We start from the raw sequence: 144,179 nt of genomic DNA, 5'->3' as shown, positions 1-144,179 counted from the left end.
GAATGGAGAGTTTTGCTTCCTTCTCTCTCTCTCTCTCTTCCACCTACCTACCCACCCTCTGTGCCTCCCTCCTTTCCACACAGCTTCTCTCGGGCTGATATCTCTGATACCTATAAATAATAATAATACAATCCTCGCGATTGATACAGCGCCTTATCACATCAAGCCTCTATCCTTCACAAACCTGTCTCTTCCCTCTCGAAACTCTGCCTGACTTGGGGCCAGGACGTGTCAGGGCATTAACACATTGAAGGACAGGTAGGGAGGGGAGGTGGAGAGTCGGAAGGGTAGAGGGGGTGAGTTCCAGAGTTTACTGACGTTAAAGCTCGGCCACGGGCGATGCAATACAGACTCCAGGCCACCCAGAGGGTTGGGTTGAGAAGATATCTCCGAATAATTCTTTTACTGTGACGACTAAGTTGAAAACGAAGGGAGATTATGGAACGGTTGTTCACCCCTTTATTGCTTTTCACTCGCACTTTATAAAACGCTTGGCTGACAAATTACACCATGAGAGGATTTTTTTCCCCTCCCCCCAAACAGCCTTTTATGAATGTCTGATTGAATGGAAATCCAATTTTTGAGGAAATGTAACTCAGCGACACTTTAATTTAATTTCACTTGTTTAATCTGCATAATTTAAAGTTTCAATTCGCCCGCTGGAGAGAATCTGCTGCCTCTTTTGCAGTTGCGTACGTAGGTTTGCAGCAACCTGAGATGTTATCCTACGTGACATCAAGGACGCTACATAACTGCAAACTGTTGTTGGTATAACAATAATAACACTTGCATTTGATATAGCGCCTTATCACGTAATTAAGACGTCTCAAAGCGCTTCACAGAATACACCGTCAAAGTGGATTGACTGTGTATTTTGTGGATGGAGTGTGGCAGCCAATTGTGCTCGGCTGTGTCTCACAGTCGTGGATTGAGCGACCACATTTTTTTTTAGGGATTATTACCCCCGGAAAGCAATCCACCAATCGACTAACAACCGGGTTCCTATTTACTGCTGAGTAAACAGAGGCGTGTGGAATCAGGTTTCACCCTGCCTGGGAATCAAACCCAGGTCCTCTCATTTGCGAGGCGAGTGCTCTAACCAATACGCTACAGGACTCCGAATAAATAATAATCCTTGTATTTAATATAGCGCCTGTCGAAGCAAAGTCACATGGTTTATTGATGTATATTTTGTGTGTGTGGTGTATGATGAAAGAAATTTGCAAGTGGAATGTAAATGGTGTCAATTATCACTGGGTAAGAAAAGTTGACTAAGGTTTTCTCCCTGCCTGGGTCCTCTCGCTTGCAAGACGTGTGCTCTAACCACTATGCTACGGGACTTCACAAACAACTTGCAACTTGTTGGCATATGTTGGCATATCAGGGTGGAACACACAGAACCACTTGACCTGGACGCGCACACACACACACACACACAAGTTTCTCACCAGTTGTCTGTGGTACAAGCTTTAATGATAAACCAAAGCGACTCAAGGAAAGTCATTGGAACCATGACTTTCAAAAGGAAGGTATCACAAAAGATATCAAAAGTTCTAGCTTTTGAACCATCACCGAGCCGGTGAGAGGGAGGAGGTGACCGTAAGCACAGTCGAAGAGGAAGGTCTTCAGTCGTGATCTAAACGACTGAAGAGAGGGGAAGGAGGGGGCAAGGCGGAGGGACTGAGGGAGAGAGTTCCAAAGTTTCAGGGAGTAGTGGCTAAAAGCACTACTGTTTACAGGGTGTTCTATGAAATGCTTTGAGACATCTTGATGAAGCGATAAGGCACTGTATCAAATATCAAGATTATTGCAATAACGTCGTGCTGTGGTGAGTATCAGTTCGGGTTCATTTGCCAGCTATGTGTGATTGCTATCTGTGGTGTGGGTCAACAGTTTGTGGGCTCGAGCCACAGACCAGGAGGTAAGCCATTTAGGCTGAAACTTCAGTGTATCAACTGAGGATTCCTAGATTGTCAGAAGTGTCATTCCTTAGGCCGGTTCTGGGAGAGGTTAAAGATCACAATTTTGAAGAAGAGCAGGGACACAGGACATATTGTCCTTGTGTCCTGGACAATATATCTTCCTCACCCTAATTTACTAACAGGAAGACTAACAGGGCCATTTATCTAAGTATTGTTTATGGGATGTTACTGGTTGTTGATATGAAAACGGTCACTCTAATGTGATTCATTGCGTGAAGCATTCTGAGATGTTTTGATGAGATAAGGTGCTATATCAGACACATAAATATTAATATCAAAGTCAGCAGGTTGCTTACCATGAGCAGTGAGTGCAGAACTGGAGCATTAGTGCTTCAAATAAGCGCTACTGAGTAGGAATGATATGCTGCAGAGCAGGAGAGGCTCTAATAATAATACTAATAATAATTCTTGCATTTGATATAGCTCCTTATCACGTCTTCAAGACGTCTCAAAGCGCTTCACAGAATATACAGTAACGTGAATTGACTGTATGTTTTGTGGGCAAAACGCGGCAGCCAATTGCGCACAGCGGCGTCCCCACAAACAGTCGTGGATTGAAGTGACCAATTTATTTACCCTCGGAAAAAAGATCCACCAATCGACCAACAACCGGGTTCCTGCTTACTGCTAAGTAAACAGAGGCGTGTGGAGTAAGGAAACTTACCCAACGTTTCGCCCTGCTGGGAATCGAACCTAGTTCCTCTTGCTTGCGAGGCAAGTGCTCTAACCAATACTCTACAGAACTCTTTCCCTGACTCGCTTTTGTTAAGAGGATTTGCAGAGTAAACTTGCAGCTATGGAGGCTACCGTTACATTAGTTGACGAACAGTGGGTAGGAATGACATGGTGGAGGGTTCAGGAGAGGCTATACGAATCAGAACAGATAGAGATAATGGAATGCTGTCTAATCAAGAAGAACAACAAAATGACATTTGTAAAGCGCTTTTCATTTTGTGAGAAGGTCCCAAGGCACTGAATAGTCAAGGATCAGGACCCGAGGGTGTGTGGGGGTGGGGGGCTGAGGGGGTAGAATGAGGGAGGACTGAGGGGGTTAGGAGAGCGGCTGAAGGCACATTCAAAAAGGAGGGTCTTGAGTCATGCCTTGAAGGAGGCAAGAGAGGGAGCAAGGCTGAAGCAAGGTGTCCGAACCTCATTATAGTGAACCCTTCTGCACCAATGGGTTGTGGAATCCTGTAGTGGATTGGTTAGCACTCTTGACTCTCAAGCGAAAGGACCAGTGTTCGATTCCAGGGATGCGTGAAACCATAGACAAGTTTCCTTACTCAACACCCCTCTGTTTACCTAGCAGTAAGTAGGAATTGGCAGATTGCTTTCCAGGAGTAATAATCCGGCTCTTTAAAGAGCAATCCTTCTCATCGCAGCCCAAGGAGAAACTTATCTTTTTAATCAAAGTACAGAACCTTAAAAAACACATCAAAGATGCAAAGGAGACATAACATAATTGCAGACAGTTATTAAAGTTATTAACGACAGCAGGATAACGCCACATCGCTCACTTGGAGCTCAGCGCTGCAACATTTGTGCAAGATAATGAAAGAACTGATAACACAGAAATATTGTGTGAGACGTGAAGACAATTGGGGTGCACTCCCTTCCATCCTCACTCACTATGTGTTGCCTTACTACGATGCTTACATTTTGACATGAGGGTAAATTAACAGAACAAAATAAACACAAAGTGAGGATGGAGTGACGTTAAACGGTGAAGGATATTCAACAGAAAGACAAAAAACTCAGACAGGATGTAAGAAACAGATATGAGGGAATTAAAATGGACAAACAAGTCAGACAGTTGTGGGTGGCGAAGAAACTCAAATAGATTGGGCACAAAATTCCTCTGGGCGCTACAAATAAAATTACTGCATAGGAACTGGAGCAGATCATTGAGTCTGTTCCTCCAGTTTATTAGAGATGAGTTGCGGATCTATTAATCCCATTTTGCTGCCCTTTCTCCAAATCCCTTAATACTCCCACTAACCCCAGGCTCTCCATCCCTGGCTCAGTTGATAGCATCCTAGCCTCTGAGTTGGACGGAAGGTTCAGGTCGGGCAGGAGACCTGGAGCAGGCCAGAGCCAGCTGAGCGGAGGGAGCGGACAGGTTAATAGGGGATCAGCAGGTTAGAGAGGTAGGAGGGGACGAGGATTTTGAATTCTATCCTCTGAGGGATGGGGAGCCAGTGGAGCCGGGCGAGGGTTGGGGGTGATGGGGTTAGGGAGCCTGGTGCGGGAGAGGACATGAGCTGCAGAGTTCTGGATGACCTAGCGGAGGGAAGAGTTGGGGAGACCGACAAGTAGCGAGTTTCCGTAGTCGAGCCTTGAGGTGACGATCACAAGATTTGGGACTGATATTTTGGTGTTTTAAAGAGCCAGCACAGACACGACAAGATAAATGTCATTTTTCTTTGCTGGCTCTTTAGCAGATGGCTTTTCCGGGGGTAATAATGCCTTAAACAAACAAAAAAAAATTGTCACTCATTCCACGACTGTTTGTGGGGACGCTGCTGTGCTCGATTGGCTGCCGCGTTTCGCCCACAAAATACACAGTCAATTGACTTTACGGTATATTCTGTGAAGAACTTTGAGGCATCTCGAAGATGTGATAAGACGCTGTACCAAATGCAAGGATTAATATTATTATTATTATTCTATCCTGTGGGCGAGCTCCGTTAACTTGGTCACTTGTTGCAGAGTTAACCTCTTTCGTGAGGCAATATTATGGAATGATCAAAATCATTCATATACGATAGTGAACCCGATGCATGTTATGGTGTGGTGTAAAACACTGTCTTACCATTTCAGATATCATTCACCTAGCAGCAAGAGCAACACCCTGTAAAACAAATGGACTGTAAGATTAAAAGTGCTACGTAGCAAGAGATGTGTGTTCAGGCAGGTTTTTAGTTAACTCTCTATACCTGCGCTGCACCATGACACGATGATAAAACGGTTGTTAAAGTCCCTCGATTGGCAAAATATTCCTATTACTATAGCATGTGTACGGCATCAATCATCTAGTTGGTAGAACTCTTGTCTGTGAGTCAGGAGATTGTCAGTTCAAGCTCCAGGTTGGGGCTTTGAGCAGAATGGCACTCAACAACAACAACTTGCACTTATATAGCGTCCTTCACGCGGGATAGCGTCCGGGAGCGCTTAACCCCAGTGCTGAGGGTTGTCCTTCATTTTCGGAGGCGCCCTCCTATGGATGAGACATTAAACCGAGGTCCCATCTGCCTGTTCAGGTGGAATGTTAAAGATCTCATGGCCCTATTCGAAAAGAGAAAGGAGTTTCTCCCGGTGTCCCAGCCAACAGTCCCCCAAATAAAATTGGTCACTCACTCCCACGGCTGTTTGTGGGACATTGATGTGTGCAAACTGGCTGCCGGTATTACCCACACAATACACAGTCAATCCACAAAATACACAGTCACTGTAGTATATAATAATCCTTACATTTATTAAATTCGTGCTCATTATTTATAATCGTCGTAATAAAGGGTATCAGTGCTGGGGAAAGCTCACATATTTTGCAACCAGTCTTATATCATAGCATCGTAGAATCGTACAGCAAAAAAGGAGGCCATTCGGCCCATCGTGCCTGTGTCAGCTGTTTGAAAGAGCTATCCAACTGGTCCCACTCCCCCGCTCTTACCCCATCACCCTGCAAAGGTTTCCTTTTTAAGTACCTATCCAAATCCCTTTTGAAACCCACTATCGAACCTGCATCCACCGTCCTTTCAGGCGGTGCATTCCAGATCTCTGGGTAAAAAAATGTCTCCTCATCTCCCCTCTAGTTCTTTTGCCAATTATCTTAAATCTGTGTCCTCTGGTTACTGACCCACCCGCCAGATGAAACAGTTTCTCCCTATCTACTCTATCAAAACCCCTCATAATTTTGAACAGCTATATTAAATCTCCCTTCAACCATCTCTGCTCTAAGGAGAACAATCCCAGCTTCTCCCATCTACTGGACAATAGAGCATATACTCCCAGTTCTAGAATACCACGTGTAAACATACAGAATAAATCTCTACCCACGACATTGCACTTTTACTCTAACCTCACAAAATACAATCCACTTTACAGTACATCCTGTATGTCCTCCAATTTCCGCTGAGCATCAGCATCGCACCAGTGTGAATTTTTTCCGTTTACCGCCCATGAAGCATTGGTTAATTGCCAGTTTCCAACTCCAGAATCATATCCTTCAGGAAATGGGTTAAATTTTTCCAGACTTACTTTCCTAAGGACAGTTACCGGCAGCAGAAAGGCAGAACTTTCATTCAGTTAGTTCTTGACTAAACCGGAACAAACCCAAGGCTCCCGAACCTAATTTTCTAACGATTTCGGAAGGGAGGGGACTTTAGTAATCCGACATGTAAGATTTAGTCTCAACAATGTGATAAGGCGCTATATCAAATGCAAGGATTATTATTATTACAACAACAACCGCAACAAATGACACTTGTACAGCACCCTTCACATCGGAAAGATGTCCCGGAGGGCTGGACTATTTAGGAAGAAATACTATTAAAGGCAAAATATTTCTACTACTTCCCCATTAATGATTTCATGGAGTTCTAGTGCCGGTGATTTAAGAGGGGCTGCCCAAGCCTTAAAGGTGGTGCAGAGGAGAGCAATGAGGATGATCCCTAGTGTTAGAGGAATAAGCTACCAACAATGATTAGACAAGCTCAGGCTTTTCAGTGATGAGAGAATAGGATTCAGAGGGGACCTGGTAGAGATGTATAAAACGTTCAATGGGATTGAAAAAGTAAACACAGAACAATGCTTTTAAGTTGCTCCCAAGAGAGTGGAACAAGAGGACACAGGTTTAGAGATGCAAAGGGCAATTTTAAGACAGAGACCAGGAAGTTGTTCTTTACTCAGGGGATAATTAACGACTGAAACAGGTTGCCAGATGGTTGAGGGCAGGATTAAATTTCTTGCCCACAAAATATACAGTCAATTCACTTTACAGTATAGTCCTTGAAGCGCTTTGAGACGTCTCAAAGATGTAATAAGCCGCTATATCAGATGTTAGGATTATTCTTATTAAAGGCAGTTTGATGCTGTGTGGGATGACAACAACAACAACAAATTACATTTGTATAGCGCCTTTCACGTCAAGAGGACGGTAGGATTAGTGCTCCAGAGAGATGAGAAAGGCTTTCTTTATCCAAACCAAACCAATGTTGTGATCTTGTGATCAATCATCCATTCTTGTGATAAAAGTGTAGATTCTATCCTCTGTTGATCATGGAAGGAATTTTATTGGTCATCTGGGAATAATTGGGAAGCAATAAAGAGTGAAAACGTGGATGATTTTCCACTGTTTAATCCAAGGACATGACTGAGGTCAGCTCACCCAGCACAAGATTCACACCTGCTGCTTTCCACACTGATAGATATCGCAATGCCTATTGCAAAGACTATTCCATTCCAACGATCTGTCTCTGGGATTTCCATGTGTAGGTGGGATGCATGGAATTCTCAGCTTGGTTTGGATACTCTTAAGCAACGGTGATGGGTTTCCGCACCTGTCAGATACAAACATAAGTCTTACAAGGAGATTATTTGCCCTTGAGAGAGGGCAAATAATAATAATAATAATCCTTGCATTTGATATCGTGCTTTATCACGTCTTCGAAACATATCAAAGCACTTCACAGAAGACACTGTAAAGTGAATTGACTGCATATTTTGTGGGGCAGCCAATTATGCACAGCAGCGTCCCCGCAAACAGTAGTGGATTGAGTGACCGCATTATTTTTTTTTGTGTGAAGGAATTATTATCCCAGGAAAAGTGATCTGCCAATCTGGGTTCCTATTTACTGGGTTCTTATTTACTGTAAACAGAGGCGTGTGGAATAAGGAAACTTGCCCAACATTTCATCCTGCCAGGTATTGAACCCAGGACTTCTCGCTTGCGAGGTGAGTGTTCTAACCACTGAGCTACAGGACAAATGCTGGGTACTGATCGTGACTGGACTGTTGCATTTGGCAGGGAGAAGGCTTCCGTGCTTAGACACAGCTTGAGATATATCCTTTCTGGCAGGAGAGTAGGAAGTCGTGGAAAAGGAGCTAAAGTAGATGCATAGATGTATCACAGTTCCAATAATGCAAGTTGTTGTTGTTTTACTGCAAAGGAGCACAGTATGTCCCGTTTGAAAATCCCACCAAGAGTAATAAAAATACTATTAATAATCCTTGCCTTTGATACAGCGCCTCATCACGTCATTGAGATGTCTCAAAGCGCTTCACAGGATATACTGTAAAGTGAATTGACTGTGGTATTTTGGGGGCGAACTGCGACAGTGGATATCACGCATTTCAAGTCAGGAGGATGTCTCGAACCGCTTTGCAGGGCTTTACAGTAAAGGAGCAGTAACTGTGCATTTTGTTGGCAGTGATAACTTGTGACGTGCTTTGTGACGTTTCGGCTTGATGAAAAGACAAGCTTTGTCTTTCCTTCATTCCTTCCGGAATTTAACGAGCAAAACTTTAATTGACCAACATCTTAGATCGTGTAATCGACGAAAGCATTAAAACCAATTTAACTGGAGCAATTTTTCCACGTTCCCTATCTATATTTTAGTGCAGACACTTGACACGGTTTTAGTTTTTGATGCAAGGGACCTACGATGAGGTGCTAATTACTGGCTTTATAATCGAGCGATACCATATTTATTAAGCAAAGCTGGAGAGCCACTCCGCAATCACATTCTGCTTGCTTGAGGAGGCAGTAAAGTTGAAGTGTGTGATTTGATTCTCGGGAGGTTTTACATCTCATTTCCATGGTCACGCAGGCTTTCTCTCTGACAAACGGGAACGAGAGCTCATTTCCAATGCAGGCACCTGTTGTGATATGTACAGCTCTTCCATTTATAATAATAATAATTATAACAATCCTTGCATTTTGACATAGAGCCTTATATCACGTCTTCGAGATGTCTCACAGACGTCTCAAGGCTCTTCACAGAATATACTGTAAAGTGAATCGATCGCATAATGTGGGGGCAGCCAATGGCGCACAGCAGTGTCCCACAAAGTCGTGGATTGAGTGACCAAATCATTATTTATTTCCTTATGTATTTTGAAGGGAATATTACCCCTGGAATGCAATCCAACAATTGACTAACAACCAGGCTTCCAACTTACTGCTACGTGAATGGAGGCGGGCGGAGTAGGGAAACTTTACCAATGTTTCCCCTCGCCCGGGAATCGAACCCGGGTCCTCTCGCTTGGCGAGGCGAGTGCTCTAACAAGACTCCCTTTTAAAGCAATGCCCCCTAAAATGCGGTCATTAGGTATTACCGAGGTTTACCATTTCAGAAATAGGTTTGTTCTTGCAGTTAATTTTTTCCAACAGCAGATGGCGATTTTGCACTTTGTAAATCCCTTTCCAGGTGTCCTTGTGTCAAAATTTCAGGGAGTTGCTTCTTCTGATTCAAAAAGAAATTCAGATTTGTTTCTCTGGCTAACTGCCCTGTTGCTTTAATCCCAATTGCGGACAGCAGCTTCCCACAATAGTCTTGGATTGAGTCACTGATTTTGTTTGAAGGGATTATTAGCCTCCGAAAGCGATCCGCCATTTGACGAACAAACGGATTCCTACTTACTGCTGGGTACACAGAGGCTTGTGTGCGGAGGAAAGAAACTTGCCTAAGGTTTCGCCGCTGCCGGGGAATCGAACCCGGGTCCTCTCGCTTGCGAGGCTAACCATTATGCTCCGGGACCCCGTATCAGTTAGAAACGGAAACACCGAAACAGGAGTAGGCCATTCAGCCCCTCGAGCCTGTTCACCTGCACTCCACCTCCAACTCGGGTACCCAACCAGCCATGTTAAGGTCTTTTTGAGGCATCCTCCTGACGTGACGGGCGTCAATAAATAAATGTAAATTGTATTGTATCTACACCTGTCCTGATAGACTCGAGCACCTGTTCCAAGACAGATAATGATCCAAGTCTTATTTAAGGGAGTTGTGGGGAAAGTAGTGTGCGACTGCATTAGCTGGGAGTCTGATCCACAGTTCTGTGGCTGGAGGGGACGTTTCACAATCAAGCCCGCAGGATCAGCAGCTTCAATTTAAGGAATCCTGTGTGCTCAGGAACCAGCCTGTAACTCAATGGTTTCCGGGTGGTGAAATGGTCCTTCGCAATCTCGGAAAAGTTCCCCACTTTGAATTTCCCATTCATAATTCATGCCCTGAAATTGAATCAGAAATAAAGTAAAGCCCATTCAGCCCGGCTTTCTCCTCCTTCACTTCCCCACCCCGCCTCTGCCCATCATTTAATTTTTCCCGGAGTGATTAATGTCATCATTTAGGAGCCATTAAGGCCCCATTTTCTTTTTTTTTCACAAACGGCAACCCGTTCTCCACTTAAAAATCCTATTTCATCTCCTGTTTAAAGTCTATAATTATACGCATTAATATTTCACACGGAGCCCAGTGTCATTCAGAAAGGAAAAGTGTTCCTGTCATTCATAAGAACATAAGAATTAGGAGCAGGAGTAGGCCATTCAGCCCCTCGCGCCTGTGCCCCGCCATTCGATAAGATCATGGCTGATCTTCTGACCAAACTCTAATTGCCTGCCCTATCACCATATCCCCTAATCCCTCTATTTTTTAAAAAATCTATCAGTCTCAGCCTTGAAGATGTTCAAGGACTGAGCGTCTACAGCCTTCTGGGGTAGTGAATTCCATAAGTTCACTACCCTCTGAGTGAAGAAATGTTTCCTCAACTCTGTTCTAAAAGGCTGACCCTTAATTTTAAGACTATGACCCCTGGTTATAGATTCTCCTACCAGGGGAAAGGAAAACCTGTCGCATACGGTGGCACGAAGTTTATGGATTGTTCCGACCCAAATTACCGCTTGGCCTGATATGGAACCTGACAAGAAAAATTGGTCGCTGTTGAACGCATTGTTGATACGCGCACTTTCTGACGCACATTTGTGTTGCTGTATTACAATATAGGCTCAAACTAAGTTAATTTGCGGTGGGTTAAGTGTGAAGTAGGTCTTCTGGATACGTCATGGTTTGGTGGGTGGGGGGAGGAGAGGGGGTGGAAACCGGATGGCTATGTCTCTCTCTGAGGTAAATTCATAATTCGTGGGCTGCATAAGCAATCTGCTTGTGTTTCCCCTCTGGAAACATGACGTAACATTTACGGGAGATGGAGGAATGGGGAATGGGTGGGCCAGATGAAATGGCGGGGCGGAGGGAGGGTGGGGTGGGGAGGGGCTGGTGTCAGGCGGATGAATCGGTCCACGGGCCGGATGTGGCCCGGGGGCCACCGGTTGGGCCACTCTAACCTAGACTACGAGTTCAAATTTCTATACCGCCCTTCTTCTACTTGGGAGTGTGATGATGGTCTAGTGCGGACCCTAACTTAAGGCCAACATGATCCTTTGCCTTTCGTTATGGTCTCACTCGCTTGCAATGCCGCTATGCGGAGATGGTCCTGCGAATAATAATAATAATCCTTGCATTTGATTTAACGCCTTATCACGTCTTCAAGTCGTCTCAAAGCGCTTCGCAGAACACACTGTCAAGAGAAATGGCTGTATATTTTGGGACGATCCTGTCGCAACCCTAGAGCGAGACACGAGGCAGTAATTGAATGTTAGGGTTTCAATGCAGCTGAAGATTTGTAATATCGTCACAACCTGTCGATTGGATCCGTGCCTTGCTCTTGACTGCCAGCCGCCTCTTATTATGTATGAATTCTCAGCGCAGTGGGTGACCTGGGGGAAGGCTGGAAGCTTTAATATCTGAGGATGCTGTCGCTTCTCTAATCTCTAATCGCATTCCCCCGATCATTTGCAGAGATAATATCAAAGTTAGGCTGAGCTTGCAGCCATCAGTGCTGAGCAGATTTAATTTGCTGTTATGTTGCTTATTGTTCTATCTTGAAGAGCGATGGGGTGGTGGTGGAGGGTGGGGGGGGGGGGGGGGGGGGTGCGGTGGGGTGGGAGGAAGGGAGGGAGGGAGGGGTGGGAAGGAAATGCCGATTTTTCTTCTTAATCACTTTACTGGAAATAAAATCCATCAAACAGCTGGGGACAAAATTAGTTCGGAGGACCTCACCAGGCAAAGATTCCCACTGATTGCACAGTTTATCGGAGAAACACCAGGGAGTTTTTTTCTCCTCAATTAGGGAGTAGAGGGGTGTAGAAGGGTGGGGGGCTGGGGGGGGGAAATAGGAGGGCCGGAGGCTTGTGTGACGTACACACACTGGTTGGGCCATTTCTGTGCCGTTTCATTCTGTGAATTGAACGCACAAAAGATACAGTCCCTGCACTTTACCATGAATCCTGCAGAGTTTTGGGACACGAAAGGGGTTACATCAAATAGAAGTGTTATTATTATTATTATGAATATTATTATCATCTTGTTATTACAATTTAAATCATTCTGTTGAGGATATTTCTAAATGGTTTACAGCGAGGGGTCAGCCAGACCAATAACACTGCCACTTTACATATGAATGGATGTTACCTCTCTAGTCCTACCTCTTCGACCACGTTTTACAGTCACCTCCCACTTCTCGCTTGGGGTCCAACGTCACCACCGTCCAGCACTCCGAGACGCTATCATGCCCGATGGATGCCATATAAGTGTAAGTTGTTGAACAGCCAACACGTGAATGAACTCAGCTGATTGTCAGAAGGATTGGGGAGGACTGAAGCGCTGAGTATGGTAACTAATTGTATTATTTTTGTTCTACACCAAACACAGGAATTTCCATTTGTAGGTGGCGTACATATGTAAAACTATCAGTCTGGATCGGACATTATTAAGCACGATGATAAGTTCTCACATGTGTCAGACATCAGGCCGACCCCAAAATAAACATTTTTTTTAGAGCCTTTCTACCCCCACCCCCCCCCCCACCAACCGCCAAGTTTTTTTTCCTTTTTTATAAGATTTTTTCCCCCAACAACTTGCATTTGTTACTGAAGTTCAAACAGCAATTTTTTCATTTCTTTTCTGGAATTGGTTCCGTCCATCCTAATGCCTCTGGGCTTTCTTCTTCAGTAGATAGTTTATTTCTTTCACCGGGCATGTGGCTATGTAATATTATTTCCACCAGTTGATGGACAGAGGTAGCCACTCGCTGTGTATCTCAAGTGAAACAATTGATCTGATTTATGTTTCTGTCCACACAGTGTTACCAATATAATAAAAATAATAATAATAATAATTTTTGCATTTGATAACAGCGCCTTATCACGTCGTCGAGACGTCTCAATGCGCTTTACAGGATATATTGTAAAATGTAGTGACTGCATATTTTGTGGGTGAAACGATGCAGTGTCGTGGACTAACTAATCAATTTGTTTTGGTTTTGGAGGGATTATTAACCCTGGAAGGCCATCCCCCAATCAAACACTGTGCACGAATTGGCAGCCTCGTTTGCCTACAAAATGCACAGTCACTACACTTGACTGCAATCAAGTGCAATCGGCTGCAAATTGAGATGCTTTTGACATTCTGGGCTTGATATCGAAATAGGGTTATTAGTTGTGTATAAATAAAGGAAGAATTTTCATTTTTTATTTGCACATTATTATGTTCAAATATCTCAAAGCAGTTTATAGTTAATTACTGTCAAGTGTAATGAATATGATTATAGGCAAAGAGGACAGCCATTTGTACCAGTAAGGTTCCAATGACAGCCACGAGATGAATGATCCATTAATCTGGAGGATTGTTAACCAGGTTACGAGGAGAAACTCCCTTCTCTTTTGAAACAGGGAGCAGCCTTTATTTAACGTCCACCTGAGAAGAAGCAAGACAGCGTCTCATCGGTTTAACGTATTCAACAGCAACAGCAACCAAATTACATTTGTATAGCGCCTTTCACGTCATCCCAAGGAGTTGGACAAAAAGAGCTACAGAACCCGAGCAGAGGGATGGGGTGGGGGAGGGTGTAGGGCAAGGGGGGGTAAGCAGGGAGATCGAAAGCACAGTCGAAGAGGAGGGTCTTGAGATGTGTCTTGAAGCTGGCGAGGGAGGGGGGGAGACGGAGGGACCGTGGAATGGAGTTCCAGAGGGTGGGTGCAAAGTGGAGGAAGGCCCGCCCACCAATAGTGGGGCGAGCGAGGAGGGGGATGTGAAGCAGGCCGGAGCCCGCTGAGCGGAGGGAGCGAGCAGGGTGGTAGGGGGTTAGGGGTCGGAGAGGATTCAGTAACACAATACAGTATTATTGTGTGGAACTTGGAGGGGACTACGGTTTGCAGGGCTATGGGGAGAGAGCGGGGGAGTGGGATTGATTTGGATAGCGCTTTTAAAAGAGCCTGCTCAGGCACGATGGGCCGAATGGCCTCCTTTTGTGCTGTATAATTCTATGATTACATTTTTTTTTCATTTATGTAACACCTTTCACATCGGGAGGATGTCCTCAGGTGCATAACAGTCCTGGATTGTCACCTGAGCTAAGGGTAGTGTGGAGGGGGAAAGATAATTAAAAGTGTGGACAAATAATAATAATAATAATATTAATAATAATAATAATAATAATAATGGCTGCAAAACGGTAGGTCTTGAGATGGATCTTGAATGAGGTGAGGGAGGAAGCCCCATTTCACTCACAAAATACACAGTCAATTCACTTTACAGTATATTCTGTCAAGCGCTTTGAGACGACTTGAAGATGTGATAAGGCGCTGTATCACATGCAAGGACTATTATCATTCTTATGTTATATTGCATTGAGACCTAAAACAGGCTGTGAGGATGGCTCCTTGGGGATTGAGGCTACAGGTTGGGTCTGTGGTTGGGTGCTTTCGGACTCGAGTCCTCAATCCATTGGGGAAACGAGGTACAATGCTCCCCAGAAAACATCCACCACCACCATCCTCACAGAAAGGCTCATGTTCTTCAGCAGCAATGGAGCGCTGGGTTTGTGAGTATGCTGATTGCAGGAGGGTTAATGCGTTCTAGGTCAATTTGAAGAGATGGGAGTGGAGAGTGGGGGGGGGTGGGGTGGGGGGGGGGGGGGGGGGGGGGCGTGGGGGAAGCGAAGCCATAAAGGCAATTGCAACACAAGTCTATCAAACAGGCAACTTGTAAGATTACAGTAATAGTCATAGCATCAGCTTCCTGATTGTCCCAGTCAGAAATAAATTCTTGCCTGAGTGCTATTGAGAACTGTCTCAAAGGAATCCCTTAATCGTGTCTTGTGGACAAAAAGAAAATCAGCATCGGTTTGACAAGGACGGAGGAAACGAGTCGGAGATTGAATACGAACGTATTGCCTTGATATAAAGACGTGATCTGTAATTAGCGGTGCCTTGGCGCACTGTAGAAAGCGTGGGCAATGCCTCGGGCACACGTGATGTGAGGCTGGACAGTTGTCAGTCAGAGTGTTTTGCTGTGCGGACAGATGAGCGCTGCTGGGACACTTAACTTTCAGATGAGCTCACTCGTTCGTTTCTTGTTCGATCTGTTCAGCAGCGAGTTCTACCTTCTCACCACCCTCTGCGTGAAGAAGTTTCCTCCTGATCCTGTTAGTGGATTGGCGCTTCGCTTTTCTGGGGGGGTGTAACCCCTTCCAAAAAAAGAAAATGATAATAACAATGCAGTCACTCAATCCACGACTGTTTGTGGGGCACCGCTGTGCGCAATCAGCTGCCGCGTTTCGCCCACAAAACATACGCTTATTATCACATGTTATTCCGTCTTCGAGACGTCTCAAAGCGCTTCACAGGATACACTGTAAAGTTGACTGTATATTTTGCAGACGGAACGCAGTCAATACACTCTCCAGCTCATCCTGTGAACAGCTTTGATAAGCCCCCCCGCCAACCCCCCCCCCCCCCCCAACCCCCACGGAAGTGAAAGGCGCCATATGAAATGCGACGATCGCAATAGGATTTTTATTTAAATCTCGGAATTTGTGTGTTTTAAGGCAAATAATGCGAAAAAGGGGAGAAGAAAAAGGAGACATGAATTATACATTGCCACCGTAAGCGCAGATATCATCACAAGATCATAACTCATCCGAGCTTTGCAGGTGTGCGCGTGTCACACTTGCTCGCAGGCAAAGTCATCTGAATGCAGAGCGACTAAAACACAACTGTGCGATATCAAAGTGTAATAAAGGAAGGAAAGTCAGTCTCTGCGCTGGTGGCTGCTATTTTATCGGTGTCATCACACCAAGAAGCCTCGGCAATTTTTATTCCTCGGATTTAGGTTGATTTTTTTATTCAAGAGAATACGTCTTTTGCTGATCACGTCAAGGGACAAACGGTGCTGGACACTCTTGCCTTTAGGCAGTGCTTGCCTTAGAATTCCACCCAGCCTTCGTCTTTGCCTGCTGAACACTGGCTTCCCATCACGCAGAGGATACAGTTCAAGATCCTGGTCCTCACCTTCAAAGCCCTCCATGGTTTTGCTCCCCCCGACCTCTGAGACCTTCTAACCTCCTTACCATCCTGCTCGCTCACTCCGCTCAGCGGTCTCCGGCCTGCTTCGGGTCCCCCGCCTCGCTCGCCACACTATCGGCGGGCGGGTCTTCTGCCACTCTGCCCCCACCCTCTGGAACTCCATCCCGCAGTCCCTCCACCTCACGCCCCCTCCCTTGCCACCTTCGAGACCCATCTCAAGACCCTCCTCTTCGATTGTGCTTTCGATTTCTCTGCCAACCTACCGTCCAACCTCCCCGATCCCGAAACCCAGCTTGGGTCGAAACTCTGCCTACGGTCGCCTCCCCCCTCCCCCCCGGCTTGGCATTGTGCTTTGTTTGGATCCCTCCAGGGAAAAAAAGAGAGAGAAAGAGAGAGAGAAAGTGTGCATTCCATTCCAGGGACAGGGATATTTCAATGCATGTTCGGTTTGGATACTTTGCCCCCTATTCCTTTTGGAACTCCATCCCACAGTCCCTTCACCTCGCTGCCTCCCTCGCCTCCTTCACGGCCCATCTCAAGACCCTTCTCTTCGACTGTGACTTTGGTCACCCTCCTACCCTTACCCTACCTGCTCTCCATCCTTCCTGAGGCCAACCCCCAGCTCGGGTCAGGTGAAGCTTGGCCTTGCATTGGGTGTGATGAGAGTGAATTTGTTGAGTTGTATGGCCTTTTAGGGTTCAGTGCTCTCTGGTGTTCTTAGCTCTATTAAATGATAATAGTCCTGGCGTATGATGTAGCGCCTTATCGTGTCGTTGAGACGTCTCAATGCGCTTCACACAACGTATTGTAAAGCGAATTGGACTGTGTATTTGTGGGTTCCAACCACTGAGGTGCAGGACTCCCCGCACGTTCCCTCATTTTGTTGGCAAGCAGGCCTGCAGAGCTGGCGAGTGACCAGTAGGAGATAGTCTAACACTGTTAATGTCGCAGTCGATAGCACTCGGTCTCAACGGCAGTGTTATCTGAAGATGGCAGTGCTGATCTGTGTATAAGGAACCAGTTGGCCAATGTTCATCCATCAAAACACCGCGATTTTCAGAGCTTTCACTGCAGCCCCTAAATCCAGATTCTCTCCATTCACTCTCTCTTTGTTGTCCATTTGCTCTTGCCACTTCCAGTGTAATTGCACTAAAATTACACATCAAACACTAATTATATGTGAATAGGGTTTATGCAAATGACAGCCCTATGTGTAATTTTTTAAAGACAATCCCGATTCCCCCTTCTCCCCCCTTCCCCCTTCTTGTTTATTTGAATGACATCTCTTTCACTGTTCAGGTGGATGTTAAAGAGTTCATGGCAATGTTCGACAAAGAAAAGGGAGCTTCTCCCAGTGTCCTGGCCAACAATCTCCCCCCCCGCCCGCCCACAGATAAAAGAAGAGTAAAAACAGATAAAACTGTCCATTCACTTTGTGGCTGTTTGGGGGACATTTATGTGAGCAAATTCGCCGCTGCCTTCGCTTACAAGATACACAGTCACTAAACATTACATTAAGTAATAATAATATTAACGCTTGATATCAGTCCAGTTTGGACAACTCCACTCCTTTAGAATGTGGACTCGCAGAAGTCATTGTATCTCAATCCCTCATTTGCTGCTGTTCTCTCCCCTCAGTGCCTCTCTTCTAATAGACTCCTTGTGATTCACTCTCTGGGCTCACACGGAAAGCATCGGACTGAGATAAAATATAAAATAGCACATACATTTTTCATGGGTCCTTTACCATTGCCATCTTAAAGCAGTTCCCTAAACAATAAAGCAACCAATAACTATTTTTATGTTGTGTTTATGGTGTTGGAATGCCAGCCTGTACTGAAGAATCACCACTAAGATCTGTTGTGGTTAAGTAGCCCAAAGTGATACAGATGTAATGCATTGAATGACCACCATTTTCTGCAGAAAATGCTCATATTTCCCTGTAAACCCAGCTTTGCAGCCCAGATTTCTAAGTAAATAGTGTGCCGAGCAATGCAGAGCAGGAGATTTCCATGTTCGATCCATTATCTATGCTGATCTGCCAGTTCAGACTTTCTTCCGTGCTTGTAATTTTGTTTGGCTGTATGGTGTAGTGACTATTTTTTTCCAGCCCAATGTGAAGCCAAACAGTAACAACAAGTACAACAACAAATGACATGCCTTTCACATTGGGAGGACGTCCCAAGGCGCTGGACAGTCAGGGATTTAGACCCGAGCTGGGGGTTGGGATTAGTGGGTGGTGGGGTGGAGGGCAGAGAGGGTAGGAGAGTGGCAGAATGCGTGGCCGAAGAGGAGAGTCTTGAGAACGTGCTTTGAAGGAGGCAAGGGAGGGAGCAAGACGAAGGGAATGTGGGATGGAGTTCAAAGCCAGCGAGCTGAAAGCCTGACTGCCAGGACACTGGGAGAAACTTGCATCTCTTTTTGAATCGTGGCACAGCTTTGTCAATGTCCACCTTATCAGGCATTCACTCCATGACTGTTTGACAGGACCTCAGTTGAACGTATCACCTGAAGGACGGCACCTCTGACAGTGCAACCCTTCCCACCCCCAACCCCCAGCCCCAACCCCACCCCCACCCTCACTGAAATGCCAGCCTACGCCATGAGCTCAAAGTTCTGACGTGGAATACGTGAACATACAGCCATTTGACCCAGAAGCGTGCATTCGCATGACGGAGACAAGCTGACATCCTGAGAAGAGAGGGCAGAGCGGAGGAATGGTTGTTGGAGGTAGGGTGACGGGTGAGTATTGGGAAAGAAAGAGAGATGCACATTTGAGACGCCTCGACGACGTGATAAGGCGCTATATCAAATGCAAGGATTATTATTATTATTATTATTATTATTATTATTTAGGCCAGTGAACCCGATACGCATTCTGCCATCCGAAGGTTTCCGCATGACTAACACGCCTCACCGCCAACTGGAAAGAAATACTCTTCTCCGCAATTACGATCACCAGAAGACAATGATATCATGGAAATAAATCATCCCGTCTGCGTGCAGATCTCAGTTTTGGTGGATCTGTGCAGCTGAACCCAATGAATGACCAAGATGAGTTTCACAAATGACTGTAATTAAGCTTGTATTCACCTCTGACAGCCATCAAACCGAGACAACCTTTCAATCACTTGCTCTGGACTGAAGCCACAACTCGCTAATTAACGTCTCCAGCTCATGTCAGGACCTGTGTGTCAACTCCCATCTCTCGATAGCCTTTTCAAAACGGGAAGGGGGGAACGGGAAAACGGCGAAGAAAGCTTCTCGATGAATATTCATCGCGGTATTACAATTAGACGTCATTTTGGAAGAATTGCGAATAAGATTTTTTTGAAAAAAAAATTCCAATATCCCAGGTGCAATTTCGAGGCCATTGGATACGAGAGTATACCAAATGTTTCAAAGGTTCACTGTAAAATGTAGTGACTGTGCATTTGATGGTGAATGCATCAGCCAATTTGCACAACAGCAATGTCCATTGTAATTTGCCCAGTGCCACTGGGACGGTTTGAGCCCAAACTACTAATTTTCCCCTTTACATTTGCCTCAATTTGACACTAATTCAGCCACTGCGCTCGCACACAGACCATCTGTAACCTCTCCGCTTCTCCGAAACTGTCCAAAAACACAATTATTACAGTAATTTTGCCAGATGCTCGGCCGTGGACGTCCATCATTTCTGATAACCCTGAGCTGACCCCTGTTTGTGTAAAGAGATTACCGGTTTGCAAATCAGATAAGATTTTGAACTCACAGTCTAGACCCCACACTCCAACATAGTGTGAGATGGGGGATTGGGAGAGCTCCATTGTCAGGGATGCCGTCGTTTGGATAAGGTGTTAAAGACCAAGACCTCGTCTAACAGTTCAGGTGGACGTTAAAGATCCCGCGGTGCTATTCGAAAAGAGAAAGGAGTTTTTCCTGGCGTCCTGGCCAACAATCTCTCCTCCACTCACCATTTACAATTGGTTGCGTTCGCCTGCAACTACACAGTCAGTCACTACACGGGCCAGTGAATCTGGAGGTTTGAGGTGTTTTGACAATGTGATAAGGCGCTACATCAAATGGCAAGAACTGTTTTATGGGGATGTTCGGATCTCAGTGAAACTCCAAAGCTGAATGGTCAATATTCCCGATTGCTTGAGTTTCTTCAGTGGTTAAAGCGCTAAATACTGAGACGAAAGTGCAAAATACTGATGTGTGTGTGTGTGTGTGTCCCGAACAACAACCTGCGTTGCTGTAGCGCCTTTCAGGTGAAAAAAAATGTCTCAAAAGGGCTTAAAATGTGAATCTTGCAACGGTGTTCACAAATAGCGACTCTTGCTGGTGAGTGAAGGCACGTCACACCAACCCATACAAACTCCAGTCTGGAAGTGCAGAGGATTTTCATTGAAGAAGCAAGGTCAGTGTGACACACCATGGCAGGTCAAAACCTTCGTCAAGTTTCCTGACTCCACACGCCTCTGTTGACCTAGCAGTAAGTAGGAACCTGGTTGTTAGTCGATTGGCGGATTCCATTCCAGGAGCAAAAATCCCTAAAAAAAAAAGTGATTTTGGTCACTCAACCCACGACTGTTTGTGGGACGCTGCTGTGCGCGATTGGCTGCCGCATTTCACCCACAAAATATACAGTCAATTCACTTTACAGTGTATTGTGTGAAGCGCTTTAAGACGTCTCGAAGATGCGATAAAGCGCTGTATCAAATGCAAGGCTTATTATTATTATTATTATTTCTTATTTGTATTATTACCAAATACTTCTGATTACCATCAGGACTCGTTACAGCATTCGCAGCTCTTGTTCTGAAGGCGCGGTATCAAACGCGAGGATAATTACTATTAGACGAAGACGGCGCCTGTCGAGGATGAAAGCTCCAGTCGGAGAGAGTTGGCAACACAGCCCCGGGGCGAAAGATAAATGAGGAGATGTTACGAGGCTGGTTTGCTTTGTTATGTTTCTTTTTCGTCAGGAAAGGTCAGCGATTCAAGCGTTAAAAAACAATAGAGAGGCTGTCGCAGGGAACGCAAGTGAGCGCCCGAGTCTTTGATATTCCGCACGCACACCTTAGTCCCATGAAAATTAAATGAGAGGTCACAGAATCCAGGTTCACTCCTGCTGGGAAGGAATGATGCCTCCGCAGCTCCCGTGGTATTTAATTCCGTTCACACGACGGCCGTCCGCAGTCATTGAGGCTCTGCTTCTCTGCTGAATGTCACCAATAACGGGGATAGGGCTTGTGATTCAAGCTTCTTTACTGATTTGGATTCCTTTCCTTCCCTTCCCTTCCCCTCACCTCCCCTCCACTCCCCGCCCACCCACCTCCTCCTTCTCCTCCTCTCACTGAACGTAAATATAAATATAATAATCATCCTTGCATTTGATACAGCGCCTTATCACGTCTTCGAGACGGCTCAAAGCGTTGCACAGGATACGCTGTAAAGTGAATTGACTGTATGTTTTGTGGGCGAAACACGACAGCCAATTGCGCACAGCAGCGTCCCCACAAACAGCCGTGGATTGAAGTGACCAATTTATTATTATTTTTTTGTGAAGGAATTATTGCCCACTGAAAAGTGATGTGTCAATCGACTAACTACTGGCTTCCTACGTACCGCTAGGTAAAGAATAGTGTGTGGAGTAAGGAACCTTGCCCAGTGTTTCTCTCTGCCTCGGAATCAAACCCACGGTTTCTAAACGGGTGCTCTAACCACTAATCTACAGGACTCCACGAGATAAGTCTTGTGGATTCAACCTTCTTTACTGACTTGGATTCCTACCCCCTGCTTCTCTCACTGAGTGGAACACCAATGACAACTTGCAATTATATTCACGCGAGGCTGTGTCTCGGAAGCGCTTAACGGTCGCGGAGCCCGATGGCGAACCGAGGGGAGGGAGGAGGTGACCGCAGATACGGTCGAAGAGGATGGTCTTCAGTCCAGGGGAAGGAGGGGGCAAAGGCAGAGAGTTCCAAAGCTTCAAAGCGTAGTGGCTGAAAGTGCGGCCACCGATAGCGAAGCGGATGAGACGAGGCGCAAGCGGGAGGCCGGGGCTGGCCGACAAGAGGAAGCAGGTAGTGGAATGGAGAGAAAGGAAGTCGGAAAAGGTAGGGAGATGCCAGAGCGTTAAGGGTAAATGATTAACCTCACAGAGAGCACCTTGAGAATGATTTACCACGGTTCACGTGATACACTGTAACGTGTAGTGACTGTGCATTCTGTAGGCGAATGCAGCAGCCAATTTTGCGCACAGCAATGTCCCACAAACAGCCATGAAACGAATGGCCAGTTTTATCTGTGTGGGGGATTGTTAGTCAGGACACCAGGCAAAACTCTCGTCTCTTTTCAAATATCTTTAATGTCTGCCTAAACAGGCAGCCAGGACCTCGGTTTAATGAAATACATAGATATATAGAGACGTAGATATTGAAACAGGAGTAGACTATTCAGACTCTTGAGTTTGTTCCGCCATTTTACAAGATCATGGTTGATCTATACCTCAAGTCCAGTTACCCTCCCTTGCCCCATATCCCTTAATACCCTGACCTAACAAATATTTTATTCTACAAAAAGAAATAGAAAAAGAAATCGTTGGGAACGCTCAGCAGGTCAGGCAGCATCTATGGAGAGAGGAAAATGTGTTAACGTGTCAGAAGAACCACCTTTCGTCAGAACTAAATGGCTTAACGTCTCATTCGAAGGGGGTGACACCAGCAGCAATGCAGCACATCCCCAGCGCTGCATTACAGCCTAGACTGAGGTCACAGTCCAGAAGTGAGGCTTCTAACTCAACAACAAATATTCATTTGTACAGCACCTTCCACATCGGGAGGACTTCCCAAGGCTCTGGACAGTCAGGGATTTGGACCCGAGCTGGGGGTTGGGATCAGGAGAGGTGGAGGGCGGGGAGGGTAAGGGTAGGAGGGCGGCCGAATGCGCGATCGAAGAGGAGGTCTTGAGACGGACCTTAAAAGAGGCAATGGGACTGTGGGATGGAGTTCCAAAGAGTGGGAGAAGAGGAGCTGAAGGTCCAATGGAGGGCGAGGGGGAAAATGACCGAAGGGCACAGTTGAAATATAAATGGAATTTGTTGTTATTGTTGTTGTTTTTATTGTTGCGTTACCAACTGAGCCAAGCTGATGCTCTTAAACACGAGCCTCCGGTGCCTTGACATCCTGCCCTTTGCCTCCATCCGGAGGCAATCGTAAAGTCACCTCACTTGCACCTTACTTACCAGCCCGTACCCTCCGTTCCTCTGGCTCCGGTCTGCTCCACATCCCCCGCCCCAACCGCCCCCTACCATCGGTGGCCGGGCCTTCAGCCTCTCAGCCCCGAGGCTCTGGAACTCCATCCCCCGGTGCCTTCGCCGCTTCCTCCCTTTCCTCCTTCAAGGCCGGTCTCAAGACCCTTTCTCTTTGACCGTGTCTTCAGCTCCCCTCTCGACTCTCTACCCCCTCCTCGCTCCCTCCCTTCCCTCCCCTCACCCTGATCATTGGGTGGGGGTCAGCCCTTCAACTGTAACCATCTTCCCGTCGGGGGCCGCAAATCCACACAGTTAGCAGCACAAACCTGGCTGACAAGTGCCCTCGCTCCCGACACTTTGAAAACCAGGGCCATTCCTGTCACAGAGAAATAAACGGAGGAAAAATCCGTTCGCAGATAAGACCCTCTCATAATTGGAGTAGTGGCCTGTATTTTATAATGGACTGCGGCTGCATTGTGTTTCGGATGTAGAGGAGAGGCAGGTCATTTGAAGGATGAGACCACAGATCAAGTCATACAATTGGACTGCTCGCCTCAATTCCCCTGTGCAGTCGCAGGCAGAGCACATTATTACAGTTCGATCTTGTTTCTTCACAGCGAAGAGATAGTGATAGAGTTGATGTCTCCGCACTTTTATTTCGACTTAAGACAGCGGAAGGTATGGGACGGAAAGGTCAAACAGAACGCACCACCTCCAACAAACAAGTGTTACTCTTGCGGAGGTTATCACACAACGATGATAATAATAACAATAATAATAATAATAATGATAATAATCCTTCCTTGCATTTGATGTAGCGCCTTACCACGTAGTTGAGAGGCGTCTGAAAGTGCCTCACAGAATATATTGTGAAGTAGATTGACTGTGTATGTTGTGGGCGAAAAGCGGAAGTCAATCGGGCGCGGCAGCGTCCCCGCAAACGGACGTGGATCGAGTGACCGTTTTGTTTTTTAAGAGGGAATATCACCCCCGGAAAATGAGACGCTAATCGACTAGCAACCGGGTTCCTACTTACTGCTCGGTAAACAGAGACGTGCGGAGTGAGGAAACTTGCCTAAGTTTTTGCCCTGCCCCGGGAATCAAACTCCGGTCCTCTCGCTTGCGAGTGTGCTAACCTCTACCCTACGGGGTCTCAAGACGTTTCACGAGATGTACTGTAAAGTGCGTTGAGCGTGCTTTTTTTACGCTGTGGCCGGATGCGACAGCCATCGAGCGCGCAGCGACGTCCCACAAACAGCCGACCAATGAAGCGAACGACCAATTCAGGACACGCGTAGAAACTGCCCTCCTCTTTCCCAGCAAGGTGGCGGGGATCCTTAACGTCCACACGACACAGGCGAGTGCCTCGGGACGTAATCCTGAAACGTAAATTGTCGCTGTCGGGTGGCGCTGTCTGCTTTCGGTCTACGAAATAGGACCGGGCTTGGCCCTTTTGCTCACATGAACAAAAAATTCAGGCTTCCATTAAATTCCTCGAGGGCAAGAGCTCTTAAAATACTCCTTTGAACGTATCCGCCAGGTATTTTGTTGCCCACGACCACCCCTGCGGATTTTAATGGAAGGGGCAGGCTTCGCACATTTATCTCACGAACCTGGTAATACATTGAAGTGGACAGACTCGGAATCAGGTTTAGGTCAATCTAAACCTTCCTGTCTGTGGAGAAGCCAGGGGGCTCTTTATTTATCTGCTGTTGTGCAAACACAGGGTCTCGCTTCTTAAACCATTTGTCTCATTCTCCCTCGGCAATTTAATCAGGAGATTTAGGATTTGAGAACAGGATGAATTGTAAGACCAGCCCCACACCCCCCGACACCCCCACACCCACCCGAATATTTTCATTTCAGGGGCAAACTGGTTATCAAAAGTGACATTCCAGAATGAAAAGTACGCAGCGAATGTTTTTGCAATAGCACTGATGTAGGTGTAACCTACATACTGATGCTCCAAGATGTGAGATGCCAATTTGCTGACTAGAGCAAGTGTAACAAGTCTAAAGTTATTTAGACTTGCGGAGTCCTGCAGGGTATTAGTGAGAGCACTGGGTTGGATTCCTGGGGCAGAGCGAAATGCTAAACAAGTTTCCTTACTCCAACACGCCTCTGTTTGATTAGAAGCGAATAGGAAACCGATTGTTAGTCGATTGGTGGACCACTTCCCAGGTGTAAACAATCCCTTTCGAAACAAAATTAATTTCAAAACATTGGTCTGAATATGAAATGCGAGGATATCAAAAATATGCAAGGATTATTACAATACACATATTATATACAGTGAGCACTTTGTTGCTGTCTTAAATCTGCCCATATTAGCTATAATTATGAGACTCTTAGGGTTAAATGATGGGAAGGGATATAAATGCAGGAGAATCCTTTTCTGGTGAGAGAGCGTCTGCGAATTAGTGCGAAAAAAAATAGTTTTGATAGAAAGGAGGTTCAAGACGGTTTGGGTGGAACATGCTATAATTATGCTAATTCTCAGCAATTGCTACTGAGCACTTGGGGTAAGCGGAGGAAATTGATGTGGAATTATTTGTGCAAATAAAGAAGACGTTTCGAAATAGGAGGCTGATAATTACAGGGGATTTTAATTGTCAGAAGGCCTTGATAAGATGCCTCGTAAGAGATTTACGCTTAATGGGAAAACCCTTGGGATAATAAGGAACGCTGTAATTTGGACGATAAATTAGCTAAACAGTGAGAAACAAAGGGAAGTATTTCTAAATGGGCAGCTGTGGCCAATGTGTGGCAGCAAATTAAACATTGGGAATGTTTTAAATGGATCCGTGAAGCATAAATTCAAGGAAGTGAAGCTGAAAGCTTTCAACAATGCTGGAGAGGCTGTGTGGGGATGTCTGTCTGTCTGTCTGTCTGTGTGTCTGTCTGTCTGTGCAGGTGCAGGAAACGTGCTTAGAAAATGCACATATAAAATCAGTGGGCGGATTCAGGGAACACACTAGCGAGGAATGATTTCAGGTTTCTAATCGTTCAGCTATGTAAGGGGGACAGGAGATGGTGACATTAAAATCCAATTTAATTAGGACAATCGAATTAACCCTTCAACTGCGTTGAAAAGTGAAGTTATTCCACAAGGCGTTATTAGGAGTCCTGTAGCTCAGCGGTTAGAGCTCTCACCTCGCAAGCGAGGGGAATCTGTGTCGATTCCCGGGCAGGACGAAACCTTAGGCGAGTTACTCCACACGCCTCTGTTTGCCGAGCGGTAAGTAGGAACCTGGTTGTTAGTCGATTAGCTGCCGCGTTTCGCCCACAAAATATACAGTCAATTCACTTTGCAGTCTATTCGGTGAAGCTTTTTGAGATGTGTCGAAGACATGATTAGGTGCTATATCAAATGCAAGGATTATTCTTATTATTTAATACAATTTACATTCATATAACAGCACCTTTTGCATCTGGAGGACAGCTCAAAGCACAAGACAATGCTGGATGGGCGCTTGAGTTGAGAGTGGGAGCCGAGGTCTGTGCTTTTTTTTTGGGGGGGGGGGCAAAATGGGAGGGGAAAGTGAAGTCAAAAAGGTAACTCTGTTTTATATGGCATTTAAGAAACCAAACTGTTGATGCCAAAATTGATCTCCTAAACGTTAAGGAATTTAAAGAGGTTCAATAATAATAATAATGATGATCTTTGCATTTGATATAGCGCCTTATCACGTCGTTCAGACACCTCAAACGAGGCAGTCAATTGCACACAGGAGTGTCCCACAAACAGTCGTGGATTGAATGATTGAGTGACCAATTTGTTATTGAAGGGGTAATTACAATGAATTTCGCAATGTCCAGCGAGCTCACTGTCCCTTCATCCAAAAAGGGTAAAGTGGGACACGAAGCAAATCCTGAACAATTAGCCCATATTTCACCAAAGGCCAGCTGGTTTGAATCATTTTTATCAGCCCTATATCACAGAAGATGAGACAGAGCTAGCATGGATCTGCATCCTAAAAGGATCTGCAATTGTAGATAACTCATTCCATCATTGACTGCAGCCATTACAGCATTGACCTTCTGCTGAGAACTGGTTTGTCATCTTCTTTGACTCCGAAATGACTGCTTTGTCCTCACGTTTGAAACTCTGCACACTGTCGTCAGGAAATATTAAGCCCGTGACAAGCCTTAAATAGCTCCCCACAGAGAGAGACAGGTTTGAGCATAAAAATACTTAAGAGAAAGGTATTGGGCTACAAGCCAATTCCACTTTAATTCTAAATCTCACCTCTCATCTTGTTGCTCAATCTCTTTTCTCCAATAAATGCATCTAGTTAGCCCTTGAACCCACTTATACTGTTCACTTAATGGCCTTCGCAGTTAATCTGTTCCATAAGTCTATTACCCTTTGCATTAACTAATGATAATAATAACAATAATAATCTTTGCATTATATACATAGTACGTTTCGCATCTGAAAGGTCTTCTCAAAGGGCTTCATATGAGATAATAATAAAAATAATAATAATAATACCTATATTGGTTTATTGCCTTTCATGTCAAAAGGACGTCTCAAAGTGCTTCACAGGATAACAACAGCTTCAACAAATTACATTTGTGTAGCGTCTTTCGCGTTGGAATAGTGTAAAATGGAGTGTCTGTGTTTGGGGATGTTTCAAAGAGGACAACGTTGTACACAAATGGGCAGTAAGTAGGAACCCGATTGTTAGTCGATCAGCGGATCGCTTTTCCAGGGGTAAAAATCCCTTCAAAAAACTACTAATAATAATTTGGTCACTCAATCCACGACTGTTTGTGGGACGCTGCTGTGCGCAATTGGCTGCCGAGTTTCTCCCACAAACTCTACAGTCAATTCGCTGTAGAGTATACTCTGTGAAGCGATTATTTTATTATTATTATAATAGTATTATTATATTATTAATATTATTATCTTTTAAAAAAAGAGAAAAAGACGGTGTGGGACTTTTTTTGGTGGAGAACTAATAAAGTCGAATCAGCGAACGACATTCCTAAATGCTGGGCGCGAGATTTCATTAGCATCAAAGTAGGAGACAGTGACATTGCATCTGTAGTCTTGAGGATTTCATGCCTCTGGAGCAGCTAATGAGCCATGTGAGTTCCTGTACAATTTGAGGAAGTGCGTGAGCACAGCTGTGGAATGAGGATTTCAAAGTCAACACAGCTCGATGGGAAACTCGGAAAACGGATGGTTCGTTTTCCGGTTGAGATCCTGTTGGCCGTGGGGGTAGTGGAGCGACGGCTAAATATTTTTGGAGGGCGGGGAGGGTGGGGGGTGGATTGGGGGATCGATCACAAGATCACAAGGTCACAAGATTGGTTCTGATGAAAGCCTTTTGATTTGATCTCATCCAAAAATGATTACAACTAATAATAATTTGGTCGCTCACTCCACGTCTGTTTGTGCGGGACGCTGCCGGGCACGATTGGCTGCCGCTTTTCGCCCACGAAACATGCAGTCGATTCACTTTACAGTACATTGAAGTACGCTTCGAATGCAAGGATTATTATTATTTCAGAATATCTCCTCCCCGCCACCCCCCCCCCCCACCCCCAACACGCACAAACACACACATCTCCGACTTTCCATCATAGCACCAAACTGTTTTTTTTTACCCTTTGTTCCAGTCATGATTCAGCCGTTGGGTAAAGAAATACGTAACACGCTTACCATAACTCCACCCCACTCTCCCCTCTCTCCCTCTCTCTCTCTCTCCCTACTCGGTATCAACCTCCGTCAACTATTATGCGCTCTGAGACGTTAGCCTACGTGACGGGCGCTATATAAACACACAATTTGTTGTTGTTGTTGTTGTTGTTTGAGGTGGCTATTCCACCTGGGTCTAGATTTACTCACATAGATTCACCTAGAAATTCAGATCATCCAGAGTTTGGCAAATTGTCAGAATCAGTCTTATTATTCAGGCAGCGTTTTTCTGCAGATCACAAAAGAAACTTACAGACACACACACGACTGTTGACTTTGGAAGTCCAAAGGATGATCAGTCATCGAGATGGTTACATTTTGCTCGCGACTGACAAAGAAATGATGAAAAATTGAGCAGTGTGCTCTTTTTTTTTATTCCCTTGCCCTTAGGAAACACACAGTGTATAAAATGTGTAAAATAGTCTGCCGGGACCCTGTCTTTTATTGATACAACTCTCTGACTGTTGAATAATGTTGCTTCGCTCAATGTGTACCTCGTCTCAGATCTCCCGAGCCGCAAGTTTTATTTTCGCTTCTCGGATTGTGTCAGAATTCAGTGAAGTTTGCACATCTGCAGCTCTGAGCACAGCGAAAGCACAAGGAATCCTTTAATGATAATGCGGTCACTCAATCCACGACTGTTTGCGGGACACTGCCGTGCGCAGTTGGCTGCCAGTTTTGGTCATACGATATACAGTCAATTCACTTTTCAGTATGTTCTGTGAAGCGCTTTGAGACATCTCAATGACGTGATAAGGCGCTATATCAAAAGCAAGGATTATTATTATTATTATATTATTACCATACCTCTATCGGGACTTTCTACAATATTTGCAGCTCCTGCTTTCAAGGCGCGATATCAAATGCAAGGATAATTATTATTATTATAACAACACACCGCATAAAACACAAACCAAATCGATACTTTTAGACCCCCCACTCCCTGCCCCGAGATTTAATATTGGTTCTAAGCGATGTGATTTTTTTTAGCTGCTTGTGGTTCTAATCTTCTGAAAAGCTGAGCCCAAGATCAAGTCCCCTACAGAACCCACCCTCCACTCGAGACCCTTTTCCTGTTCAAGGCTTGCTTAGCCTGTTTTTTTTCAGACTTCTGCTTCCTAAGCCGATCGAGCGTCCAGCGGATGGGGCTTTATCTTGTCACCGAGGTTTCGCTGAGCAACCGGGAAGTGTACTCAACTTCACTGGCACCTGATCGACCTTGACACGAAGGCAGTTATCCCACATGCTTATCAGCGTTCCTCAGCCACTGCTCTCTTAAGCAGCTGAAGGTACATTACCTGACGCTCTTTCTGCCGACGGGAACATTAATAGGGTGAGATGCCCACGACACTCCGCATAATAATGCAACAACAATTTACATTCGTATACCGCCTTTCACGTTGGGATAACAGTAATACTGTATGTAGCGCCTTGGCACGTGATTGTCATTGGTATGTCTCGAAGCGCTTTACAGGATTTCGCTGTGAAGTGTAGTGACTGTGTGTAGGCAACCAATGTCCTACAAACAGCTGTGAAGTGACTGATTTTTATCCAGGGGGATTTTGCGCCCAGGTAACAGGGAGAGAGAAACTCCCTTTTCTTTTCGATAAGTGCCACGGGATCTTTAACATCCACCTGAATAGGCAGACGGGACCTCGGTTCAACTTCTCACTTGAAGGACGGCAACTCCGACAATACACCATTCCCCCAGCGCTGCACTGGAGTGTCAGCCTAGACCAGAGATGGACAGGAAATGGCCCGCGGGCGCCGTTAAGAAATAATAATAATAATACTCCTCGCATTAGATGTTGCGCCTTATCACGTCTTTGAGACGTCTGAAAGCGCTTCACAGGATACACCGTAAAGCGTAGTGACTGCGTATTTTGTGGGCAAAACTCAGGAGCCAATTGTGCACAGCAGCGTCCCACAAACAGTCGTGGATTGAGTGACCAAGTTACTATTCAATTTTTATTCAATTTTCTAAATAACTCACATTAGTCTGATCTGTACAAATCATTAGGCGTTTGCCTACAAAACGCACAGTCACAACACTCTATAGATATTTCGTGCGAAGCGTTTGTAGACTTCGCTCCCAATGAGAGAGCGCTACATCAAATGGAAATATTATTATTATGTTTGCCAGAGGTAAATCCTGAATAATTCACAAGAAAACCAGACATCCCTAGGGTTGTGGGGGGAGGGTCTGATTGATTTTTAAGGAGATAATGGCAGAATAAGTCACAATTAATACGCTAAGAAATTCTGCTGTGCAATTTGTCCTCAGCAGTTTTGGTCGTATCAAGTAGATTTTGAAAAATGACAAATCTCTAAACTTCTAAGAGCTGCTGTAGTTTCATTAATATCGTTTGGTACCTTGCTGTCCATCTTCCAGTGACATTGGAGTCCTGTAGCTCAGTGATTAGAGCACTCGCCTCGCAAGCGAGAGGACCCGGGTTTGATTCCTGGGCAGGGGTAAATGTTGGGCAAGTTTCCTTACTCCCACACCTCTGTTTACCCAGCAGTAAGTTGGAACCCAGTTGTTAGACGATTGGCGGATCACTATCCGGGGGTAATAATCCCTTCAAAAGCGAACTAAATAAATAAATCGGTAATCATTTGGTCACTCAATCCACAACTGTTTGTGGGACGCTGCTGTGCGCAATTGGCTGCTGCCTTTCGCCCACAAAATATCCAGTTAATTCACTTTACAATATGTTCTGCAAAGCGCTTCGAGACTTTCTTCTCTTTTTGAATAGGATCTTCAAAGTCCATCTGAATAGGAAGATGGGACCTCAGTTTAAGGTCTCTTACAAAAGACTACAGCTCCAGCAATGAAACGCACCCCCAGATCTGCGTTGGATGTCAGCCTAGACTATGTGAGTGTAAAGTTCCGACGTGGGGTTTGAACCCACAACTTTCTGGCTCAGACGTGAGAGTGATACCAAGTGAGCCTGGCTGACACAAATCAATGTTCCAACAAAGACCATAAATCCTTTTAAATGGGAATAAGTTAGAAGCTTGACAAAGAGGAACATTAAAGAGCTTGGCATTGGCAAGCGAGCAGGGAAGTGGGATTAAATTGGGTGGCTGACGTGAAGAAGAAACATCAGCGCAGACTTTATGGGCTAAATAGCCTGTCTCTGTGCTGTGGCATTTTGTGAGTGTAAATCAGTGCTTTCAGGAGTTGAATTGTAGTTTCAATGTACCATAATAGATGCAACTAATACTGGATGACTGTCTTTGCTCCGCTGTGTAAATGTATTTGCTGTATGGGCTATTTGTCACCACGATTTGAGGAAGCTCAGCGTATTTGCCGTTTCAAACATCAAAGTGGGGGGTGGTGGGGGGGAGGGAAAGTCTCTCAATTCTCTCTCACTAAGTGTAGCAATTTCAATAACGTAGGCTTATAATGGAAACACCTATTGCTTGGTAAGTGCAAATCATCAAAGCCACCCCATTTAGCGCAAGAGGAATTTCATCCTGCAATTCTCAAAATGACGCCTGTTAAATGTCTTCTTAATGTACACCTTGTGGCAGATTCGCACCTCCTTCCAGTTCCTTTCTTTAACACTAACACCAACAACGCGGGGAGGAGAGGTGACCGAAGTCACGGTCGAAGAGGAAAGTCTTCAAGTGCGATTTATAGAGGGGCAGAGAGGGGGTGGGAGGGGTGGGGGGTGTATGTGGGGCAAGTATATCCCGTGAGGTGCTTTGAGACACCTTCCCAAGGCACAATATCAAATGCAAAGATTATTCTTGTTGTCGTTAGGTGAGCATGGGAGTGGTGAGCAGGGGACAAACCTGCCGGTGTGCAACACCTGAGGCGCTATCCTGCACGATGGGTGCTATGTAAAAGCAAGTAGTTGTTGTTGTGGATCTTAGAATTATAGAATTTTACAGCACAGAAGGAGGCCATTCGGCCCATTGTGCCCGGGCTTGTTCTTTGAAAGAGCTACCGACGAGTCCCACTCCCCTGCTCTTACCCCATAGCCCTGGTTGGCTGTCAAGTACCTATCCAATTCCCTTATGGAAGCTATTATCAAATCTGCTTCTATCGAATCTTGTCTGCGAGGACTTCCGCAGTGACTTGTTTCCTGTTGCTGCAGCGTTTATACAAATCGGGCCTGAATAATAAATCCTCGCATTCTTTATTAAGAAATCCCATTGAGAAGTCTTGTTTAGTCCCTGTGATATCAGATGCAGAGGTACTCCAGTGCAAGTCCTGTGATTCCCCTGTCAAAGGCAGTCCGGCAGGAAACAATATAAATATTATATGTTTATTACGGATAAGTTCCTGGCATTAACATTTGGACACCTCTGTGTTCCATCAAAGTATTGCAGCTCTATTGCCACACCAACACCGAGGCTTGAAGACACATGTATTAACACTAAACATGTCTTTGTGAACACTGGCGCATAAGAACATAAGAACATCAGAACATAAGAACATAAGAATTAGGAGCAGGAGTAGGCCATTCGGCCCTTCTAGCCTGCCCCGCCATTCAATAAGGTCATGGCTGATCTATTCTAACTCCACCGACCCGCCTTATCCCCATATCCCTTAATCCCCTTATCCACAAGAATGCACATTAGAATCTATTTCCTCCTTCCCTTCCCCACTCCCAACGGGAGCGGTTGATGTACTGAGTGAATTACAGTCAAATCAATTAACACCGTGTTCATTAATTCCTCTAAAAAAAATGTTGAATGGATATCCGCATAAGAATGAAATTAAGGTTGGAATGATAAGCAGAGAAATTGGATGCCCTAATGTTCTACAGAATACAATACTCAGTCCAACTGGGACATGGAAATATCTGTGGACTAGGGTTTATCAGATTTAAGTAATTTGCTTGCAATCTTCGATTGATATCTTGTAGTTTCTGCTCGATTACTCTGGACATCCAGGAGAAATTAGGGCCTAATAGATTTCTTAATAGATTCTGCAATAGGAATTGAGAAATTATTGAATTTCCAAATTGTCTGAGTGGGCTGAAGACCGCTCGTTCAATCTTTTTAGAAATCGTAAAAGTACCGTAGTTCGCTTCTTATTAAGAAATCTGCTTAACAGATATTGCAAATTAGACCGTGTGCTTTTTCTTGGGGTGGGGGAGTGGGGTGGGGGTGGTCTAACGTGTAGATCTTCACTACTCTCAGGAGAGTAAATAGACATTAATATTCCTTGCATTTGAAACAGCACCTTAACATGTTGTCCAAATGTTCATCCAAAAACCTCAACCGGGTTGTCCTACTTACTGCCAGGTAAACAGAGGCGTGTGGAGTAAAGAAACTTGCCCAGGGGTTCACCCCGCCTGGGAATCAAACCCAGGTCCTCTTGCAAGCGAGGTGAGTGCGCTAATCACTACGCTACGAGACTCTACGATGAGAGTGATACGAGAGATTCCTGACTCGCAAAGTTTTAAGAGCGATTCAGCTGATTTAAGAGCGTTATTTAAAGCAACTCCCTGAGGCAAATACCAACACTAGTCTTTTACAAAGTAGCTTTCTCCCACTGCAAGTCTGAACCCTAAATAGTATAAAATCTGCATTCCCCGGGAGAGGGAACAAGGCAGAGGTTTTTCATTGAATACCAGGACCAAGTTTATTCTCCCTCTAATTAAAGTGCAAAACTCTTCACCACAGCAAATCCCCATATTAATTTTGCTTCATTACAAAGCACGGTTGGGCTACTTTCAGAATTAAGCTCTCATTTTTTTGAGAGAGACAGAGAGAGAGAGAGAGAGAGAGAGAGAGGGTAGAGAAGTGAGAGAGTTTGTTCCCATGCAGTCGTAAAGAACGAAAAATACAATAAACACATTCATTCTCTGGGAGATGGGATTTCTAATTTACTCGTCATCTGGTGGGTGAAGGAATAATAATCAGCCATCATTTTACATTGTAACTTCTGTCACAAAGGCTGTATTCTTCCCAGTAACTATCCCCACAATACAATTGCCCTGGGAATTGACTTGACTTCACTTAGCTTATTATAGCACTTTCATTAACATCTTCCTCACGCCGCAGCTGATTTATTCGATTTTCGTTTTTAGTGTCACCATTATATTGTCATCGCGTGCATTTCCGTTAATCGTTTTTGCTTGCTCTCCTCTCTCCCTCCTTCCCCCCCACACTCCTGGGATGCCCTGCGGGGTGCATGTGTGTGTGGGGGTGGGGGTGGTGGTGTGTGGGGGTGGAATACATTTCCACGGGGAATGCTGTGCCGCTAGCTGTCAAGAATGAGTGCGCAATTGTGCAGATTTGACTAAGATGGGGGCAGACGTGCAACATGATAAAAATGGGCTTGTGTTCAATGCGGCCCCGTTGGTCGCGTTCTCGCCTCTGAGTGACAAGGTGGTGGGTTCAAGCCCCACGTTTGGACCTGAACTCACAAATCTCCCGTTACTCTTCTTGGTTGCTACCCTCACCGAGATGCAAGACACACACCTTACAAATGGTGGGCTAGCAACAAAGGTACTTGTACAATCCACTTCCGTGAATTACCCGTGTATCTTGTAGGTGAACGAGCTAGATAAATTTGCTCACAAACAGCCATGAAGGGAAGGACCAATTTTTTTCTGGGGCATTAATAATAATAATAATAATCCTTGCATTTGATATAGCGCTTTTCACGTCTGAAGGACGTCCCAAAGCGCTTCACAGAACACACTGTAAAGTGAATTGACTGCATATTTGTGGGCGAACGCGGCAGCCAATTGCGCACAGCAATGTCTCACAAACAGTCGTAGATTGAAAATGACCAATTTAATTATTGTTTTTAGTTTTGGAGGGATTATTATTAGGCTCTGTGTGGAGTAAGGAAACTTGCCCAAGGTTTCGCCCTGTCTGGAATTGAACTCAGGTCTCTCGCTTGCAAAGCAAGTGCTCTAACCACTGAGCTACAGGACTCCATTGTGGGCCAGGAAACCAGGGGAAAACTCTCTCTGGTTTTTCCCACGTTGGCACGGGATATTTAACGTCCACCTGGACAGACAGACGGGATCTCGGTGCCTGGTATCTGCCCTGAACTCACCCTTCACAACGCTAAACCTGTGCTCTATTTCCCTACTGCTCTAGTCCAACTGAGAGTAAATCACACCAAGGATTACTGCTCCTGGTGAACACTATGGGAAATCCATGTATGTAGGTGTCGAGGGAGGACAGGAGGACATTTGGCAGTGATACCAGCTATTGGCCAAATAGCCCACTGACACTCAACAGCCAGGCTCAAGTATGATAAATGTACCCTCGGCACATTATTCCCCAATAAAACTGACCCTTTGCTGTCAAGTTAGAAGGCCGCACACATAGTTTTCTGTAATAAAACCTCATCTTCTTGTCATCTGATTTAAAAGCCTCACATCACAGAGATCTGACTGTTGTGAAGCACACTGAGTTGGCAGCTGTGGGAGATAAATTAATGGTGAACTTGGAGGATACCGACTTATAGAGTAACTCTTGAATTCGGACTGTGTTGCTGGGCTTCTTAATCAAGAAATCTGGAAGCCTGACCCATGGGTAACCTGCTCTGATGTGATCATTGTGCTATTTCCACTGGAAAGGGAGTCAGTGGTTAGACGATATGGGCATAAGATAGTCATGGGTCAAGATTGTAAGGAGAGCTTAGGAGAAATGTTTTCACACCAAGAGTGTTAGAATGTGGAACGTCATGTAAAATAAGTCAGAGGTCCTCTTGGAATGAGTTAATACAATCCTTGCATTTGACATAACGCTTATCACGTCTTCGAGACGTCTCAAAGCGCTTCACAGAATATATTGCAAAGTGAATTGATTGTATATTTTGTGGGAAAAACATGGCATATTCGCACTTTACCTAAAAAAACAATGTGTAAGTCAAGGTTTCAATTCTCTCTCTTTACTCAACATGCAAACTTGTTCTGCCTCGACTTTCAGTAGATATCTTTCCTCAAACATTGTGCAACTTTCTTTAATGTGTACAGTTTCCTGGCCAGTGAATTAGAAGGTCGTGGGTTCAAGTCCCACGTCAGGACTTCAAACTCATATAGTCCATGATGGCGCTCCAGTGGAGCGCTGGGGATGTGTTGCATTGTCAGAGGTGCCATCCTTCAGATGAGGCGTTAAATAAGGTCGTGTCTGCCTGTTCAGGTGATGTTATAGATCTTGCGGCGCTGTTTGAAAAGAGAAGGCAGTTCCTCTCTCCCGGTGTCCCAGGCCAACAATTCCCCCAAATAAAATTGGTCACTCACACCATGGTTATTTGTGGGACACTGCTGTGCGCAGTTGGCTGTTGCATTTGCTCACAAAACACACAGTCACTGCACCTCACAATATATCCCACGAAGCAGCTTGGTACGTTCTGGTGTCAAAGTTGCTGTGACAAATGTAAGGATTATTTATTGTTAACTTTCGAGGACACTATTAGGACTTTGTATCTCATTCAGATATTAGGGCTTTGTATCTCATTCAGATACAAAGCCCTCAATCCTGAATCACTGATTCTCATAGACTGACCCACCTTTAGGTGAGGACTCTATAAAAGGATGTTCTCAACACCAATCCGTGGTACTTTGGTTGGCTCTGTAAGTCTCAAACAGGTGACTTGGACAAACAAGTGTGAATGTATTTGGCACTTTCTCAATGGGACTATTATTATTGGTCACTAAGAAGCATTCGCTATCCTCATATTCCATTGAGGGAGAGGGGTGTGTGTGTGTGGGGGTGGGGGGGGGAGGAGGTTGGGGGTGAAACCTTGAATACGCTGAGTACCAGGTTGTTAATTATCATCTGGCTGCTGTTTGCGAATGCGTGTGTTAGTTAGTACAATCGGTGTTGAATATCACATCACACGTCGCATTTTGCGCAGGCAATTGCGCACAACAGTGTCCCGCGAACAGCCGTATGAATGTTTCATGCGCCACTTGGTGACTTCAAACAGCTCCGTGTTTAAAGCTAATTGAACAAAACCCGCGACATGTGTTAAACATAACTCTTTCACATGCCTCCCTCTTCACGTTCAAAACAAGACCCGTACTGGGACCAACAAATCCTCCAATCTGGCTGACGCTCTCCCCTTGGCTAATGATTTATAGATGATTTATAGGCAAAGCAATGATATAACTATAAGCAGGCCAGGGCTGGAATCATCCAGAATAACAAAAGGCTGCAGCCAAGTGCAATCTTTAGGACTTGGGTGTTGCGGGAAGCATGTGATGTTACAATCTGTTTTGCGATCACTGGTTCAGATAGGGTTCTCAGCTTTTGTTTAATCAGTCACTGTCTGAGCTTTAAACTATTTATGGGCTTTATCCTCAGGAGGACTGGGAGACTTATCTCACTTTGACTCGTGTTTTTTGGGGGGATTCGGTAAAATGTTTGCAGGGCTTCAAGGATAGCCGTGGTTGAAAGAGCCACGAGGAAGGAAAATAACGACCGACTGTCCGTCCCTTTCACCCCGCTCGTTCCCCACAGCCTTGCAATTTTTTTTTCCTTTTTAAGCACCGGTCCATTTCCCTTTTGAAAGTTATTGTTGAATCTGCTTCCACCACCGTTTCGAGCGAGGCGTTCCTGATAGTAACAACTTTCTGCCTGAGAAAATGTCTCCTCATCTTGCCTCTGGTTCTTTTGGCAATTATCTTCAATCTGTGTCCTCTGGTTACCGACCCACCCGCCAGTGGAAGCAATTTCTCCTTATTTACTCTATCAAAATGCCTCACAATTTTGAACACCTCCATTCATCACGTCCAGACCAACTATCTGCTTGCCAGACAACTTGCCTTTTTCCTTCACAAACTGCAGACTATCCAGAGCTCTGCAGCTCATGTCCTTTCCTGCACTAGGCTCTTCGAGCCGATCATGTCCACCCTCGCCCGGTTCCACTGGCTCCCATCCCCTAGCAGATTGAGTTCAAGATTCAGCCTCTCTGCCCTGCACCTTTTGGAACTTCTTCCCACAGTCCCTTCGCCTCGCCCCCTCCCTTGTCTCCTTCAAGGCACGCCTCAAGGCTCTCGTCTTTGACCGTGCCTTCGGTCACCCTCCTATCCTTAACCCTCTCCCTGCTCTCCACCCCTCCTGAACCGAAACCCCAGCTCGGGTCCAAATCCCTGATTGTCCAGCGCCTTGGGACGTCCTCCTGACGTGAAAGACGCTGCGAAAATGTAATTTGTTCTTGTTGTTGTTGTTTGGTGCATGAGACACATGAATTGCTCACATGATGTCCATTGCATTCTCCTTGCACCCTTTGCTCTTTGCATCACCATTGGATTTCACAGTCACTGTTCCTTCCCAGGCAGGTATTGACGGACGACTTTATTTTGTTGGGAGACATTTTCTTTTGGTGGCGGGGACGAGAGACTCAAACACAACGCTAAGGGCGAAACTTTCGAAACGGCAATCCGTCGGAAGACCAGTCGTATTATACATTCGGCCCGCAATTAAATTGACTCGCAGTCAATGAGCTCCCAGGCGCCAATGATCACGAGCCTCTCTGCTTACAGTTAGAGAAGAGAGCCTGATGAGATGAAAGGTTGCCGAAGATAAGCGTGATTGACTTTCTGCCAATTGGTAAGACTTTTGGCCGTGCTGTATCATCCACGTGTAATGAAATTGCCCAGAAAACTCCGGGGAAATAGACTCGCAACTATTTTTCAATTTCGTACTCCAAACTTTCTCTTTATTTGCATACTGCAGTCAATCCAATGATTAAACCTTCCACTCTCTGTTATTTCCTCGCGATTCGAGGGCTTCTTAAATACATTTCGAAGTTCACTGAGGCAACATTTATCTTTCTCTCTCTCTCTCTCTCCCTCGCTCACTCGCTCTCTCTTTTCCTCTCTCTCCTACTTTGCTTATCTCAAACTGTTCTTCAACGCTGACAGAAAATCCAATCGTTCCCTCACTCAAGGCTTTTGTGCTGTGAAGCTCGCATCTTCTTCACGTTAGTGGAAATATGAAAGGAGACTGAGAGAAGGCGGGGAAGTGGAATTGGAGAAATTGTCAGTTGGGGTGTGAGGAGCCATCGGTCACTATAGCATAACCTCACCGCCTTTATCCCTGTGCCTTACCCCTCTCTATCAGTCTTCAAATCTCACCTTGAAGTTGGTTTGCTTCCCGGGCAGAGCGAAACCTTAACCTTGGGCAGGTTTCCTTGCTCCACATGCCTCTATTTTCCTAGCGGTGGGTAAGAACCCGGTTGTTGGTCAATTGGCGGATCGCTTTCTGAGGGTAATAATCCCTCTGAAAAAAAAACAACCAAATAGTAATAATTTGGTCACTCCACCCACGACTGTTTGTGGGACGCTGCCTGTGTGCAATTGACTGCCGTGTTTCGCCCACAACATACACAGTCAATTTACTTCACAGCGTATTCTGCGAAGCGCTTTGAGACGTCTCAACGATGTGATAAGATGCTATATCAAATACAAGAATTATTATTATTTTTATCTCTTTACTCACCTCCCCTCCTCCCCTTCCTCCGAGCATGGTGTCCAATCCCATCTTTGTGTGGCATTCCGAGACGTTATCTTCTACACTATATAGTGTATAGTGTGGTCTCCTTCTGTGCTGTAAGATTCTATGATTCTGTGAAATTTACACTTATACAGCGTCTTTCACGTTGGGAGGACGTACCAAGGTCCTTAACAGTCCTGGACTGAGGTGGGTGGGGGGGGTGGGAGGGTGGGGGGTTGGAGAGGGGAAAGGTGACCGAAAGCAAGGTCACAAAGAGGTAGGTCTTGGTTTTCCCTTGGCTGAGCCTGAGCTACAGTTTGCGGCAGGGAATTCCACATTCCAACCGCAAGGTTTGGTTTTCCGCACCTCCCCTTTACTTCCCTTTTTTTTCAACCATTATCTTAAATTTTGTGCCCCTCTCCATTAGACTGATGAGGTTGAATCCCACTTACAGTACGTGCTCACACTGTTCACACTGCTAATAATTCAGCAGTTCAACACTTCTGTTAAAATCAATACTTTATCAGCTCCCTATGTTTGAGCCGCTAGAGCACAGGAATATAAAGCAATGGGAAAGACAAATGACCAAAGTTATTTTTTACGAACGATAAGGTACAATTTTCTCTCTCTCTCTCTCTTAAGATTTGCTCCACTGACGTACCTAGCTTTCTGAGCAAAGTCTTACATTTAAGTGTCTTTTAAGTAATTGTTATAATATCTAGATCCAGATGACACCCTCCCCCACTAATTTACTCTTTAATTGGCTGATCTGTCTCCACCTCGATAACCTGTTACAACAATAACAATGATTTTTATGTACATAGCTCCTTTCACATTGCATGCATAACAATAATAATATAATCCTTGCATCTGATAATAATCGCTTGCGAGACGAGTGCTCTAACCGCCTACGCTACAGGCTCCAAAGTTTCAATGCTGTAATGTCCTCTGTAAGAACTTGCAAGATTCCTCTGAGCTTGGCCACAAGTAGGTTCCCTCCACATCACCTCTGAGTCCACTCTCATTGTAGAAAGGGTTAAAAGGTTATTTTACCACTTTCTATGCCAACAAATCACACGCGGAGCCATCAAACATAGCTGCAAAGGATGTGCGTGTGTGTGTGAGCATTTATGTGCATGTCTATCATAAGGTAAAAACGAAAAAACAATTAACAAGCAGTTAAATCAAATTAACAGATATTGAAGGTGCTGTAATTTAAGTAGCTTTCCATTATCTATGCTCAGCTTTTGTAATGCAAAAGAAGAGGAGGCTGTGTCCTACCAACCTGCTATTTAATCTAAATTAAAACTCTGCTAATCTTATTAATGAGCAAACCCTGGTGCCAGAAAGAGTTTAAGATGCCTTAACATCATTATGTACCTAATCTGTGGGAACAAAAGAAAATTACTAGACAGTGGGGAATAAGGGAATAAATAATCACTGCATTGCAATTGTCTAAATAAGTGTATGGTTCTGCCAGATGACCTCACGTTGCAGAACCATTCACGGAAAACGGCCTGAATTTTCTTAAATAGAGAAAAATAGTTACAGATATACTGTGCTTACCGCATCGTAACGAGTTTTACTTTATCAGGAGCTCAAAACTTTCCTGAGGTAATAATAATAATAATAATAATAATAATAATAATAATCCTTGCATTTGATATAGCGGTTTATCGCGACTTTGAGACGTCTCAAAGCTTTGCTGCTGTAAAGTGAATTGACTGAACGTTGTGTGGGCGAAACGCGGCAGCCAATGGCGCACAGCAGCGTCCCCACAAACGGGCACTGTCTCATTCGTAGATTTCGCTTGCTTTTTAGGGTAACTGGAGACAGAACAGAGGAATGGGATTAGAGTGGATAGTCACGGCAGAAGAGTGACGTGATGATAACAGCAATAAGAATAGTCAAATACTCGTTTGTAATCCTTGCATTTGATACAGCGTCTTTCAAGCGGGGAGGATGTCTCAATTTTATTTGGGGGATTTGCTGGCCAGGACACAGAGAGAAAGGAACTCCCTTCCCTTTTCGAATCGTGCCATGGGATTTTTAATGCCCAGCTGAACAAGCAGAGGGGACCTTGTTTTAATGTCTCATCTGAAAGATGGCACCTCTGACAATCCAACCGCCCCCCACCATCTCTGCATTGGAGTGTCAGTTTAGACTATGCGATTCCAAGTCCTGATGGGGGGGGGTTTGAACCCACAACCTTCTGACTCAGAAGCGAGAGTCCTACCACTGGCACAAATCGAACTAGTTTCCCAAACACTTCACAATTTTGAATTTGAAGGCAATGACCTCACAACCTTTGGTCTCAAAGAGCCAACATCTCCTCTGCTATATCACGTCTTTTGCGGACCTTAGTAAGACACTGAATGGGGTAAGTTGTCCTTGTCTGAATATAATTGGACCACACACACACCCCTCCCTCCCCCACCCTCTCTCCCTCTGTTCTAGGCTCTGAGGTTTATCTTTGTCTAATCCTTCCTCATAGCTCATCTCCTTTACACTGGGGATCAGCCTTGGTGTGCTTTCTTGTGTCTTTTCTAATGGAAGGTACCGAAGGACAATATTTGGATTAGTTTTAAATCCAGCTCTAATTAAAAGGCCAGTCAATTAACCTGTTCCTAAGCCTCTTTCAGTCTGCAACTACAGTAGCTGCTTGGTGATGTGCCAGTGTCCTAGTTTGACTTTTCTTCCTTACTTTCCTTCCTTTTTGTCTGTTTTGTCTGTTAGGAAAGTGAAACTCCTTCACTCGATCCTTGGTTCTATCAGTCACACTCTCGCCTCTGGAGTCAGAAGGTTGTAGGCTTAAACTACCCACATTGAGACTTTGTTCACAGGTTAGGCTGACGTCTATGCGATGCCGGGGGGGCTATTGCATTATTGGAGGTGCCATCCTTTGGATGAGATGTTAAACCGAGGTCCTGTCTGGCTGTTCATATGGACGTCAAAGAGCCCATGGCACTATTCAAAAGAGAAAGGCGTTGCTCGCTCCCTGTGTCCTGGACAACAATCCCCAAGTAAAATTGGTCGCTCATTTCAAGCTGTTTGCAGGACATTGCCGTGAGCAAAATTGGCCTTTGCCTATAAATACACAGTCACTCCACTTTAATGGAAAATCCTGTGAAATGCTTTTAGATAGCCTTCGGACGTGAAAAGCACTGTGTGAAACGCAAGGATTATTACTTATTTTTGTTCAATTGATAAACCGACTTACTGTGTCATCTAAATGGCACTGGGTGTAAAAGAAAGGCACAGGTGGTTGGATAGTATTTTTAGAGTTTATTCTGCGTTTCTGATCTAACAAACTGATTTATCTTTTAGTATTCAAGATCCTAAAGGCCTACAAATACACAGTCACTATACTTTACAGTGAAACCCTTTAGACAATAACATTCCTTGGATTTGATCCATCGTTGAGGCGTCTCAAAGCGCTTAACAGAATACTATATACTGTAAAGTGACCTGACTGCATATTTTGTGGATGAAAAGTTGCCTGCAAATGCACAGTCACTACACTTTTCATTGAAATCCTTTAAAGTGCTTTGAGACATTTCAATGCCGTGATAAAGCACTGCTTCCAATGCAAAGATTATAAGTATTATAGATAAACCAGAGTCTATGTTTTACACAAAATCATAGAATTTACAGCACATCGTCTCAATGATGTTTCCATGAAAGAACTGCCCATATAGTTTCACTCCCCTGCCCTTTGCGCAAACCCTTTAATTTTCTTTTTATCAATGTTCCAAAGGTTTGTCTAATCTCCTTTTAAAAGCTTTGATGGGTTCTGTTGGAAGCACAGCTTTTAGCAGTGACAGAGTCTGTAATGGGAGGGCACCAGCTGACGCTGAGTAGAGGGAAAGCGAACAGACAGTTCAGATTCAATTACGTCGAACAGAGAGTGGCAAATCTTTGGAATGGACTACCCAGGGAGATGATGAATGCAGATAGTGTCAGCAGATTCAAGAATGAATTCGGTAGCTGTTTGGCCAGCGACGGAGAGCTGTATGGTTCTCTGTAACCTTTTGGACCACATTAGCCCCTCTCCTGAAGTCCTGAACATTTTTCCGTTCCTACTTGTGGACGTTATGCAATGGGCATCATGTTATACAGTGGAGTCCTGTAGCTTAGTAGTTAGAGCACTCGCCTCGCAAGTTAGTTGTTAGTCGATGGGCGGATCGCTTTTCTGAGGGTAATACATCTTTCAAAAACAAACAATAATAATAATTGGTCACTTCAGTCCAAGATTGTTTGTGGGACACTGCTGTGTGCAATTGGCTGCGTGTGTTTCGCCTACAAAATACACAGTCAATTCACTTTACAGTATATTCTGTTAAGCGCTTTGAGACGTCTCGAAGACATGATAAGGCGCTGTATCAAATGCAAGAATTATTATCATTATTATTACAACTGGCTCGCCGATAGTTATACCCACATTGACACGTTGTGTGCGGTCAGTCCTGTAAATCTCAGGAAATAAATGGAACTTATTTTTATTATGTTGGACACTCGTTCGAACGTGTTGCTAAATAGTGCCATCACGAGGGAGCAAAAACACTCGATAGAAAATTGTTTTATTCTTTGCATCAGATAATAGATAATACTCCCTCTGTTGTTGGGAAATGAAGGTGGAAGTGGTTTTGCTACCTCTCTGGCGGAGGAGAAATTCATCATGGGATTTTGCCGAGCAAGGTTATGGAACCAAAGACGTTGAGGTTACTGAAAATACAACTGCCGCTGGGTGGAAAGCTGCTGTTGAGTTCATAGTTCTGAGTAGTTCTAATAGCTAACAATTATAGTAATCCTTACATTTGACATGTCGGGAGGACACCTCAAAGCTCTGCACAGGATTTGCTGCAAAGTCCGTTGACTGTATTTTGTAGGCGAATACAGCGGTTCATTTTGCCCACAGTGATGTCCCACAAATAGCCATGAAGTACGTGACCCAATTTTATCTGGGGGATTTTTAAGGGTATAATAACAATAATCCGTGCATTTGATGTGTAATGCCTTTCACGTCGGGAGGACATTTGAAAGTGTTTCACAGACTTCTACTGTAAAGTACAGTGATTAGCCAATAATCATTTTTATGTTTGATAGTGAGCCTGTTCATGCCTTAGAAATGCCTCAAAGCATTTACTGTTAAGTGTAGTGACTGTGTATTTTGTAGGACCGCAGTAATACAAGGCGTTGTCAGTGTCTGACCAACCTGTCTGACTTAGAAAGGTACCCCTTCCCTTGACTCCTCCGTCTCACCCCTCTCTTTAAGTCCCACCTTAAAACCTACCTCTTTACATCCACTTCCCCCTTCCCCTCCATCACTCTCTCCCTTGACTCAGCATCCGACGCCGTCTTTGTGAAGCACTCCGAGACAAACACCCACGAACCTACGAGTGTTTCGAAACGGTTTACTAACTGAAGTTGAAACTTTGGGAACTTGCAGAAGGGATGAAATGCTGGCGAGGTCTTGTGGTGTCTGTAGACCACCTGCTTAGGGTGACTGATTGTCTCGTTGGAGGAAAAGCTGCTTTTAAATATTCAGAGGAGGGAGAAAAAAATACTTTTCAGGTCCTGCACAATTTCCAAAGTGCCAGATAAGGAGTGAGACAATGATCATAAATTACTTACATATCTGTGCTTCAGTGACATTCAGTGCTATAAGTACCTTGATGTACGGCTTGGCGGTTACTTGGAATAATTGAATGTGAAAAATTAGATGTGGGAGACACAGAACATCTGGGTTCCAGATAATTCATCAATCTCCAAAACGCTTTAGCCTTTGCAGTTGCCGGCAGAGCAGTGTGTTGGAGATTGCCTGTGCGGATGAGGTCACTGGTTAGCAAAGACCGCACAGTTTTGGAAGAGACCGAAATACCCACAGCTTTACACGCTGCCGATGCTGTGTGCTTCACGGCGAAACTCGCAGCGCAACTCGAAACGCGAATCGCTCTCCAACCGACACGGTCCCAATTATAATTGGAGTAAGGAAACTTGCCGAAGGTTTCGCCCAGCCCGGGAATCGACCCCCAGGTCCTCTCGCTTGCGAGGCGAACGCACTAACCGCTACCCTACAGGATTCCGCAAACTTCGTGGCTGTTTGTGGGGACTTTCTGGCTGTTTGTGGGGCATTGCGACGTGCAAATTGGCCGCTTTGTTTGCCTACAAAATCCAATAACTTCACTTTACAGCAAATCCAGTGAAGCACTTTATGATGACTTCTCGATGTGACCATATAGAGGGAATGATTGTTATTATTATGAATCGCCTTGAGGCAACGGCAAAAAGAAATCACATTTATACAGCGCCTTTCACGTCGGAACGACGTCCCAGGGCGCTGGACAGTCAAGGCTTTGTGCACAACATAGAGCGTGGATCATTGATCCTAAACACCCATTCACAGCCCTGCGGTAATACACAAGGACTGCGGGGTTCGGTGTGAGGCTAAGCGGCAAATTTGAGTAGTCATTAGTATTGCTTTGCATTGCAGCAAGACAGTTTGAGCGCTCGCTTTTAATTGGAAATGCAGTCAGGTGTAAAATAAACATTAAACGTACCGGCCCAGAGTCTGCTGAGTGTCATCAGACCAGCGGAACTGCGAATTACGCCACTGGCTGTACAAACGGTTCGAGGAATCAGAAATGTGCAAAGTGAGTAAAGTTAATTGAATTCCCGGGAGGGGAATGTCTCAAAAGCAGTTTACGCAGCTCCAGGAATCCAAGGTGGAGAACTGAGGAGTGGGGAGGGTTGGGTGGGGGAAGGGGGTGGTGGGTGCGGGGGGGGACGGAAGAATAACAAAATGCACCGTCACGAAGCTAGTTGTAGCTTTAAAATTGGGGAGAGAGTGAGAGGTCACAGCGCTTTTATCGTGAAATCCTGTGAATCGTTTTGAGTCGTCTGACGTGAAAGACGCTATATCAAATGCAAGGGTTATTATTATTATTATTATTATTATAACGTTCCTCTCCTCAGCGAATGAACAACATTACTCACGTGCAAACCTGCGCTGTTATCGGGGCCTGTTCCGTGTAGTCATTGCTTTAAATACGCTCACAGGATGGGATATTCTCGCTCAGTTAATAAACTCTTTGTGTCTAATCCCAGAAGCCGATTACTGTTGTCTCTTCATTATGTCGGCTTTGCAGCGAAGCACAAAGGCGAACCGCGCATTAGATCGATCCTGAGAGACTATTGGAGAGAGGTGGTGTGGACTTTCAATAACAATAACCACGATAAACTCGGGAACACTCTTCCTCTAACCCTTTCTCCCTCGCCCTTGCCTCTTCCTTCCTCATGTTTAGGTCGTGCCTGAAGACCTTCTTCTTTGGCTGTGCCAAGGGTCTGCTCCCCCTCTCTCCCCCCGTCCCCCCCCCACCCGCCTCACCCGGCTCAGCATCATGCTCTGCCACTGTCAAGCTCTGTGGGACGCTATCCTGTGTGAGGGCCACTAGATAAATGCAAATTGTTGCTGTAATAACCCTTGCATTTCGTACAGCAGCTCTCACGTCCAGTGGGACATCTCAATGGGCTTCACAGGACCTTACTGTAAAGTGCAGTGACTGTGTATTTTTTTCTGAACAGTGTTACGGGGACCCTTTAACGTCCACCTGAACAGGCAGAACAGTTAAAAGTCCAGTGACTGTGTGTGTGTGTTAATAATAATAATATCAATAATAACCCTTGCATTCGATCCAGCGCCTTATCACGTCTTCGAGACGTCTCAAAGCGCTTCACAGAATATGCTGCAAGGCGAATTGACTGCGTGTTTTGTGGACGAATGACCGAGGCTGCGAATTTGGGTCCATTTCGAGAGCCAGACGTTGCCAGGTCGTTAAGCAAGAAAAAAGATGAGAAGAGGGTGAAGGAATTGCTACACTTTGTCCCATTCACTTATTTTATTGCTCCTGAGTATTGTGGCAGTCCAGAAATAACAGCCACTGTGCGTGCAGTTATTATTACATTTTACAACCTTTCTGAGCCTAAATGTCTGCCGCTGCTGTTTTGAGTAGTTTCAAATGCACTGACGCAGATTAAACAGTACTTAAATCTTCCAGGAGGTGAGGGGCGGAGGGAAGGATTTTTAATCTGATTTCATTTTTAAACCCACTGCCCAAAAAGTGTCCTCCGCCTCCTTTTTGTCTCTCTGACAGCAATATTCTCCGAGCTCTCAACTAAGCTAAACCGATTTTCTGATAAACCTTTCTAGAATTGTCTTTAGCAGCAGTCTATTTCCCCCTCTCTCTCGCTGACATGTCATATTTAATTTCATCCTCCAATCCATCTGTAAATCCTTAAAATGATACAATCCCACAGCCTTGTGTCTGACTTCCTTCCTTCTGTAAGAATTCCACGTCTTGCTTTGTGAAGGGGCTTAGAGCCTGTTAAAGATTATTTACTTCTCTCTGCGTGGTCAAATAAATAGGCAGAGGACATTTTAATCTTCTTTTACAGGTTCAGCTCCTGAAATACATTGCACGACAGCAGCAATATTATTATGGAATCACGCAAGCGGCTGTAACAACAACCTGTTTAAACGGCAAATATATATATAGTCCGGTCTTACAGTCTTAGGCTGGCAATGCAATAGAGTGTTGGAGCTGCACTGCATTGTCGAAGGCGCTGTCCTTTGGCTGAGATGTTAAACCGAGAACCTATCTGCCTGTTTAGGTGGACGTGTCCTGGCCAACAAACCCGCCCCAGATAAAATTGGTTCTCATTTCATGGCAGTTTGTGGCGCGTTACTGCATGTCTGCCTGACGTGAAAGACGCTATACCAGAGGCGAGGATTATTATTAGTACTACTATTATTGTTATTATTATTATTATTATAGGTTGTTTGACAGTCATAACTGAATAGTACTTATTTATAATAATCCTCGTAAATAATAATAGTAATCCTCGCATTTGATATAGCACCTTATCACGTCTTCGAGGCGTCTCAAGGCCCTTCACAGAATACACTGCGAAGTGTAGTGACTGTGCGTTTTGCAGGCAGCCAATTTGCTCACATTAACGTCCCACAAACAGCCAAGCAGTGAGTGACCGATATTATCTGGGGGGTTGTTGGCTACCGGGTGTTAATTTGTTGATAAATCTGTAACAGCTACTTGCAAGCGATGATGTCAATCATTCTACTGTTGGTGGATGTCTATGAATAAATATTTACAATCCGTTACCTGACAATCCTCCCGACGTGAAACGCGTTATATCAAATTCAAGGATTATTATTATTATAATCTATAGGAAATGGAGCAAGCGCGCTCATCTGTTAGACTGGTTTAAACCTCAGATAATATAGGAAATGAACGACTCGGGAGTGATTGCAATTATATAGGTGCCATCTGAACTCTGGGATAAGATTCAAACTCACTCCAAGCCCTGTACATTACTTTCAAATTGCACTTGTCGGGCTTTGGCAGAGCCGAACATTAAGCCGAGCTCCCTTCTGCCTGTTCAGGTGGACGTTAAAGATTCCCGTGGCTCTGTTCGAAAAGAGAAGGGAGTATCTCCTGGTGTCCTTGGCCGGCAAAACCCTCAGATAAGAAAAAAAACTGGGCTTCACGGCTCTTTGTGGAACATTACTGCGAGCAAATCGGTGGCCAAGTTTGCCTATACAATACACAGTCACTCGCCTTTTCTGTATATCCCGCGAAGCGCTTTGAGATGTGCTCCTGACATGAAAAACACTGCACCGAATGCAAGGATTGTTAAACATCAACAAATGACGTTTACGCAGTGCTTTTCACGTCGGGAGGACATCCCGAGGTGCTGGACAGTCAGAGATTTGGACCCAAGCTGGGGGGGGTGGGGGGGGGGGGGGGGGCTGGAGGATAGGAGTAGGAGGGTTGAAGAGGAGAGAAGAGGTATATATTTATACCTATAAAGGCCTTTCTGATGCTTAGAAATGATGGTCAGGTTCACCTTGGGATTAAAATTCTACTGAGCACGTTCTGAATGAGGAGCCCAGGTGTAGCGACCTATCTCAAGAATAAGGTTCCAGGGTCCTTGTTGAGCTGTGATTGGAACACACTGGATAGGTTTGGGGTGGACAGGTAGGTGGGTTGGAAGCCATCTTGCTCCTGCCATTGGGAAGATGTTGTATCTCCCCTCCGCCAGACATGGTAGGTGTTGATAGAACTGTGCCATATGAACAGATTCAGGTGCTCTATTTGCCCTTCGGGATATGATTTGGGCTAATAGGAGACATTTTCCTCTGGTGCCCGTGGAGACCAATCTCTTCGCCACTGCCCTCAGGGAGAGTAATGTAATGGAATCTCGTGTTTCATTGCCAGTGAATATATAATAATAATCCTTGCATTTGATACAGCTTCTTATCACATCTTCGAGACGTCTCAAAGCGCTTTACAGAATATACTGTAAAGTGAATTGACTGTACATTTTGTGGGCGAAACGCAGCAGCCAATTGCGCACAGCGGCGTCCCACAAACAGTCGTGGATTGAGTGACCAAATTATTTTTAAATTTATTTTTGAAAGAATTATTACCCCCGGAAAAGCGATCCGCCAATCGACTGGCAACCAGGTTCCTACTTACTGCTAGGGAAACAGAGGCGTGTGGAGTAAGGAAACTTGCTCAACATTTCGCCCTGCCGGGAATCGAACCCAGGGCCTCTGGCTTGCGAAACGAGTGCTCTAACCACTGAGCTGCAGGACTCCATTAATGAGGTTAAAACAGGGATAAGCGTATGTTCTCTTTGCATTGGGAATCTGAATTCCCTAAAAGGTGCTGCAGCTGAACGATTAGGACAATAGGGCTGAGGGAAGGCAGTCGCCAATTGCCAAGACTCAGAGATTTGTGAGTCTCTGGAGGGATAAGAGAAGAGGCAATTAAGCTTGTGGCGCTAGTTCTTCAAGTGTAGCTTCCTGAGTGAAGAAAGAGAGATAGAGAGATAGAAGGGAATTTGTGGGCTTCCCCTGGTATCAATAGCGTTAGGTTCAAGTGCAGAAGATCATGCCTTGGATTAGGCACAGACACAGGTGTGAATGAACAGGCTTTGGACTGCAGAGTAGGCTTTGGGACTAGAAGTATAGAAGTTAGACTCAGGAATTTGACATAAGGCCTTAAAACCAACGAATGTGAGAGCTGGTGCCAGTGTAGCAAGTAGCGGATAAAACAACCACAACAACTTGCATTCACATAGTGCCCTTCACACAGGATAGTGTCTCGGAGCGCTGCCCAGAGGTGGGGTTAGACCTCGAGCAAGGGAGAAGCAGGAGGTGACCTTAGGCTGGGTGGAAGAGGTAAGAATAATAACCTTTGCATTTGATACAGGGCCTCATCACATCTCCGAGACTTCTTAAAGCGCTTCACGGAATATACTGCAAAGCGAATTGACTGTGTATTTTGCGGGTGAAGATCGGTCTTAAAGTGGGATATAAAAGACAAAGAGGGGCTGAGGTCAAAGGGGGGTTCCAGAGATTCGGGGCATCGATGAAATGCTAATAAGTTGGCTGCCGTGTTCACCTATAAACACACGGCCACTACATTTCATTACTCCGCCTCCCTCCCTTTCCCTTGCCTCCTTCAAGGCCCATCTCAAGATCCTCCTCTTGGACCGCGCTTTCGATCTCCCTGCTTCCCTCTCTCTCCTCTCTCTCTCTCTCTTTCATTCTCTCGCTTTCGTTCTCTCTCTTTATCTCTCGCCACTATCGCTCTCTCTCTCTCTCTCTCTCTCTCTCTTTCTGTCCAGCTCTTCTCTCTCTTTCTCTCTCTCTTTTGTGCACTCTCTCTTTCATTCCTGACGCACAATATAACTGAAACCCTCCAGCAAAGTGAACCAGCATTCAATGCCGGATAACTGATTAATGGTGATGTTGTTTTAAAATAGTTTACCTCGAGTATTTTTTATGGAGAAAGGTACATCATATAGGAGTGAAACCTTTTTCCTTTTAAAATATATATCTTCCATTTCTTCACATTCCAGGGAGAGATGCCTGGAGAAAGAGCTACTGAAAATTAATGTATTTGCACCTGTGGGACTGTGAGAGATGCAGCTAAATTGTACAAGGCTGCTTTCACTGCTGAGAACAGCACTGATTTTACTTATAACGTCGAGTCAATGGCGTTGTAACATTGCATTATATTTTAAGCCCTTCATCAGTGAAGGCATTTACTGTGTGAGTGTGTTTGTGTGTGGATTTGTGAGTGTGTGCGTGGACCTCCAAGCCAGAACAAGATTGTCTTTGGCTCGGATGCTTTTCACGGTCAATCAGCACGTTGATAGACAGTTAACCCTCTGGTTTACTGGACTCTAGGTAACCGACCTGGCCCCAAACCTATTTTTTTAATTCCGCAGGTCCATGCGAGTGTACAGTAAGCTTTGCATTTGATGTAGTGCCTAATCACGTCTTCAAGACGTCTCAAAGCACTTCACAGTACAGTGAACTGACTGCATATTTTGTGGGCGAAACGCAGCAGCCAATTGCGCACAGCAGCGTCCCACAAACGGTACCCATTTTTATATAAGAACATAAGAATTTGCTGGGCGAAAGAAGACCAAGGTCCATCCACCATCTTCACCTTCCACAGTTCAGGCAGTTGCTTGATGAGTCGGCTTCCAAACTATATGTTGTATTCCGAGAAATTACTTTCTAACAGAAATTACAACAATAACAAGATTACATTTGTATAGCGCCTTTCACCTCAGGAGGTCGTCTCAAGGCGCTGAAAAAGCTAGCTCGCTAAAAGAAAATTAAGAAGAAAATTAAAAATATTGGTCACTCACTTCGTGGCTGTTTGTGGAACGTCACTGCGTTTTGCCCACGAAATACACAGTCACTGCACTTTACAGTATATTCTGTGAGGCGCTTTGAGACGTCTCAACGATGTGATAAGGCGCTATATCAAACCCAAGGGTTATTGTCATTACTATAATTTAATTTGCTGCACAGTGTGTGTCCTTGTACACCAGCCGCAAGTGTAGGGATCAAATACAAAGCAAGTTTATCATACATTCATTTCTCAAGTACATACTCACTTGTCTGATTCCATAGGGCTTTTCAGACAGACATTTGTACACAGCAATAACACAGTAGATATATTATTTTATATAAAAGGTGTGTATGATAAACTACAGTGTATCTTTAAACAGATGCAAACCCTCTGGGGCGGAAGGCAGAAAGGGAAATCAAGAGGGGATCCTGATATGAATGGAATATATTGTGTCTGTATTAGAATATATATCACAACAGTTGGGAGGGAAGGAAAGAGGGAAGAGATAAAAGCACATTAATGCAGAAAGGCAAAGTGTCCTTTTTGTTAAAACTGATGGACGTTCTAGGGTTTGCCTTATTGGTTTCAAGGTCTTCTGGGGAATCAATAATTCAGCTGACGTGGAGGTGACTATCTTGTGGCAAAACGAACAAGTCATTGACTTCGCTCTGCCGCGGCCATGAATTTGAATCTCGGCTGAATCAGTTTGTTGGACTTTATCAGCGTTGAGCCAAGCGGTTGAGTTTTCGAACCTGGCGGAGGAGAAGAGAGAGCGAGAAAGATTAGAGAACGTGACTTGGTAGTTCTAAACGACTTTTCTGACATATGGACACATTTAACAAGACATAACACTGTTGCATTGAAGCACACAATCCCTTATAGATCATAACCCTTTGATGTGCTTCATTCTTGAAACCGCGCTGGATGTCACACGAGTGGGTCGGAGTACGACAGACACTTGATGAAATTGTACTCGGATCACAAGTCAAATGTTCCTCGAGTATTCTCAGGCCTAATCCACGCTCCAGCCTACTCCCCTTCACCCATCGACTGTTAACTCCTTCATCTGAGCTTCTGCACGCAAGGGAGCTCGTCGAAGGTAGGAAAGAAGAGCGCTTAAGAGGCAGAAGAAGCGAAGTGCGAGTCTTTGCTCGCTGGTGCAAATGTGGAGCACTCTCGAATCAGTACGGCACCTGAGGCGCCAAACACAGAAGGGCAACACTCGCTTGATCTTGATGATGTGTGTGGCGGTTACAGCAGGCGCTAGTTTCAGACATTTGCATCACTCACAAGGCAAACACGTACACTGCGCAGGCTGCCATTTTTGTTCAGTTTAACAGGGCAAACTTTCAGCCAGTATTATATAAAAAAATAGGATGTTACTCCAGAGACTGGAGGGATACATGTTGAATACAGACCGTGGTGAGCGTTTTTTTTTTTGGAGGGGGGGTTTTAAATAGGTAGCGTCGGAAGTGTTACCACGAGGATAACTGGCTTGTAGGGGCAAAGCAACAACAACAACGACATTGAATTACATTTGTAGAGTCCCTTGCACGTCAGGATGACATCCCAAGGCGCTGCGCAAACAGTGTTCACCCTCTACTAAGCGAACATAAGGTGGGTTAGTTTCACACAAGTCTCCTTTGCTCCACACGCCTCTGTTTACCTAGTAGTAAGTAGGAACTCAGGGGGAAAAAAATCGCTAAGATTATTTATTAGACTGTATTCTAATGGACACTGCGTCTCGGATACCAACTGGATGAGGTGGCCTCTATCATGTGTGTGTGTCTCAAAGGACTTTAACTGCAAACAGCTTTTTCGCAGTTAAACAAAGGGCAATGGGTACATATTGACTTTGCACAGTTGCAATCACATTTCTCTTGAATTTAGAGTTTCTGTTTAACTTTTTCATCAATGCTAATGATTCTACTTGGTGTGTTTTATCGGCAAAGCCTAGCGCCCTGGTGCGGTGAATGAGTTATACAGTACGTTATCCTAGGCATTTACTTCAAAATAATAGCAATATTAACAATCCTTGCAATTGATAGAGCATCTTTCATGGCAGGAGGACATCTCAAAGCGCTTCACAGGATGTACTGAAAAGTGTCGTGACTGCATTTGTTTGTAGGCAAAATTATTCCGATCGCTACTGTTAACAGCCTTGTCCGGGAACGTGAGAGAGTTGGAAGTTCGGGCGATTGCACAAAATAAGAGATGTTTTCATCCTATTTGATATTTCTCTCCAAAAAAAGACACTTCATGTCAAATGGTAAAGTTGCAGCAATGTGCCTGCAGCAAAGCCTTGCAAAGTGTTTTTTGTGTGGGTGTGTGAGTGTGTGTGTGTGTGTCTGTGGAGCCGCACTTGGCTCTCATTAACGGGTGAGGTAAAGTCGAGAGTTGATATTGTTGTGTTCCCTAACTACACTGAAGACCTTTCTCTTCGACCGTACCGTATATAAAATCTAGTGAAGGTTTGGGGGAGGAGGGGGTCCAAAGTGAAGGACATCACTAGAGTTGGAAAGAGTTGGGGGAAACGGCAAGCGCTTAATTTTGATCAGCCGGGTGTCTGACCCGCACGGAAACTCACCCCCCGCCCCCACACCCGCCATGCTTAAGAGTATCCAAACCAGACTGAGAACTCCACATAGGGTGAAGCAACTGCACAAGGAAATCTCCCCGTATCTGGAATGGAACGTGTGGGCTCTTTCGCTGGACGTACACCGTTTACACAGTTCCAGAGAGCACTAAGGCACAAGTTGGCAGGAGCCAAGATTTAGGGACTCCGGGATTACTTACTAGGGCAACTGCTGGAGTTCCAATAGCTAAAACCCCGTAGCTTTTTCATTGAAAGCACTGTCTGGCAAGCTTCTGGATGTTTGTCCAGCCAGGACCACAGTGTACCCGTTAGGGACTTGGCTTGCATTATAATTAACGGGAGCTGAGTTCCCTGATCCCAGTAAGACACGAGCTGAAAGAGGAAATAACTGTCAGACGGATTAGGTTCCATTCGAGAAACAGAGCGAGCGGGTGAGAGAGAAATCGTGGGGAAATAAAATAGGAGATATTGCTATCATCACTCACGGAACTTCAAGTCTCTTGTTGATTGAATCGGGTTGGCACCTCGCTTCAGGAATTGGAGGAACAGAGGAAGGAAAGCTTCCGTGGTCAATACCTCCAATATCCTGCCCTTTCAGGAACACACAGTCAATGTCAAGTGCAGTGAGTCAAGCATGAGATATCCTTGGCAACAAGGAGCATGGCTTCATAATGCTTTTCGGGCAGTGATTTATTCCTGAAAGACCAAAAGAAGTGGTGTACGAGAGGGTAGGGCAGATAGTAACACATTTCTCATTGTGGGTACCACAGAGCTCAAGCGGAATGAACACAACGATCAGTCAGTTAATCTCCCCTGGGAATTCTTATCTTACCTGACCTTAAAAAGGACACCACCTTGATGAAACATTCAAACGAGACCCTCTGGGTTGACATAATTCACGTAGAAACAGAATAATTTAATAATAATAATCCTTGCATTTGATATAGCCCCTGGTCACATCTTTGAGACATCTCAAAGCGCTTCACAGGATATACTGTAAAGTGGAGTGACTGTATTTTCTGCTGGCGAACGGAAATGCAATTTATTCTGATCGGTTGGTTTGTTTGTAGAATTCCATCTTGTGCTCTGTTGGATTAACGTACGGTTACAATTAATGGGTTAGCACACGGCCCTTTAAAACTATTGAACGAATCACAAAACTAACACATCTCCTTACTTAATTAATGTATATTAATTATCCCTGAGTCTATGCTGATCAAGATGATTACATTTTTATGGGATGGGGATGGGGGGAGTGAGTTTCTTTAAAAAAAATAAAGTTTCATATTTGTTTCTTCATCTTTTGAGGTTTATAATTATGTTTTTTTTAAAAAAAGCACCGATCTATTTTGCTTTTAATTGAGCCCAGCTTCCAGCCAGGGGATAGAGGGTGGCAAATTCCTGGTGAGAAGGCGGAAAGTCTCACGTTGAGAGATTAACAGGGGTTCGGTCTAGTGTTGCTCGTTTGAGAGCTGAGGAGTTAGCTGGATATTGTCAGCTCTCAGAAGTTTACTTCCTGGCTCTATCCATCTTCCTGCTGTGTGAAGACAGCAAGATTGCACTGTCCCCGTGTAGGGTGGTAACTATTTCTCCAAACCCTCGCTGTGAATGAAAAAATATGTCAAAGTTCACCTTTCTGGATCGGCCCTAAATTGCCGTGTTTTTATGTGGTTGTATTTCCGCTCCCCGTACCCATTTCATATAATTCTTGCATTGCCGTGGGGTCTGTCAATTAAAAAATCCAGTGGAAAACCACTGATTGATTCAGTCTCCATAATTGCAATGTCCCCGGGAAATCAGACCGGAACGCTGTGACTCTTCCGTCAGAAAGTATTCAAGCCTGTGGTGCAAACGCAGGTGCCGAAGCTGAACAACAACAACTTACATTTACATAGCGCCCTCGTGCAAAGAGGCGTCCCAGAGCGCTTGACAGTGGCGGAGCATGACACCAAGCTGGGGGGAGGGAGTGCAGGGTGAGATGGCCATAAGGAAGGAAGGAAGGGACGAAGGAAGGAAGGGGCAAGGTGGAGGGATAGAGGAAGAGTTTCAGGGCATAGTGGCTGAAAGTGCAGCTACCGATGGCTGAACGAAGGGCACGAGGGACAAGCAGGAGGCCAGAGCCAGTCGTGCTGAGGCAGTGGAGGGTAATGAGTTGGGGGGGGCCCCAAGCACGTCCCCAAGCCAGACAGTCAGGTAGAACTTGTCCACACCAGGCCACAGAGTTTGTAACAAATACCAATCCATTTCATGAGAGCGTTGCCACCATCCTCCAGCCCGTATTTCATTACTCGCATCTCTACACAGTTACCGATGGTTCCGCCAGTTGGAAGTGGGATGCTTCGCTAAGCCCAGTTTCAACCGCTTACTATTGAAAACCTGGGCTGTCAGAAGTGCGGTGGTGCGGCTACGCTGGAGCAAAGCCACACGGACAATTTCCCCATATGTTGAGTTGCAAATTCGAGCACTGGTGGGGAGGAGGGTAACACGCAAAGTGAGAACAAGAGGCACTCGAAGGAACAGTCAGCCCGAGCCACTTCGCCCACAAAATATACAATCAATTCACTTTACGGTATATTCTGTGAAGCGCTTTGAGACGTTCTCGAACACGTGGTAAGGCGCTGTGTCAAATGCAAGGATTATTACTTCGTTATTATTGTACGCCCACCTCCCGCTGGCCAGTCAAAAAGTCCTAGTAGAACACCCAGAAGTATTTTAATAATTTTCATAATTTTGAGACGTAATACATGACTGTTTGTGGGACATTACTGTGCTTTCAGCCGCAACACCCTGAAACTCTCTGGAACACTTTCCCCAATGGCTGACGCGTTTCTCCCACTAAATACACAGTTACCTCACCTTGCAGCTCTTTGAAACGTCTCAATGATGTGATAAGATGCTTTATCAAATGGAAGGATTATTATTATTGTCATTATTATTGTCATTATTGTCGTTATTATTATCGTTATTATTATCATTATAATCTTCTCGCTGGAGCTTGCTCCTCTCTACCTCTTCGACCTCCTAATCCCTTATCACCCGGTTCGCTCCCTCCGCTCAGTGGGCTCCGGTCTGCTTCACGTCCCCTGCCTCATTCGCCTCACTATTGGTGGGCGGGCCTTCCGCCACTCTGCACCCACCCTCTGGAACTCCATCCCACAGTCCCTCCGTCTCGCTCCATCCCTCACCACCTTCCAGACCCACATCAAGACCCTCCTCTTCGACTGTGCTTTCCATCTCCCTGCTTCCCCCCACTGCCCTCCACCCTCCCCTCACCCCAACCCTCAGCTCGGGTCCGTAACTCTGTCTGTCCAGCGCCTTGGGACGTCCTCCCGACGTGAAAGGCGCTATACGAATCTAATTTTTGTTGTGTTGTGTTGTTTGTGGTTGCGGTGGTGTCGGTGGCTGTGGATCACAGCACAGGGAGACGAAAGGCAGAAAAAAGAAAGCGTCAATAAATTAGAAGTTTTCTTTTCCAAAAAAAAAGAACACCCGCTTTTCGGTTTGAAGAAAAAATAAACAGAACCTTTGACGGTGTTGCAATAGCGGCTCAGAGGTATCATTCCCTGGATTAACAAAGAGGTAAAAAAGATGAGAAAAAGAGTTACATTCTTCACCGCGGCGCACTGCCCGACTCTATTGGGCTCGAACAAACGTCCCAGTTTCTTCGCTCGTGTCTAAATTGCGATGTAGCTGGTGCCCTCTCTAGATTTTGTAAGCTCAAGCCCCAGTGAAGTAATTGTCAAGCGAGGTGGATTGATGGGTAAGTGTGATGAATGGTTACAGTGCGAGAGCAGCTGGTGCTGTATTCCGGGGAAACAAATGGAGAAAGAAAAAGCTGCAAACCACGATTTATAATGGATGGCCTCCGGTCAAGTTCTGGAATGACAGATGAGGTGCTTCTGGATGTGTAATGTAGTCAGATGGACAGCGTCACCCACAATGGCATCATCAAGGCAGAAATCCAAAGAAATGACTTTGCAAATCCTGATGGACAAGAAGTGTGCAACTCTTTAGAGGGCGATAGGGAAGGCGGACAATATCGAGGGGCCGCAGCAGAAGCAAGTGGGTGGGGGTGTTCCACTACAGGTGGAGTCCTGTAGCTTAGTGGTTAGAGCGCTCGTCTCGCAAGCGAGAGGACCCGGGTTCAATTCCCGGGCAGGGCAATACCTTAGGCAAGTTTCCTTACCCCACGCGCCTCTGTTTGCAGTAAGCGGGAACCCAGTTGGTAGTCCGTTGGCGGATCGCCTTCTGGGGGTAATAATCCCTTGAAAAAATAGTAATAATTTTGTCACGACTGTTTGTGGGGGACGCTGCTGAGCGTAATTGGCTGCCGCACGTTTCGCCCACAAAAAAAATACCGTCAATTCACTTTACAGTATATTCTGCGAAGCGCTTCGAGAAGTCGCTGTGTCGAATGCAGGGGTTATTATTATCAGGATCACTATTATTTAGGCTGATGCGCCAATACAATGCCGTATTGTCAGAGGCACCGTCCTTCGGGTGAGACGTGAGAGATCCCGTGGCGCTGTTTGTAGGACATTGCTGTGAACAATCTGGCTGCTGCGCTCACCTGCAAAATACACAGCCTCAGTCAACTTCTGTGAAACGCATTGAAACGTCCTGCGTAGGTGTGGGTGTGCGTGTGGGTGAGCGTGTGGGTGTGTGCGTGTGTGTGTGTGTGTGTGTGTGTGTATGCGCGTGGGGGAATTGGCCTTTAGGAATGATATTTCTTTCACCAGCCTCATCAGAATAAGGGTCATTCTGTTAATGCGGAACGGATACTTCAGGTAGAATCTGCAGGTAGAGTCTCCGTAGGTGTTTCCTCCCGCGGCTGCGATCGCTCGGAGTGAGCGCAGTCGACACAGCGTGTTTGCGTCTTGGAGGCGTCCTCATCACCGTGGGTCATCCTGGGAACGTTAATTAGACACGACACTTGTTCTCATTTGCACCAAAGTGCCCCTGGAGGGCATTTGCATAAAACATATCTGCCATTTTGTAGCAATAATGCGGCGACGTCAATGAATCAGGGAAACTTTATCCAGAGAAATTAACTGTCAAACGTTGCAATGTTTAAATCCTTTCTTTGGCCTTAATCGGCCTTCGTAGGGTTCCGGACACTGAATGCACGTGCGCTCGCTCTTATATCTCTCTCTGCCTGCGGAAATCCATCACCGGGCTTCAAGAATCTCCAAACCAAGCTGAGACTTCTCTCTCCCTGGAGGGATGCATCCTGCTTACCTAATTCCGGAAAGCATTAGGCACAGGTTGGCAAGAGACAAGACTTGGGGGACTCCAGAGTGTGCGCTGGGGTAACCGCGGGAGCTAAACCTGCATAGCTTGCCATTGAGAGCGCTGCCCACTGCTTGTCCAGCTGGGAGCACCCTACGTGTTAGGGCTTTGGCTTGCAGGGTTAACGGGAGCTGAGTTGGAAAAGTCCGGCCCCACAGTGATTAGTCTGCCCTTCCAAGTCCTGCCATTGGGCCAGGCTGGGCTGGGCTGGGCTATCATCAACCATGCCCTGGAATACTGCGGACCGGCCTGGTTCAGGAACTGGACTACCGAGACCACAGCAAAAAAGTGAGCCTGTCACCTCGGAGTCAGTTGTTCAGCTGACCTATCCGGGGAAATACTGTGCTTTTTGTCTCAGACAACGTCTGCTTTGGTCACTCTTAAGCGCGGTGAGAGGTTTCGGCTTCGTGTTGGACACCCGGCTGACCGAGAAAAAAGACGAAATCACTTCATGGCTGAGCGTGGGCTATTAGTGCGTGCAGTGAGCTGCTGTGTTTGCCTATAAAAATACAACAGTCCCTACACTTTACAGTGTATCCTGTGAAGAACTTTGAAATGTTCCTGATGTGAACGGCAATGTATCAAATGCAAGGATTACTATTATTATTATTATTATTATTATATTATCATTACCATTATTATTATTATTATTACGGCACAGACACAATGTTATGTGGTCTCCCTCAGTGCCGTAAAATTATATAATAATAGTTTTATTATGTCAAATTATATACATTAAAATGCAGAAAACTCCACCCGCAAATATTATATTTTCTGCGCATTTCCAGTTGTTATATTATTATTATGCGCGTAGTTATCCGCGTTCATTTCAGATGGTCAGCGTCCGGAAGCTTTCTTTTTCTTGTTTCGAAAAGAAATATTTCAAAAAAAAAACATGTATGATAACTGCTTTAAAACGCCAGGTATTTTACCTGTACGATTTGCCCTCACAGCGAATTCCGGGAGATAAGTCTCGAACGAGCAAGCTATTTTCGTAACTCGAGGGCATAAATTTCCCTTGACGTGCCGCGCTGTCAGGCAAATGTGAAATACTTGACCATTTTTCAACTCGCCCCTGTTTCGAAGCGGTGCCTGTGTCTCTCAGTTGACTCGGTTGCTCGCTTGCTAATGTTGCGTGTTATGAGAAACCAAAAGATTGCGTAACCACTAGCAATGCGTAAGAACGATCCCTCCGTCTCCGCTTAAGCGCAGTATTTCATATCTCCCCGCTCTTCGTGGCTAGTCTCTCGAAGCCGCTGTGCAACCTGTTAGAAAATCATTTTGCATCCGCGAAAAATGACTAAAAAAAAAAACTCAACAGGCCTGGAAATGATTAGAAAAACAGATGGTCGATGATAAAAGTCTCTTCATTTCCGCCTCCCATTTTGATTTAGCAGTAATTTAAGAGATGGTAAATTAATGGCCGGGCAGTTAATAGGAATGTTGTTTAATGGGAACTCTCTGCCGTTATTCATACTTTCCGCTCACAGCACTTTGTTCTCAGGAGAATTTGTGTCCAGACTTTGAACTCGCACGGTCTACACTGATGCCCCATCGCAGTGCTGGGGGGGGGAGGGTGGGGGTGTGCTGATTGTTGGAGGTGCCATCCTTCTGATGAAACGTTAAACCCAGGTCCCGTCTGCCTGTTCAGGTGGACGTTAAACATCCCACGGCGCTATTTGAAAAGAGAAGGGACTTTCTCCCGATTGTCCTGGCCAACAATCCCGCAGATAAAATTGGCCATTCACTTATTATGAGCGATGACACTGGGAGAAACTCTATTTCTATCTTCGAATAGTGCTCTGGGATCATTGTAATAATACTAGTATAATCCTTGCATTTGATATAGAGCCCTATCACGTGGTTCAGACGTCTCAAAGGGCTTCACATAATATACTGTAAAGTGAGTTGACTGTATATTTTGTGGGCCATTCGCACGGATGGAGCAGCGTCCCCACAAACAGTCGTGGATTGAGTGACTCGATTATTTACAGCCATTCCTGAACGGACACGGACGGGAGTTTGGTTTAACGGCTCATCCAAAGCACGGCATTTCCAGCAATGCAGTGCTTTTCTTCCCTCTTTCCCTCCCCCCCTCCCCCCCAACACTAAATGGAACATCAGCCTTCACAATGTGACTGTTTGCAAGGTCTTCGGGCGAGCTTGTTCAAATATTGCTAAGTGAATAATTCTGCCGTCTGAAAGACGACATGTGATGTTGAAAAGAGTTTTGACTTTGTCTCCGAAGACACTAATACACAGCTTTCTACAAGTTCGAACCTATAACTTTCAACTCAATGCCACGGATGAAAGATCTGGAACAATGTAAAGCTTTACCCTTTTCAATTAGCCTTGAAATCTGTATCCTCCTCCTACATTCCAGCCTGTCTAAATGGCACGTCCGTGTCTACGCTTGTGGACACGCTGACGACCAAAATGAATAATCATGAGGCCCTTAAGTTAGTGTCTCTTCCCTGGAATTCCATGCTTGATCTTAATTGGAATTAGGGTTAGATTGCTCCGAGCTCTTGTCATCTTGTCCCACTCTAGTTGCATTTCAGTCTGTTTTCTTTGTGAAACAAAATGTTGATGTCAGCTGTCCAGCCTTCCAAAGGAACCCTCGCATGTCTCTATTCTGCGCGAAAATAAGACATCCTCTCGGAAATATGATGGAGTTTGGTGTTCTGACTACCTCCGGTTCACAGGGCAAAAGATGAAGGACGAATAACGTACAGTTAGTTACCCTCCGTCCTCCACTGATTTTCAGAATAATGGGCAAGCTTCACATAGAGAGAGAGAGAGAGAGAGGGAGAGAGAGAAATGGAGAGAGCCAGAGATGGAGAGCGACACAGAGAGACACAGAGAGATAGAGAGTGAGACAGAGAGACAGAGAGGGAGAGAGAGAGATGGAGACACAGAGAGAGGGCGAGAGTGAGACAGAGAGACAGAGAGGGAGAGAGAGAGATGGAGACACTGTCAGAGAGAGAGAGAGACAGTGAGAGAGAGAGAGAGAGAGAGAGCTACAGAGGCGGACAGAGAGAGATACAAAGAGACTGGGAGAGACAGAGATGGAGAGAGAGAGAGAGAGAGAGATTGAGGCAGAGCGAGAGAATGAGAGAGAGAGATGGAGAGAGAGAGAGAGATGGAAAGAGAGAAAGAGAGATAGCGAGAACCAGAGAGAGAGAGAGAGATGGGAGGGGGGAGAGAGAAGGAGGGGAGAGTGTGTAAGAGCAACAGAAACAACATTTAAAATCAGCAGCTGCTGTGACCAGAAATTTACTTTGCCAAAGGCTTGTCACAAATGAAAAAAATAATTGGCAGTGATTTGTTTAAATTTGAGAGCGGAAATTAAATTTCTCTCTCTCTGTGTCTGTCTCTCTCTCTCTCTCTCTCTTTGTCTCTCCAATACCAAAAATCCTGCTTGTGATCCGGAATAGAAATGGACAGAACCCTTTTTATTGCTCGGTTGCACACGTTGCATTTTCTGCACTTGAAGAACGTTCAACAATATCTGCCCTTCGATTCTTAAGTCAAGACGTTCTGACCAGGTTGAATTATGGAACTCTGGTGCCAGATATTGTCACAGTCCCTTCGCCTCACCCCTTCCCTTATCTCCTTCAAGGCACGCCTCAAGACCCTCCTCTTCAACCGTGCCTTCAGCCACTCTCCTACCCCCCTACTCTCCCCGCCCTCCGCCCCTCCTGATCCCAATCCCCCAGCTCGGGTCCAAGTCCCTGACAGTCCAGCACCTTGGGACGTCCTCCCGACGTGAAAGGCACTGCGTAAATGTAACCTGTTGCCGTTCTGACTGTCTAGGCTGATACTTCAATGCAGGGCTGGGGGGGGGGGGGGGAGCTATAAATTTGGAGGTGTCATCCTTTCGATGAGACGTTAAGCCGAGATGCTCCCTTACCCGTTCCGTTGCACTTTAAAGAAGCAACAGCACAATTTGAAGAGGGAAGTGAGTTTCTCTCTCCCAGTGTCTTGGCCAACAATCCCCTCAAAATAAAATATTCACTACATGGCCGTTGTTGCATGCAAATTGACTACCGTGTTTGCCTACAATATAAACAGCCACTGGGCCTTTAGGTATCCTGTAAAGTGCTATGATACATACCCCAGATGTGCCAGGCGCTGTATCAAATGCAAAAAAACTATTATTGATTTATTTTCTAACAGGAATGGAAGAAATAGAATAATCTTATTACGAGAGGAAAAAAAAAACAAATGCCCAATCGCGAGATAATTCAAACCAGAAAAATATTACTTTTCTTTTCTGTAGCAATAGGAGCGTTGAGGGTGTAGACATTATGATTGACGGGTCAAAATCCTGCTCTTCATTTATTATGGAGCTATTTATTTCACGCATGAAGAATTCAGTAAAAGGTCAATAGGACACCGCAAGATCTATTCATTCTTTTCATTTTCACAACCTTGCCAATACTTGTACACCTAACCAAGTCAAATTCTTTTGACACTCCCTTCAATTTCATTTGCAGACTAATAAACCTTTACTTTGGCAAGTAATAATATTCTATTATATATATATATATATAAATGCAGAGCACAACGATTAAATAAGTTCAAAGGGGTAATAAAAATCATCGCATTGATCCGAGGAAGAAGATTGCAAAAAAATAATTTGATCTACAAAGGAAGAGATTGTCCAATGTGGAGACAAATGGCAAAACTGATTAATGAATGGAATTGGGGAGAGAGGAAATTCGATTCTTTTCAGACTTTGTCCAAGCATTTCATTCCACACCTGGGGGAAATCTCTATGTGGAGGTGGCACGTGTAGTTTGGATACTCCTTAAGTACGGAGTCCTCAAGCGTATTGAGTACGCTCACCTCGCAAATTAAAGGATCTGGGTTCGATTCCCGGGCAGGGCGAAACCTTAGGACATGCCCCCTACCGTCGGCAGCCAGGCCTTCAGCCTCTCTGCCCCCACCCCTTGGAACTGCATCCCGCAATCCCTTCGCCTCGCTCCCTCTCCTGCCTCCTTCAAGGCACGACTCAAGACCCTCCTTTTCGACCGTGTCTTCAGCCGCCCTCCTACCCCCTCTGCCCTCCCTCATCCTAACCCTGTCGTTCCCTCGCTCCCCCCACCCACGCGCTCGGGTCCCTGATCCCTGACTGTTCAGAACCTTGGGATGCCCTCCAGACACAAAAACATTAAACAGGAATCCGGTTGTCAGTCAACTGGCGGATCACTTTTACTGGGATAACAATCCCTTCCAAAAAAAAATAATAATTTGGTCACTTAATCCACGACTGTTTGTGGGGACGCTGCTGTGCGCAATTGCCTGTTGAGTTTCGCCCACAAAATATCCAGTCAGTTCACTTTACAGTGTATTCTGTGAAGCGCTCTGAGACGTCTCGAAGATGTGATCAGGCGCCATATCAAAAGCAAGGATTATTATTATTATTGTTGTTATATTCTCCGGGAATAGCACAGCATCAGTCTGAAGTTGCTATTTCTGAAGTAATTGCTTTCTAAGGAATTGGCTGGCCTGTACCTGACTTGAATATCCGTAGCAGTCCATCTCGCCAGACAGGCAAGGGAACTCCATTTCTCCTGGACGAAGATGGGAAAAATCAAAGTCGTTTTACAAAAGTCAATTACCGCTTCCTTAATATCTTATGAGACGTCTTAAAAGCCACCGCCTAATTCAATTTCAAACGAGGCCAACTCGAGTTAGCCAAGCCTTTACAAGTCAACGGACGTGCGTCAAAGTGAATCCTTGTAGCTCAGTGGTTAGAGCACTCGCCTCGCAAGCGAGAGACCTGGGATTGATTCCCGGGCGGGGGGCGAAATGTTGGGCAAGTTTCCTGACTCCACGCACACGCCTCTGTTTCCCCAGCAGTAAGGAGGTTGTTAGTCGATTGGCGGATTGCTTTTCCGGGGGTAATAATTCCTTCAGAACGAAAATAATAAATTGGTCACTTCAATCCACAACTGTTTGTGGGGACGCTGCTGTGCACAATTGGCTGCCTCATTTCGCCCCCAAAGTACACAGTCAATTCAATTTACAATATATTCTGTGAAGCGCTTTAAGACGTCATTATAGTTAAACAGGCCATCCACCCCTAATAACCCAGTGTTAGCGTTTTTACTCCACACAAGCCCCCACCCTTCCTATTCTCCTCTCCGATACCCCTTGATTCCTTTCTCCCTCATGTAAGCATCAACTTTCCTCTTAATATATTGTTGCCGTTTGCTTCAACCAGAGGATCTGGCGGTGAATTCCACATTCTCACTACTCTCCCTAAATCCCCTGTTAGATCTAGTCCCGGCCATCTTAAAATTACAGACGCTTTCATGTTGTTTTTTGTGTTGTATTATCAGAAGCAGTGCATTCTCAGAGGCCTCAATGACAAATAAGGAATACTAATAATAATCCTTGCATTTGAAATACAGCGTCTCATCACGCCTTTGAGACGTCTCAAAGTGCTTCACGGAATATACTGTAAAGTGAACTGACTGTCTATTTTGTGGGACAGAAGTGTCCCACAAACAGTCGTGGATTGAGTGACTAAATTATTATTAATATTATTTTTTGAAGGGATTATTACCCCAGTAAAGCGATCCGCCAATCGACTAATAACTACTTAGTGCTAGTAAACAGGTGCGTGGAGTAAGGGAACTTGGTTAACATTTCGCCCTTCCGGGAATCAAAACCCAGGTCCTCTCGCTTGCAAGTTGTGTGCTCTAACCAATACGATACAGGATTTCAAAATCTCTGATATGGATAGAGGGTCTGTAAGCATATCTGGAGGTGTAATTGGTATGGCTATTTCTAAGGATTCCTTTTTACCCATTTTTATCTTGCTGGATCGTGTCTATATTCCGATAACTCTCCTTGTAATTCTGTTACCAGTAAACCGTGAGAAACCAACAGAGGGTTGATAAAAAGCTTACTTGATAAATCCTCCTTGAACATCGGCATTCATACTCTGCGGCTAATGACTGTGGAACTGAGGAACACACAAAGCGCAACCAACTATTATTGGAGCAGAAAAGGGAAACTAATGCTGGGTGTTTAGGAGTGGTTTCTCTTGGAAGCTGCTGGTTAAGAAACAGATTCCTGAATGAGCAAGCCTCAAGCAAGACATGGAATTCATTCCGCAAAGCGCCGGCTGTGCGAATAATATAATTGACCCCTTTTGGAAAATAACTGGAATTAGAATTATTGGGAATTAGATTGAGGACCGTGTAAGTCTGTTGTGTGGCCTGTATTTTTACTGAGATGCACAGGCTATGGGAATGTAATCATTTCAAACAAGACAACTTGTCAAGGATACATTATGCAGCAGCTGAGATTAGAAACTGGTTCTGGAGCTGTTCTTAACTCACTTTTATGTGGACAGAGAGACGCTTAGAAGATTAAGTAGGTTGGGGATAGACTTTCATAGAATAAAGTGTGAACATCTGTGGCCATGATACTATATTCCTCCACCCCCACCCAACATGCACCTATATGTGTGTGTGAGGGTATGTATATATCTATACTAATAAAGACAAAATGTCTGTCTGTCTGTCCGCCATGAACGCAATAACCGATTGACTTAGAGACATGATTTACACCTCACCAGGGGGAGTGCCATGGGTATATTTGTTTGGGAAGAATCTGCTATCGTTGATGAGCTATGATCTAAACAAGCTCATCATACATTCATGGCAGTTTTGCTTAAGGTGTACACACAGTGTTTATGGCACGTTAAATGGTTTGTGAATAGCATTACTGAAATCTTCATTCCATATTGGATCTTTCGGTTGCAAGTGTCACTGCAATGGGTAAAGCTAGTAATATATAAGGCAGAGAGAGATTGTAATTGAATTTCCCTGTTCATGCTATTGATTCTCACAGTTCTCTGTCACTCATATCACATGCATGCCAATATTATTATTAATAATAATAATCTTTACTTTTGATGTAGCACCTTATCACATAATTGAAACGCCCCAAAGTGCTTCACAGGATTTGATATAAAGAGACTGTGTAACTTTTAGGTAAACGGGGCTGACAATTTGCACACAAACAGCCATGAAGTGAATGACTAAACCGATCTCCCCCACGGCTACGTCTCCCTAAATGGCAATCATTTTGTCCGTGTGTGTTTGTTCATTCCTCTGAATGGATTATCAGCACTCTGCCACCAAAACCTCTATCACCTACCTCCTGGGGAATAAATGAGTGCCATCCAAGTTTAATTTTGACAGTCGATTTATGCAACTCATGCGCAAACGAGACATGGTGAGAGGCTAACTCAGTTGGTGGTGCTCTTGGCTCTGAGTCAAAAGATTGCTGGTTCTGGCCCTACTTTCGGTCATTGAACCTGTACGGTATTTTTTTTGTGCTGCTCAGCCTGGTGTCCGACACATGCGGAAACCCATCATCGTGCTTAAGGGTGTCCAAACCAAACTGCTACGCGCAATTGGCTGCCACGTATCGCCCACAAAATATACAGTCAAATCAATTCACAATAAATTCTGCAAAGCGCTTTGAGACGTCTCGATGACGTGATAAGACGCTATGTCAAATGCAAGGATTATCAGTATTATTTAGTGAATGATGTGGAGAAATTTTTTCTGTGATGTTTCTAGAGGTTTGATGCGTGACGTTAACAATATGAGGAATTTCTCGCCCGTTGAAGAAGGAAATTGCTGGTTTAGAGTGAGGAACTGAGATAATTGAGGGTGGCGAACATAAGGATGAAATCAGCGTGGACCCATTTTTTGATCAAGCCGTGACACTGTAAAGTTAGAGGTACAGAGGCTTTACGGAGAACGTCACAAGCCATTCGGTCCACGTGGTTTGTGCTGGCAAATGTCCACGAGATGTACAGTCACTCCACTTCACCGTATATCCTGTGAAGCACTTTTGAGACTTCCTCTCGAAGTGAAAGGCGCTATATGAAGGCAAATTACTGTTGCCATCGTCCGAAGCTGAATGTCAGCCTAATTACGAAGGGAAAACCATTTATTATTATTAATAATAATTAATAATAAATACTATTTCTAGACACTTTTGAAATGTTTTGTCTAATGGTATTCAGGAGCTTAATTTCCTGTAGGCAAATTGGACACTTTTTTAGGTACTATACTGAAAATAGAAACAGAACATTCAGCCCAACTAGTTTAAGCTGAAGGCTACCCCTCCAATTCCCCTCTCCTAAATCCCTCTATTCCCTTCTCCCTCATCAGTGCCTCATAGTCCTCTTAAATACATTGATGTTTTCTGCTTCAACCACAGCTTCCAGAACTGAGTGGTTCACCCTCACGACCTTCTGTGCGAAGAGGTTCCTCCTAAACTCTCTTATTATTGTGGAGTCCTCTGGCATATTGGTTAGAGCACTTGCCTCGCAAGCGAGAGGAACTGGGTTCGATTGGGGTAGCCCAATAATTTCGCTGGATAGGGCGAAACATTAGGCCCGTTTCCTTACTCCACACCCCTCTATTTGCTGTGAGCGTCCGGAAACAATTATCAAAGGTCAAAACGTTGACACTGTTGAACGTATAAGATTCCTAATAATTTATTTATTGAATGAAATCCAAAGAATGGAATTACTTGCAGCTTCGACAACTAAATTATAAATGTGATTAATTGGTTTAAAATAAAAGCTACGCTGTCTAAATAAAGTGTCGTGTTGACAGAATAATTTATTCATGGACTCTCAGGGGAATTTAAAAACTGTTGGGCTCTTTAATACGTGCAATTAGGAAAGGAAGGTTACGATAACTTAGTAACGAAATTAAGATTATTTGAAAACTAGTGGTGACCAATATGTGTCCAATGATCCAATCCAATCCAAGATTAGCATTTGACTCTGAGTGCGCAGTGCGTAAGAGAAAATGATTTGAAATGGAATTGCAATAGCACATTTGGATACCTTGCTCAATTGAAGTGTTTCAATGCATTTCACTGTGTTTTAATGGGGTTGGATAAGTACTTTCCTGTATCACAACAACAATTAGCAACACACCTTTCACAGTTGATGAGCTGGGCAGAGGGTAAGAGGAAGGCAAATTCAAGCGAGGCAAGTTTTACAGCCTTAAAAGCCTAAGCAAGTAAAACTGGTGTCGTTTCGTTTGATTTCAACATGGTTAGGATGCATTCTTATTTAATAATCCTTTCATTCTATACAGTCCCATGCCACATCATCAAGACATCTCAAAGCGATTCACAGGATTTTACTGTGCAGCTTAGTCAATGTGTATTTTGTAGGTCAACGGACGAGCCAATTTGTGTACAGTGTTGTCTCACAAACAGCCATGAGGTGAGTAATCAATTTTATTTGGAGGGTTATGGAGTCCCATAGCATAATGGCTAGCACGCTCACCTCACAAGCAAGAGGACCTGGGTTAGATTCCCAGGCAGGGCGAAAACTTAAGACAAGTCTCCTTAATCCACACGCCGCTGTTTACCTAGCAGTAAGTAGGAACCTGGTTGTTAGTCGATATGTGGATCGCTTTCTGGCACTCAATCCACGACTGTTTGTGGGCCACTGGTTGGCTTCCCCCTTTCGCCCGCAAAATATACAGTCAATCCACGTTTCACTATATTCTGTGAAGTGCTTCGAGACGTCTCAACAATGTTATATATAGGTGCTATATCGAATGCAAGTCTTATTATTAATATTATTATTATTACTGTTGGCCAGGAGAAACTCCCTTCGGGTTTTGAATAGTGCTATGGGATATTTAACGTCACCTGAAGAGGCAGGCTGCCCTTGGTTTAACCTTTCATCCGAAGGAAAGCACCTCCGACATTGCAGCCCGTCTCCGCCTTAACACTGCACTGGAGAGTCAGCCTAGACTACGTGAGTTCAAAGTATGGCGGTCCAGTCCAATCCAATCCAATCCAGCCCCCGTTGCTCATCTTCTGAATGAATCAGCTATCCTTTGGCAATCTGAATTCCAAGCAGAGAGGCTCCTTCCGATTCAAGCTCCCATAATCGCGCGTAAACCTGATCCCACTGCCAACAGGAATCAACCAGAAAACGTGTGCGTACGTATACGGACACGCACACATGTGTGTCGTCCCTTGCGTTTTTCCATTCTTTCGCTTAAAAGATGGGACTGAACTCAGAATCTCACCCATTTGGTCCCTTGGACAGTCGAGGTAATAATTTGAATGGTAATACTTCAGTTACAAATATGACCTGCTCCCGGGGAGGAGGAAAAGCGAATAACCTTTGCCTCTCACTGAAATACCTTACAGTGGGGAATTCATTATATTCCTATTGAATTAGAGCACAGTGATAGCTCGTGTCATGATTATGCAAATTCTTTCGTCCGACAACTTGCCACCATTTGTGTTACTAATGATTTTAAACATTTAATTTTTTTTGCCGTTTATATGTTTTACACCAGAGGCACAATGTTCCAATCAGCCTCAGCACGAAGGACATGATGTCTCTTCATATTTAAGCTTGTGCAAAATTATGGAAGATTCCCAAATGAATGAATTGTGGAGTCCTGTAGCTCAGTGGTTAGAGCACTCGCTTTGCAAGCGAGAGACCTGAGTTCAATTCCAGGCAGAGGGCGAAACCTTGGGCAAGTTTCCTTACTCCACCCAGAGCCTAATAATAATCCCTTCAAAACCAAAAACAATAATAAATTGGTCATTCTCAATCTACGACTGTTTGTGGGACATTGCTGTGCGCAATTGGCTGCCGCGTTCGCCCACAAATATACAGTCAATTCACTTTACAGTGTGTTCTGTGAAGCGCTTTGGGACGTCCTACCGACGTGAAAAGCGCTATATCAAATGCAAGGATTATTATTATTATTATTATTATTAATCCTTGCATTTGATACAGCGCCTTATCAAGTCTTCGAAACATCTCAAAGCGCTTTGCAGGATATACTGTAAAGCGATTGACTGTAAATTTTGACCAGCGCTAAAAAGCATCCTGTACTTTGATGCACCGTTCTCATAGGACCTGGTTCGATTCCCAGGTGGGGCGAAACCTTAGGCAAGTTTCTTTACTCCACACGCCTGTTTCCCGAGCAGTAAGTAGGAACACGATTGTTAGTCGAATGGGCCTCGCTTTCAGGGGGCAATAATCCCTCAAAAAAGAATTGGTCATTGAATTTATTCAATCCACAAGCATTTGTGGGATACTACTGTGCGCAATTAGCTGCCGCGATTTGCCTACAAAATACACAGTCAATTCGCTTTACTTTATTTCCGTCAATTGCACTTGCAACCTTCTCCTCGTAGGAATAGTCTCACCGGCAAGCTCTCTCACTTCTTGAGATCGCGTTGTGAAGCTGTTCCACTAGATTGCATCTTAATTTGTCTTTCCTCTCCGAGAGAATGAGTTTAACCCTTTCGTAATCAGTGGGGTCTGGCAGTCTGCAGCAGGAAGGCTCAGTAGTTTCAGGAAGTTAGCTAAAGAACAGCCGATGAGCCCCATCAATTCCAAGCAAATGGCTGAGGGAATAATGTCTCCAATAGGTAGTGTAAGCAGCTCAGGTAATTGTTCCTCACTTATCATTGTGGAACACTTCCTCAAGTGCTTTTAAATCTTGGTCCTTCTTATTTAGCTGATTTCATCTGTTTTCACCTCTTGCTCTTAAGTTGGTGATCTACGTCGATTGATAATAATAAAAATAATAATCCTTGCATTTGATATGGCGCCTTATCACGTCGTTGAGACGTCTCAAAGCGTTTCGCAGAATCTACGGTTAAGTGAAATGACTGTGTGCGTTTTGTGGGCGAAAAACGGCAGCCAAATGCGCACAGCAGTGTCCCACAAACAGCCATTGCTTATTTATATGTTTGTTTGTTTGTTTGTTTGGTTGGTTGTTGTTTGTTTGTTTGTTGTTTGATTGATTGATTGATTGATATGGATTGACTGTGTATTTGTGGGCGAAAGTCACACAAAAAATAATAGGTTGGTTCGGGGTACGTGCTGGTGCAAGCTATGTTTGGAACTAGGCGCGACCTGTTTGTACTCTTCACTTAGCTGCCTCGACGCACAACGAACCCGAGCTGAGCAATGTACTTCCCTCGAGGTAAACAGCCTGTATTTAACCATCTGACAGCAACAGAAACTCAATCATTCCTCTTTCTTGCTGCTTGATCTAATCTCACATGTTCTGCAGTCAATAACTGACCGGCTGAGTTTCCACATTGTTCTGACTTTCATCAGTTTTGCATCTCTCCTTGATTGGGTAACTTTGCTTTCTAACAGATATCTTTTCTCCTTCCTCAGATAAAGAGGGGACGAATTCACAGGATTTTACTATAAAGTGCAGCAACTGTGTGTGTGTTTTTTTAGGGAATATTACCCCCGGAAACGTGATCCGCCAATCGACTAACAACTGGGTTCCTACCTACTGCTAGGTAAACAGTGGCATGTGGAGTAAGAAAACTTGCCTAAGGTCTCGCCCTGCCCGGGAATCCTCTCACTTGTGAGGTGAGTGCTCTAACCACTGAGCTACAGGACATCACAGGACTCCAGAATGGAGGAGCAAGATTGCCTTGAGCTCAGGAAGAAATGCTAACTGTTAGTTTCTTCCCCCAGGAGATGGAATTAGTTAGAGAGATGCTCTTTCACACATATGACTTTAGTGATGAGGAACCAAACTTGTCTTCCTCCCTGCAGTTCCACACCACTGCGCGAGCCTAGCCAGGAGCCCTGTGAATTAATTCATTCATTGAGGATTTCTCATTCAAACTGCTCACCTACACTTAAACATCTGATTCATGATGCCTTGAGCCAATTGTTCGCAAATTATTATAAGGTCAAGTGCCTGAAAATGCTGAAGTGTATTTAATTGCCAGGCTTATTTATTATGTTGATTTAATGTAAATGGAAAATGAATAACTGTATAAGATATGCACTGAATGAGTACTTAGTACAGACTATTGGTGCATGGGATTAAAAGACCTATTAATGTGATCTTTTGACCAGCGCTAAAAAGCATCCTGTCTTTGATGCAACGTTCATAGGCTTGTTCGTGGGAATATAAAAAGGCAAACTCAACATGAAGAGGTCATTTGCCTCGCAAGCGAGAGGACCTTGTGCGATTCCCGGGCAGGGCGAAACCTTAAACAAGTTTCCTTACTCCACACGCCTCTGTTTATCTTGCAGGAAGTAGGAACCCAGTTGTTAGTTGATTAGCGTATTGCTTTCCAGGGGTAATAATCCCTCCCGCCCCCACAGCCGCAAGAAAAAATCTGGCCACTCAATCCACGACTGTTTGTCGGACATTGCTGGGCGTGATTGGCTGCCGTGTTTCGCCCACAAAATGTACAACCAATCCACTTTACAATATATTCTGTGAAGCGCTTTGAGAATTAGCCAAATACGATGTGTGCCTCCTGGGAGCGAGCGCACATTTCATTCCAGATCCAGGGAAATTTCCATGTGTAGCTGGTGCATGTCCCTCGTGCCCTTCGATCCAGCATCAGTGGCCGCGCTTTCAGCTAGTGAGCCCCGAAACTCTGGAAAACTCTTCCTCTGGATCTCTCTGCCTTGCCTCTTCCTTCTCCATCTTCAGATCGCACTTGAAGGCCTTCCTTTTCGACCTTGTCTACGGTCACCTTCCCGCATCGTGCTCCACCACTGAGAAGCGCTCTGGTACCCTACCCTACATGGGGGGCGCGATTTAAATACACGTTGTTGTTGTTGAACCCACGGTGGAACTCTCAGTCTGGTTTGGATACCTTTGAGCACGGTGATGGGTCTACGGCTGTGTCAGACACCCGGCTCTTACCGAAATAAGAATTCCAGCGGCTGCATTTATACTGTGTAGAAACTGCATTTCTACAGCATCTTTAGCTTCTCTTGGAGGCTTGTTAGTTTATTGCTTTATGTCTGTGGTGCAGCAATCCATAATCTAGGCTGAACAAGCTGCTTACATCAATGTCAGTGCATTCGAGTTCAGTGGAGTGATCAGGATTATCGTTCGCCCGTTGTCTCTAAAGAAGATTCAGCGGGGAAGGACAAGTTCGAAAAGTGCTGGAAGGCACAGATATTGGAGAGATAAGGAGGTTGTTCTGTAAACGATCGAGAACTGGAGAGCAAGAGCACAGCGTTCCATATTTCCTCGTGTCCCCTTCAATTGAAGCTTTGCTAGAAATCAATAAAGGGATCACAGGTCATGTTGCAATGGCTGTCAGGTAGTCCTTTGTTGGTATTTTTGTCTTTTTCCACATTGTACTTTTTCACAAACTAATCACAAGTTGCCTTAAGTTGCCCTACGAGTTGCCCTCAGAGATAGTGTAAGTAAACTGTAGCAACCCTATTAACAGGGGTATTTTTTTTACGTCTTACGTTTTATGTTTTACGTTGCCACATGCGTCCATGTTCAATTTTTAGATCGATATACCTCCTGATTTTTCTCTAGCTCCTTATTTTTCACATTTGTAATCATTTGGGATAGCCACATCAATAACACTACACGTACAATCTATTTGGTTCTTTCTGACAACATTTGGTCTGTTACAGCTGACTCCCTGTCTGTGTGGACTTGCGAATCCCAGATTATCATGATGTTGTCGTCACTTTGGCTGGTTCATACCCGTTGGTCTTTGCATCAATATCAAAGTGTTTATAAATTATTATTATCTAGCTCAGTCCTTGATTTCCTGCATGGAAACTAGCCACTTAGATGAGGAATCAAGAGTGTCTGGTGATATTATACTGTGCCCAAAACATGTGGCAATGTGTTCAGAAAAGCAGGAGAGGAAATTGAGCATTTGCCAATGATTGTGAAGTGCTTCAGAGTAATCATTAAAACCAAGATTGTTTTTGGAGCGTGTTAAGTGTCAGGATGCGATTTAAATTGAGATAGAAAACATCTGGATTAATCAAAAAGTCATTTGATGCGAAGACAGAAGAGGTAATGGACTAGAGAGATGGCCTTCAGTGGATTGAATGGCCTTTTTCTTATCTCCAACCTTTATTACTTTCTTAAATACAAATTAGGTTTGCTAAAGTGAATGCCTGTTAAAACTGCAGAGCCTCACAATCCAACACTTCCACCCAAACACCTCAAAGGAATAAGGAGAAACCTTAAAGATCCCATGGCATTATCCAAAAAGATAAGAGAAAGGTTTGTCCCTGTAAAGAGAAACCTTTGCAATCTAGACTAATTGTGGATATGTCATTAGTGGAATCCAGTAGTGGTATGCACTGCGGTAAAATGTATTTAAGCACTTGGTTTGACCAAATTTGGAGTACTGTGTCCATTTCTGGTTATCACATTACAAGAAGGATATAGCGGCGAGAGAGACGGTGCAGCATAGATTCACTAGGTTAATACCAGGGCTGGTAGGTTTACATCTTAGGGTTCAGTCTTTTAATTTAGAGAAGAGACAGGGCCTCAGTTTAATGTCTTATCGCAACAACTGGCATCTGCAACAACGCAGCACATCTCCAGCATTGGAGTATCACTATTTGATTGTGGATTTGAACCCACAATCTTCTGATTCACGAGAGTACGACCAACTGAGCCAGGCTAGCACACTAGCACACTCTAACTCTGTGGTCTCATACTATTTAAAGGTATAAGTTAATAATAATAACAATAATAATCCTTGCATTTGACAAAGAGCCTTATCGTGTCTTCAAGACGTCTCAAACGCTTCACAGAATGTACTGCAAAGTGAATTGACTGTACATTTTGCGGGCGAAAACTCGAGTCGAGAAACCTCTTTCGATTTTCGCTCCCTGTCTCCCTTGCATTGTACTCGTGAAAGTCTCCGACTGGCTCTGCTGATGTATAATGCACATACATACGCCGATCTATTAACAGTGACACGAGTGGCTGTGTCAGCTCACGGCCACTTTAATTATTAGCATTGATCTGATCGCGCTGATCTGGGGGGGGAAATGTGACACTAATATGTCACTTTCATTTTACCGAGTTCAGCAGCCTGAGAAATATGCTGAATGTCACGGCTTGAATCTCATGCCCTGAAGCTCGCAGTACAAGCAGAAAGCACTTGTGCCCATAAAGAAACAGTCTTTTTCTGTCAACGTCATCCTGCAACCGGGGTAAGGATACCAAAACTTGCTCAGCCGGTACTGTGTGGCATACTGTGGTTGTTATGTTTGTGCCTCACTGCTGGATGCCTGGCTCGGCAGTCGGTAGCACTCTTGCTGCTGAGTCAGAAGGTTGTGGGTTCAAGCCCCCATGTCGGGACTTGGAATCACGCAGTTTAAGGTGGGGGGCTGCATTGTCGGAGGTGCCGTCGTTCGGGTGAGACGTTAAACCCAGGCCCCGTCCGCCCTGTTCAGGTCGAGCTTAAAGATCCCGCGGCGCTATTCAAAAGGAGAAGGTCTCTCCCGGTGACCCTGGCTATCAATCCCCCAAATAAAATTGGTCCCTCCCTCCATGGCTGTTTGTGGGACACTGCTGGGCGCAATTGGCTGCCGCGTTTCGTCCACAAAACACATCCTCTGTATATCCTAAGAAGCACCTTGAGACATCGTGAAGATGTGATAAGGCCCTATATCAAACACAAGGATTATTATTACTGTCCTTCATTTCATGGCTGTTTGTGGGAGCTGCTGTGTGTAAATGGGCTGTCACAGTCACTCCACTTTACAGTCGATCCTGTGTAGCACTTTAGACATCCTTCCAACGTGAAAGAGGCTTTATCAAACGCAAGGATTTTATTTTACTTAGTTATTTTTGACTCTAGTAGCTATAAAGGGAGAAAAGTGAGCAATGATGGAGTGAAGCGTGGGATTTTTTTTATTAATATCCATTCCCTTTAGGGGAGGAGGATATACCAATGTGAGATATTACAGCACTCACCAATCAACCATTTAAAGGGAATTAACCAGATCTGAGCATTATTAACACCGCACAGGCAGGTTATCATATTAAATCCAGCCGGTGTCTTATCCTGTTCAGAACGTTCCTTCAACAATTACATTCTTAATTACTTTTAACAATAATTGCAAACAATTTGCATCTCGTCTGGTACAAATCAAACCATCTCAAATCCCACATTTCTGTCTCAGCCTTCGATTAAAAGATGGTGCAAAGCAAGGCTCTTTGCACAGTTTTGTATAAATCGGTTATTAATTTATAATAATCATTGATAAGAATCCTTGCACTTGATATAGCGCCTAATCACGTCTTCGAGACAGAATATACTGTAAAGCAAATTGACTGTGTGTTTTGTGGTTGAAACGCGGCAGCTAATTGCACACAGCGGTGTCCCACAAAGAGCCGTGTGTTGAGTGACCAAGTATTTTTTGAGGGATTATTACCCCTGGAAAGCGATCCGCCAATCGACTAACAACCAGGTTCCTACTTACTGCTGGGTGCGTTTGAGACAACGCCTGATCATGTCGTTGAGACGTCTCAAAGCGCTTCACGAAATATATTGTAAAGTGGATCGACTGTGTGTCCTATGAGTGCAACAAAAAAAGTCGAATGCCTCCTATTAACCCCCCCCGACACATTTCCAGTAAACAGAAAAAGTATATTTTAGAATTTCAAGCGACCTTAAAACAATCTCGGACCTAAATCTCTGAGCAGGTATTGAATTTTTTTCATTTTAAGTAAAGAATTATTGCACTTTACCTTTGTCAATGAGCTGAAAGGTCACTTATTATTGTTATCGGTGTGGCCAGATAATGATGTAGCCCAAGGTTTATTGAGCTATTCCAGGTCTAGTCAGCAGAACCCTTCGTGAATTAACAATGGAGCTCCAGGAAGCATTAAGCAGTACATTTGCAGTACTGACAGTTTCAGGAGATAATTACAAAACAAGTCACTCGGGGGAAGGTGAAGGAATTCTGAATCACCAGGGGAAGCAGCGGGAACAGAAAATAATTCAGGGCCCCATGAGATGTTTTGTAGAACCGCTATGTTGAAGAGATTAAGTCAGTTTGGTGTTTTCATATCACTTGAAGGGCAAGCTCTGTGCGGAGTAACCACAGTTTAAGGAGTGGGGTTCGGTTTCAGAAATGCGCCTGTTACAGTGGCGTGAGCAGGGAGAGAGAAACTGGATGGACGCGCACTGTGTACCTAATTCCGGAGAGTATTGGGAGCACGTTGGCGAGAGCCAAGGTTTGGGAACCACAGAGTGTGTGTTAGGGGTACTGCTGGAGTTTAACCAGCTTTCAAAACTGCATAGCTTGCCATGGAGTCCTGTAGCTCAGTGGTTAGAGCCCTCGCCTCGCAAGCGAGAGACCTGGGTTTGATTCTTGGGCAGGGCGAAACGTTGAGCAAGTTTCCTTACTCCACACGCCTCTGTTTCCCTAGCGCTAAGTAGCAACCCAGTTGTTAGTTGATTGGCAGATCGCTTTCTGGGGGTAATAATCCCTTCAAAAAATAATAATAATAATAAATTGGTCACTCAATCCATGACTGTTTGTGGGACACCGCTGTGCGCAATTGGCTGCCGCATTGCGCCCACAAAATATGTAATAATAATAATCCTTGCATTTGATATAGCGCCTTATCACGTCTTCGAGACGTCTCAAAGCGCTTCACAGAATACACTGTAAAGTGAATTGACTGTACATTTGTGGGCGAACGCGGCAGCCAATTGCGCACAGCAGCGTCCCCACAAACAGTCGTGGATTGAAAATGACCAATTTATTATTGTTTTGGGTTTTGGAGGGATTATTATTAGGCTCTGTGTGGAGTAAGGAAACTTGCCCAAGGTTTCGCCCTCTGCCTGGAATTGAACCCAGGTGTCTCGCTTGCAAAGCGAGTGCTCTAACCACTGAGCTACAGGACTCCACAGTCAATTCATTCCACAGTATCTTCTGTGAAGCGCTTTGAGTCGTCTCGAAGACGTGATAAGGCGCTATGTCAAAAGGAAGGATTATTATTGAGATCGTTATCTATGGGAACAGGAATAGACTATTCAGCCCATCGAGTCTTCTCTGCAAATCTTTTAGCTCCATTTCACTGTGTTTTCTCCATATCTCCTTAATAGCCTCAATCACCATTATTCTTTCTTTCTCTCTTTCGGAAAACCTCAATCAACCCTGTATCCATCACCTGCTGTGACAGTCCGGTTCCATCCACAGGAACCTTAATGCAAAAACAAAACATTGTTGTGGGTGTTAATGTACTGCAGGGATGTGTTGCAGTGAGTTGAAGGGCTTTTTTGTTGCATTCACAGCTCTTCTGTTATAACCCTGGCACTGCTCACATAGTGCTGAAGTAGAAAGCTTCAGCATTTATAGCCACTGAACATTTTCCTCTACAAATTCAGTGGTTGCAATTTTTACTGTAATCATTTCCTCCGCATCTACTCGAAATCCTGTTAAGTAGGAACGCACGGTGTTTTCATATCACCTGTCACAAACTGTTGAACTTAATATCTGTTTTTAATGCACTTTAATATAAAGTCATACAAGCCAGTACTTCTGCGGGCAGTCAGGCATTAAATCCTAGATTAAATAAGGGAACGTTTCAGAGAAGCAATGACCATAGTGTTAACAGTGCATTAGATAAAAGAGAAAGGGTTGCAAAACGAGAGGACGAGCTTGAGCTAAAGTTAGATTGCCTGACTGGCAATTCGCAGCTGTTTATAAATCTGTTCAGAGTGCAACAGAGCTGCCAATTTCTGCCAGCCCTTTGGGATAATAGTTACACTGAATGAAACCAGAACTTTTGCCATTAAATGGATGTAGTTATCAGGGAAGGGCATTGGAGAAAACAGCACAAATGAGATTAAAAGGATTTTGTTTTAGTCCAAACCCTTAACTGTCCAGCGCCCTGGGATATGCTTCCGACACTATATAAATATAATTTGTTGTTATTGCTGCTGTCAGCTGGGTGTTTGACATGCGGGGAAACCCATCACTATGCTTAAGAGTATCCAAACCAGACAGTTCCACATACGTATGCCATCTACACATGGAAATTTCCCTAAATCTGGAATGCAAAAATACATATTCTATCCCTTGTACCTATTTCTGTGAAGTATTAGGCGTAGGTTGGCAAGAGCAAAGGTTTGGGAAGTCCAGAGCATGTGTTGAGAGTAATTACCGGAGATTTATCAGCTAAAAAAACCACATAGCTTGCCGATGAGAACACGAGTGTGCAATAATAATAATAATAAGCCTTGCATTTGATATAGGATCCATAAAAATTCCAACCTGTGTTACAGCCAGGGGAGATGACTACCGGCTGATACATACGGAACTTACGTAATTAAAAAAATAATAATTTGGTCACTCACTCCACGACTGTTTGCGGGGACGCTGCTGTGCGCAATTGGCTGCCATGTTCGGCCCACAAAACGTACAGTCAACTCACTTTACAGTATATTCTGTGAAACGCTTTGAGACGTCTCGAAGATGTGATCAGGCCCTATATCAAATTTGCAAGGATTATTATCATAAAGTTGTTAGCCTGTTCTTAGAATCTGACAGAACAGAAGGAGCCATTTGGGTCATCGTGTCTCTGGCAGCTATTTGAAAGAGCTTTCCAATCAGTCCCATTTCCCCCGCTCTTTACCTGTAGCTTTTTAAATATGTTTCTTTTCAAGTAAATATCCGTAAAGATAAGTAAATATTGTTAGCCTTTTCTTACGCTGAATTAAAACCAATGTCCTGCTTCTGGGTCAGGCAGGTCACTGCAGTGTCATACGTGAACAGGACGTGACATCAACAGCAACTGGATGGTCTGAAGGTCAGTTCTGTTTTAGTGTGGGAAGCTAAAATGGCCAACTTCTGTGCCATTAAAACTCCACCACCGATGTCGCACACGTGGAGCAACGTGGGAAGTGACTTTGTCTGCGAACTAATGAACCAGAAACCGTCCATTTTAGAGCAAATAGATGGCTGGTGAGGAGTAGCGAGTGGCCGGGTGCAAAAGAACGTAAAAACAGGACATTCAGCCCTTCGAGCCTGTTCCGCCATTCTATTAGGCCACGACTGATCTGTACCTCAACTCCATTTACTCGCCTTTGCCCCCTATCCCTCGACAGCCTGACCTAACAAACATCTATCCACCTCAGTCTTGAAAATTTCAATGAATCCAGCCTTCTGGGGGAGAGAGTTCCAGATTTCCACTAACCTTTCTGTGTAAAAATGCTTCCTAATTTCACTTGTAAATTAATATAAATATTCAGCAATGTCCCTGAATATAATAAGACTGTGCCCTCTTGTTCTGGATTCCCTCACCAGCGAGCTCTGTGGCTACCCTATCGAATCCCTTCATCATTTTAAACACCTCAATTAGATCACCCCTCAACCTTCTCAACTCAAGGGAAAGCAAGCCACGTTTCTCATTGTAGAAAATGGTGTTATAGTGGGACATAATAGTACTACTACTACTACTAATAATAATCCTTGCATTTAATAAAGCACCTTATCATGTTGTTGGGGTGTTTCAAAGTAAATATAATAAACATTACACTTTTTGTGGACTCGGGAAAGCTGCCAGACAAAGTGTTTGTTCGAAGGAAAAAAGAAGGCCTTTCCAGTGATGTGCTTTGGAGTTTTATTAGAAACCAATACGTGCCTTTTAGATTTGTGTCGCTATAGATAAGAACTTAGTTAGATTATAGGCTGTTTTAAATGAAAATCCGAGATGGTCTTTGGACAAATTGGCAAATAAAGGCCATATTCTTGAGATTTGTGTGAGTGGAAAATCAATAGCTGAAATCTGTGGCTCAGCGATATATCCAATCAATGTTTAGTGGCTGCAACCAGATACATTCATGATCAAGATGTTATGTTGAACATCTTCAATGAAATGATGATCCAAATGTTTGGAAGGTAGATGGATCAAATCCCATGAGAACAGAATCATGTTAATCCGATAATGTAATTATTCTTGCATCTGAAGGAGGTCGCAGAGGTAGGTAGGGTGGGCGAGACCGTGGAGAGATTTTAACTGACATTGAATCATTGGGGTCATCCAAGGAACTGACGAAACTGACGAAAGGTCATTGACCTGAAACGTTAACCCACTTTCCTCTCTCCATAGATGCTGCCTGACCTACAGAGTGTTCCCAGCAACTTCTGTTTCTCCCTTCACAGGATATACTGTTGAGTGCAGTGACTGCGTGTGGCAAAATGTACCAAAATGAACAGTAAAACATCTTTTCCCTCAGAAATGGGGTCTTGAGCGATCTTTTTCAAGTGACAGATAAAGGATAGAAAGCGATGAGGAGTGGCGGAAGCAGCAATAGCCAACGGTGGGGGGGGAAGGGGTGGGGAAAGGGTCAATGTGCAGGCACACAGATAAGTTCCATCTCACTATGTACCTGTGAACCAGCCCTCGAACAGAGGTGAACTCTTCACAGTAGGGCTGGCAGCATCGATACTTTCTATTAGCTGAGGTTCTGGGTTTACTATTGACCCCGTTTGACAAAAAGACAGGAAAACACGCGCCAACCCGCTACTGAGTCATAAGAGACACAAACCTGAGAACCTAGGGCTGAGCTCTCAATATGATTAATACCTCTTTCTATCCAGTCTAAGCCCCGTAGGTAACAGGTGCAAACGCAGCATAAATCCTTCAGAGAATTGAACTCAGGGCAGGTCCATAAATAACAATGTGGAATGAAATTTGGGTTGTGTATTAGTACAGACAGTAATTTAAGATCCACAGAGCGCAAAAAAGTGTATCTTGGCTGTAAAGATGTGTTTTGAATAGGGAATGAAGCCCTGTAGATATTGGACAATATGTGTACTGTTCATTGCGCATAGGGTAATAGAACTGGCCTGTGGCTTGGGCTACATTCAGTGGAGATGATGTGCTTTATTTTGTCTCAATGAAATGCTGCTGACTTTCCCAATTCATAATAATAATCTTTGCATCCGATACAGCGCCTTATCACATCGTTGAGACGTCTCAAAGCGCTTCAAAGAATACATAGTTAAGTGGATTGACTGTGTATTTTGTGGGCGAAACGCAGCAGCCAATTGCGCACAGCAGTGTCCCCACAAACAGTCGTGGATTCAGTGACCAAATTTTTGGAGAGAGAGAGTTGAGTTGAAGGAGTGAGAACTCCTCAGCATGCAAAGGATTATAATAATAATAATAATAATAATAATAATAATAATAATAATAATAATAATAATAATAATAATAATAATAATAATAATAATCCTTGCATTTGATATAGCGCTTTTCACATCGGGAGGACGTCCCAAAGCGCTTCACAGAACGCACTGTAAAGTGAATTAACTGTATATTTGTGGTTGAACGCAGCAGCCAATTGGATGGTACCTCGCGACACACCCCTTAGTATTGGAGTGTTAGCCTAGACCAGCAGTGGTCAACTTGTGACCCTCGGGCCAGAATTGGTCCATGGGGCCATCAAGAAGTGGCCTCCCACCCAATCATTCACATGAGTTTAGGTAAGTCCATGTTCGATTGCTAGTGCGTTTTCAGTTTTTTTCTTGATTGAATATATCTCCATTTATGGCATAAACCAAGAGATATCCAATCAAGAACATTTATTTTGTTGGCCGGCCATAAAGATTGGCCACCACTGGACTAGATGAGTTCAAACTCCCAACGTGGGGCTTGAACCCTCAACCTTCTGGTCCAGAGACGTGGGTGCTACCGACGAAGCCAGGTTGACACCCATGATAGCCCTCAGTGCTTGTCTTGGAGCGATTAACAGTGGCAGAGCCTGAGGGAGGGAAGAGGTGACCGTAAGCATGGTCGAAGAGGAAGATTTTCTAAAAGAGGGGAAAGAGGGGGCAAGGTGGAATGATTGGGGGAGAGAGTTCCAAAGCTTCGGGGCAGGAACGCCAGTTGGTTTAGAATTTCCCTCACAGACTCCATGTTGTATTTCCTGACTCCTCTTCACTCGAAGAAGAAAAAAGACTTAATCTCCCCAAGCCGTTACAACACAATCACATCTGTGACACTTGTTATTGTGTTATCTGTTCTGACATCACTCAGTTGTATGTTTTGCATACCCCTATGGCTTCTTCTCAGAGCTGTCAACTCTTGACTCATTTGGATTGAGAAGTTTATTGTGATTCAAAATAATGTAATCTATTTCAGTCCATCTGGATCCTGAGAATCAGCCTGGCTGTATGTTTAAATGGATTCGCAATCTCACTCTCTGGTTCTTGATCATAATTCCCAATCCTATTGCAAGCCTACCCTTGATATCTGCCTGTATCCACGAGGCAACCCACTTATGAAGTTTTAAGGCATGTTTTACATGAAGAAATGGTTGTAGAATTTGAGAATCATGTTTTTTTACAAATCCAATAAAGAAACCAATAAAAGTTAAACTCAGGCAATACCCCAACGCACACTCTGGGGCCCCAAGCTCTGGCTCTCACTGACATATATTGGTTTATGCTCTTATAGGAAGAAATATCTTGGGGTACAATGTAGATTTTGGGGCACACCATGTGCATGAGACTGTTGGAATGCTGGAAGGTGAACTGGATGGACATTGGTCTTCTTTCACCTCGCAAATACTTACGTTATTATGTGCCTAATACTCTCTGAAGTTAGCTATGTTGGGCGACTTTCCTCAGGAACAGAGTGTGTGGCATACACATGTGGAACACACAGTCTGTTTATACTCTTAAGCGTGGTGATGGGTTTCCCCGTGAGGACTAGTTGAGCCGAATGGTTTCTTTCCATTCCATATTACTCTACATAATATTTCACTATTCTAGGCGCCATATCAAATGCAAGGAACATAATAATCCTTGCATTCGTTGTAGCGCATTTCATGTCGGGAGGGACGTCTAGGTAGTGGTAAGTTATTGGAACATCCTCCCAAAGTTAAAGGCACTATACAAATGCAAATTGTTGATGTTCTTGTTGTTGGTGGCGTAGCGATTATATTTTTGTAGGCGGACGCGACAGCCAATTTGCAAGCAGCAATGTCCCACAAACATCCATGTAGTTTTATCTGGGGGATTGGTGGCCAGGTTGCCGTTTGAGCCAGTGCCCATTCCTATAGGTCCGCAATGATATCAGCAAAAAGCTAATTGCGCGCAGAAGTGCTTAAAATCTCTAATTATTCCAACAGTTTACTAATGAGCTGACATCTGCGTGGACTAGGGCATGTAATGTTCTTTGTCTCTGATGGATTTCCATTGTATAAAATTGACCCAAAATTGGTCGGTAGATCATTAGTAAAGGATACGGCAATTTAGAGTCTGCACTTCTATTTTTGAAAGGCGACACACACATGGGTGGCTAGTTATAGGGTAGAGAGAATGCAGTAACCATAGGAACTGGGCTTCAGTTCAGATCAGAAGCTGGCCACTGAAAACAAGTTGGACTGCTGAACAGTAGAAGCAACCCAATGATGAGTCGAAGCAGCTTGCCTTAACCTGGTTTGGCTCGGAATAATTGGGAGTTTCCTTACAAAGGTCCAAATGTCACTTGAAGGAGTGACTGGGTTGGCATCATAAATTAAACCAATCCTCGCTGAACTAAGGCCCAATTATTTTTTGCTCTTTGCAGAGTTTCGGTGGTGGTGGGCGTCAGTCAAAACTGTTTGCATTTTTTTCAATCGTGGAGTACTGTAGCGTGGTGGTTAGCGCACTCGCCCTGCAAGCGAGAGGACCCTGGTTCGAATCCTAGCCACGCAGGGTGAAACCTTAGGCAAGTTTCCTTTCTCCACATGCCTCTGTTTACCTGGCAGTAAGTAGGAACCCAGTTGTTAGTCAACTGGCGGATAGCTTGCCCGGGGCAACAATCCCTGAAAAAATAATAATAATTTGGTCACTCAATCCACGACTGTTCATGGGACACTGCCTTGTGCAATTGGCTGCCATGTTTTTCCCACAAAATACACAGTCAATTCACTTTACAATATATCCTGTGAAGCTTTGAGATGCCCAGCAACGCGATAAGGGGCTATAACAAATGCAAGGATCATTATTATTATAAGATTTGAGTCTCCCAGTTTGGGTTAAAATCAGAATAATAATAACAATAATAATAATCTCTTTACATTTTGACATAACGCTTTATCACTTCCACAAAGAGCTTAACAAGATTCACAGTAAAGTGGATTTTATAGAAGAACACAGCAGCCAATTTGCTCACAACAATGTCCCACAAACATCCATCAATTTTATCTGGAGGATTGATTGACAGTCTGGACACCGGGAGAAGCTCCTTTCTCATTTTAAATAGTGCCACATTTTCATCCACAAAATATACGGTCAATTCACTTTACAGTGTATTCTTTGAAGCGCTTTGAGACGTCTCGAAGACAGAAATTGTATTTAAAATCTCATCCAAAGATGGGAGAGAGGGAGGAGTAATGAATCAGAACCAAAGGGTTTGTATCAACATTTTATTATACCAGGAATTCCCAAATGGCTGGCAGACTGTTTTCCGATGTGACAGACGCTTATTATTAAAGCTGCAATGCCCCACAGCTATCAGGAAGCTATTTCCTGGATTTATAATAATTCATTAATAATAATAATCCTATATCATGCAGGCGGCGATTGTAAATTAAATAAAATAAAATAAAATAAACACCAGAGAAACAATGTAAATGGTTTCCTGTCCATGCTTTACTCTGGCCTCTCCGCCTCTCCGTCTGAATCTTCTCATTACAAGTAAGTGAAAGCCCCCCAAACCCCTCCGATATTTTTAAACTTGAACATTGCTAAACTAAACCCAGAAAAATGTCTTGTGTAAAGCCCCCCCCCCACCCCCGAAAATAGAAGCCGTGATTGTATGGTTCACAGTCACTACACTTTCCAGCAAATGCTGTGAAGTGCTTTGAGACGGTCCACCTGATGTGAAAGGAGTTATAATCACCTGCCAAGATTATTATTATTGTTAATATAATTACTTTTGTTTCGCCCCCACAAAAATATACAATCAATTCACTTTACAATATATCCTGTGAAACATCTCTAAGACGTGACGAGGCGCGATGTGAAATGCAAGTAGTATTATTATTATTGTTATTGTTGTTATTATCATTATCATCATATTTGCACATTTACACTAAGATTGAGAACCCAACACATATATTTCCAGGATCCATCTTTATGGGTCAACTGCTTCAGAATCATAGAATTATACAGCAAAGGAGGCCATTCGGCCCATCGTGTCTTTTAAAAGAGCTATCCAAATCAATCCCACTCCTCCCGCTCTCTCCCCATAGCCCTGCAAACCTTTCCTCCCCAAATAATTATCTACTCTCTTAAAAATTGTTATGGAATCGTCTTCCACCACTCTTTCAGGCAATGCCTTCCAGATCCGCACAACTCGCTGTGTGAAAATAATTCTCCTCACCTCCCCTCTGTTACTTTTAACAACTATTTTAAATCGGTAAAATAGTCATAAGCACCGTCTACGTTGAAGAAATTGATTGACGTGTTAAGGTAAAGGCATTGATGTGCGCTTGTGTTTGTATTTAATTCGATGTGTTGATTAAAACACGTAGCTAGGTTTAGTATTCATATATTCACTCATTTACATTTCTGCAGCACGGGCTTGTGGCTGACTCGAGATACAATACCTAATCAATCAAAGTGGCTTACACGGCTTGCGTTTATGTTTTGTAAATGAGCATTAATATGTAATATTACATTTTCATTACGGTCCAATTGCCGGGACTTTGAGCTCAGAGTCTAGGCTGATGCTCCAGTGCTCCAGGAGCAATACATTGTCGGAGGCGGCATCCCACATAATCCCGAGGTCCCGTCTGCCTGTTCAGGTGGACGTCAAAGATCCCTCGGTGCTAATCGATGGGCGTTTCACCCGGTGTCCAGGCCAACAACCCCCCAGATAAAATTGGTCGTTCAATCATGGCTGTTTGTGGGACGTTGTGCAAATTAGCTGTCACGTTCACCTACAAACACACGGTCACTGCACTTCAATCCACGACTGCTCGTGGCACACCTTTGTTCGTAATCGGCTGCCGGGTTTGGCCCACAAAATACACAGTCACTACGCTTCGCTTTGCAGTACATTCTGTGAAGCTCTTTGAGATGCCTCAACGACGCGATAAGGCGCCATATCCAACGCAAGGAGTATTATTCTGCGTGAAGCGCCTTTGAGACATCTCGATGACGCGATACGGATGCGAGAGGTCGAACTCAAGGATTCTTCTTCTAAATATTGACTGGTGGAGGGGAGGGGTGGGGGGGTGTGGGGGCATACTTTACATTTGCTGCTAAAGGATATTAAGAACCAATTCCAAATTGTTACACTGCCCATTTTAGATAAGAAGGGGCTTAATTGTCGATGGGGAGACCCGGAGCAAATCTGATTTACATGTGAAAAGAATTAATCTGACTCATCTACCAGTGCGCTCAGTTGCTGACCTGAGAGTGTTTAATTTTTTTCACTGTGCGGAGAGTGGAAAAATGATTCAATCCCCGGGACGCAGTAAATACAATGGAATAGGCAGGATTCTGAGCTGATTAATTCCTCTGGCTTTTTGCTTCGTGCTTTAGTTACCTCTCTGACTCTCATTTTGTTTTACGCTGAGTATCTATTTTTAATCATCTTGTCTCTCTCTCTCTCTATCGCTCTCACTCACTCTCTGTCTCTCTCTGTCTCTCTCTCTCACCCCATCACAGTGCCACAATTCCCCCAATAACAACAACAGCAACAAATTACATTTGATACAGCGCCTTATCACGTAGCTGAGACATCTCAAAGCGTTTCACAGAATGTACTGTTGAGTGAATTGACTGCGTATTGTGTGAGCGAAACTCAGGAGTCAATTGCGCACAGTGGTGTCCCATAAACAGTCGTGGATTGAGTGACCAAATTATTATTATTTTTTTAAGGAATTACTACCCCCGGAAAGTAATCCGCCAATCGACTAACGACCGGGTTCCTACTTACTGCTCGGTAAACAGAGGCGTGTGTGTGGAGTAAGGAAATTTGCCTAAGGTTTCGTTCCGCCTGGGAATCCAATGTGGGTCCTCTCGCTTGCAAGGTGAGTGCGCTAACCACTAAACTACACGACTCCGTTTGTGCCAAACTGTCTTATTTCCTCTCTGCCAAGCGCTGTCTCTCTTGTTTTCGTTGACCGTGCTACGAGCCAACCAGCTGCTTAAATAAAGTAAATGCAGCCGCTAAACACACCATCAGTCTAAGTTGAATAAGTTTAGTGGAACTATTAAATCACCATTGCCTAACGGCAGTAAGTGCCAATGATCCAGGAAATGGCAGAATAGATGACTGTTAGGATATTGCAAATTAGTTCAACACCCAATTTGTTACATTTGTGCTCAGAATATTTCTCGCAGTGTCCATCACTGCCGTTGATCCGCACTCTGACCTTTACTGTGGGCAGAGTTGAGTTCCCTTAAACTTTCAGCCCTTCCACTCACAGTTTTGGTTGAAAGTGGTTGCAAGTTCTCCTCCTCGTACGCTGGGGCCGACTTTTCATGCGGCATTTCCTAAATCAAACCATCTAATAAAAAAAAACTTTACACAGGGGAAAAGGGAGAGGGAATTAGGAGGGGTGGGGCGAAACGCACATTAGATTAATAATAATATTAATATTAAGGTAGATCTTAAGTTGGACTTTAGAGGCAGGGATGGAGAGGTTGAGTGGAGGGATGGAGTTCCAGAGAAGCGGGGGTTGAATGGCTTAAAATAAATTGACAGGAGCTGTTAACTCATCGCCCTTAATCTCAGAGTGGGATATAATGTGACACATGATCGAAAACAATACGTGACTAGAATGCATCATCTCGTGGGTCAGCCCCTGTTACTCACTCGTAGCTGCCTCACCAATGAGTTGCCAGGTCTAATGTCATTTGTGCATGCATTTGTCACCGAGTGAACCATTGCATTACAAATCCTGTGTTATAAATTCCTGTTATAAATCATGGAGACGTAGAAACGTGGAATTCTACAGCGCAGAAGGAGGCCATTCGGCCCATCGAGTCTGCACCCACTCACAGAGCAAGGAGATCCCAGTTGTAAAGACCCATGTTATAAATCGGGAGTTAGTCCAGATCAGCCATGATCTAATAGAATGGTGGAACAGGCTTGAGGGGCTGAATGGCCTACTCCTGTTCCTATGTTCCTATGAGAAGGTAATGACACTAATGTCACTATTTTTGTGCAATCTCATGGGCGTATATTGCACTTCTCTTTACTAATAACCCTTGCATTTGATATAGCGCCTTATCATGTCATTGAGACATCTCAAAGCACTTCACAGAATATAGTATACAGTGGATTGAATTTGTATTTCGTGGGCGAAACACGACTTTGTATTTTGTGGGCGAAACGTGTCCCACAAACAGTCGTGGATTGAGCGGTTGATTTTATTATAGACAGATATACAAATACTTGGCTCACTCTTTCCCCACAAAGGGACCACTTGACTCACTGAATCTCATGGGTAGGGGGGAAAGAGGGTAAAGCTAGTGGTCTCATTGGATTGACAAAAAAGTAGACTCACCAGCCGTAATACTAGGGGAAGCTTAGACAGGCTTCATGCTGGGAAGTCTTATTTTTACTTAGAATAATTGGTATCGGATAAAGCTTGCGGAATGCAATTTGCTGAGGAAATTATAAGCTACCAATAGATTCGAAACATCTCGAAGGACAAAGCAGAACATGGCAGGGAAAGTGGAATGATACACAATTATTAACGCAGCCCAGTTACTTTCCACTATTTTGATTACATCGTGTCTCCAAGGTCTGAGATTTAGATTTCCTCTGATAGATTTATTTTTCCCTCCCTTGATTCGATGATGTTCTTGTCAAACCAGCCAAAGGATTTGCTGGGATTATCGCATTATCAAGACAAATTCCTTTAGATTGCAAGGGAGGAGAGAGGGGGCGAATGGGGGAAGAGAGAGGGGTGAGAGGGGTGTGTGGGATGGGGGGGGNGGTGGGGGATGGGGAGAGAGAGGTGTGGAGGCGAGGGAGAGAAGGGAAAGAGAGAAGGCGGTCCCTTTACACCACATGGTCAATTACAATTGTTAGAAAATAGCCCGGAGCTCTGGATATTTGCATTTTTCCTAATAAATATTTATATCTTTAACACGGAAAACATTTTATTACTTTGCTGTCTCATTTATTTTCTCCTTTCCCCAATGGCCGCATATCTCCCCTGTCCTGTCCATCCCCCCCCCCCATCCTCTCTTCCACCGCCCACTTGCTTTTCATTTTACACCCAGCTTACTTACTCCACCTGCTCAATTTGCTACAACTCACAACCCATTTGTAAGAGACCTTTTGTTTAAAGTAGGGCATTTACCCGGGTACGGGGGGGGGGGAGACGTCAAGAGATTCAGTCCATCAGCTCTTTGCAATTCTCCCCGCGGCAAAGCTGGTAATGAAATTTCAGAGCTCATATGTTAAGCAGTCTCTCGTAGATGCCAGTTAATGGGCACACTGTTAATGGGAACATCCATTTGAACAGAACCTTTCCAATGCACTAATTAATTCAATTTAAATTAGTATTACCGTGTTCGCTCTTTTGGGACGTTGGGACAAAGGGAGCGTTTTAATGTGGTGGGATGGGGGTTGAAAGTCTTTTGTCTGCCACGGCCCTGAAGGAGACTGGGGTCATCTCAATCCAATCCCTGGTAAGTATGGGCTCACAGCACAAAACATCACCTTTGATCTTAACGCTGTTATTAATAACGCTATATCAAATGCAAGGGTTATTAATAAGTCGGTAGCATTCTCGCCCACAAAATACACACTTTACGGTATATTGTGTGAAATGCCTTGAGACTTCTCGAAGACCTGATAAGGCACTATATCTAACGCAGGGATTATTATTAATATTATTACTCTCGCTTCTTGAGTGGGATGGTTGTGAGTTTGAGCCTCACATCAGGACTTGGAACTCAGTCAGTCCCCACTGACACTCCAGTGCTTTGGTAGGAGAGCGCTGTATTGTTGGAGGTGCTGTCCTTCAGATGAAAGGTTAAACCAAGGTCCCGCCTGCCTGTTCAGAGGCACATTAAAGATCCCATGGCACGATTAGAAAGGAGAAGGGAGTTTTCAGGGTGTTCCAGCCAAGATAAAATTGACCATTTACTTCATGGCTGTTGGTGGGATATTGCTGTGTGCCTACACTGTGATGCAACTTTGAGACGTCCTCCAAATGATTATTTTACTGAGTGGGAGAAAGTAACGTGGCACAGATTGGGGAGAGGCACTTTGAGGTGCCTGATTATCCAGGAAAAAGGATGAAAAGGAGAGTTCACCGTCGTTTCCTGGTTCAGGCTGCCACATCTCTCCCTCAATCGTCACCAACCCGTCTCAGGGTTAGGTTTGCTGCAGTCATGTTCAAGCTGTTCTTGTCTTCGGTTTTGGCACGGATTATAATTCAGGCGAAGTATTTCTAAATCCCTGTTTAACTTTGCTGTTTTCCTCCTCTTTGTGCCAGCCAGGAGCATCCCGCGCTCCAAAGAATTCTCCCCAGTATCACCTCTTGAGTGGACTGTCGCGCAGATGCTGTCAATGAGACAGTGCTGATCGGTGCTGTTCTGGTGTAACGCTAGGCAGCGTGTCAGATCTCGGTCTGTGGTGCCTCAACAACCTCAGCCAAACTTGCAGGAGGTGCTTCTCCTCCGAGGAGTCAGGTGTTACCTAAGTAACACTTGCACCTTTCAGCCTGGCTCAGTCGGTAGCACTTTCACCTTGGTATTCAGAAGGTTGCGAGTTCAATCCCTGCATCTGCGTTTTCAACTCGCATTCTAATCATAATAATAATAATCTTTTTCATTTAATACAGCGCCTTATCACGTCGTTGAGCCGTCTCAAAGCGCATCACGCCGTATGCCGTAAAGTGGATTGACTGTGTATGTTGTGGGGCGAAACGCGGCAGCCAATTGTGCACAGCAGCGTCCCCACAAACAGCCACGAAGGGAGTGACCAATTTTATTTGGGGGGGGGTGTGGGGGAATTGCTGACCAGGACACCGGGAGAGAGAAAAAAATATATAATGGTAATATAATATAAGGATAATGATTACTCAGCCTGGCTCAGTGCATAGCATTTATTGCCTCTGAGTCAGCAGGTTGTGGGTTCAAGCCCAGTATAACGCAATCTGACTGGTACTTGGATGGGAGAGTACTGTATTGTGTTGTCCTTTAGATGAATTGTTAAACTGAGGTCCTATCTCTGCCTATTCAGCAAGATGTTAAACATCCCATGGTACTCAGTGTCCTGAGCAACAATTATAGAAACGTAGAAAGAGGAATGAGGCCATTCAGCCCCTCAAGCCTGTTCCGCCATTCTACAAGAACATGGCTCATCTGTACCTCAACTCCAATTACCGGCCCTTGTCCCGTATCCTTTAATACCCTGACCTGACAAATAGCTATCCACCTCAGTCTTGAAGATTCGTCCCCCAGATAAAATTGGTCACTCACTTCACGGCTGTCTGTGGGACGTTGCTATGCGCAAATTGGCTGTTGTCTTTGCCTGCAAAATGCCAGTCCACTCGTCATAAAACTTCTGCAAAGCACTTTCAGATGTCTCAAGGCGAATGCTGTATGTAATTCTGCTGTGAAATTCAATTTAAATGCGAGTGAAAATCTTACGAGTAACTGGGTGATAGAATATGGATGTAAGTAAGATATTAGCAATACGACTGTTGACAGGGAGCTGTGTATCTGTACAAGCCAAATGTAATTTATGTTAAAATCATGAAAATACGACAGTCTATCATAATTTCCCATCACCTTATGGAAGCACAAGATTGTAAGAATTTATTAATATCAAATTCATGCCTTTGTTGAAGTGATATCAAGCGTAATGAGAGTGAACTTGCTGATTTTCCAGAGACGTGCCGGATGTGCAATAAGGTCTCGTCGTTCGAAAACAAATCTGTCCTTCTGATGGGTGCGCTCTCCCAGGGTTATAACTGGATGCGTGTCAGCTTGGCTAAGTTGGTAGCAGTCTTTGCCTCTGAGTCAGCAGGTTGTGGTTTCAAGTCCAACGTTGGGAATTTCACCTCGTGTAGTCTGGACCGACACTCCGATGCATTGCTGGGGGGGAAGCATTGCATTGTCGGTGGTGCCGTCATTGAGCCGTTAAACTCAGGTCCATTCTCCCTGTTCAGGGGCACAATAAAGATCTCACGGCACTATTTGAAAAGAGAAGGGAGTTTTTCTGGTGTCTTAGCTAACATTCCCCAGATAAAAAAAAACATCAGCAACCAGTTTTGACTGAAAAAAAATTCACCTACAAAATACACAGTCACGACACTTTACAGTGAATCCATGAACCACTTTGAGATGCCCTCCTGCCGTGAAAGGCAATATTTTTATTGGCTGCTTTCTTATAATAATAGTACAACGATAGAAATTGCATTTGATATAGCGTCTTATTACACGTCGCTGAGACGACTCAAAGCGCTTCACAGAATATACTGTCAAGTGAATCGACTGTATATTTTGTGGGCAAATTGCACACAGCAGTGTCCCACAAACAGTCGAGGATTGAGTGACCAAATTTCTTTCGTTTTTAAAAGGATTATTACCCCCGGAAAGCGATCCGATAGTGGACTGACAACCGGGTTCCTATTTACTGCTAGAAGAGGCATGTGGAGTAAGGAAACTTGGCTAAGGTTTGGCCCTGCCCGGGAATCGAACCCAGGTCCTCTTGCTTGTGTGGCGAGGGAGCTAACCACTACGCCTATGGGACTCCACTTTAGCGGGAATCCTCGGTAAGTGCTTCCCATCCTTTTTTTTTGCAAAGATCGCAAATTAGACCCCAGTGTGTGCCTCAGCGCCGATAAAAGAAAAATAACAATTCTCGTGGCAGTCACGAGTGAAGTCAAAATGACATTGATTAGTGACTGCAAGAGGCAATTTCATTGTCAAAGAGGCTGTTGACAACTCGTCTATAATCCCTGGCAATAAATGTCTTCTGTATTCAGTTTACACAGTTCGGCCTGTGGCACAAATACTGACTCACTGACTCGCTCATAGAAGTTAGGACTTAATTGACCTCAATTGAAACTAATCATTTAAGTTATCCTGCATAGTGTTAAATTATATGAGAGCATTTCCTTATCATTGCTTACATTAGCCTATCCTTTTTTATGTTCCTTGCTGGCGTTGAAAGTGATTGAACCCGCGGCCCTCGTAGTTATTGCTGTTCAATCTCACATCATTGTCAACATCTCGGTGACTCACAGATACAAGCTCTGAGCTTAACCTCAGACAGCAGCCACTTGCGAGAGTGCAGACGTTTCATTCCTGGGTACTTGTGTCAGCCTGGCTTAGTCGGTTGCACTCTCGCCTCTATAGTCAGAAGGTTGTGAGTTCAAGGCCCCCACTTCAGGACTTTGAACTCACATTGTCGAGGCTGACACTGGCAGCTGTGCTTTCTCATTCTCCGCCCCCTCCGCCCTCCACCGATGTGTAAGGCGCTGTACAAATGTTATTTTGTTGTTGTTCTATTGTCGGAGGCGCTTTCTTCAAGATGAAATATTAAACTAAGGTCTTGTCTGCCTGTTCAGGCGGACACTCCACTGTCAGTGGCTGTGCTCTATCCCTCCACCCTGCCCTCTCTTTGCTCATCTTCAGATCACATCACCCCCACCCTCGCCCGGCTCCACTGGCTCCCCATCCCTCAGAGGATCGAGTTCAAAATTCTCGTCCTCACCTTCAAGGCCCTCCACAACCTTGACCCCTCCTACCTCCCCGATCTGCTACTCCCTTATCAAACTGTCCGCTCCCTCCGCTCAGCAGGCTCCGGCCTGCTCCACGTCCCCTGCCCAACCTGGCCAGCCCCACCATCAGGGTTCGGGTCTTCAGTCTCTCCCCCACCTTCTGGAACTCCATCCCACATTCCCTTTGCCTCCCTCCCTCGCCTCCCTCCCTCGCCTCCTTCGAGGTATGTCTCAAGGCCCTCCTCTTCAACCTTGCCTCCTCTGCTCTCCAGCCCTCCTGATGTCCTGCTAACGTGAAAGACGCTGTGTAAATGTAATATTGTAGTGTAAGACTTTCCTCTTTGACTGATATCAGATTTCTGTTAGGAAACAATTTCTCGAGATACAGTATATAACTTGGGACATAACATGTGCAAGCGACTGCCAGGATGATGAAAGACAAACCGAATGGACCTTGGTCTTCTTTCGCCCAGCAATTCTTATGTTCTTATTTTCTTATGAACGTGGCTATAGTCACCTCCCTTTTCTCCCTGGCTCGGGGGTCAAACGACGTTATTGTTCAGCGCTCTGAGTAGCTCTTGCCTCCATGTGAAAGACGCTAAATAAATGCAGGTTATTGTCGCTGATGGTAAATTTTAAGGACTATGGTCCAAAGGCTAAGGCCATGAGAAATTTCAAGCCATTGCTATGTCAAGCTAAGTTCTGGTAACTATCAAGTGCTCCCTCTAGTGGACCATATCCATCATCAAAGCTTTACCCTTTGAGGTGCGAGGCTTGCTTCTTAAGTAATGAGGGAAAGAGAACAATAAGGAGTTGATTAAAGAGACACCCTGCCCTACCTGAAGGTCCCTCTGTTATTTTTTGATCAGCCGGGCGTCTAACCCACGCGGAAACCCATCGTCATAATCAAGAGTATTCAGACCGAACTGAAAATTCCCTTTTAGGTGTGTCACTCAAGTTGGAAGTGTCCCTGTGTTGGCAATGGAATGTGACACTTTTAGATGTGTTCAGGACACAGGTTCAAGCGTTTACTGTGTATCAGAGGATAATCAACTGGTGGAATGGGTTACCAAGGACGACTTAAGGATCAACTGTATACAGTAAAAGGAAGATAGCAGAAGGGTTGGTATTCTGGAAGCCAATAATCAAATAGGCCAGATGTTTTTTAATCAGATTCTCTTGTGATCTCGTGATAAGTCATGTCAACATTTCTATTTTGCCACTGATTTTAGATAAGCAGTTAAGAGATTGCCATTTTCTTCTGAATGTTTCAGTCACAATTTATAGTCGTGTGACCCTACTGCAAAGCGTTGGGATTCAGCCCAAGTGACTGTGTTTATATTCAGCTAGATGTTTATCCTTCGAACATCGGTCTTCTCAAACTTGTATGTTTGCTGTTTGTGGGACGTTGCTGTGTGCAAGTTGCTGTCTGCTGCGTTTGCCTACAAAGTACACAGTCACTACATTTTACACTACACTTTAAATCCTGTGAAGCGGTTTGAGATGTCCTCTTGATGTGAAAGGCGCCATATCAAATGAAAGGATTATTATTATTAATAATATTATTATGAATAGGCCTTTATTAATAAAAAATACTTTTATGTTGGGATCCCACTATAAAGCACCACCCAATATTAAATTCAGCAAAAGTGGGATTAGAGTATTACCAAGCGCAGAATGTGATGATACTTACGTCATTCTAAACACCTTTTTTCAGTATTCACATACTCTACCGAAGTTAAAAGGAATTGAGTGTAATATGACCCAACGACCTGCCTTACAATCTAGTGTCAGCCTGCTTCAGTGGCAGCACTCTTGCTTCTGAGTCAGAAGGGTGTAGGTTCAAGCATCATGTCAGGACTTGAACTCACACGGTTGAAGCTGACACTCCAAGGCAGTGCTGGATAAGCGTTGCATTGCTGGAGGTGCCGTCCTTCGGGTGAGAGGTTAAACCGAGATCCAGTCTTCGCCCGTTCAGTTCCCGTGGCACTATTCGAAAAGAGAAGGGAGTTGCTCCCTTCTGGTATCCTGGCCAACAATCCCTCAGATAAAATTGATCATTAATTTCATGGCTGTTTAGGGGACATCGTTGTGTGCAATTGGGTTGGCGTATTCGCCGACAAATACCCAGTCACTCCACTTTACAGTAAAAATCTTGTGAGGCGCTTTGGGACATCCTCCCGAATTGAAAGGCGCTGTGTCAAATGGAAGGATTATTTATTAGTATCATAGTTCAAGAACAGGATGAATGGCCATCATACATACAAAGTGTTCCACGTGTTCCACACATCCCAATTATTTTCCTCGGAGTCCCATGGACTCCTCATTATAGTCTGTTTCTGCCTTTGGGGGTAGCGATGTCAGATATCGGTCCATCAGGTTTACATTGAATGTCTTGCTACTTCAGTGTGGATGTAAGCTCTTGGCTCAGAAGCACTTAGCTTGCTGTAGCTGTACGTCTTTTATTCTGTACATTCTGCAGTGATTAACAGGAGACAATAGCTGCTTCTTGCAACTACTCCACCTCTCTCTGTCATCCTCTTACAAAGACGTTGTTGAGCTATTGCTCTATGATTGGGACCCAGATAGACAGACAAGAAAATAAACCCCGCAAGACTGACAATTATTCTGCTGAATGTTGGATTTAAACCTCCCACAGAAGGTTTAGCTTTTTGTTTTTTTTTAATCGAGCCTTACGTAACTTCTGAGCCGGAAAATTAATTTGTTTAAGCTTAAATGATAGACGAAGATCCTAGCAATATTGTGAACGTAAGTGCATATAAGCAGGGGACTAAACGCTTGATGGATAATTCTCTCAAGGCCCTTATACACTGGATAAGCAATGGACTATATCATTGAATAACACCAAGGCGTTGGTTGTGCTGGGACTGTGCTGTGAGAAAATTGCTGTAGAGTTTCTGAAGGACTTTAAGCACGGCTCCATTCCTTAACCGGATTGTCTTGAGCAGCTCCCCCCCCATTGCGGGTGATGTAAAGGAAGATGCCTTCTGTTAGTAAATTAAGAAAATCAATTACACTGAAGTGATCGATAATAATTTGTAGCAAACAGGATTACCTCGAAATTAGTTTTGCAAAACAACTGTAACAGATGGACCACTTGAGGGAATGCACTAAATAGGCAGCCTTTAACCCTTGACGTACCGCTGGTGGCCAATTCAGCTGCACGAGAAAACCAAGGCAGACCTTGAACAGAGAAAATCCCATCAGGACAGTCTAGGCTGACATTCCAGTGCAGTGCGGGGGGAAGCACTGCATTGTTAGAGAGGCCTAAGTTCCAGGCCGGGTGAAACCTTAGGCAAATTTCCTTACTCCTTACAGTAAGTAACCTGGTTGTTAGTCGATTGGCGGATTTTCCGGGGGTAATAATCCCTTCCAAAAAATAAATAAATAAAATAATAATGATTTGGTCACTTGATCCACGACTGTTTGTGGGACGCCGCTGTGCGCCATTGGCTCCCGCGTTTCGCCCACAAAAACACACAGTCAACTCACTTACGGCATACTCTGTGAAGCACTTTGAGACGTCTCGAAGACTTGATAAGGTGCTGTATCAAATGCAAGGATGGTTATTGTTATTATTAGAGGACAGAAGTTCAGGTCTAGACATCAGGAAGTATTTCTTTGTACAGTGCACGATTAGGAGTTGACATGAGTCTCCAGGAAGAGTAATTGTGGGAGGCTAGGACACTGGAACACATTGAGGAGACAGCTTGATGCTGCAATGGGGAAAAAAGATAGCATAATATTCTGTAAGAATGTGCTCAAATGGGTTGAAGGGTCCCATCTGCAACTCATTTGGGATTGTGTGATACATTATTCCTGCTAACACTCATTTCTTTTTTTTATATACCTTGTCTTGTTCTATTCCCCAGTCGTTGTTGATGTTATTTTTGGGAAGCTCTTTGACTCCAATGGTCTCTAGAGCTCCATCAAATCAATAAATATCCTTTAAGCTGTTTTACCGGCGGAAGCTCGGGAACAAGCCGCCGATTTCCCTATTTGTCAGACGAAGGTCCTCGGCAGATGGGGGTGTGAAGGAAAGACGGAAAATAGATGAAATTAAGCGCAGGGGTTGGAAAAGTATTAGGAAGAATTTTTATCGTGCCTTCTCACTCGATCATGGCTGATCTGTGCCTCAACTCCAATTACCCACCATTGCTCCATATCCCTTGATACCCTGACCCAACAAACATCCATCCACCTCAGTCTTGAAAATTTAAATGGATCCAGCCTTTTGGGAGAGAGAGTTCTTCAAGGGTTTTGGACTGTCACGTGAAGTCACTATTTGCAAATGGTGCAGGAGTTTGCAACAGCAACCATTAAATCCGGAGGGCTTTTGGCCAAAACTATGGAAAGAGGGTCCTAGTTCCAATTCCCCGGATAACATTGGTCATTCACTTTGTAGTTGTTTGTGGAACATTGTTGTGTGCTCTGGGGTGGAACCCTGCTGAGGGGTGCTATATAAGTTAATGTTGTTGTTGTTTTTGCATGTGTGCAAACTGGCTCATGTGGAGTATGAACATGGGCATGAACTAATTGGGTCACCTATTTCCATTCTGTATCATCCGTGTAACTCTAAGATAAAATGGTGTAACAGGCTTGACGGGCTGAATGGCCTCTATGTGTTCCTAAGGGAAGAAAGGACCATTGAAGAACACCTGGCAGGTTCTGGGCTGAAATTCAGTGTATTAGAGGTGGTGGAGAGGAGTTCTAACAGATATAAATTCATGCAGTTTTCAAATACAGGTAGTTATATTTCAGCGGCAAGCTACGCGGCTTTAGCTGGCGGGACTCCGGCAGTTATCCCAACGCTCACTCTGGGGTCCCCCAAGTCTTGGCTCTCGCCAACCTGCGCCTAACACTTTCCGGAATTAGGTAAGCAGGATGTGTCCCTGCAGGGAGAGCGAGAGAGAGAGAGAGAGAGAGAGAGAGAGGAGAGAGTGCGCATTCCATTCCAATAGTCTGTCTCTGGGATTTCCATGTGTAGGTGGGAGGCAGGGAATTTTAAGCTTGGTTTGGATACTCTTAAGCAACGCTGATGGGTTTCCGCACGTGTCAGACACCCGGCTGATCGAAAAAAAACAATTCTGCCTCTTACATGAATCACGGTGGGTGCAAATGTGAATCCCCTTTTAACAGAGAGCATAAAAGAAGGAAGCGTATGTCATATCTTATCCGCACCAGCTTTTACTGGGAAGGAGCCTTCAGATCCATTTTAAAACTAGGGGCTGCACTAAGAGCTTACAAGCACAGTGTGGCAGCAAAGCCGGCTTCTGGAAAATCCCTCTTCAACACATCTCTAAGTGGATTCCAACACTCCGCACCCATCTAGCATCTGCTAAGTGTTATTTTGTTATGTCATCAGAGTCAAAGATTTCTTTTGATTTTCCTACTGTGGAATTTTTCCTCTTTTTTTAACCCACATCTCACCATTTCTGGCTCACAGGCTCCACCGGCTCCCCGTCACCGAACGGATCGACTTCAAGATCCTCACAGTCGCGTTCAAATTTCCTGACACCTCCCAACCTCTCCGACCTCCTCACTCCTCAATCCAGCACCTAGCAATAAGCAGGAACTCGGTTGTTGGTCGTTTGGTGGGTCGCTTTTCTGGGGATAATAATCCCTCCGAAAAAATTTAAATAATAAATTTGGTCACTCAGTCCAAGATTGTTTGTGGGACGCTGTTGTGCACAATTGGCTGCCGCAATTCTCCCACATAATACCCAGTGCATTCACTTTACCATATATCCCGTGAAGCTCTTTGAGACGTCTCAATGACGTGATTAGACACTATCTCAACTGCAAGCTTTATTATTTTTGGAATACGTATCCTTGGGGAGGAAAAGTAATGCATTGTTCACACACATGCACACACACACACGCCCTCCTCTGCCAAGCCATTTTTATAACCAAGGTCGAGTCAATATTGGATGAAATATTACTTCAGGACTTCAAAAAATGCTGCATTGATTTTTTTTCTTCAAAAGGGAACTGAAACGATATGCAGGGAATCGGTTCCTTGAAAGAAACGCCAGCCTTCAAGAGTTACACAGAACGTGGCAGGCAATTTGCACAGTTTTTAACACTGTGAATTGGGAGGCGGGGGTCTGACCATCCCAAAGGCCGTTCTATCTAATTTGTTAAAAGGGTTCAGCTTCTTCGGCTAACCCCTTAAACGCTGTGTCTTTGACCCCACTTCCAATCTCTGCTCCCAAGATAATAAGTCAATCTCCATGCTCCACTAAACAGAAGGGCAGAAGTCCATTCAGTTACCCACCAACCCCCACCCCCCCCACATTCTCCACCTTTTTCTACCTACTCTCTTCCTCCCATGAGCTAATGTGCTGAAGTCTCATCTGAACAATCGAGTCCCGTCAACCTTTCTGCGAGACTATTCCCTGAAGGTGGTGGATCGATAGCACATGACTGCGCTGTGCGATTGCACAAAGCCCCCAAAAAACATCGAGAATCTCTGAATAACATGGAGTGCCACTGAGCCAAGCACTTTACGTATTATCAGTTAGTGATAACCGCTGATCATTTGTCTCCTTACTTACCAGCGAGTGGGTGGGGTGCGTGGGAGCACCTGCATTCATACATTGCCTGCTGCTCCTCAGGATGGCTTTTAACGCGATTTTGAACAAGACGCGATTGTTCCGTGAGACAGAGTTAGAAATAATACATTCTCGCCGTAGGCAAGGGTAATTCAGCAATCAGCTTGCCGTTCAAACTCATTTCAAATAAACAAATAATAATAATAATTTGGTCACTCAATCCACGACTGTTTGTGGGACGCTGCTGTGCGGAATTGGCTGCCGTGTTTGGCCCATGGAATGTACAGTCAATTCACTTTACAATATATTCTGTGAAGCTCTTTGAGACCTTGCGACGAAATGATGAGACACTATATCAAATGCAAGGATTATTATTATTATTATTATATAGATTATGTATTGTTGAGGAAGCTCACGGATTTCCGTGGTTCTTAAGGTGGTGCTTCGGGTAATCAATGCAGATACATCAGGTGTATTGGAAAATCTCAGCGCGATAAATTCCTGCTCGTTCACTGAAATGCTGTGGCACTTCCTCATACACTGTGTGTGTGTCTGTGTGTGTGTGTGTGTGCGTATGTGTTTTTTGTATATGACTCCTGCTACATCGGATCAAGTCATTTAGCTATTATCATTTCAACAGGTATAAAACTAAGAAAACGAAAGCTACGGCAATCCATTGCTTTGTCTAAACTGGAGGAGGACTAAAATCAAGTGACATATACATTAGAGCCATTAAGTTTATGAGGCAATAAACAGTTCCCAGGTGCTGAATAAAAATGAGGCCAGAATTCAAGCCATTCTCAGGCTTAAATTCTTATTTTTTGGCCCAAGTAAACTTAGCACTTCTGACAAGCGCCTGATGTTACTGCGAGTTGCTTTTGAATTTCAAAAAGGGTTGGCAGGGAATTTTATTACTGAGATAATAACCGACTGAGTGGTTTGATGGTGTGTTTCGCTATTTTTCAGTGGACTCACTACAGTGATTTTTAAACAAGTGATAGGCTGACGGGAAAGGAGTTATGAATAAATCATCACACGACTGTATTAGGTAGTGCAGCAATATAGACCGGTACAAGAGAGTTTTTCTATTCTTGAAAAGGAACGTTTTTACTTTTCTCTTGGAGATTTGGGGCAGGAGAAAAAAGATGTAGTTGTTTGAGAGTTCCTGTGTCCCATAGACATCACGATAATAATAATAATAATAATAATAATAATCTTTGCATTGCATATAGCGCCTTATCACGTCTTCGAGACGTCTCAAAGCCCTTCGGAATATATTGTAAAGTGAAGCATCTGCATATTTTGTGGGCGAAATAAGGCAGCCAATTGCGCACAGCAGCGTCCTCACAAACAGTCGTGGATTGAGTTTATTATTTCCAAATGGAATGGACTGTCAAAATATGCTGAGTACGTCAGACTGGCTCAGTTGGTTCAGTGCTCTTGTCTCTGAATCAGAGGTTCTGAGTTCAAGCCCCACGTCTGAACCCTTATAGTCCAGAATAACGCTCCAACTCAGAGCTAGGAGCGTGTTGTGTTGTGTTGTTGAAGGTGCCATCCTTCAGAGGAGCCGTTAACTCCAGGTCCCATCTGCCTGTCCAGGTGGACGTAAAAGATCTCAAGGCGCTACACGAAAAGAGAAGAGAGTTTCTCTCTCCTGATGTCCTGGCCAACTGTCTTGCAAATAACATTAGTCATTAATTTCATGGCTGTTTGTGGGACACTACTGTACACAAACTGGGTCTCAAAACACACAGTCACTACACTTTACAATAATAATAATAATAATCCTTGCATTTGATATAATGCTTTTCACGTCTTCTAGACCCCTCAAAGCGCTTCACAGAATATACCGTAAAGTGAATTGACTGTATATTTGTGGGTGAATCAGTGCACAAATATATCTCTGAAGCACTTTGGGATGCTCACCCGACATGAAAGGCACTTTACCAAATGTAAGGATTACCTATTATTATTAGCACATCGAAACTTTGCAAAGCGCTTTATCGTAACAAAAGTAACTGTTTTTCATGTTCAAATGCCTTACAGATGCCCCTCAATTATGCATTAACCCAATATGTGTAATGGGTTAGATTGATTAATTACAGCAACACCTTGCAGTTATACAGCGCCCTTCACGGGAATCACATAACTACAAAAATTAAGGGCATATGTACCTATTTGAACGTGATTGTATGGGCTATTCGCCCACCTTGCATTTTGCACCCCAAATGATATTATCATTGGGTCCGTGGTTAACAAAGCACTGTTTGATATGTGTATGTGCCGTCTACATAACAGAGGCTGGTTGGAGGAAAACCTGTTAAGAAAACTCCCTCAAAAGGAAACAATGTGAATTTTCATGGGGAAATTTTGCCTGACAGGCTTTCTTTGGGGGGGTGGCTTTTTATTTCTGAGGATGTTACAGATAGAGCTAACAGCGGCAGGCACTCCCTCCAAAGTTGTTTATTTAGACTTTCAGAAAGCTATGACCAAGTTCCACTTGAAAGACTTCCAATTAAAGTCGAAACCACAGGAATCCAGGGCAGAGTGTGGGACTGAATGAGAATCTGGATAAAACAGGAAAGAACATTGCATTGCAGTGTCAGCCTCCACTATAGGATATGTGCACAGGTCTGGACATGGGAATCATAATCCATCATCTCATGACCCAGAAAGAAGAGTGCAACCAACTGAGCCAGACTGACACCTGGTCACGCAATTGTTCGAATGTCAACTGGAGTACAATTTTTCAGACCCAATTTTTCACTCCTGCCATTAACAACAAACAATTCTGACACAGCCTTACTGTGAAATAAGGTGAAATAATAACAGTCCTTGCATTTGATATAGTGCCTTACATTTGAGAGGGATGTACTGTGAAATGCGACTGTATATTTTGGTAGGTGAACGTGGTAGCCAATTTGCACACAGCGAAGTCCCACAAACGGCCATGAAGTGAGTGACCAATTTTTATCCTGGGTGTTGCTGGTCAGGATACTATTTTTGAAACAGTGCCACTCGATCTTTGATGTCCACCTGAACAGACAGATGGGAACCTCGGTTTAACATCTCATCCAAAGGACAGCGCCTCCAACAGTACGGCACATCCCAAGCCCCGCATTGGAGTGTTGACCTACGCTGTTGTCAAAAATAGCAACAAATTAGACTTGTATAGTGCCTTACACGTCAGGAAGGAGGACAGTTCAAAGATCCAACAATATTTTGATTCTGATTTAGGTGCGAGTCAGACAATGTTTGAAAGATTCCTCAGACAATTTTCCCCTATTCCCACCTTTCCCATAGCACCTCTCAGTTTCTGCTTATAATTCACAGGATATAACTTTAGAACATAAGCGCTGTAAGTCTATTCCAATATCAAGTGACTCAATATGCAACAGTAATTGAGCACAAATTCTCACTCAGGTTTCTCTGCCTCCGTTTAACTTCCTAATTGACTACTTAAGACATTCAGGCCTTTATGAAAGGCATTATATAAGCTCAAGTAGATATTGTAAATTAGTCCTGCATAAATAAAACAAAGACAAGGAACGAACTCCCATTCCATCTCTGATCTAGGTCTTCGGGTTGAGAACATTTTGGCCTTGGGGTGAGAGACGTTACGTAACACATGGAGACGCAGTGCCCGGCAAATGAAAGCCATCCACTTTCGACAGCAAAATGTGGGGCCCTTTTTTGCTTTGCTCTGCATAATGGACCCCAGTCACCGCACAGGGATTATCTGTCAGAAAGTTATTGAACTCCTGACGCTGACATCTTCTGAAGGAAGCTCTTCACTCCTGATCTGTGGCACGCACCAGATCAATCTGTCTCCCAGACCTGTGCTGTCCCGCCAAGGCATGTCAGCTGTAAGCTGAGAAACCAGTGCCTTTTCCTTTCTTCCTGCTGTCAGGTTCTGCAGAGAACAATCTGCCCGAAATCTACTGGACTGGTGCCAGACTCTGCCCTCAGGACACAATCCCAGAGCCAAGCAATCGTTAAACTTCACCGAGGCAATTCTGTTGCGTCTCTTAAAGAGGCAATGTCTCTACAGGAGTCCTGTAGTGTAATGGTTAACACAATTGCCTCGCAAATGAGAGGACCAGGATTCGATTCCCTGGGGGCGAAACCTTAGGCAAGTTTCCTTACTCCATACGCCTCTGTTTACCTAGCAGTAAGTAGGAACCCATTTTTTTTGTCAATTGGCGGATACTTTCCAGGGGTAATGGTTTGTGTGGGCAGTGATAGCACTCTTGCCTCTGAGTCAGAAGATTGTGGGTTCAAGCCCCACGTCAGGACTTGGAATCACATGGTCTAAGCTGACACTTCAATGCAGTGTTGGGGGGGTGGGGGGGGTTCCATTGTTAGAGGTATCGTTAAACCGAGGTGCCATTTGCATTTCCTGGTGGATTGTAAAGATCCCGCGACACTATTCAAAAAGAGAAGGGAGTTTCTCTCTACCGGTATCCTGGCCAACAGGCCCTCGAATAAACTTGGTCACTCACTCCATGGGTGTTTACAGGACATTGCTGTGTACAAATGACTGCCTCGTTTCGTCCACAAAATACATAGTCGATCCACTTTACGGTATACCCAATGAAGTGCTTTGAGATGTTTCAATGACGTGATCAGCCACTATATCAATTGCAAGGATTCTTATATCATTATTAATATTATTGTAACATTAAATGCCAACATCTAAACCCCCAAAAGATTTATTTCTCAGTCAGGCATATATAATTCTTAAAAAAGTAATAATTCTGTCATTTGATGTAACACCTTTCACTTTGGAAAGACGTCTCACAAACTGCTTCAGAGGATTTGTTATTTTGCATCTCTCACCTTGATGAGTATGAAAACGTGTTGAATAATTTAAGAACCTTCCACAATTGTTTCATAATTAAGTTCTCTGTGTTCCTTCACGCTGGTGAATGTTCCTGAGGGAAAGCAAACAGAGGCAACATTTTTATTTAATTCTCATTATATTATCGACACCAGCGTTAGTGGGTAGAGTGCAGCAGCAGATCTGAGACGTTCCAAAGTTTTATTATCTTTCTGGTGAAGCTTAGCGCTCAGCAAGGTGTAGGGAGAGGAAAGCTGTTTCCACTTTTTGGTGATTTCAAAACAAGGGGACGTAAATATAAGATAGCCTGAGTTAGATCTAACATAGAGTTTAGGAGGAACCTCTTCACGCAGAGGGTGGAGAGAAATGTGGAACTTAATACTGGTAGCTGTGGTCGAAGCAAAACGCATCAATGGTGGGATCGATTCAGAGAAAGACTTAAGGGACGCCTGTGTTAGCTGAGCACCATTCAGTTTCAAACTGCAGATCTTTCCTTCGTGGTTAAGCTACGTTGATTATCACGATCCCTGCTCTCAGATTTCTAACCTCCATCCGCTCTGTTAGAGATGATTAACACTCCACCGTTTCGTATCATTTGCATTGTCTCTTACACATCCGTTACACATCCGTTCGTTACCTGTAATTTTCAACAGGTGTTGTTTGAAAACGAAGCAGCAACGGAAATTATATGTGAGCATGTCCCTGCTTCAGCCATGTTGGGGGTATAGTTAACAGTGCCAAGCCAACTCAACTTCCAAACTTCATTTGGAAGATTTGTCAGCCTGGCTCAGTTGATAGCACTCTTGCCTCTGAATAATAAGACAAATAATCCTTGGCATTTGATATGGCGCCTTATCACAGCATTGAGACGTCTCAAAGCTCTTCACAGAATATACCGTAATGTGAATTGACTGTATATTTTGGAGGGCTACAGTGTTGCAGAGATGCTGATCCAAGGTCCCAATTATCTATGAAGGTGTACAATCAAGATCCCAGTTTCTCTCGGTGTCCTGGCCAACAATCCCCCAAATGAAATTAGTTGTACACTTCGTGGCTGTATGTTTAGTTGTAAAAAAAAATGGCCACCAACTGGTCAGTGCTTCCTGGTTATCGGGTCTCGGTTCGTGTCACTTCCTGTGCACTGCAAGTCCCGTTGGCCAGTTAGCGCCGTATAACACGGGTCCACAGTTACACGCGTGTTATAATCGGATCCGTGGTCAACTGAACCGGGTTTTAACAAGGGTCACCCAGAGGTGGAAGGACCAGCTGAAGCAACACTCACTAGAGTGAAGAACGGGGAAAAAAATAAACTTGACAATACTTCACTACACTCGACCATGAGCACCGCAAATTACTGCTTTGAGATGCTTCAGCGAGTACAAAAATTCAGGCTCTTCCTTTTCAAACAGGACGTTACAGGCCCGTTAAAAGCTCTCCAGAATTCACCGGGGTTAAACTAATCTGAAACTGTGGTTTCTTTTTGTTAAGAAAATGATAAATGTTTCAAACATTCTATCAAACAACAGATTTCCTGTATTTAAAATTCCTTCGATAGGATCTTAATGGTGGGCCAATTCTTCAAACGCTGGAAGCTAAACAAAAGCTCACTATCATCTCCAAACATCCTAAGGCTGTTTTGTACTGTGTTTCAACAGCTTTCCACGCCCAGACTAGTATGGTTTTCTTTATATAAATGGTGAAATAATGTCCTTTCTCTGTGTTTTTGCCAGGATTTGGGTCAATGACTCAGGGGTGAAGATCAAGGTGATATTATAAGTCTCCGTTCAGCACCAACCAAGTTCTTTTGATGATCTTTCACAACAAACCTGTGTCGGCCTGACTCAGTCGGTAGCACTTTTCACCTCTGAGTCAGATGGTTGTTGGGTTCAAGCCCCACGTTGGAACATGGAACCAACATAGTCTAAGATGACACTCCAGGTCAGTGCGGTGGGTGTGTTTCATTGTCGCAGGTGCCGTCCTTTCAGAGGAAAGTCTTGAGACGGGCCTTGAAGAAGGGAAGGAAGGGAGGAGGAGAGGTGAAGAGACTGTGGGATAGTGTTCCAAAGGATGAGGGCGGAAAAGCTGAAGGACCGACCGCCGATGGTGGGACGGACACGGAGGAGGGACATGAAGCAGGCCAGAGTCTGGAAGGAGGTCACAGAGGTGTGCAGGCGCAAGGCCATGGAGGACTTGATGTGATGCTTAAACCCATAGTCTTCTGATTCAGAAGCGCAAACCCTCTAAAGTGAGCCAAGCTGACACACAAAAAATGTTGGAACTGTTTCCTCCCCTCTTCCCTATTCTTAAATCAATGCAGAGAGACTATTCCTCGAAGAAAGCTTAACAGCGAATCTAATAAACCCTCACAGATATTTTTCGAGAAGCTGTTGACACTGATGATGAGTGAGGAGAATGAGAGTGGGCAGGATCTGTGGCTGAATATCGCCTCCCCTTCATTGTGCCAAACCACATTAAACTACAACTTGGCACTTTGCCACAACCTTTCTCGAAGCCCTGTCATCCAAGGTGCCTCAGTTGTGCATCAAGATGCAGGCAAATTGACCGATCAGTAACCTGCCTTTGTGTCTTATCTGAGAGCATTGAGGGAAAGGATGTAGAAAGTAAGTAGCTTTCAGACTGATTTGAGGTTAGAGCTTGTATTACATGCTTCCACGGTTCCCAGATTCAGGTGTCAGCCCCTGGCTAAGTCGGCCTCTGTGTCAGAGGTTATGGGTTCAAGCCCCACATCGGGACCTGAAACTCACACATTCTGGGCTGATTCTCCAGTGCATCGCAGTTTCGGAAGTGCCTCAGTTCAGATGAAAAGTTGAACCCAGGCCCCGTCCGCCTGTTCAGGTGAACGAGAGAGATCCCGTGGGTATTCGAAACAAGAAAGGAGTTTCTTCTCAGCTGTCCTGGACAACAATAGACCAGATTTTAAAAAATTGGCATTTCACTTCAAAGTTCTCAAATCTTCCGACTCTGTCTTATAGGAATGAGGAGTGACTATGGAATCTAGGACTTTTCAGCCTTGAAAAGAGACATCCAAGAGAGGATCATATACAGGTATTAAAGGTGCTGAATTGGATAATAATAATAATCCTTTGAAATATATTTGAAATAGCGCTTTATCACGTCTTCGAGACGTTTCGAAGCACTTCACGGAACATACTGTGAAGTGAATTGACTATATTTTGTGGGCGAAACGCGGCAGCCAATTGTGCACAGCAGCGTCCCATAAACAGTTGTGAATTGAGTGACCAATTTTTTTTTGTAGGAGTTATTACCCCCAGAAAAGCGCTCCATCAATCGACTAACAACCGGGTTCCTACTTACTGGTAGGTAAACGGGAGACGTGTGGAGTAAGGAAACTTTTGCCCTGTCCAGGAATCGAACCCAGATCTCTCGCTTGGGAGGCGAGTGTGTTGTGGAGTCCTGTAGCTCAGTGGTTAGAGCACTCGCTTTGTAAGTGAGAGACCTGGGTTCAATTCCAGACAGGGCGAAACCTTGGGCAAGTTTCCTTACTCCACACGCCTAATAATAATCCCTCCAAAAAACAATAATAAATTGGTCATTTTCAATCTACGACTGCTTGTGGGACATTGCTGTGCGCAATTGGCTGCCACGTTCGCCCACAGATATACAGTCAATTCACTTTACAGTGTGTTCTGTGAAGCGCTTTGGGACGTCCTCCCGACGTGAAAAGCGCTATATCAAATGCAAGGATTATTATTATTATTTAACCACTGAGCTACAGGACTCCACATGGATGGAAAATGTAAACCTGGAGCATCACATTCAGGTAGGCCACAAGCACACAGGTTCAGGATTGTGAGGGCTATTTAAAACGTACATTAGGAAGTGTTTCTTTACACAGGTGGTTGGGGCTAGACGTCTGGATTCATCCAAAAGACAGCTTGAATTCTGAATGAGAACAGATAATTAAAAGGGCTTTCTTTATCAATACTTCTTTTGTGATCTTGAGTCCTCATCTCAACATAGCCAGGAGCAAATAGCACAGGATACAATGGGAGGGAGGCCTTCAGTTTGTGGGTTTCAGGAACTTTCCGATGCATAGAAAGGACCACTCTCGAAGCAGCCTCTGTCCCAGAGAAAATAGTGGTTGCTGTTAACTACGCACAAGTATGAGGCAATGCGGGAGCCAAGCAGTCAATGGAGCCAAAGTTTGACAGGCCTTTGTTTTTCTAGCGAAACGGAACGGGGGGTCGTGTTTGGCACACCATAAATAAAATATTACAACTATAAACACCATTAGCAGCATCCTTTCATAATTATTCATTAATATTTCCATTTCCGTTACGCTGTCTCGGTCTAGGCTGTAACAGCTTAGATTTTTTTTTACCCCCACCCTCTAAGAAATGGGTGTTTGTAAGTGGCAAAGTATTGTGCCGATTTGCTCTCAGGGCGATGTTGAGATGTAATGGTTTTCCCAAAGAGGCTGCTAATGGGTTTAATGGTCCGATTAAACAGGAAGTAGGAAGGGCAAGGAGTCCCATTATCCTCAGTGCTGAGATGAGCATGAAAGGGCTAATGGACTCTTACTCCTAAGTGCTCCCTTCAGGGTGAAGTACTTTGGTTCACTAACTGTGTGAGAGAACCATCCTTGAAGAGAATGTCTTTATTGCCACCTTGCAGAACAAGCCTTCCGCAGAATGCTACAGGACTTCAAGACTCTTCGATTCCCGGGCAGGGCGAAACCTTAGGCAAGTTTCCTTACTCCACACGCCTTTGTTTACCTAGCAGTAAGTAGGCACCCGGTTGTCAGTCGATTGTCGGATCGCTTTCCGGGGGTAATAATCCCTTTTTTAAAAATAAATTAATTTGTTTACTCAATCCACAACAGTCTGTGGGACATTACTGTGTGCAATTGGCTGCCACGTTTCACCCCAAAAATGTACAGTCAATCCACTTTACAATGTGAAGCGCTTTGAGACATTACAAAGACATGATAAGGCGCTAAATCAAATGCAAGGATTATTATTATTATTCTTGCACCTCAATTGGCACTCCCCATTGTTCACCAATCCCGCGCTCCCCCACCTTTCCCACACACATAATGGACCTATATAGTTCATCAGATGTTACTTGGGAAGACTGTGGGTACAATTCCTTAACCTACCAACTCTGTGTTGAGTATCTATACAAGTACGAGATGAATATATGGGAAATTTCCGATCACAAATCAAAGGTATGATATGCCTTATCTTCATCCTCTATCCAACATTTACTGTTGACTGTCATTTTGTCCACAAAATACAGTCAATTCTCTCTACAATATATTCTGCAATGTGCTTTGAGATGTCTGAATGACGTGTTGAGACACTATATTAAATGCATATATTATTATTATTCCTCTTGAATGCAGGATTGCAGAGGGATCTCTGCAGTTCTTTATAAATGGTATGAACAGAACTATTCATGCCCCAGAAATGAATGAGGAGTGAAGGACATGCAACCAGTGTGTCAATGTGAATGGGATTTATTGTGCTTCACCCACAGAGACCGTTAGTGAACCAAACTTGCTTTCAGTAACACCTTCCTTTATCTCTATAGGAAGAGACCTGGGTTCGATTTCCAGCAGGACGAAATGTTAGGCAAGTTTCCTTACTCCACACGTCTCTGTTTACCTAGCAGTAAGTAGGAATCTGGTTGTTTGTCTGTTGGCGGATCGCTTTCTGGGGGTAATAATCCTCAAAATAATGATAATAAATTGGTCATTTCATTCCACGACTGTTCGTGGGATACTGCTGTGCGCGATTGGCTGCTGCGTTTCACCCACAAAATATATAGTCAATTCACTTTACGGTATTTTCTGTGAAGGGCTTTGAGACGTCTTGAAGAAATGACAAGGCGCTGTGTCAAATGCAAGGCTTATCATTATTTTATACCAGAGGAGGGTGCATTCATTTTGTACACGAGACAAGGGAACAAATTTCTGTGTTGACATAACTAAATGTAAGGAAAAATTCAAACCAGCATCAATCATTCCCGAATTGGATATTGGTTCAACCTTAATGAAAATGTATTATCTGTGTGATTCCTTTAAGGAAATGGAACTTGAAGGAACCTCATCCATTTGTTCCCATTTATACAATATATTTAAATAATAAGCTGACGTCACTCACAAATGTATGGGTTAGAAAAGATTATTGCGGAGGAATTCAACAACAACAACTTGCATTTATATTGTGCTTTACATGTGGTAGCGCCTCGGAAGCACTTATAATAATAATCCTTGCATTTGATACTGCACTTTATCACATTGCCAGACTGTCTCATGACTCTTCATAGGATTTTTGCTGAGCAGTGTATTTGTCGATGAACCCAGCAGCCAATTTGGACACAGACACAAACAGCTATCAAGTGAGTGACCAATTTTATCTGGAGGATTGTTGGCCAGGACACCAGGAGAGATTCACTTATCGAATAGCCCCATGGGATCATCGATGTCCACCTGAACTTGAAGCGTCAGAAGCGTCAGCCTATATACAAAGTCCCCAATATAGGTCTTCAACCCGTAACCTTCTACCTCATAAGCGAGAGTGCCACCAATTGAGCCGCAGTGATATGAAAAATGCAATAAATAATTTTTGCCCCAACTGAGCCCTCCGAGTGGGTTCTGAACCTTTCGTGAATAAGACTGAAGACAACATTGAAGTAAAAGTCAAACTCTGTCTGCTTACGATTTGTATATTGTAATCAAAGACGAAAACAATATTCTGAGCAACTTTTTTCTTTAATTTCTTCGTTGTCACAGAAGCTCAAGAAGCCAACAGTAGACTTGACGTAGACTGACTCCGAACTTGATATTCGACATTCAGTGAGATTCTAACTTCCATTTAAAAGTCTTTAATCCTCTCAGACAGTCAAACTACATGGGTGCTTATCAATCACTCTCCTTTTTACTTATTGATGCTACCACATGTCATTGAGTAACCTCCCGTGGACAAACATTCATCTTTCCACCTCATGCATGAACAGCGTCGAATAACATTCGGCAGAAACATAGAAAATCTAACTCTTTTTAACCTTTTATTGCTCTGTGGGCTTGAATTGGTGTCTGACATGCAGGAAGAGGAGGTGAGCGAGAAAGAGGGAGTGAGAGACTGAGAGTGGAGTTTCTATTAGATTCCCAACCAACGATCTTCTAGATGAAATCGGTCATTCGCTTCATGGGTGTTGGGGAGGGCATTGCTGTATGCAAATTGACTGACCCATTGATCTACGAAATACACATTCGCTACACTTTCCGAAGGAAGTCCTTAACCTAGTTCCAAATGCAATGATCATTATTGCAATATAAATATTGGAGGACATGGGAAAAGCGGATGGAAAATACTCGCTAGAAATTGGGGTGAATTTGTGATATTGGCAGTAGTGGCACATACTCAATGAAATGATTTCCTCTGATCAGCTACCTAAACATAAAAGTAATTGTTGCTTTGATGTAGTGCCTTTCATGTCGGGCGGACATCTTAAAGCTCTTCACAGGGTTTACTGTGAAGTGCAGAGACTAAGTATTTTGTAGGTAACCTTCACTTGCGGCTGACATAAACAGAAAACCATCCAAACCAGATGGAGTGTTCCACATGTGCAAGTGAATTTCAATGGGCTGAATGGCCTCCTTCTGTGCTTCCTCCGTTTCTATATTTTGTCCGGTCAGCCGGGTGGCTGACCCTTGTGGAAACGCATCACCGCTATGCTTAAGAGTATTCAAACCAGACTGGGAGTTTTACACATGTATTGCCACCTACACGTAGAAATTTCCCTTGTGTCTGGAATGAAATGCACTCTCTCTCCCTGCTTGCCTAATTCTGCTGAGTATTAGCTGCCGGTTGGCAACAACAACAACAACTTGCATTTATATAGCGCCACGCACACAGAATAGCGTCCCAGAGCGCTCTAGCCAGAACCAAGGCTTGGGGACTCAAGCGTGCGTGTTGGGTGCTGCGTCCATTTGCTGGAAGAAACAGAGAGCGGAGCGATTTGAGATTGTGATTCAGACTTTTCTCTGCCTTCAACACGTTTCACGATGAGGACTCAGAGCGACAAAGGGTTAACACGGACTGCGACCAGACAAATTGTGCTGCGCTGGCAGGTTCTGCATTGATGGTAATGATGTCGTTAGCCAAATCCATTACCTTGCATTACATGATTTTTACGGGACCGTTACAAAGTGAAGTCTTTGAATGTCACGGGTTTCTCTGGCCCTAATGCAGGGCCTTCTCCCAGTGGAGGCATACATCACGCCACTCATTTTCACAGATGCGCAATAGAATTCAAATAAAGATTTTTAAGCAAACGTCTCTCCATCCATCTTCCTCCCGTAATGGTTGCTCTATGCGACCGTTCGGCTGAGCCCAACTCAAGCGCGCCATGGAAAGTGAGACGAGGGCGTTTTGATGTCGTTTTGACTAACAAACCCTTGCGATAATATTTCTTGATCGTATCAGCCCGGCTCAGTCGGCAGCGCTCTCGCCTCTGAGCCAGAGGGTTGCGCGTTCAAACCCCCACCCCCCCCACGTGGGGGCTTTAAACTCACATGGTCAAGCTGATACTCCATTGCAGTGCTGGGGAAGGGCTGCATTGTTCAGAGGTGTTTGCCACCACATCACTCCCACCCTCGCTCGCCTCCACTGGCTCCCCATCCCCCAGAGGATTGATTTCAAGATCCTCATCCTCGCCTACAAGGCCATTCACTGCCTCGCTCCCTCCTACCTCTCTGACCTACTATCCCCCTATTTACGTGCCCGTACCCTCCGTTCCTCTGGCTCCGGTCTGCTCCACATCCCCCGCCCCAACCGCCCTACCATCGGTGGTCGGGCCTTCAGCCTCTCAGCCCCGAGGCTCTGGACCTCTATCCCCCAGTGCCTTCGCCGCTTCCTCCCTTTCCTCCTTCAAGGCCGGTCTCAAGACCTTTCTCTTTGACCGTGCCTTCAGCTCCCCTCTCAACTCTCTGCCCCCTCCTCGCCCCCTCCCTTCCCTCCCCTCACCCTGACCATTTCCCTCCTCCTCGCTCCCTCCCTTCCCTCCCCTCACCCTAACCATTTCCCCCCAATGCTCGGGTCCTGACCCAATTGTCCAGCGCTTTGGGACGTCCTCCCGACGTGAAAAGCGCTCTATCAATGGAATCTTGTTGTTGTTGTTGTTGTGCCGTCTTTCGGATGAGACGTTCAAAGTGCCTGGTGGATTTATCCGCCTTTCAATTTGTCCTGTTGCTCTGCTATGAGTCTCATGTATGGAATCAGGCAGTTAGTGATTTCTAGGGGTAATAAGGTGACAGATTAACCTGAACTTCATAGCTGGTAAGACACGCAAGTTTTGTCCACTGTTTATTCATTGACTCTGAACAACTTGGGTAATGGAAGGCGGAAAGGATCTAATTGATGGTTGCCACAGCGATGGGGCTAATTATCTTTAGCTGACTGCTTATTGAATGAAGACTCCAATAGCTTGAACCCTGAAGTGGCATTACACATGCTATTGAGTGTCTCCATTACGGAGCAAGAGGTGAAGACATCACTTTGTGCAGTGCTAGGCAATGTGGATGTGGTTACAGGTTCAAGTCTTGCTCTCCTCTGAAGAAGCTGACCTCAGCCGGGTTAATAATAATAATAATAATAATAGTAATAATAATAATTCTTGTATTTAATCCAGCACTTTGTCATGTCATCGAGACTTCTGAAAGCACTTCACATTGTGTGTTTGTAAGCAAATGCAGCAGCCAGATTGCACACAGCGATGTCCAACAAACATCCATGCAATGAATGATCAATTTTATTTGGAGGATTACTGGCCAGGACATCGGAAAAAACTCCATTATTTCTCTTTTCGAATAATATTGTGGGATTTTTAACATCCACCTGATCAGCCAGGCAGGATGTCGATCTGAAGGACATCACTTCCAATAATGTAGCACTTCCCCCAGCACTACACTGGAGACTGTGAGCTCAAAGTCCTGTTGTGGGACTTGAACTCACAATCTTCTGGCTCGGAGTTGAGAGTGCTACCAACTGAGCCCGGCTGATGTTGCCCTGATGTGAAAGGCCCTATATCAAACACAAGGATTATTATTATTATTGTTGTTACATCTTAAGGCTCTCTTTCTTGGCATTTACGCCACAGTTTTGTGTTGAATCTCTTTTTCAATCCTAAAGTCTAAAAATTGGCAAATATCCCTTCCACATGAGAGATAGGACTGTTTCACTGTATTTCATCTCTTTCCACGGGTGGTAAAACTGGCTCTCCTTGGAGTACATCTCTCTCCTAATGAATTTGTTTCCGGTTGCTCTGGTATGTTAATGTTTGTGGTAAATATAGATTCATGCTGTGGGCATGTGTGTTCTAATGAATCCCACGCCAGTTATTCCCATTTCAGTATTCAAAGCTGAATTAAGGCGCACCATGCAGTGTCTCGATGCTTTTGGAACATACAGCAAAAGGAGGTAAAAATAAAAGCAGAAGTCGCTGGGAACACTCAGCAGGTCAGGCAGCATCTATGGAGAGAGGAAAGTGAGTTAACGTTTCAGGTTGACGACCTTTCGTCAGTGTGTTGCGTATCAGCTGGGGAACTAGTGACCAACACTTAAGTAATGAGAAGGGAATATCTACGAGTAGCACCAAAGGGCAAGCGGGAGGACCCGGGTTCGATTCCGGGGCAGGGGGTGAAACCTTAGCCACGTTTCCTCATTTCACACGCCTCTGTTTACTGATCAGTAAGTAGGAAACCAATTGTTAGATGTTTGGCGGATCGCTTTCCGGGGATAATAATCCCTCACAAAAAACAATAATAAAAACAATAATAATTGGTCACTCAATCCACGACTGTTTATGGGACACTGCTGTACTTAATTGGCTGCCGTGTATTGTCCACAAAATATACAGTGAATCCACTTTATAGTATATTCTGTGAAATGCTTGGAGGCGTCTCAACGACGTGATAAGGCACTATATCAAATGGAGGGATTATTATTATAAGAAGATTCTGATGGGCTGGGCATATTATTGCATGGCTAAACACTGGTACTCTTGGCGATAGAATGGATCCTATCTAGGAAAGGTCATGTGGGGTTTCCCAGCATTTTGACGGTGGAACTGAATACGGAAAGACCTGAATGGAGAATTTATAGAGGCAGACAAGTAATGAGCAAGTGAGAGATAGCAAGGGTGAGGTCTATGACGGTGGTGAGGTTTATAGTGTTCGGAAAATTGATGGGGTCTAATTTCTGGTCTTTCTCAAAGGGATTTCTTAATTTTATTTTGGTCAGCTGGGTGTCTGACACATGGGGAAACCAATCACCATACTTAAGAGTATCCAAACCAAGCTGGGATTTCCATGCATCCATGCAGAGATAGATTGTTGGAATGGAATGCGCACTCTCTCCCTGGAAGGACGCATTTCATGTCTACCTAATACCAGAAAGTATTAGATAATAAGGGACCAGGGTCACTCAGACACGTACGTGACAGAAACAGAATTATAATAATAATAATCCTTGCATTTGATACAGCGCCTTATCACGTCTGCTCTGACAATCTACTTGCAGAGCGCAGCTTAATCAGGTGTGAGGGGCTGTGGGTTCAAATCCCTCATCGTGATTCTGATCTCCTAGTCTACCCTGGTACAGTGGTGAAGTCTATGGTAGAACATGAATAAGATTAACTGGAAATATGTGTCCAACTCGTATCTGGTGTCTATGTTCATAGAATCATAGAACCATGGAATTGTACAGCACAGAAGGAGGCCCATCATGTCCATACCAGCTCTTAGAAAGAGCTGTCCAAATTAATCCCACTCCCCCGCTCTCGCCATAGCCTTGCAAACATGTCTTCCCTAAATATCTATCCACTTCTTTCTTAAAAGTTGTTCCAGTGTCTATGTTGGAATTGCATTTGGCTCCGATTCCTTACTGCAGCCTCTTGGCTTTTAAATTTCAGTTTATTGTCATCTATCGACTTCTTAACTTATCTCAAACTCCCACTTACTTTTTTCAGCCTTTGGCACTGACCTACATTACAGCCCTCAGCCACCCAAGCGATTTTCTTTATGAGATGTTTCCCTGATGAACTCTTCTCCAGATGTCCTTATACTACTGATGCTTCCCGTGGGGTGAATATGTATTTCACTGAACATTTTTTGTGACTCCCTCATGTGACAGTCAATGGATTTGGAATAACTAGCTCCGAGCCTGTAGTCATGGCCTTGTGCATCATTAACCTCTCACCCTCGGAGGATGCAGAAAATTATTGTGATCGATTTGATGCTTATTTTGTCATTATACGTATTTCGAGCTCTCTTGTTTAGCCCGAAGAGAAGATAAAGTGAAGAAATTGATCCCTCTCAGGGCGAGAGGAAGATTACATTTCTCCTGTGCACTAGCTACCTCTCTTTCTCTCTATTTGCAAGAATATTTCAGCCTCACTTAACTTGCCATTTGGTTGGAGTACACAAACTTTCTTTCAACCGAGCATGTGCGCAGGCAGCCATTGACTTCTGGGAGTAGTAGTTTCTTTTTGGAGGTACTTACAACAACGACAACAACAACAATTATATTTATATAATACCCTTAATGTAGGTAACATCTCAGACTGCTTTACAAGGACGGGGTTGGTCACTGGCAAGGGGGAGGGAGTGGAGAGATGAATGCATCATTGGAAAGGTGGCACCTCCAAAAATACAGCGCTCCCCCAACACTGCATTGGAACGTCAACATAGACTTACAACATGAGTTCCAAGTCCCAATGCGGGGCTTGAACCCACAACCGAAGGACTCAGAGGAAAGGGTGTTACCAGCTAAGCCAGGCTGACATGTGGTTTTTAAACTGCAGTTAGCTGTAGCACCACATCGATTCATTGATTGAACAAAACGCAGCGATAGTTTTCATTTTGATAGCGCAAAGTAGCTTCTGTCACCAAAAAAATGTTCTCCAATTTACAGCGTTAAGTGAGCTACCTTCGCACTTCATCCCAGTTTTGTGACAGTGCATCACTTTGAAATAAGAGGCAGGAAAGGAACAAACTTCCCTAAACAAGGTACATCATTCAGCAAATGGCCTCGGAAATGAATATAAATCATTCTGGGAGGAAGGGTGAGAGATGTCAAGTGCAGGAATGAAGGATTACTTTACAAATGAACCACTTTGAGCTGCAATCTTGGAAAACACAGCGTTTATTGCAGATCTATATGGGAGGTTACAAAACCCAGTATATCAGAATTGTTCCCAGGCTGCAGAAAGAACAGGGTCCACATTCTGATTCAAAACCTCCACGGAAAGCTGGTTAGACCCCCTGTGCCATGAATTCAAAATGGTCGGGTGTTTGGAAAATAGAACTATGTCTCTGAGCTGCCATAATAATCCATGCATTTGATACAGCGCCTTATCCCGTCTTTGAGACGTCTCAAAGCGCTTCACAGATTATACCCTAAAGTGAATTGACTGTATGTTTTGTGGGCGAAAAGGGCTATGAACGTGGGGGACTTAAATGCCTAACTCGCTAACCCAGAAGCGATAATGCTACAATCTGAGACAGCTGGTAATAGTAATACAGATGCTACTCCTTATATTATACGACTGCAGATTTTGTGCATATTACAGAGAATTGGAAGAGTCTGTATTATAGGGAATAGAATCTGTATATATCACAGAGAATGGAAGGCACTGTGTGTATTACAGCCAATAGTGTAGCAGACTGCATATATCGCCTCGCAAGCAAGAGGAAATGGGTTCGATTCCTGGGCAGGGTGAAACGTTGGGCAAATTCCTTTCTCCACACGCCTCTATTTACCTAGCAGTAAGTAGGGACCCAGTTGTTAGTCAATTGGTGGATTGTATTTCCCGGGGTAATAATTCCTTCCATAAATAAATAAATAAATAAATTGGTCGCTCAATCCACCATTAGGACACCGCTGTGCGCCATTGGTTGCTGTGTTTCACCCACAAAATATATACAGTCAGTTCACTTCACAGTATCTTTTGTGAAGTGCCGTGAGACGTCTCGAAGACGTGATAAGGCGCTACATCAAACGCAAGGATTATTATTGAGATCATTATCTTTAGGAACAGGAATCGACTATTCGGCCCATCGAGTCTGCTCTGCAAATCTTTTAGCTCCATTTCAAATGCAAGGATTGTTATTGTATTATAGAACAGAAGACATTATATACTAGAGTTCATACTGCAGCGGACTCTGTGCATTCTTAACCTTCAACCATTTGTGAGCATCTCTCGGATGTCAGTGACCTTTCCTTCTTAATTCGCGAAAGCAGGTTTTAATGCAACACAAATTTAGACAGATTTTATTATGATGCATTGAGAAGATAAATAGGTGCTATCAGCTCTTAATCAATTGTGCTATCTTGTTATTTCTCCTCAGACCACTCTCGTGTCTGTCTGTCTGTCTGTCTGTCTGTCTGTCTGTCTGTCTGTCTGTCTGTCTGTCTGTCTGTCTGTCTGTCTGTCTGTCTGTCTGTCTGTCTGTCTGTCTGTCTGTCTGTCTGTCTGTCTGTCTCCCTGATGTTGATGGACTATCCAACGAAAGAGAGAGAGAGAGAGCACTTGCGTCCTGTTCAACAAGCGAGTCTTGGATCAGGTTAAGGCAACAGGAAAAATATCCTAGAGCCCGACAGACAAACGGCCTGGACCATGTGCACGAGCTTCTGCATCTCTTCTTAATTAAAACCAGCAGAGGCTGCGTTCGCAGAGCCAGCGCGAGGAGCTCATCAACGAGCAAACTGACCGTGGACACGTGATGGATCTTGTCGATGGATTCCCATAATAACGAGCAGCCGATGAACGGTTGCGGACGGCCAGTGACCCGTTCGGAATTAGGAGTCACCGAAGTTCAGCAAATCACGGGCTCGGGGTCAGCCGGGTTAATTGCTTGCTTCATCTCGAAATAATCGAGCAGTAAATTTGATTACCGCGCTCCTCCAAGACCAGGGAGGGGGGAGGCTGAGAGCGGGAAGGAACCGTAGGAATTTTTTTCAGCACGCAAAGAAGCCATCCGGGCCATTGGCTGCCACGTTTCGCCCGCAAAATACGCAGTCAATCCTCTCGACAGTGTATCCTGTGAAGCGCTTCGAGAGACGTCTCGAAGACGTGATAAGGCACTATATCAAATGCAAGGATTATTATTATTATTATTATTATTATTATTATTGAACCAGTGCCATTATCTGTGTTACTATTTTTAAAAAATATTATTAATAAAAAAAGATTTGGTCGATGGTCCACGACTGTTTGTGGGGACCTGCTGTGCGCAGTTGGCAGTTGCGTTTTCGCCCACAATTTACACAGTCACTCCACTTTACAGTATATCCTGTGAAGCGCTTTGAGAAGTCTCAACGGCGTGATAAGGCGCTACGTCAAATTCAAGGCTTACTATTGTTGTTATTACTGCAAAATCTCCCTCTTTATTTATTAATCCCACGAGATTCTGTATAAATGGAGATTGATCGAACGGTCCTTTTTCTGGCCTTGAACTTGACTACGTTCCCGTTTAAGTGATGTTAGATTCAGGAAAACACAAAGAATTATTCAGGAAGCAGACTCTGCAACTTTCAAGCTAGGAAAGTGTACACGTCAGGCCAAGAGTTAAGAGAGAGAGAGAGAGAGAGAGAGAATGAGAGAAAAAAACACGAACGACTGCGGGTGAAAGAATAATGAACAGCAGTGTGGTAGGGTCGCTTACAGGCAAAGTCTGCAACCAACAGATAAACAAAGCCTGAAGGGGGTTGGAGTAGGAATTAATAGCTCTTTAATTTCAGAATTTGCTCAGGAGCGTGTATTACATTAACGTCCTTCCCATCAGACAATATCTTTAAGAATGTCATTATGTATAATTCTAATCCTATGTATATTATGCGGAGGGCATAATATACGCTCTAAATGGGAGACATATAAGATACTTTCTTTACCATTTGTTCTGCGATTCCTTTTCGCATTAGTGTTTGACCTTAACTGCTCCGAGTTGCCTTTCTGACACAGAAGCGACTGAAATGTGAAAGAGTGCAGTCAGGAATACACCTCCTGAGTTTGCTGATAAGGTTTGGGTTTGGAAAATCTATGGGGAATTCAGCCGAAATCCAGTCAGCCTGCCTGTTTTATCTTGAAATTTAAAATTGTGTCAAATTAAGGAGTTTTTAATTTAAAAATAATCAGTCCTAATTTAGAAGCTACGTCCTTTTAAGAACCGCGGAAAAAAAAACGACCTCCAAACTGAAACTTAATTAATAATAATAGTAATAATCCTTGCGTTTTATGCAGCACCCGATCACATTGTTGAGACGTCTCAAAGCAATTCACAGAATGTACTGTAACGTAGATTAACTGTACCTGCGGGTGAATCCTAAACAATCTTTTTATTTGATGCATCACACCGGGAGGACGTCTCGCAGCGCTTCACAGGATTGTCTGTGAGGCGTAGTGACTGTGTATTTTGTAGGTGAATTCAAGAATGTTCCACGTTTCGGGCGATTTTAAATCTCAAGATAAAATGATTTTACAGGATAAGACTGGATGGATTTTGGGGGACTCGAAATGCTTGACGTTTTTATACCTAATTTGTAAACATTACTGCTGCCACCTCATTTTCCCTGCTCACAGGATCTCAGTATCCCAATAGGAATTGGGAAAGAGATTTTTTTGTAAAAGTCCCTATTTTCGCTAAGATCTCTTTCCCTTCCTCCCTTTCTATTTCTCACACAAACACTCTCACTCCCTCCCTCTCCCTCGCTCTCTTCATGCAATCCTCCGTCCATCTCTGTCATTAACTCTGAAGACATCTCTGAGGTACACAAGTGATCACAAGCTGCTAAGTTTCCAAACCCTAACTGAGAATAAACCACTTTGCACAAGGTTCAAATTTGAAATTTTTGAAGATAGCACTTAAATATACCCAATACTGCATATTTTTATTTGGTGAAAGCGCTTCGAGGCGACTTGAAGACGAGATAAGGGGCTATATCAAATGCAAGGGTTATTATTATTATATTATTGTTAAAATAAATTGCACTGTATGTCCACTTTGAGGACTTGTAATTCCACTTATGTCCATTTGAAGGAGCTAGTATGAGATCCACTCAAATTGTAATCTGTATTTGGCCGACTTTTGAATAAAGCATGAATCAAATAGTTCCAAAGAGGATTTGAAACCGAGAATAAAACACTGATAGCAAACCTGTAAAGCTCTGTTTCTCTGTTACTCCTTCTCTCTCCTCCTTGGAGAGACAGGAGCGAGAAAGTAGGTTCTCCCCGTGACTGAACTGCCTCCAAGGTGACGTGCTTGCCAAACGAAGGTCAGAATGGAGTTTACTCTCTGCGGTGATCTCTTCGATCCCGTTCCTGAGTCAGACAGGACTGCGATACGCCAGGGCACTGCTGGTGACAGATCAGCCAGACCAGCTCATCAGCGGGTGCTCGCAATGGTAAACTATGTCCACTTTAGCTGGTTAAACTCCAACAGCACCTCTCTGCACACTCTGGGATTCCCAAGCCTTGGATCTTGCCAGCTTCTGTTGAATATTCTCTGGAATTAAGTAAACAGGATGCGTTCCCCTAGAGAGAGGGGGCAAGTGGCATACATGGAACTCTCAGACTCGTTTGGATACCTGTAAGCTTGGTGATGAATATCCGCCTGTGTCAGACACCCGGCTGACCAAAAATGGAAAATATATATATATATAGGTTTTTCCGGGACCCAGCAGTACACAACAATGGGTCCGAGACCCTTGGGATCGCCTCCTGATGTGAAAGGCGCTATACAAATTGTAATTTGTTGCTGTTGTAAGGACATGGGATCGTGAGGACAGTGGTCGAAAGGAAATCAGAAGTGATTTCAAGTGAGTTTGAGAATCTTTTTTGATGCTGAATTCACTAAAGCTTTTGGGTCCAACTCACGCGCGGAAAAGATTCTCCTGGTTGCTCTCATTGGAAACCTTTCTCATTCCTCTTCATAAGTTTTCAGAAGGCTTCCAGTGTTGTGACCCAGGACAAGGATTCTTTGAGGCTCACTTCAAGGGTGTACCTTCCAGGCTGAGATTCGTAACTCATTTCATCCATCGGTTGAAAATGGAGACCTTTTTTAATGCAACATCGAGTCTGCAAGGAAATACACATGCTAAATCTGTCTTTTTGTCATCAACGGCAGCGACAAAAAAAGATAATCAATTGGTCACTCAATCCACGGCTGTTTGTGGGACGCTGCTGTGCGCGTTTCGCCCACAAAATATACAGTCAATTCACTTTACAGTATATTCTGTGAGGAGCTTTGAGACGTTTCGATGACGTGATGAGGTGCTATATCAAATGTGAGGATGATTATTATAGCAACAACTTATATTTGTACAGTGCCTCTGATCAATACGCAGCAGGACTTTGCAGTTCCTCCTTCTTCTCAGATAGTCAGGCACAAACCCATCAGAAATTCACCCTGTGTACCAGCATGTTGCTGTCCCAAGGCCGTCCTTTCATTACACCTTTATTTTGATAAAGTATACACTGCTGTTCTCAGAGCCATTAAATATGCAAAGATGCAACTGCAGAAAGGGCTGAAGGCTTTCCTGGTAATTTCTAGCATCGCTTCGTGATACAGAACCCAGTTGCTAATATCCAGCCATTGCCAAAAGCACACTGCTGCTCACATTACCATACTATTTCGGTGGATAATGGAACTCCTAACACCCTTCTTTGTGTTTCCAAAGGTCGGTTCATCATACCCTTCTGGACAGCCGACAGCTGGACAGAGAAGCTCCGATTAAATACTGTGTTTGGAAAGCCGATAGCCCAGGGATTACTGGACTAAGGACATAACAACGTAAGAGTTTGCTAGAGCAAAAGAAGACCAAGGTCCATCCAGTTCGCCTTCCACCATCCTGGCAGTCGCTTGACATGTGGTGTCCCCAATTATATACTGCATCCCTGAGATATTAATTCCTAACAGAAATCTATCTAATTTGTTCTCGAAAGAATCAATTGCTTCCACCTAGGGAGCCTGTTCCATACATTTACTACTCGCTCACTGAAGTAGTGATTACGTTCAACACTTGAGCCCTCTGCCGCTGTTGTGTGGGTTTCAGTAAGTGTATGGTCGGAGCATGTTTGGAGGATTATAGTCCAAAATGTCAAGGAAAATTACGTTTTTGTGTTTGGAAATTTGCATTCTTCAAGAAAAACAATAAAGTTTTTCTTGGATGAAGCATGAAACCGAGGTCCTGTCTGTGCCTGTTCAGGTGGATGTTTAAGATCCCATGGCACTGTTCGAAAAGAGAAGGGAGTGTCTGCCTCCAGGTGTCCTGGCCAACAAACCCCAGATAAAATTAGTCATTCACTTCATGATTGTTTGTGAGACATTACTGTGTGCAATTCGGCTTGCTGTGTTTACCTACAAAATACACAGTCACTACACCTTACAGTAATTACCTGTGAAGCACTTTGACCTTATACAAGGTACATCATTTGCAAGGATTGTTATGATGGACACTGCCTCAACTGAGATGTGTGATGAACCCACAGACAGGTTCTTGGCTTAATCCAAAGACCAGAACCTGTGACAATGAAACCCTCCCCCAATACTAGAATGGAGTAACAGCCTATAATACGATAGACTCTCCAGGTCGCTAATCCGCTTGAAGGGCTCTATATGAGTGCAAGTTGTTGTTGTTGTTGTGGTAATGTGAGCTCAAAATACACAACTTTCTGACTCAGCGAAAAGAATGCCACCGACTGAGCCGGGCCTTCAACTGCTTTCCAGAAAGAAATTGAATGAATTGCTTAGAATCATAGGAATTGACTTGTGTGCGCCTCTACCGGATTTCTTCTCAACCCTGAGGAAAAGAAACATTAAAGGCTACGGGGAGCAAATGGAAGGAAGGTATTTGATCAAACTCTTGCGGGGAAAACACAGGGACAGACCTGGTTCTGACGAAAGGTCATCAACCTGAAACGGTAACTCATCCAACCTGCATTGCACCTCCTAGCTCTATGGTGAGCGAGGTAGCAATTGAAAAGGAATCAGCCTCACTAACCTGAATTTAGTACAGCAGTAAGCTGATGGCTGATTCCCCCAACGCCTTCACAGCTGCTGTCTTTTTGTGTGTAAACTCCAGCTTCTCCACTGGGTTCCCACTGAGTCCACCTCCACCCTCAGCTCCCTCCCTTTTGTCCTTGCCAGCTTTCTCTCCTCCGCCCTCCCTCCAGTCAGTCGCTGTCCTTGCACATTTGTCCTGTCGTTCATATTGCAACGTCTCTGCAGGCCCCTGCTCTCGTCTCCCACAATCAAAACGTGTTCCGCAATGCCAGACTCCTGTGAAAAGCCATCAAAAGCACGAGACGTGGAGAAAAGACTGTGGAGGCTGAGATAGCTAAGAGCTACAGGGAGCCCTGCAGTCTGAACTCACCTGCTTTACTGTACGTGAACGACAGCCTCCATGTTGTGTTTACCCACGGAATGAGGGTCGCGGTTCCGATTAAAAGCAGATTAGGTGACAACATAATTTATGGCTCCAGTGATATCTGAGCTGAAATAATGGGCAGGTGTTCTCACGATTTGCTTGCACCCCAAGGGAAGCAATAATCATTTGCTATCTTAAATGAGAATACACCAGTGCTGGAACAAGCAGGTTCTTAAGATAGCAGGATGAGAAATATTGCTTCTCACCCTAATGACCATCATGCACATTTGGATGAAAGTCACCATGAGGGATGTGTGTCAGAGGGGAGGGGGTGGAGGAGAGAGAGAGAGCATTGGTTTGAGTCATGAAGTTAGTTGCTCAGAACTGACTGATATCTTACTAATGTTTCTGCAGCAAATGAAGGAAATCAGAACTTTGATGTTACAAAAAAAAATTCCTTAAAAATAAAAGAACAATAACTCGGTTGCTTCGATCCACGACTGTTTGTGGGACACTGCTGTGCGCAATTGGCTGCCGAGTTTCACCCACAAAGTACACAGCCACTTCGCAGTTATATTCTGTGAAGAGCTTTGAGACGTCTCGAAGATGTGATAAGGCGCTATATCAAATGCGAGGATTATTTATTGCAAAACAGGAGGTTTGTCACACACACACTTGCTAGAAGTTGGTGATATAAGGAACTTGGCCAATAATCCCTTGGCTTGATAACACACTTGCTACAATTACATCGTCAGTGACAGTGAAACTCAAAGGCTAACCAGAGGATAATGCATTTGCTAATAAAAAAATGTAAAAAAATAAATAAAATAAAATAAAATAAAAATAAATAAAATAATATAAAATATAATATAATAAAATATAATTAAAATAATAATTAAAAAGCTAATTTTTCTGCTGTTCTTTTCAAGAAAAGAACAATTAGCTTTTTAATTATTATTATTATTTTAATTATTATTTTATTTATATTTTATTTTATTATATTATATTTTATATTATTTTATTAAACTGAATTGAAGAATTTTCCATAGTTCTGCGTAATCTTCAATGTTAAGAGAAAACGACCACATGGACTAAGATCAGGTGGAATTTCAGACCCCATTTTACTTTTTCGGACTGAGATCTATGATTGTTGCAGTGACCAATCCCTTTTTACGTCACCCACAACTTTGCACAGTAGTACTGTCACCTATGTGCTTGGTTGCTCGCTCACTGAGGTTACAGCCCAAACCATGCACGTTTATATAGAGGATATGGGACGTCCTTGTTGTTGTATGACAGTGACATCAAGTGTAAACCATCCTCCTTGAGGGGGAGTAAGCAGAGTCCCCTTTGAACTGGCTCCAAGACGATGTGCTTGGCAATAGAATGTCAGAATCAAGTCAACCCTCTGTGACGGAATCAGTAATCCACTGTACTCCAGGACACGGCAGATAACAGCTAAGCCAACTTGGCTTATTGGCAGGGCTTGGAAGAGAGGACCATTCACTTGGGTCAGGGATTGTTCTCACTCAGCTCCTGCTAAGCCCTAATGGCTAGAGTGGTCCTAGCCGAACAAGAGGCATGAAGCTGGCCAGGTGTGTTATTAATGGTAAGCTATGTAGCTTTAGCTGGTTAGACTCCAGCAGTAACCCCAACACACTCTGGGGTCCCCAAACCTTTGGCTCTTTCCGACCTGTGCCAAATAAATAATAATAATAACCCTTGCGTTTGATACAGCGCCTTATCACGTCTTCGAGATGTCTCAAAGCGCTTCACAGAATACGCTGTAAAGTGAATTGACTGTATGTTTTGTGGACTAATGCTTTCCAGAGATTAGGTAAACAGGATGCGTCACTCCAGGGAATAAGTGCGCATTGCCTTCCCTTCCATTTCAGAAATTATTCCCGTGTGGGGGTGTCATACACCTGTGGAAATCTCAGTCTGGCTTGGATACTCTTAAGCGAGGCAATGGGTTCCAACAAGTGTCAGACACTCGTCTGAACAAAAACAACATAAGGTAAATTAGCAGCTGAAGGGGGAGGTATATAAAAGAGAAGCACGGAGAATGAAAGGCTGGTATTTAGGTCCATGCAAGCTGCAGAAAGGACTGATTATCTGCATGTGAGGGGCTGGCTGGATTAAGATTGCGGTGCTTGAAGAACGAGCGCAAGGACAACCGTGTCTGCCTTGCCTATCTCTGGAGAAGGTACAACAGCTGCTAGCGTGAGTGTGCTGCCACACATGAAGTGGCTTGCGAACAGGAGCCAATACTCTCTGTTTTGCAGCGGATAACAGTGGGAGAAATATACATTGTACATCAGCAGTATTTCAGCTTAGGAAGAGGACCAAATATCCTGTGCCCTTCCCTTCTTTTCCCCTCCTCTAATCTCTTCTGAGTTTAAAGAGGGCTTAGGAAACTCACCTCGTGGATTAGTATTATTATTAAATGCAAGGGTTATTATTATTATTTAATTCAAGATTCGGTCCGAACAACATTTGTGTGAGTGGGTTTTTGTTCCCCCAAAAAATAAATTGACGTTAATTCAAAGTCAACAAATACGACTCAAATCTTTCCAGTAAGTCTCTCAACAGATGTAATCACTTCTCCTTTCCAAACCAAGCTGTTCAACTGCACGCAACAGCCAATTCAAATATAGGACTGAATAAATTCCTCTTTGCGGTGCTGAGGTCCTAAAAATAGAGCAACGACAACAAGAAGAACAAGTTGCACTTAAATCTAACGCTTTTCACGTGAGGAAACGTCTCAAAGCACTTTGTGGAGGCAGATGGTAAACTGGAAGGGGTTGGTGTAACCTTTGGACTGCTGAGGGTTGGATAATAATAATAATAATCCTTGGGTTTGATACAGCGTCTTATCATGTCTTTGAGACGTCTCAAAGCGCTTCACAGGATATACTGTAAATCGAATTGACTGTATACTTTGTGGGCGAAACCGCCCTATTTGAGAAACGACACTGCAGGCCGCGTAAGCAATGTGTTTACGTCACCCTTCCAGAAACATGACGTAACATTTCCGGGTTATGGAGGGAGAGCGGGGGTGTGGTGGTGGTGGTGGTGGGGGTGAGGTGGGGTGGGGGGTTGTGGGTGTTGGCTGAAATCGGACCGTACTGGTGTAAGGGAAGAGAAAAGTTTTTAGGCTGGCTTTGAAAGTGGAGAGGGAAGGTGGAAGGGGGAGAGAGCAAGGGAAAGGTACCTGAACACTTGTCCCAAAACAACAACTTGTAGTTATTTTGCGCCCTTAATGTAGGGACACGTGTCAGAGGATTTTTACAGGGACACAGGTGGACCTTGAGCAAGAGAGAAGGGGTGCGGGGTTCTCTGGACAGTCCCAAGGCAGACTTTTCTGTGGTCTGGTTATGACCAGTGATAAATAATACATCATCATAGATCTCCTACATTATCACAGAGTAGATTATAATATCTCGGAACAAATTTGCCTGATAATTGTCGCTTCTTTGCACAGCTTTGACCTCCAGATGGTGCATGCTAGAATTGGAGGATTTAAACATCTGTCTAATGCTGCAGTTGCCCTACCTGTTTGCACCAATTCTGTTGCATTTGGGTGCAATAAATGCAAATTATGCAGTAAAAATCCAGATTGTAGGCTCAAGCAGCCTGCTATTAGGGAGGACATGGACTAGGAGAGTCCTGAATGGTCTGCAGCTTGTGCAAGGAGGAGCTGGGTAGTCTGGTAAGTAGAGCGTTAGAATAATCAAGCCTGGATATGATGATGATGATGATAATAATACTAATACTACTAATATAATCCTTGCATTTGATATAACTCCTTATCATGTTGTTGGGACGTGCTTCACAGTATATATTGTAAAGTGGGGTGACTGTACATTTGCGGGCGAAACGCGGCAGTCAATTGCGCACAGCAGTGTCCCACAAATAGTCGTTGATTGAGTGACCAAATTATTATCATTATTATTGTGGGGGAGATGGACAATTATCCCCAGAAAGCGATCCGCCAATCGACTCTCAACTGGGTTCCTACATATTCCTAGGTAAACAGTGGTAATGCGGAGTAAGGAAACTTGCCTAAGGATTCGCTTCGCCTGAGAATCGAACTCGGGTCCTCTCGCTTGCGAGGCGAACGCACTAACCACCAAGCTACAGGACTCCATGATGAAGGCACGGATAAGGGTCTCGGCAGCCCTGGGGGAAAGGAAGCGGTGGAGGCGAGCGATGTTGCAGAGGAGAGGAAAGCTGAGCAAGTGAAAGGCTGGATTTACAGCTCTCTGTCTCTACCAAAGTGCAGTCAATGCAAAATAAGCCTTTAGGCTCAATAACTAAGTTTAAATTACCTGAGAACCTCATTGCCATGTAGGTATTCAATATTATTGAACAGCCAGTTGGACTCTAAGGTGCAATTACAGCAGTGAGGAAAATAGAAATGTCACAGAGGTGCAGGAGGAAGTGCTGCTATACCTAAGACGCATTATTATTATTTTTATTATTATTATTATTGATGATAATCATAATTAGTTGTAATATAACAACAATCATCATCCGTTTGACACTGCCCGTATCATGTTGAAACATCGCAAATGCTTCACAGTTATTCGCTGTCAAGTGTAGGCATTGTATCTTACAGACTAATCCAGCAGCGAAGGGGCACTGCAGTGTATCAACACAGCCATAACGTTAAAGGCCAATTTGTATGTGGCGGATTGTTGGACCGGAGACCGGGAGAAACTCTCCTCCCTTTGCAGGATCTTTAACGTTCCCCCCTCCCACCCCCACCCCCGACCTGCTTACTCCTCAACCCGCTATCCGTTTGTTACCTCCGCTCAACTGGCTACGGCATCCTGCTTGTTCCTGGCGCTCCTTTCTTCCACCGTCGGTGGTGGCACTTTCATGGAGAAATTTTCAACCCAAATTGTGGGTTGAAATATTATCAGTTCGTCACCTACAAAGACATTAGCTGCATGTCATAACAAATTATTATGTGGATGAGTTGCTTTCTCCCTGTACAAACAATACTGATGAATAATGTTACTTTCGAATGGAACCTACACCCAATAATAATAATAATAATAATCCTTGTATTTGATACAGCGCCTTATCACGTCTTTGAGTCGTCGCAAAGCACATTACAGGAAATTCCGTAAAGTGAATTGACTGTATATTTTGTGGGTGAAACGCAGTAGCCAATTGCACGCAGCAGTGTACCACAAACAGCTTGCGAGGCGAGTGCTCTAACCACTGAGCTACAGGACTCCATGGCAATTCTGTCCCTTTAAAATGCCATTGCAGCAAGTGGACATTAATCATTGTTCCTGCATTTCTCACTGCATATTAATTGAGATCTATATCCAGCTATTGAGTTGTCTGCTTGGCGGAGATGGTAGCTTTCATATCGAGGCAAAGAAAAAACACAGAGCGAAAATATGCAAACTCTTCATACAGACCACTCCTGGGACAAAAAAAGCTCATTCGCACCTTATTAAGATCTAAAATTAGGAATAAAAGATGATTCAAGCAGTAATCATAATTGATTGTGAAGAAAACAACAAGCCTTCCGCATCTTTAGAGAGTTTCTGAATCATTGTGGTGCCACTAACACCACAGATGTCAAAGACTAGATTAATGGTCTGGTCATAACCATATGTAGATTGAATTGTATAGAATACAGAGACAGGCAAGACCCATGTACAATAAATTATTTGCTTATACATAGGAATATGCAAAGGTCGGGGGAAAAAAAATATTAAAGCTCTATTTGGTTTGTCCTAATTTTAAAACAGCAGCTCACACTCCATCAGTAACCTTTTATTATTATTATTATTATTATTATTTTCGCCCACCAAAAATATATACAGTCAACTCACTTTACAGTATATTCGATGTAGCGCTTCTAACATTGAGAATGTCTCAAGCCGTCACACAGAGTTTCTGCAAAGTGTAGTGACTGTTTTTTTGGAGAGGTAAATGCAGCAGCCAAATTGCTCTACACCACTGCCCCCAAAACAGACAAGGAGTGAATGGACAATGTTATCGGTGAGGGTGTGTGTGTGTGTGTGTGTGTGTGGAGGGGGTTGTTGGGGACACGGAGAAAATGCCTTCCGTTTATCAAGTAGTGAAGCAGCATCTTTAAAATCCACCTGAACTGGCAGACGGGATCTGATGGTGATTTATGTAGTGTATAAACACTGTCACGGATTAGTTGGGCCAATTGGCCCGTTTCCATGCTGTTGCGTTCTATGGAACTCTTTGCAATTTCTCTAGCTGGGATACCTAAAATCTTGTCTGGCTTCCTTTGCCGCGAACTGCACTGAAGGTTGCAACATCCTGGCCAACAATTCCCACAGATATAATTGGCCGTTTCGCTTCGCGGCTGTTTGTGGGACATTGCTGTGTACAAGTTAGCTGCCGCATTTGCCTACAAATAACACAGTCAATAACAAGAAGAAGAAGAACAACAACAACAAATTGCATTCATATAGCGCTTTTCACGTCGGGCGGACGAGCCAAGGGCGCTGGACAGTCCTGGGTTGTGGGCTGTAGAGGGTTGGAGGGCAGGGAGGTTGTGGTGGGAAGACGTACAAAGTTGCAATCGAAGAGGAAGGTTTTGAGATGGGCTTTGAAGGAGGCAAGGGAGGGGGCGAGGCGGAGTGTGGGGGCAGAAAGGCTAAAGGCCAGACCTCCAATGGTGGAGCGGGCAGGGCGAGGGACGTGGAGCAGGCCAGCGCCCTCTGAGCAGAAGGAGCGGGCGGGTTGCTAGGGTTTTAGAAGGTCACAGAGGTAGGGAGGAGCATGGAACTGTATCAAATGCAAGGATTATTATTATGATTGATTATTAGTATTAAAGCAAGGTAACCCCAATCAATAGTCCTGTGCAGTCCTGTAGCTCGATGGTTAGAGCACTCGCCTCGCAAGCGAGAGACCTGGGTTCGATTCCCGGGCAGGGCGAAACCTTGGGCAGGTTTTCCTTACTCCATGCACACGCCTGACAATAATCCCTCAAGAAAAAAAAACAATAATAAATCGGTCACTTCAACCCACGGCTGTTTGTGGGACGCTGCTGTGCGCAATTGGCTGCCGCGTTTCGCCCACAAATATATACAGTCAATTCACTTTACAGTATATTCTGTGAAGCGCTTTGAGACGTCGAGAAGATGTGAAAGGCGGTGTATCAAATGCAAGGATTATTATTTTTTTATTACAATGCCGCTCTGATGCCATTCAAATTAATGGGACGTGGAACCCTGTTGGCGTTTCTAACATGTTACACTTCTAGCTCGTGGAGTTGGTTGGCAGGGTTTCCAGCATTGCTGCTGGTTCATTTCTCTGTAAGATTAATAGGTTCTCCGCTCGTCTGTCTGGGTGTCTGTTACAATAAATCTCGCCTTCTCTTCACCATGTGTGCATGCAGCGGGGAACATGACTGACAAGCCCCTTGGTTTATCTCTCGCGAAACTCAACTCTTGAGCTGTGGAGTCCTGAGGCTCAGTGGTTAGAGTCCTGGCCTCGCAAGTGAGAGGACCTGGGTTCGATTCCTGGTTCGAATCGAATCGAATCCCAAGCAGAGCGAAACATTGGGCAAGTTTCCTTACTCCACACGCCTCTGAATACCTAGCTCGGTGTCCGTCCCAGCTACTCTAACGTGCTCTGAGACTTTATTCTATTTGAAGGACGCTGTATAAATGCAAGTTGTTACTGGAATGCCCACACCCTCGGATGTTGAGTCAGAACCGGAATGGGCTCGATAGTGGTGTCAACATCCACTCTAAAATGATCGGACAATGTATCAAAGGATTGAGAGCGCTCGTGGAATTGTAATTCACTACAGTCAAAGGTAAACCTGCAGATAGACAGTGACTTCAGTTCAGAAGGTAATAAGATCCCTTATTTGGTGCTGTCTGAATTCTCTCCCCACTCCACATCACCACCACTTCGCTATGTAATTATTTTCTTGTACTACTTCCCAACTAACCATCAATTGCTCCTGTTCTGTATCGCTGAAAAATTGGACCACGGGAATTACCGTTAAATGCAGTGACTGTTATTGTCAGCGCATGACTACAAAAGGCATTACTTCCAAAGCACATCAGGTTCACAGTCAGCTCCTGTTAAACCATGCGAGCCAAAGCCTTAATGGGTAGGGTGGTCCCAGCTGGACAAGTAGATAGCTTTATCAATGGCAAGCTATGTGGTTTTAGCTGGTTAGACTCCAGCTAAAAATTATAAGCACACTTTGGGGTCTCCAAGCCTTGGCTCTTGCCAACCTGCGCCTAATACTTTCCGGAATTAGATAAGCAATCCCTCCTGGGAGAGAGCGCGCATTCCATTACAACAATCTATCTGTGGGATTCCCATGTGTAGGTGGGACACGTGGAATTCTCAGTTTGGTTTGGATACTCAAAAGCACGGTGATGGGCTTCCGCATATGTCAGACACCCGGCTGACCCCCCAAATTTTTTTTTTTACAGTGTTTAAGGAAATTTAAGCACTTCCACCAGTTTTTACAAAGAGCTACAAAGCTTGCATGTACAAATGAGAAAGCAAATAGTACTGATATGTAAATTCCCCCTTTGGTCTCAGATTTAAAAGGAAACATACAGGGTATAATTATTGAATCACCCTCCTACTGAGAAGACAGAGCAAGAGCCTAGCCCTGCTATGGGTCAGAAAACAGCAGGTAGCAGTTTATCTTTACGGCAGTAATTCAATGCGTTTCATATTTTTATGTGTAGAGCTTTTTCTCCGCAAACATTGTTGCAGTGGGAGCGCTGCTATCATTTAGTCTTTTATTCTCATCAATTCATGGTGTCGAGTTGTCTTTGATGTTTGAATGTATTCCTCAAAAGCTATTTCTCCTCCTGTCCCCCTCCTTCCCTTAATATTCATGAAGGAGAAAGGAATGCATTCATGAAAAGAATCCTCGCATATGATATAATAATCCTCGCATTTGATATAGCACCTTATCATGTCGTTGAGACGTCTCAAAGTGCTTCAAAGAATGTACTGCAAAGTTAATTGACTGTGTAAGCACCTTATCACATGTTGCAATCTCACAAAGCGCTTCATGGGATCTTCTGTAAAGTGGAGTGACTGTGTGTTTCTGTGGGCCAATGAGGCAGCCAATTTGACACAGCAGTGATCTACAAACAGCCATGAGGTGAATGATCAATTTTAATAAGGGGATTGTTGGCCAGTACGTCGGGAGAAACGTATTTCTCTTTTCAAGTAGGGTGATGGGATCTTCAACGTCCAACCAGAAAAGGCAGACGGGACCTTGGTTTAATGTCTCATCTGAAGGATGGCATCTCCAACAACGCAGCACGACCCCAGCACCGCTGTGGAGTGTCATTCTAAACCGAGTAGGGCTTGAAACCACAATCTTCTAACTCAGAGGCGAGAGTCCTAGCGACCGAGCCAGGTTGATATTGCATGGGATTATATGGGGGCCGAGACATTTTAATGTTATAGGAGCTATATCAAATGCACATGTTGGTGGGATGCAAGGAAATCTCAGTTTGGTTTGGATACTCTCAAGCACGGTGATGGGTTTTTGCAAGTGTCAGACACCCCACTGACCACCCCCCACCCACCAAAAAAAATTGCAGTGTGTAAGGAAATTGAAACTAGTTATATTATATTAAATTGTCGTCATTCCTTAAATCCAAATCCTAACTGTTTAAGAAAATACGTGATATTTGTTTCCTTTTTAAGAATGATGAATTTGCATTTGTACAAGAAAAAAAAACGCTTAAACTTGCAACTGGTAAACGCGATCAAGCCAGAAATTAGACGTGATGGTGGGTGGGCTATGTTGGCGCATGACTAGCTGCGATGGCACAGAATACGCACAGATTGGCCAACGTGGATGCACTTCACACACAGAGTGAGAAAAAAAAACCTGGCAAAGAACGATATGCAGACGCTGTCTCTCAACGTTAACTCAGTGTAAATCAGCATCAAAGCAAAACTTAATGATACAGTGCTTGGATTTAGCAAAGTGGCCTCATCGCGGCGTCGAGACGTCTCAAAGCGTTTCGCAGAGTTTCACATCAAGTGCAATGTATTCTGCAGGCAACTGCGGCAGCCAATTTGTGCACAGCAATGCTCCACAAACAGCTGTGAAGTGAAATGACTAATTTTATCTGAGGCCAGGACACCAGGAGAAATGTTCTTCCCTTTTCTAATCATCCCACGGGTTCTCTAAGATCCACCTTAACGGGCGGATGGGATCACGGGTTAACATCTCATCCGAAGGACGGCACACCCAATAATGCAGCAGACTAGAGTGTCGGAATAGACCGTGTATTCAGCCTTGACTCAGCCGGTGACCGAGAGCAGGAATTTTTCTTACCTGGCTCCTGTTAGCTCTGCAAGCCAAAGCCCTAACGGGTAGGGTGGTCTGAACTGGACAAGCAGCGGGAAAGCTTTCCAGACAGTGTTTGTGACCGCCAGGATGGTGGAAAGCGAACTGGATGGAATTTGTTAGGCTTTCGCCTAACAAATTGTTATGTTCTTATGTTTCAACTGGTCCCAACAATACCCCATTTCAGACTCTGGGATCCCCTAACCTTGACTTTCCAACTTGCACCTCATACATCCCAGAGTTAGAAAGGTAGTGTGCTTCCCGCCAAGGAAATAGTGTGCTCTCCATTGCAGACACAGGGAATTTTGATGCGTATGTGGACTATGCTCTTCGTCTGATTCGAACATGATTAAGCATGGCGATAGGTTTATGCATGTCAGACACCCAGCTGACCCCCAAAATGTTAATTACAATCAACACTCAATGCTGGTTTCAATTTTAGCATACAATAACTCAATAATAATAATAATCCTTTCATTTGATACAGCGCCTTATCACGTCGTTGGGGCGTCTCAAAGCACTAAGTAGAATATACTGTAAAGTGAATTGACTGTATTTTGTGGGTGAAATGCGGCAGCCAATTCCGCACAGTAACTTGAATTGTTCTGCTTTCCTTTCTCTCTCATGCACGCTGGTATTCTCATTGTAGCACAGCATCCCGACACTTGGAGTCTTGGGAAATCATTGGGAAACGTGAAACTTGACAAACATTTAGAAGCTGAAAAACTGCAACTGATGCTATTGAAGTCTGAAGCACCTGTATGGAAATTCCTGTTGATGAGGATGTTAATGAACTAAAACACCATCTAATTTTATTGTAGATCAACCAACCACTGTATAAAGCACTATTGTGTTTGGCTCATGTATTAAAGCACTTGTTTTGTAAATATACCACCAAAGGCCATGTAGTGAATGACCAATTTATCTGTGGATTGTTGGCCAGGGATACAGTGAGAAATGCCCTTCTCTTTTCGAACAGTGCCATGGGATCCCTAACGTTCACCTGAACAGCCAGATGGAATCTTGAATTAACATTTAGTTTGAAGGACGTGTCAATTTAGACTGTATGAGTTCAAAGCCCCAACATGCAGCTTGAAACCCACAACCCTACTCACTCAGAAGTAAGAGCGACCAAATGAGTCAGGTTAACACCAATGCTTCTGAACAACAACGACATCAACTTGCATTTACATAGCGTCCTTCACACCAGGGCAGCATCTCGGAGCGCTTAACAGTGTTTTAGCTAGTCATCTATCTCGTGGCTCAACCTTGCTGTCTAATGAAGTTTTCTATGGCTTGCCTTTGTGTCCTTGTAATAGTCATAGTATTTCAACCTCAAAAGCACTGATGTATAACAATGTCATGTAAATCCATTACCTGCTTTTGTTGTATCAGAGGTAATGGTATATTAAAGTCTTTCGTGAAGGTTGACAACTGGAATATCACAGCGAAGTATAAAGGCTGACAATTGTAGACGAGAAGTACAGTGTTGGGAACAAGATATTGGCATGGTAACCACATTACCTCCACAATACAGAGCTTGGACCCTTTGATGTGAGGTGCTCAGAGCTGTAACTGGAAAAGTTATAATGCGATTCTGAATCGAAGCTTAAAGAATGCTTTTTATTTTGGTTCTCCAAGACATTAATTTACGTAAAGGGCACTATATAATAATAATAATAACAATAATAATAATAATCCTAAATTTAATATAGCGCCTTGTCTTCGAGACGTCTCAAAGCGCTTCACAGAATGTACCATAAAGTGTATTGACTGTATATTTTGTGGGCGAAACCCGGCAGCCAATTGTCCCACAAACAGTCGTGGATTGATTGATCAAATTTTTTTCAAGGGAGTAATACCCTTAGAAAGCGATCCACCATCCACCGATTAGCTTACCATCAGGTTCCTACTTAGCGCTAAGCAAACAGAGGCTTGTGGAGTAAGGAAACCTACCTAAGGTTTCGTCTTGTCCAGGAATCAAACACGCTTGTGAGGGCGAGTGCTTTAACCATTATGCTACAGGGACTCCACACACACAGCACTAAATAAATGAAAGGTGGTTTTGTTGGCTTGGTTCGACACAAAAACAATTTTGGTGCAGTGTGTGAGACTTCTGTGTGTATAAGTGTGCGCGAATGTGTAATTTATTAGATTAATGTATTCCAGGTTGTTAAAGGCTGTCAATCTTCCTCTTTATCACCTGTTTCGGGCTTATAAAAGACTCCTTGCCAAAAGAGCATGGAAGGAATAGCTCTGAGTGTTAATTATCAGACTAATTCTGATTCGAGATCACAGCCATGGATATGTGAATCGCAAAGTACATCGCTGCCAATCTCAGCTCCCAGTGGGACCCGCAAGACAACAGGAGAGGTCATGTCTTGGTCATGAAGATAGTATCAGGGCTGTCAATGGGATCTCATCCAGGAACTGTCTAGCGGGGAGACATGTATTGAAGAACGGCTAGACGCATGGAAGTACATTATCTTCTGCTGATCTTGAATTCTCCCATCCAACATTTAACTCCTTGAGAACCAACACCGGTTTGGGAAATAATAATATATTATTAGAGGGTCGTCTCACCTAAGAGTAATTGTGTTTGAATGGGTTAGGTGATTCATACTGGCTTGGTTGAGGATTTATATTAATATTTTGGGGGTGTTTCACCCACAAAACATACAGTCAATTCACTTTGCAGTTTATTCTGTGAAGCGCTTTGAGACGTCTCGAAGACGTGATAAGGCGCTGTATCAAATACAATACAAATTCCATTTGTATTTTATTATTATTATTATTATTATTCATTATTATATTGTGTGTCAGCCTGGCACAGTGGTAGCACTCTCACCCCCACGGCAGGACTTTCAGCGCTTTGGGACGTCCTCCCGGCGTGAAAGGCGCTCTATAAATGTAATTGTGTTGTTGTTGCACAGTCTAAGCCGACATTCCAATGCGGTGTTGGGAGTGTGTTGAATTGGTCACTCACTTCACGGCTGTGTGTCGGACGCTGCTGTGCGCAACTGGCTGCTGCGCTTTGCCCACAAAATGTACAATCAGTCCACTTTACAGTATCTCCTGTGAAGCGCTTTGAGACGTTCGATAACGTGATAAGGTGCGAGATCAAATGCAAGGATTGTTATTATTTGTTTGGATTGCCCTCGTCTTTGTCTGTCCCACTGTGATTGTCTTTGATTCTCTACAAGACGTTCATCGTACCTGAGAGGTTCAACCCAAGTACAAGTTCTTGCTGACTCGCTTTATTTTCAACCTGACTGTCCTCTTTCCTCTCCCGCTGCGCTAGGCGCTATTACCATCTACATTATTATGATCATTATTGATGTGAAACGTGTGATATCAAAAGCAAGGATTACTGTTATTATTATTATCATAATTATCGTCGTCAGCATTTAATGGCTCCAGAAAATCCAAAGTAAATAGCAATTTTGCTCATAGTAGCACAATGATGATCGACTCCTCACAGCGCAAGTTCCACCAGGAAACTGGAGCACTCGCTCAGTGCACGTCACCTCACTGAGATGCGCAGTGTTAAGCCTAATATCACCGAGATGTGCAGTGTTGAGTCTAGTAGGCCAGAGGTAGAGTGCCTTCACAAATGGTGTTGGGATGCCATTACTCCCGACGGTTTCCGGCAATGTGTCAGGTCCAGGTGTTGAACTGGAATCAGCTCAATCCCGTTCGAGTGTCAGTCTGTGGCGGAGCGATCAAATCATGCTGTGATTTTCCTGCCAACTTTCTGTCGCTGTCGGTACAAGTTTGCTACAAATAAATCCTAGCAGCTGAAAGGGCAAATTTGGGGGCTGGATTATCTGTGCAATGTGTTAGTTTTGTGATGAGCACCAACAGCCTCTGGGGATTGCTTTTGAGTCGACCCTAATCTCAATTAACTGAGAACCACTAAAGATTCCACAGAGAGAGAGAAGAGACAGAGACAGAGAGAAAGAGAGAGGTGCCAGGGAGCTGACGAGGGCTTTTTTTTTCGTCAAGAAGAATAAATAAATAAATAATTTAGAAGACACTGACAAGAAATAATCGAGGTTAAGGATTGCTGAGGTTAAGGATTGC

The sequence above is a fragment of the Callorhinchus milii genome, unplaced genomic scaffold, assembly GCF_018977255.1.
Source record: "Callorhinchus milii isolate IMCB2004 unplaced genomic scaffold, IMCB_Cmil_1.0 Scaffold5, whole genome shotgun sequence".
Classification (NCBI taxonomy): domain Eukaryota; kingdom Metazoa; phylum Chordata; class Chondrichthyes; order Chimaeriformes; family Callorhinchidae; genus Callorhinchus; species Callorhinchus milii.
This window is presented reverse-complemented; position numbering follows the sequence as displayed.